Source organism: Scyliorhinus canicula, chromosome 1 (assembly GCF_902713615.1).
Source record: "Scyliorhinus canicula chromosome 1, sScyCan1.1, whole genome shotgun sequence".
NCBI lineage: Eukaryota > Metazoa > Chordata > Chondrichthyes > Carcharhiniformes > Scyliorhinidae > Scyliorhinus > Scyliorhinus canicula.
The window spans coordinates 207,053,640-207,175,535 of NC_052146.1; the positions used below are offsets into that span (position 1 = coordinate 207,053,640).

Sequence of the window (121,896 nt, forward strand, 5' to 3'; positions counted from 1 at the left end):
GAACCCTGTGGCGTAAACATTCAGCAGAATCATCATCTTGACAGCCACTGAGAGTGGGTGTCCTCCCCCACACCCCTGTGGTGCCTGGTGTGCCATGATCTGGCAGATATGTCACACTGTCTCCCTGCTCAGCCCGAATCTTTGGCAGCATGCCCGTTCCGGCAGGTCCTCAAATGATAGCTGCTGCCGGTACACACGAGGCCTGATGCGGCGCCTCCATCCCAACTCCTCCTTGGCCTGTTGGGCAACTGGCTCCTCATCCTCACCAGCTGCCTTCTGTTCTTCTGGGGCAGGCTCTGCCACTGCAGGGTCCTCCCCGAGTAGCTTCTGCTCATACAGCCTCAGTGCAACCTCTAGGGCTGCAGTGACCAGGATGAAGTCCACCATTCCTGGTTGGATTCTGCTAGCCTTTGCCTGCCGGAAGTGAAGGACAGACGTTAGCAACGTGTGTACCCCTGTGTCCCACCAGGATCACCGGGCTACATGGTGGCCCCGGTCTGCACTGCAGACCCTGCCCCCGCATGTCCCCCTCCCACCTTCCCCCCCCCCCCCCCCCCTCCGCCCTCCTTCCGCATCCCCACACTCAACGCCTGCCGTTCCCCCTGGCACTCTGCTCTCTACACCCCTGGCCCGGTCAGTGCTGCCAGGGGTACCATTGGCAGGCACGACCCATGCCAGCGGTACCCTCCATGGTCCTCATCCGGCACCATCCTGTAGGGGGTGCTGTGGGCATTGCCTTTGGGTGGGCCGTGTGTGCCCTGCTGGTGGTCTGTTAGTGGGGGGGGGGGGGGGGGGGGGGGTTGGTGGGCTGGGGCCTGCAGGTATGTGTCTGGTGATAGCTATGGAGCTCGAGTACTATTTTAAACCAAGGATTGCGTGGTGAAATCATTCTGATTTTCCCAATGGACTCGTCCAGCAAGAAGAGTAGTCAGGCCCACAAATGGCATAAACATTTAAACTATTTTTTTGCCTTTCTTTATGCATCAATAAGAAGTCTTACAACATCAGGTTAAAGTCCAACAGGTTTGTTTTGAGTCACTCGCTTTCGGAGCACAGCTCCTTCATCAGGCGAGTCTTTTACGCATCACATCTGTGCATCAAGGAAGTGGTGGGGGATGTCTCCAAGACCCTTAGGCCTCCCCTTTCCATTTATTGCAAGACTCCCCTGAATCCCTTCACAGCCATTTCCACTGGGCACAGTAGCTCAGGTATGGCCCGATACTGGCATCAGACGCATATGTACCATCCCTCATTTTGAGGAGCATCAAAATATTACATTAGAAAAAGCAAAATCAAATGTTTTTATTGTGGCTTTCATTTGTGTACATACTGGGTGGTACAATGCTTGTGCGCATGCAGCAATGGCATTGCTCTGTCTTTCCCAGGTTGAACACACTTAACATATTGTGGGGAAATATCGGGTGCAATGAAAGCCCTTGATTGGTAACTTGTCTATTAATTGATGAGAAGTCTAAGTCTATAGGAATTAAGCTGGCGTATTGGCTAAAGAAGACCAACATGCTACTGTGAACCATCACTGCTAATGCTTATGAACAATTGTGGGGATGGGAGTAAATCTTGGTTTTCTAATGGGCCGCAGATATTGAAATGTGACAGAGAATCACATTTTTAAACTTTTCTAACACTTTGGAGTCCTTTCTAGGGAGAAAGTAAGAGTTTCACAAGTATTTGAAAGTCCTTGTAACAAAAAACAATTCTATTGTATCTGCTTCCTGTTCATTCACTTTCCTCTGATTAATGTTATCTTTACAAATGCCTGAGTAAAGTCCTCCCTATTTGATTGCTGTGGCTTGTAGTTCCTCCAATTTCTTTTTGAGATTTTTCTTGAAAGGCATCAAGAAATCGTTAAAATCGACTTCGTAGGTGAATCGCTCTCGGTTTTCCACTCTCCTTTGAATGAGCTCTTCGGTTGTTGGTGGGTTACCCCATATCTTCAAAGAAATGGAAAACGCTCTTAAACCACGTGAAATTCAAAAGTGCACATTCACACCAATAACTGACCATTTTAATGCAGCACATGTTCACAATTGATGTGTGTCACCCTTCTTTTTGCGGCAAGGAAGAAACAAAACATTGCAAATTGCACAGCATTTACCTTTTACCCTGATGAAGATCACCAAATTCATTACCTGTGATATAGCTGACAATCCGCTGTAGCCTTTTGTGCAACAAACCACAGGGTGACTTTGGAGGGTTTATCTTTGGTTTTAAAATCTTCCTAATTCTCTGAATGCAGTTGTGTATGTTACATCCAGTTTCAGTTTCAAAACCACTTTGACTGACTTTGGTTTCTGGTGGAGGCCATGGACTGGGTGGTTCCACACAGGGCAGCTCTGGCTCGAGCTCTTTTTGTAGCTACCCTTCTGTTACAAGGACTTTCAAATACTCTGGTTTGAGCTCTTTTTACCTGAAAGTGGAGTAGTTTCAACAGGAAAGTGTAGCTGACAGAGTGGAGGAGAAGTTCCCCCCAAGAGTGGCATGTCTGCTGCTTACCAGACCCGGCAAAAAAAAAGGTTAAGAGCCTGGCCAGGAACTGGAGGAGACCTGTGGCGCAGTAACAATTGTGAAGATGGTGGAGAGGGCAGGCTCATCGCAAGTTGGAAAGCCCCAGATCAAACAGTTGATGGTGTTTATTAAAGAGGAGTTCCACCAGCAACAAAAGGAGATGCACGAGGACCGGTTGAAGGCCATTGAGGGAGCACTGGCACCCTTGAAAGGATTGATGGAGCGAGTGGAGAAATGTCTTGAGGCACAGGGGTCGCAGATAGGGGAGATGGAGAGGATGATATCTGACCACAGTGATCGGGTGGTGGCGTTGATGGCGGAGGTGGGGCTCCTGGTGGACCTTTGGAAGTCGCTAAGTGCAAAGGTAGAGGAGGAGGAGAACAGGTCCAGAGGGCAGAATTTGCATATTATTAGCCTGCTAGAGGGTGTGCAAGGTACAAGTGCCATGCGATACTTCTCAAGGATTCTGGCGAGGCTGGTGGCGGAGGGGGTGCTGGACAAGGCCCCAGTGGTGGGCAGGGCGTACAGGTTCCTAAGGCAAAAGCCGAGATCTGGGCAGCCAGTGGGAGCAATGATTGTGAGGCTCCACAAGTTTGTGGAGAAGGAGAAGATCCTGCGGTGGGCCAGGGAGAAGCGGAACTGCAAATGGGAGGGGAACCGAGTCTGAACTTACCAAGATATCAGTGTGGAGCTGGCGAAGAGGCGTGCTGGATTTAACAAGGCCAAAGCGGTACTATACCAAAGGCAGATTCGGTTTGGGGTACTGAACCCGGAGAAACGATGGGTAACGATGGTCGGGAGTATTATTTTGAAACACCAGAGGAGGCTAATGACTTCATAAGAGAGCATAAATTGGGGGAGAACTGAATGCCGATGGAGGAGCTGGAACTGCAGAGGTTGGAAGATGTGGGTATTATCGGGGGCCGGAGGGTGGGGGATTTTGTTATTGTTGTTGTTTGTTCGGGGGCTATAAGCTTGAATGGGGACACCTGCCCCCCACCCCCTTGCCGTCTGGGATGTATTTTTTTGTAGGGGGTGACTTGGGTTTTGGATGTGTCTTTGTTTATGTGGGGGCGGATAGGGTCCACAGGGAGCTGTTTGCACAGACCTAGGAGGGGAAGCATTGGGGAGGGAAAAAGGAGTAGGTAGGAGGGGCCATTGGGCTGGAGCTGCCATGCAAGCAGGTAATGCTGGTGAATGGAAGTGAGGTGGTGGGAGGTGGCCGTGGGGGATGGCTGGATGGGGGGGAAGGAGGGGCGTGAGAGGAGGTGGATAAAGGGGTGTTCTGGAAAATACAGAATGTGTCATTTGAAACATAGAGGTCTGCCAATATCTGATCGGGGAGAGTGCAGGGAAAGATCCCACAAGAGGTTGGTGGCAGCTGAAGGGCACAGAAACTGTGGGCAGCAATTTCAGTCTATCAGAATGGTTATTACAACCTGCAGCAGGAGAAAGGGAAAAGAAAAAAGTTTTAAAAAATCTCTTTGGGTTGTTGGAAAATTGTGATGGACTGCCCCTTTAAGACCCGAAGTCCGATCCTTATCGGAGGTCCCGATCTCGCGCCAGAGATCAGCCAGCGCGGGCTTCCAGAACAGCAGGAACAAAGAAACCAGCGCGGGCTTCAGACTCCTCCTCTTTCTCCCCACGAGGCAAGAAGCAGGAACAAAGGAACCAGGAGCAGAACACCAGCGGCACCAGAAGAAGGAAGAAGGACAGCAGGAGCAGCAGCAGGAGCGGAGCGGCCCAGGAGAGGGAAGGCCCAGGAGAGAAGCGGCCCAACGGCAGACCAGACCCAGAAGAAAGACGCAGAACGGCAGACCAGACCAGAAGGAAGACGGCCCAGCAGCAGGAGCAGCAGGAGAGGCCCAGGAGAAGAATGCGAGGGAGCAGCAGCCAATGAAGGCAGAAGACAGAGGAAAAGAGAAAACAGCACCAGGAGAGATGACCAGGAGACAGGAAAGAGAAAGAGAGAGAGAGAGAGTCTGAAGGCCTCAACAACCAACCAGACAACATCCAAAAGTAAATAATGTTTTAATTTAATGAAATAGAAAAGAGTATGTTAATAATAAAATAATTTAACCTGAAAAAGTGGTTATTAGCTTACTTCACTTCCTTAAAAACGCAGGACCCGGGACATCGATGCTATTAAGGGGTAAGTAAGTAAAATTCTTCAGTGAAGGTATGAGTTATACCGGGGGATAACTTGAAAGGAGAGTTTGACCCGAATAGCACTCACAGAGGCCTGTACTGGAGTCAGGGAGGGAGTTCCCTGTTCGCCGTTTTAGAATATTGGCCCTTTTGTTCTTAAATATAAGGGGAATTCTAAAACAGAGAGGTGAATTTAGAAAAACATGGCGCCCAGCGTGGAGGCCTAGAATATTAGAAGTTTCTAGGTAAAGCGAGGCTGGAATATTAGAAGTTTCTAGTCTATGTGTGAGTCAAACTTTACCTGCCGAGTTTAGTTTGGAAAGTCAGGTGTGATTGGCTTTTGTAAGGATATTCTGTGGATCGAGGGGACTGAAGCTCAGGTTGGGTGTGAAAATCAGTAGACTAGAAGATACTGACCCTGAAAAAAGTCTGCAAGACATTTTGGTGACAGCACTAAAATCTTGCATCCATTACTGGTAAAAGGGGCTAAAGAATAAATCATCCTCAGAGTAAGGCAGATTGTGCGGACATTTTCTGGAAAATAGGGACGCTTATATTCAGAAACCAATAATCAATCGACCCTTAACTAAAGCAGGAAGATAGTGCCTTGGTCAGCCTTGGATAGGGCCCAGAAAGGGTACTTATCCTTAATTTCAGAGTGCACCTGAAAGGGACAACCAGGAACAGAACTAAAAATCCGAAAATGGCAATTAGGGTAACTCTCATGCCCTGGGATACGGTCAAGAGAAATGTAGAAATGAAAAGGGAATGGAAGAAATTAAAAGAGCAAAAGAAATCCTGGACAAGAGATATGTATCCAGACGGAGATATCTCCCTCTTTGTTAGAGTGCCAAAAGCCCTGCAATATACAGATTCTGTCAGGGTCCTTAAAGCACTTTGTAAGTTTGCATTTGAAAAGCGAGCTGAATCACTAATCGTGTTTGGACACAGACAGAAGCATGCAGCTGCTCAAGTGGGCAAAGTGTGTTCCAAACTGATTAAAATCATTGACGGAGTAAACATGACAGAAATAATACAGATCCCTAGTAAACCCAAAAGTAACTCTGAAGTGGTAGGCAAATATATAAAACAACTGCAGAAAAATGAACCATTAGAAATGGAAAGTGACGAGGAATCAGGCCTAGAATCAGATAGCCGAGAGAATTCGGACCCCTGTGAAAATTTCCCAACGGGATACAATTTTCAATACCCAGAGCCAAGTCTGTTTCAGGAAGAAAATTGGCCTCAGCAATCTGCCACACATAAGAAAGAAGCGTTTATCGATCATTTCGTTGAACCACAAGAAAGTGAAGAGGAACAAGGCATAGTTGGGATTATGGCGCCTCCTGTGATGGGACAGGAAGAATTATCATCCTCATCCGAGAATGAGGAAATAGTCAAACCAAAGAGAGGAATAGGGAATAGAAAAAATTCTAAACCATTAGAAAAAGGGGATTATAGCGATCACTGGAAACACCAACAACCTTCCACTTATCAACCAGTAAATAAGGATGTACCGTATTATATTTATAATCCAGAAGCAGAAATGGTACACCATAGAGATCAGGAAGGATGGGAAAGAGAGGTTACAGCTAGGGGACTTAAAATAGGAGAAATATTAGGCGGAAGTCAACAAATTGATTCTACGAAATTACTAGAATTACCAAACGTTACCCCCAAAGCTAAAATTTGGCAAATGAGCAAAGGGTATGACAGTTTCGGAAGAGCCATGAGTAGGGTAAGGAACAGCACAGAAACACAAGGCCAGATAATAGCAGCACTAAGACCACAGGAAAGGATACAGAATCGTCCAAGACCCCAAAAAACTGCTCCTACTCCAATGGATAGGGCAAGTTATGCTCCACGAGATAGCCAGGTACCAAGTGCAAGGTTTGAAGAATATATAGAATCGGTGGAAGAGTTTGCACAACATAGTACCCCCTATTTTGAGGAAGAACCGGTACGACGACGGATACATTTCTCCGAATATAGGGACCCAGATAGAGGTGCCCCTTTGAGAACACCATGCCCCAGAAGTGAGAAAATAGTTCAGTCATTTACACCAGGTCCAGAGGAAGGACAGGGAGGCATGGTACCGTATAAAATAGTAGCAGCCGTAATGAAGACAGCAGGCCCAAAGAAACATGGGGAGAGTAGAGTTGAGTACTCACAGAGGTTAAAACAGTTAGCGAAGAAAATGGGGGCATCAGGAGAATCCACCAAATTGATTGATTTACATACAGTGGGAGAAATAGTTACAGGCGAAGTCTCAGATTTAATAAATGAGTTAGATTTGGGAAATGAGAGAGCTAATTTAATGAAAGAGATGACAGAGGCAGCATATGCAGGGGAACACCTCACACCATATATCGACCGAATATATGAGGTTAATAAGGAAGAGGGGGTCGATGTAGTCAGATTCCTGAGGGAATTAGGACCCAAGATTCCAGGAGGAAAAAGCCTCTCAACAATACTGTTAACGACCTCTAGAAGAGAAATAGGAAGAGAACTGGTTAAATTTGATTTGGCAGGCAAAGCATTTAAGGATAAACACACAAAAGGGGAACAAAAAAGAGCAGCTGCCCAAAATAATGTTTCAACACAAAATGCTCAGATTAGACCACCAAACCGACAGATACCTGACAAATCGGAACAAAATCCAGCACAACCAGCAATGCCACAACATGGGTATAATTTGCGGTCACAAGGGCCACCTCCACCACAAAATCTAGATTATTTACCAAGGGAACAATTCCTAGCCCTCAGCCAGGAGGAAAGAGACAGATTCATTGAGGATAGGAGAAGAAGAGCAGCTGGTCAGGGGAGGATTGAGCAAGGTAGATATCAACCACCAGAAGGGTATCCGGGACGCTCGCGAGGGGGATTCCGAGGAAGAGGCAGAGGAGGCCCCGGTATATATTGACAGGATTCGGCTTCTCCCCTTAAACAGGCTATACAAAATCTAACAACAGAAACAGACAAAGGAGAATTAGTAGTAGTATACAAGGGGGAAAGATTTATAGTGGACACAGGGGCTGAGATATCAATGATAAGGGAAGAAGCTGGAAATCCGACAGGAAAGAAATACATAGTAGAAGGAGCATTAGGGAATAAGGATATTAGACCAGAAGTTAGATTGGGAGAATTACTGGCAATATCAGGAACTGATAATCTGATGGCAGGGAAAGATTTAATAAAAATAGATACTGGAAAAATAATGATATTAAAACCAATTGATAACATGGAGGAAATAAGGAAACAGAAAGAGAAAAGTATTTTAAATGACGAAGCTTGGAAGAAGATGGAAGAAGTACTGATGGGAGCAAACCTAGCGATAGGTAAGAATGACACAGGTTTGATTAGCCAGCAATTTCAACACACAATTCACGGGGGACAACACAGACCTCAAAAACAGTATCCTTTGCCTAGAGGAGCTAAGAGCGAGCTGGAGATAATAATCAAGGAATTGGAGCAGCAGGGGATTATTCAAGGGGTCACATATGCCTCAACAAATAGTCCACTTCAGGTAGTAAGAAAACCAGATGGTACATTTAGAATGGTAACAAATTACAAAGCTTTAAATAAAGTCACAAAGAAGGACAAGAGATATTTAATAAATCCACAAGCTACCTTAGAGCAAGTCGCGGGAAAAACTTACTTAACCAGTATAGATTTGGCGAATGGATTCTGGAGTGTTCCATTAGACCCAGACAGCAGGGAGAAAACAGCATTCACCTTTGGAACTAAGCATTATGTATTTTGTAGACTTCCACAGGGATATGTTAATTCTCCAAATCACTTTCAGGCAATAATCAGGGAGCTGATTCAAGATGATTTGGCTTTAGTATATATCGATGATATATTAATTGGAGATGACGATCAGGACAAACATGTGGAAAGAGTGGCCAGGATCATTAAGACACTTAGTGAAGCAGGCTTTAAAATAGGGCTAAAGAAATGTCAAATTGGGAGAAGCGAAGTCAACTATTTGGGTTATTCAGTATCGAAGGAAGGTAGAGAGGCCAGTATTGAAATGAGGAAGAAGATAGCTGAAATTACTGCGCCGGTTTCGAAAAAAGGGGTTCAAAAAATAATGGGAATGTTGGGATATCTAAGGCCAGTAGTGAAGGACTTCAGTCTCTATGCTAAAGCCATTTATCAAACCTTGAAGGGGGATTTTATTTGGACCAGCGAGGCCCAGAGAGGGTTAGATCAGCTAAAGACAGCAATTGCGATATCGGGGTCATTAGTTGGGAGACAAGAAGAGGATGATTTAAGCATTAAATTAGACATATATAAAAATGGATATGGTATGGTACTTGCTAATCTTAGCAATCAGACACCTATCAAACATCTGACAGGAAACTGGTCGAGAGCTGAACAAAAGTTTTCAAACATCGAGAAATGTCTAGCAGCTATAACAAAGAGAATAGCAGAGATAGAAAACTTGTCGGGTGGTAAGAAAATTTATGTCACAACTGAGTTTTTGGAGTTAAAGGAGCTAACCAAGAGACAGATTTTCCAGCAAGGCGCGAATACAGCTCGATGGGAAAGATGGGAAACCATTCTTCTAAACCCTGACTTAATGTTTGTTCATAACATTCAAAAGGGACAGAAACTTGATGAGCCAGTTAGTAAAACGGAGTTGGTGAATGCTTGGGTATTATATACTGATGGTAGTAAAGTCAAGAAGGACGAAGAACAAGCCAGATGGGCATTCATTTTAAAAAATTCAGGAAACATAGTAGTGGAGGAACAGGGAATAATCATTGGATCAGCTCAGACAGCTGAGGTAGAGGGAGTATTGCAAGGGTTAAAGGAGTGTCACCAGCGAAAGCTGCAGGAAGTTACCGTTGTAACCGATAGCTTTTTCGTGCAGCAAGGATTGGAGAAAGATTTGGAGTTTTGGAAACTAAACGGTTGGACGAACGGTAGAAATAAACTACTGGAACAGAAAGAACAGTGGGAAGAGATAGATAAAATTTTAGCCGATATGGAGATCCAGACAATTCATCAAAAAGCACACACAAAAGGAATTGGGGAACTGTGTAAGGGGAATCAGGAAGTGGATGAATTAGCCAGACTTAGGACAATAATCTTGGGGACTCTTGGGAACTCAGCAGCCGACCATCAAATGATAATTAAGCAAGTACATGAAGCCACAGGACATGGGGGTCATGTTGTAGTCGCAAGGGAGTTGAAGAAGTTGGGAATTAAAATAGCCTATTGGAGACAACATTTAACTGCAGTAAGGAGAAAATGTGAGAGATGTATGGCCTGTGGAGGACAGAGAGGAAATAAAACATATGGGAGCATAAAAACTGAGAAACCAATGCAGGAATGGTCATTAGATTATGCAGGACCACTTTTTCCCAGAAGCAGCAAAGGTAATTTGTATTTTTTAGTCAAAGCTGATAGCTGCACGGGAGAAATTGACCTTAGAGCAACCAGCAAAGCAAATGGAGCCACAACCAAAAGGATATTGGCAGAAATGATGACCTCCAGAGGTAGACCAGAATCGATCCGAATGGACAACGCGCCACACTTTAGAAACAATACTGTTATTAACTTTTGTGCTGACAGAGGAATAACAATCAATTGGGCCGTGAAATATGCACCTGAGAGTAATGGAATGGCTGAGAGGTCTGTAAGAAAAGTAAAGGATTGGATCATAAAGAATCAGAATAATAAAGGCTGGGATAAAGACATTGAAAGAATAGTATTTGATCTTAATAGCAATCTTGGAACCTCTGTCCCCCAGGGACAAGGAGACCCAAGTGAATCTGGGAATTATCAAGTGGGAGACGAAGTTTGGGTGAAGTTACCAACTAAGACTGCGGGGAAAATCATTCGTGAGACTGTAAAATGTAAAGACAAGATTGTTCAGATTCTGGGTACACATACAATTGAATTAGAGAAGCATGGTGTCTGGAGCAAAAGAAATTGTGTCACGCTTGAAACACACGACCCAGTGAGCATCAGAGGAGTTTGAGATTCTTCGAATCTCACTCAGGGGTGCAATGACAGAAGGAGGCTTGACTACATCAAGGATATGGGAAATAAACCAGTTCAAAAAGAAATGATGGCAAAAGGAATCCGGAAGTCCTGGAGAGGGCACTTCTGGGATAATCCGAATTAAAGAATAGGGCCCTCTCCACCCTTGATCTGTTCATTTGCTTTTTCAGGTGGAAAAAATTAATAACAAACCAGTTCGCAAGAAGGAAGAGAACTACACTCCAATAACAAACCAGTTCGCAAGAAGGAAGAGAACTACACTCCAGAGAAGAATCTGTTCGACAGGATTGGGGGGAAACTAATGATATAATTGGCTACAAATTTGAGGGAATTAAATGACAGAACCCGGGTTAGAAACAAATTAGAATATCAAATTATAACTGGACAGTGAAACCCCCGGTCAGACATCTCTAACTGGACATTAGTTGATGGATGATCTGTGGTCTCCATGGGGTATGTACTACGCAGTGGAATCATTAAGGTCTCGGCAGCAGATAGCAGCGACTGACGAGGAACCCCAATATGATAAATGATAATAGGTTAAGAATTTTAGTAGCTTGATACTACGGCGGGAAAATTGTTACCAATGCAACAAAACAATATTGCATTGAAGAGCTATAATCGTTGATAAGAAAATTTTTTTTATTTTTATGTAAATTGATAGGGACTGTTGTATATATATGATAAGGGGGGTATGTGTGTCGTTAAATAACTTGATCCGCATTTCTAAACTGTGAATGTTCTAATAGAGGGTTAGTTTAGTATGTAATAATGATTGTTCCAAAAGCCAAGAAGCGATGTTTCGATATTGATATTAAATTGTAAACAGTTAAAGACAAAGACCCAACGGAATGTGGGTCATACAGACCCATATCTCTGCTAAATGCAGACGCCAAAATACTGGCCAAAATCCTAGCCAAGAGGCTAGAAGACTGTGTACCTGAGGTGGTCACAGAGGACCAGACGGGCTTTGTCAAAGGTAGACAGCTTACCGCGAACATCAGGCGCCTGCTGAACGTGATAATGACCCCCTCCGGGGAGAGAACACAAGAGGTGATCGTCTCCCTGGACGCAGAAAAGGCCTTCGACAGAGTCGAGTGGAAATACCTCATAGAGGTACTGGAGCGGTTCGGGCTTGGAACAGGGTTCACCGCTTGGGTAAAGCTCCTGTACAACGCTCCCATGGCGAGTGTACAGACCAACAATACCAACTCCCAATACTTCCAGCTGCACAGGGGCACCAGACAAGGATGCCCACTGTCCCCGCTGCTGTTCGCACTAGCAATTGAACCACTAGCAATCGCGCTCAGGGCAGCAAAAAATTGGAGGGGGATCCGAAGGGGAGGTAGAGAGCACAGAGTCTCACTCTATGCGGATGATCTGCTCCTCTATATCTCGGACCCACAAAGCAGCATGGACGGAATCATCGCGCTCCTGAAAGAGTTTGGAGCCTTCTCGGGCTACAAACTCAACATGAGCAAAAGTGAGATCTTCCCAGTACACCCGCAAGGGGGGGGGGGGCAGCACTAAAGGGGCTGCCGTTCAATCAAGCCTGACATAAATTCCGCTACCTGGGGATCCAAATAGCCCATGACTGGAAAGGGATCCACAAATGGAACCTCACCAGCCTGACGGAGGAAGTTAAAAAGGACCTGCAAAGATGGAACACACTCCCGCTCTCCCTCGCGGGGAGAGTTCAGATGATCAAAATGAACGTACTGCCCAGGTTCCTCTTCCTGTTTAGATCCATTCCGATCTACATCCCCAAGGCCTTTTTCAAAGCGCTGGACAAACTCATCATGGCGTTCGTATGGGGGGGTAAAAATGCTAGGATCCCAAAGAAGATCTTACAAAAAACAAAAACCAGGGGAGGGCTAGCCCTCCCGAATCTACAATTCTACCACTGGGCAGCAACAGCCGAGCGAGTAAGGGGATGGATCCAGGAGCCAGAGGCTGAGTGGGTGCGTGCGGAGGAGGCCTCCTGCATGGGAACCTCCCTCCGGGCCCTCGCCACGGCAGCACTCCCATCCCCACCCAAAAAAACACTCCAGCAGCCCAGTGGTGACAGCCACCCTCCAATCCTGGAACCAACTGCGGCAGCAACTTGGCCTGACCAAAATGTCGAACAGGGCTCCCATCTGCAACAACCATAGGTTCACACCAGCACTGACTGACGCCACCTTCAAAAGGTGGAGGCAGGACGGGGGGACACTGACAGTCAGGGACCTATACACGGACGACAGGATCGCAACACTGGACGAACTGACAGAGAAATTTCAGCTAGCTGGGGGGAACGAGCTACGGTACCTGCAGCTCAAAAACTTCCTACGAAAGGAGACAAGGACGTACCCACAACCGCCACGACAGACACTACTGGAAGACCTACTGGACGCAAGTATCCTAGAGAAAGGGAACTGTAGTGACATGTATGACCGACTGGTAGATAGGGACGACACCGTACTGGACGCAACAAGAAGGAAATGGGAGGACGACCTGGGGATGGAGATAGGGTGGGGACTCTGGAGCGAAGCACTGCATAGGGTCAACTCCACCTCCACGTGCGCAAGGCTCAGCCTGACGCAACTAAAAGTGGTACATAGAGCCCACTTAACAAGAACCCGTATGAGTAGGTTCTTCCCGGAGGTGGAAGACAGATGTGAACGGTGCCAAAGAGGCCCGGCCAACCACGCCCACATGTTCTGGTCTTGCCCCAGACTCGTGGAGTACTGGACAGCCTTCTTCGAGGTTATGTCCAAAGTGGTGGGAGTGAGGGTGGAGCCATGCCCGATAGTGGCGGTCTTCGGGGTTTCAGAACAGCCAGATCTATTCCTGGGGAGGAGGGCGGACGCCCTTGCCTTTGCCTCCCTGATCGCCCGCCGTAGAATCCTGTTTGGCTGGCGGTCAGCAGCACCGCCCAGAGCTGCGGACTGGCTGTCCGACCTCTCGGAATCTCTCCAAATGGAGAAAATCAAATTTGCCATCCGAGGGTCGGACGACGGCTTCCACAGAACGTGGGAGCCATTCATGCAACTGTTCCAGGACCTATTTGTGGCCAATGTACAAGAGGAAGAATAGTCGGGGGAAGGTAGCGGGAGGGGGGGGGGCTACAGGTTCGGTACGGGGGTTCGATGGCTAGCTAAGGCCCAAAACCAAACTAAATAAACATGTTGAGGGGGGGGGGGGGGGGGGGGGCGGGCGCAGTTACTACTACGAAGATGCCTACCTGTAAATATGTATGTTAATTTTTGCGTGTTTGTTTGTTTTTTTTTTTTGTTCTTTTTCTCTCCTAACAATTTGTAATTTGTTCAATATAAAATATGAAAACTGAATAAAAACATTTATAAAAAAAAAAAATTGTAAACAGTTGAAAACATGTAAAGTGTAACACACAGTCTATTGGTTAGGTAATGAATAAGGTGTTAAGATAAGATAAAAAATTTACTATGTATAGAACAATAGGGAGAATTTGTTTGGGAAGAAAAAAAAAAGAGACGGTTCAATGCGGTTTTGTAAATGCTGAAATGAAAAATATACACGTTGTCAGAAAGATGTTCTCTCATGTAAACCAGGGGTTGGCAGACTTACATGATTCACGACAATGTTAGACATTAATGGGGAAGTTAGGAATACAAGCAGGATCAATTGAACATTTTAAATTAATAAGACTAGGGGATCAGTGGGGGGTACAAGATATCACAATTACCACATTCCAATCAGAAATGGAAAACAAGTTGGACTGGAACGGAAAACAAGACTCGTATTGACACTGGTCTGTGATATGCATACAAATGACAATGGTCAGGGATGTAGGTTAGTACAATTGGATGGGGGGACAATAAACCAAATTATAGTAATGTTTCAAATGTCAAGACGGGGTGTTCTGGAAAATACAGAATGTGTCATTTGAAACATAGAGGTCTGCCAATATCTGATCGGGGAGAGTGCAGGGAAATATCCCACAAGAGGTTGGTGGCAGCTGAAGGGCACAGAAACTGTGGGCAGCAATTTCAGTCTATCAGAATGGTTATTACAACCTGCAGCAGGAGAAAGGGAAAAGAAAAAAGTTTTTAAAAATCTCTTTGTGTTGTTGGAAAATTGTGATGGACTGCCCCTTTAAGACCCGAAGTCCGATCCTTATCGGAGGTCCCGATCTCGCGCCAGAGATCAGCCAGCGCGGGCTTCCAGAACAGCAGGAACAAAGAAACCAGCGCGGGCTTCAGACTCCTCCTCTTTCTCCCCACGAGGCAAGAAGCAGGAACAAAGGAACCAGGAGCAGAACACCAGTGGCACCAGAAGAAGGAAGAAGGACAGCAGGAGCAGCAGCAGGAGCGGAGCGGCCCAGGAGAGGGAAGGCCCAGGAGAGAAGCGGCCCAACGGCAGACCAGACCCAGAAGAAAGACGCAGAACGGCAGACCAGACCAGAAGGAAGACGGCCCAGCAGCAGGAGCAGCAGGAGAGGCCCAGGAGAAGAATGCGAGGGAGCAGCAGCCAATGAAGGCAGAAGACAGAGGAAAAGAGAAAACAGCACCAGGAGAGATGACCAGGAGACAGGAAAGAGAAAGAGAGAGAGAGAGAGTCTGAAGGCCTCAACAACCAACCAGACAACATCCAAAAGTAAATAATGTTTTAATTTAATGAAATAGAAAAGAGTATGTTAATAATAAAATAATTTAACCTGAAAAAGTGGTTATTAGCTTACTTCACTTCCTTAAAAACGCAGGACCCGGGACATCGATGCTATTAAGGGGTAAGTAAGTAAAATTCTTCAGTGAAGGTATGAATTATACCGGGGGATAACTTGAAAGGAGAGTTTGACCCGAATAGCACTCACAGAGGCCTGTACTGGAGTCAGGGAGGGAGTTCCCTGTTCGCCGTTTTAGAAGATTGGCCCTTTTGTTCTTAAATATAAGGGGAATTCTAAAACAGAGAGGTGAATTTAGAAAAACAGGGGGAGGGGGGATGTGACATGACAGCATTGGAGACTGAGCGTGGTCATGGGCGGAGAAGGGGGCCATCTTGTATGGGTCCGGTTCAGGGCAAAATTCAAAGAGGTAGAATCAGAAGGGGATGATAGCGGAAGGTAGAGAAGAGTAGAAGCGTAAGCCTCCGGTACAATTTGTAACAAGGAATGCATGGGGACTGAACGGACCAGTGAAGATGTCGCGAGTCTTCGCGCAATTGAGAAGTTTGAAGGCGGGGGTGATCTTTTTGCAGGGGACGCACCTCTGGGTTAAGGATCAGGTCAGGTTGATAAAGGGATGGGCGCGTCAGGTATTCCACTCGGGGTTTGAATCAATCGCGGGGGGTGGCTATTTTGCTGAGCAAATGGACGGGGTTTGTAGGGGCCAAGGAAGTGCAGGGCCCGGGTGGGAGGTGATGTGTTACATACTCTGGGATAACACAGGCTGCAGCTTTGACCAAAAGATACTCCAGACCTTGAAGTAAGTTCAATGTGATTTATTGAACCATTAGCACAGTTCTCTATGAGTTCGACTCTCCTGCTAATCTTGCTCTAGCAACTCAGTCTAACTAACCAGTCTGCTCTAAGCCACGTGGTGGGTGTGATGCTTCTGATCTGCCCCTGTCCTTCTCTCTAAGTGTCGCCTGTGGAAAGAGAAAGAGCATGTGAGCCCTGTCCTTTTATATGGGTTGCCCCCTTGTGGTAGTGTCACTTCTGGATGTCTTGACTGCCCATTGGTCGTGTACTATTCTATGTTTTCATTAGCTGTATGTCTGCATGTCATGACATCTCCGGTGCTCCCTCTAGTGTTGACTTAGTTGTAGTGTATTTGCATTAACCCCTTGTGTATTTACAGTAGTGCATATCACCACATCCCCCCTTTTTCCATGTTACATATTTTCTGTACTTTGTTAAAGAAAATTGAACAAAATAAGTAGATAAGTGATGACATGTACAAGTCATGATGACAGTGATGATTATACAATACCAAATAAGACGTATGAGTCTAAAGTTCATGAATTTATACGGTCGAGGGGCTTTCTTGTTTTGTTATTGAAGTGTCGATGTTGATGTTGTCATTTCCTTGTGAACACCATCAGTGTCCCTGTGCTTAAGGAACCAAGAAGTCATCAGGAGGTGTTTAAGTGGTCAAATCATTTTGTTGTCAGATTTGGACTCTTTTTCTTTTTCGATGCTTGTGGTAGTCATTCTTGAAGTCATCTTTCCTGTCTGACCTGGACTGGTGTCTGTATTTGCGGTATTAATGCCGTATGTCAGCTGCCTTGAATGCTGGTCTGCTTGTTTGTAGTGTAGCAAATGTGAATTTGTAAGATGCGTTATCATGCCATAGTATGTCTGCACACTTGTCATGGTCTTGAGCTGTGCTGTGAGAGTGTCCTGCATTGGTAGAGTTGTACCATGTCATACCAGTTGTTGTTCCAGTGTTGTAGTTTTTGCCGTGCTTGTCGTTGACGTTGGTGCCTTTGGTACGCTTCTTGTTGTTGTCAGTGTTGTTGTTTTTGTAGGTTTTATTGTTGTGTTTGTTGCGCTCAATGACCACACCGAGTGGATAATGTGAGTCCTTCACAAAGTTTTTGTGTCAGTGTCCTTTGTGGCATCTGCTGTTTCATTGAGCGTGCCGTCTCTGATTCCTCGACGCTCCCCTTCTGGAATCATGTCCGGTTCACTGGAATCACCTTTGGCTTGTCGATGCTCCCCATCTGGAACCCTTTCTGGTTCACCTGAATCACCTTTGGTTTCTTGATGCTCCCCGTCTGGAATCATTTCAGGTTCTTGTGGAGAGGCTCGAGTAGATGAGGTTTGAATTAATGTGGTGTCACTGGAGTAACTAGTAGCCTCACTTTGGTTGTCAAGTGCCTCTGTACATACTAGCTGAGATCTGTCAGTTTCGCTGAGATGTCGCACATCTTGTATGGGAATTTTGAAGCCTTCGTCACTTGTCTCACACACAGTGGGTAGACCTTCAGTGTCTTCTTGTCGGTTAGTTGAGCTGGATAGACTGTCAGAGTCTTCTTCTGGTGGCTCATATAATTAGGGTAGACTGTTATAGTCTTTTTGTTGTTCACGTGAGCGTGGTAGACTATCATAGTCTTCTTGCTATGCACTTGAGCGCGGCGGACTTGCATCGTCTGCTGCCGGTTGCTCAGATAAGGTTGCTAGACCTTCATGGTCTTGTTCATGCAAGGACTGCGCTCTGGAGTGTTCCGTTGCTTCCATCGTGGAGTCTGTCAATGAGCTGGCTGTGGAGACATGTACCGCTCTCTCTGTGGTTCCCTGTGTGGAGTCATGCAGTGGTCTCGCTGTGGAGTCGATCTGTGCGCTCTCAACGGAGTTGTGCAGTGGTCTCGATGTGGAGTCTGTCTGTGTTCTCTGTGTGGAGACTTGCCTTGGTCTCGCTGTGGAGTCTGTCTTCGCTTCCTGTGCGGAGTGACTCTTCATGGTGCGTGGACCACTCTGTGTGGAGTCGGGGACTCTTCGTGGTGCGTGGACCACTGGTTTGGCGTCAGGCCGCTCTCTGTGGATTTGCACCACTCTCTGTCGCTTAGCATCAGGGCGCAGCAGAATCCTGTACTCAGGGGTCGGGATGTCGTCTATGCTGTGCTCAGGATCCTCAAATCCGAAGAACTTGTCCATGACTGTGCCGGATGCTTCAATGTACAACACATCTTGTTGTGGTTTGGATTTGGTACTGAGGTTGCCACGTCCAATGATGAAATCATCGTCTGAGTCGTAGTCTTCAAGGACTAAATCATTTCTTAAGGCGGTGCTAACTGCTTGTTGCAGGGTTCTGCGGAGGATATTTTCATCTACTGGTCGAAGTTCAGGCATTGTGCTGTCTTTCCAGGTGAAAGAATTGTGTTTCGTGGCTTAAAATATCTTGGGACATTTCACATTTAAGTGGGCGTGGTCCAGGGCCTCTCACGTCATGCCGCTTGTGACGTAGAGCGTAGGAATGGATTGCACATACGCAAGTCGCTTTTCCTGTACTGTGCTCTCTTTGCGCAACTGCGCATGCGCAAAACACTGTTTTGCCGGTTCGCGTCTTCTGGGGAACTGCGCATGTGCAGCTCCTTTTGCAAGATGGCTGCCAATCAAAACTGCCATTTGCTTCTGTTGCAGGCCTACCTATGCCTCGTGGTGAGTATAGGCTCCAGTTTTACGAATTTTTTTTGTGTTCACCTTGCAGTAGTTTTCAAACTTGTCCAGGACTGTCTGGAAGTCTCTCTTGTCCTACCCTTTGGAGTACTTAAAAGAGTTGAAGATTTCTGTTGCACTTTCACCCGCAATGGTGAGTAGACGATCTATCTTCTCAGCATCGGCCACGCCATCTAGGTCGGATGCTACAATATAAATCTCAAATCTCTGCTTGAATGCACGGCAGTCGGCACTGAGATTGCTGTGGTACCTGAGCTGCTGAGGAACCGGAATCTCAATAATTTTGCCTGGGTGCTGTTGATGGTAGTGACGGATCTTGCTGAATTGAACTATATAGATTCAACAGGCACTACTGGTACCATGATGTGTTATGTACTCTGGGATAACACAGGCTGGAACTCGATGCAGCTTTGACCAAAAGATACTCCAGGCCTTGAAGTAAGTTCAATGTGATTTATTGAACCATTAGCACAGTTCTCTATGAGTTCGACTCTCCTGCTAATCTTGCTCCAGTAACTCAGTCCAACTAACCAGTCTGCTCTAAGCCACGCGGTGGGTGTGATGCTTCTGACCTGCCCCTGTCCTTCTCTCTAAGTGTCGCCTGTGGAAAGAGAAAGAGCATGTGAGCCCTGTCCTTTTATATGGGTTGCCCCCTTGTGGTAGTGTCACCTCTGGGTGTCTTGACTGCCCATTGGTCGTGTACTATTCTATGTTTTCATTAGCTGTATGTCTGCATGTCATGACATCTCCGGTGCTCCCTCTAGTGTTGACTTAGTTGTAGTGTATTTACATTAACCCCTTGTGAATTTACAGTGATGCAAAGCACCACAGGAGATAGGTGATAGTGAGCGGGGTGCTGGGGGGGGGGGGGGGGGGGGGGGGGGGAGAACAGCGGTAGTGGTAGTGAATTATATGCGTCGAGTTGGGATGAACTTTGTGAAGGACTTGTCGGGATAGATTCTTGACCTAGACATGCTTCAGTTGATTATGGAGGTGACTTCAGCTGTGTGCTCCGCGGAACCCAGGGTGGATAGGTCGAGCTCGAAGTCAATGGGAAAGTTGAGGATCGTGAAGGAATTGGGAGTTCTATGGAATGGATGGGAATGGTGGACCTGTGGAGGTTAAGGAACCTGGGGGGGGGGGGGAGAACTCCTTTTCGCACATGTGCAAGATATACTCCAGAATTGATGTCTTTTTAGTAGTGAGTCGAGCGGCGCTGGTGGGGGTGGAGCACGCGGGAATCGTGATCACAGAGCCTTCTCCATCTCAGAGAGCCTTCACACCTTAGGCTTTGACTTATTTAGTCGGGGGTCCAAAACACAATTCAAATCCCCGCCCATAATCAGCTGGTGTGAATCCAAATTTGAGGATCAACTATAGCAGCCTGTTAATAAAATTGTGTTGTCCCAATTTGGGGCGTATACATTGACAAGTGCGCCCGCTATCAGCCCACTAACCATGACATACCTCCCATTCGGATCCATAAAAATCTTTCCTGCCGAGAAGGCTACCCTTCTGTTTATCAGGATCGCAGGCCCCCGACCCTGCTATCGAACCCCAAATAAAAATCTGCCTCACCCTAGTCTCTTATCCGCAAAATGGGTCTCCTGTAACAGCACCACATTCACTTTCACTGTCCTCTGGTGCGTAAACATCATAGATCTCTCAAACCCCGCACATTCCATGTAATCAGCTGAATGGGGGAGTCAGGCACTCCCGTCCCTTGAGACAGTCCAGCAACCCTCTGAGAAGGGCCGGAGCCAGGCTCACCCAAGAATGGACACCAGATCCCCAGCACAACCAGGTAATGAAGCGTTCCCAGTCACCGTCACCCTGTCCCCCCTCATCATCACCCACCAATACCATACCCAAACAAATAAACTATAGGCAAAACACCAAATAACCCCTCTCCCTTACCAAACCCTACCCGCTCCGATTTATATAGCTCCTGAGCTCAAACTGATTGAATCACCCCGCCCCCGCTTGTATAAACCACAGTTAACTCCATCTGTCCGCTTCCTAAAAACCCTCCCCTCTTCTCCAAACATATTTCCTTCTGCCCATATAAAATGCGATTTCCTATTTCAACCCCAATCTTAACTAACTAATTAACAATAACAGAAAACAACACCCATTCCACCAATCGCCATAATACAATCCGTCAAATAAAGCGACAGGCAGTACCATCCTCTTCAAATATTAATAAGAATGAACAGACAAATTGAAAAATCCAAACAATCCTCCCATCTTCTCCAAAGACATTACCTTCAGTCCGTATAAAATATCATTACTTCAACCCCAATCCATTTCTAAAGACGAACACCACAGTTTCCTCTGGAGTCTTGAAATAATGGTGTTCATTCTCGTAGTTTACCCAAAGACGTGCTGGTAAATCATGCCAAACCGAGCTTTCTTACGATACAATGTGCCTTAGCCTTGTTAAAAGCTGCACGCCTTCTGCAAGCTCGGAACCAACATCTTCATATATTCGCACCACATGGTCCTCCCCTCTGCTATTCTGATGCCCCTTTGCCCATATTAGCAAGCCGACCACCCTCAAATTCTGTCTTCTTTTTAAAAAAAAATTATTCAGGACATTTTCACATATATACATAAAATATGAGAAGAACAGCAAGACAACTCAATAAACAACCACAACCCACCTGCCCCGGACAGCCACACACCGCCACATATCGCCTTCCCATTTTAACCTCCTTAACACCCCAAACCCCCCTTACCCCCCACCACCCCTGCTGACTCCTAAATCCTTCTTGAAGATAGCGATAAGTGACTTCCACTGGTGCGTGAACCCCTCTGCTGACCCTCGCAGAGCCAACTTGACCTTTTCCAGCCTCAGGACTTCTGCCAGGTCGCTCACCCACATTCCCACTTTCGGCAGCTGAGTCCCGCCATCTGAGCAAAATCCATCTCCGGGCTATCAGCGAGGTAAAGGCCAAAACACCGGCCTCTCACACCCCCTAGACACCCCGAGTCTTCCAACACCCCAACTGTTGCTACCTCCGTACTCGGAACCAAACCCACATCCAACACCTCGGGAGCATGTCTGAGAACCCCTGCCAGAATCCCCCCAATTTTGGACATGTAAATGTGATTCCCGGGCCCCCCGCGCACCTATCTTCTACCCCCTGTAAAAAACCTACTCACCCTCGCCACCATCATGTGGACTCTGTGCACCACCTTAAACTGGATGAGGCTTAACCTCGCACATGACGAGGACACGTTCACCCCCGGCCCACGTCTCGGCCTGCACTTCCCCACCCAGCTCCTCCTCCCATTTACGCTTAATATCTCGCATCAAGGCCCCCTCCCACTCCATTAATTTGTTATAGATATCCAACCCCTCCCCTGTTTCATCCTTTGCCATCAATTTGTCCTACAGCCCCAGGGGCGGCAGCCCAAGAAAGGACAGCACCCCTTTCCTCACGAAGTCCCGAAACTGCAGCCTAAAGCCATTCCCCCTGGGCAACTCATACACTTCCTCCAAGTCTTCCAGCCCTGCACATTTGTCCTCTATAAACACTGCTTGCTGAAGTCTAGGTCTGACACCTAGACTCTTTCCCATGCCCAATTGATATCCCGAAAACCGGCCCAATTCCCCCAAAATCTCCATGAAGGGGGTGGTCTAGCAGTGAGACCTCTTAAAACTGAATAGCTAGGATGCCACTAGAGTAGTTTTACATAAGTTAGTTTAGTAAGGATTCAGATTCATTATAGAAAGTGTACTGGGTAATCATTATTAACCATTACACCTGTATTTTAGGACATAGTAGTGATCATCTGGCGACAAGCAGTGGCCACAATGCATGATGGGATTTAGGCTAGCTGACTTTCCTATGTTTTGAGATGCAGGAGATGTGTGATCAGCAAATTATTAGGAAACACAAGTTTTTATCAGTGGCCCCCGATATCCTCTGGAAGCGAAAAGGAAGCTCCTTTTGATATCCTGGCTCTCTGAAACAATCCATGGAGTAAAGAGGATGCCAGTTCTGCCATGCTGTCTCTCATGAACAATGCAGAATGCTAAAATGGGACAAAACAATTTAGGATTATTCGGATTGACGTCAAAACTTTGTAAACACAGCTATCAGGATGAGGCTCAATCATGGGCTGATGGAATTTTATTGGCTAAGGTGGGAGACAGTGGTGTGGTGTGGACGTGGGAGACAGTGGTATGGTGGTAATGTCACTGGACTAGTAATCCAGAGGCTCAGGCTGATGCTCTGTTAACATGGGTTCAAATCCCACGCTGGCAAGTGGTGGAATTTAAAAAGGGGCAGCACGGTAGCACAAGTGGATAGCACTGTGGCTTCACAGCACCAGGGTCCCAGGTTCGATTCCCTGCTGGGTCACTGTCTGTGCAGAGTCTGCACATTCTCCTCGTGTCTGTGTGGGTTTCCTCCGGGTGCTCCAGTTTCTTCCCACAGTCCAAAGACATGCAGGTTAGTGGATTGGCCATGATAAATTGCCCTTAGTGACCAAAAAGGTTAGACGGGTTTATTGGGTTACGTGGATTGGGTGGAAGCGAGGGCTTAAGTGGGTCGGTGCAGACTTGATGGGCTGAATGGCCTCCTTCTGCACAGCATGTTCTATGTTCTAAGGTTTAAACAAGACAGCTTCTGGGATTGGATCGAGTCCAACAGGGGTGGGCTATTGATTTTTGGAAATTGTATAATTGTTGTGTTTTTATCAGTGTTTAGTAGATAGATCTTGGCAAACATCCAGATCTCATCTCCATGTACACATAACCAAGCTTTGATTAATAAATAAGCCATTTTATCCAGATTGCTGGTGTGTACTCTGTATTGCCCTCTGTACCTGATAAATGACCTGGAGGAAGGTATAGGTGGTCTGATTAGCAAGTTTGCTTGGCGGAGTTGCAGATAGCGAGGAGGACTGTCAGAGAATACAACAAAATATAGATAGATTGGAGAGTTGGGCAGAGAAATGGCAGATGGAGTTCAATCCAGGCAAATGCGAGGTGATGCATTTTGGAAGATCAAATTCAAGAGCGAACTATATGGTCAATGGAAGGGTCTTGGGGAAAATTGATGTGCAGAGAGATCTGGGAGTTCAGGTCCATTGTACCCTGAAGGTGGCAACGCAGGTTGATAGAGTGGTCAAGAAGGCATACAGCATGCTTGCCTTCATCGGCCGGGGTATTGAGTACAAGAGTTGGCAGGTCATGTTACAGTTATATAGGACTTTGGTTCGGCCACATTTGGAATACTGCGTGCAGTTCTGGTCGCCACATTACCAGGAGGATGTGGATGCCTTGGAGAGGGTGCAGAGGAGGTTCACCAGGATGTTGCCTGGTGTGGAGGGTGCTAGCTATGAAGAAAGGTTGAGTAGATTAGGATTGTTTTCGTTGGAAAGACGGAGGTTGAGGGGGGACCTGATTGAGGTCTACAAAATTATGAGAGGCATGGACAGGGTGGATAGCAACAAGCTTTTCCCAAGAGTGGGGGTGTCAGTTACAAGGGGTCACAATTTCAAGGTGAGAGGGGGAAAGTTTAAGGGAGATGTGTGTGGAAAGTTTTTTACGCAGAGGGTGGTGGGTGCCTGGAACGCTTTACCAGCGGAGGTGGTAGAGGCAGGCACGATAGCATCATTTAAGAGGCATCTAGACAGGTATATGAATGGGCGGGAACAGAGGGAAGTAGACCTTGGAAAATAGGAGACAGATTTAGATAAAGGACCTGGATCGGCACAGGTTGGGAGGGCCGAAGGGCCTGTTCCTGTGCTGTAATTTTCTTTGTTCTTTGTTCTTTGTACTGATTTGAGCCACAGGGAAGAATCCCATGTGGAAGTTGACTCAATACACAGGTCTTGAAACCGCTCCTGCACTCCATAATACCTCCAATGCTATCCACCAGGTCCGAAATGTGCAATAACAGGTCATCTGCATACAATGAGACCCTATGCCTGGCACCCCTTGTTCATTCCCCCTCCAATCCTTTGACGCCTGAAGCATCATTGCCAAGGCAAAAAGCATCAGGGTAAGTGGGCACCCTGCCTCGTCCCCCGATATACTCCAAAGTAACCCAAAATCACTTGGTTTGTCCGCAAGCTCACAACCGGCGCCTTATATAGCAGCCGAACCCAGTCTGTAAATCCCTGCTCAAACTCGAACCACCCCAGCACCTCCAGTATAGACGGCCAATCCATCGATCAAACACTTTCTCCGCGTCCATCGACATCTCCACCTCCACCTCCTGCCCCTCTGAAGGCATCACAATTACTTTGAGTACCCATCGCACATTCGTCGACAATTGCCTTCCCTTCACAAACCCCGTCTGATACTCGCCTATTACCCCGACACACAGTCTGCAATCCGCAATGCCAACACCTTCACCACTAACCTGGCATCTACATTCAATAATGATATCGGGCGGTACAACCCACACTTCTCCGGATCCTTATCGTTCTTTGAAATCAGGGAGATGGAGGCCTGCGACAATGTAGGGGGAGGGGTTCTCCCCTCTCCCTCGCCAGCAGTGGCCCCAGGTCTGCCCCAAACCTTTGATAAGACTCTACTGGGATGCGTCCAGCCCCAGGGCCTTACTCACTTGCATCGTCCCCATACCATCCAATTGGGGCCCCCAGACCCTGAACCAGCCCCTCCTCCACTTTAGGAAACTCCAACCCCTCCAGGAACCGCAGCATCCCTTCTTCCCTGGTTGGGGGCTCTGACTTGTAGAGTCTCCTATAAAAAGCTTCAAACAACCCATTCACCCCCCTCCGGGTCCATCAACATCTTACCCTTATCATCCCTAACTCTGCCAATCATCCTCACCACTTCCTGCTTCCTCAACTGATGGGTCAACATTCTACTCACCTTTTTCCTGTACTGATACACAGTCCCTCTGGCCTTTCACAACTATCCCACTGCCTTCCCCATAGAGATTAGCCCATTCTTCATCTGGAGCCTCTGCCTCTCCTTCAACAATCCCTCCTCTGACGCCTCCGAATATCTCCTGTCCACCCTCAAAATCTCATTTACCATCGTTGCCCCCTCCTCCCACTCCGCCTTCTCCCTGTGCGCCCAAATTAATATTAACTACCACCTTGAGTACCTCTCGCATCGTGGCAGCTGTGACCTCCCCCATGTCCTTCAACTTCACGTAGCCGCGAATGGCAGATCTCACCCGCTCACACACCTACCGTGGGCAGCACGGTAGCATGGTGGTTAGCATAAATGCTTCACAGCTCCAGGGTCCCAGGTTCGATTCCCGGCTGGGTCACTGTCTGTGCGGAGTCTGCACGTCCTCCCCGTGTGTGCGTGGGTTTCCTCCAGGTGCTCCGGTTTCCTCCCACAGTCCAAAGATGTGCGGGTTAGGTGGATTGGCCATGCTAAATTGCCCGTAGTGTCCTAAAAAGTAAGGTTAGGGGGGGGGGTTGTTGGGTTACGGGTATAGGGTGGATACGTGGGTTTGAGTAGGGTGATCATGGCTCGGCACAACATCGAGGCCCGAAGGGCCTGTTCTGTGCTGTACTGTTCTATGTTCTATGTTCTACTCATCCACCAACAACCCCACTGCAGCACTTTGTCCATCACAACAAAGTCAATCTGGGAGTACATCAGGTGCCCATGGGAGTATGAAAACTCCTTCACACTCGAAATCCCAAACCTCGATGTCCCCCCCCCCCACCATGCGCTCCATGAACCCCCCCATAATCAACCAATACGAGTCTAAGTTTGCAATATACCCAAACAGCCACCTCATAAAATCCACGTCATCCCAATTTGGGGCATAAACTTTTACCAAAGTCACCGGCAACTTCCGACTAACCATCACATAACCGCCACCCCTGGAGCAGCCATAATGCTCCCCACTTCGAACACAACCCTCTTATAGACCAACACTGCCACCCCCCTCGTCTTCCTATCCAGCCCCGAATGAAACACCTGCCCCACCTATCCCTCAACCTTGCCTGATTCCCCCAACTTCAAATGTGTCTCCTGCAAAAATGCCACATATGCCTTCAGACTCCTCAGAAGCGCGAACACACCCGGCCGTTTAACCAATCTATTCAACCCCTTCATGTATCATGTGACCAGCCTGGCCGAGTGGCTCCCCATCCCCTTTCCCTGCTGGTCAGCCGTACCACTTTTCGAGCCAGCCCCCCCGTCTGCATCACAAGCCCCTCCAGGCCCACCCTCAGATGTCCACCACCATCGATCCCTTCCCAACTGCGCCACATGAACCACACCCTTGCAAACAATACTCCCCCAGCAATACTGTAGAGAGCACACAAAAATCTTCCAAAGTTCAAAGTTCAATGTCCTCACACTCGTCCCAGCCCATTGTCCCTCCGTCACTTCCCCTGGCGTGTCAAAATAAACCTCCTGTTTCTGGAAAGTCACCCAAACGTGTGGCGGGTATAATACTCCAAATTTCACCCACTTCTCAAAGAGGCCTTTATCCAGTTGAACCCGGCCCTCCTCCTCGCCAACTCTGCACCCAGGTCTTTGTAGACCCGCAGATCACTCTCTTCCCAGGTACACTTCTTCGGCCTGCATCGCCCATCGTAGGATCTTTTCTTTAACCAAAAAGCGATGCAGCCGCACCAAGCGATGCAGCCACACACCATCGCCCTCGGCCACTCCCCCATCTGCGACCTCCTGGTCAGTGCCCTATGCATTTGGCCCACCTCGAGAGGCTGATCAAAGGCCTCTCCCTCATCAGCTTCTCCAGTATTCCCGCCACATACACAGCAGCCTCCGCACCTTCAATGCCTTCAGGCATCCGAACGATCCTCACATTTTGCCAGGTCCTCCACCTTCTCCCTCAGCCTCTTCTGGCTTTCCAGCATCACTCCCAACTTTGCCGCCAACAAGGCCATCTTCTCCTCATGCTCCCCCATTGCCTCCTCCACTTTCTGAATCGCCCGGCACTGGGACTCCAGATTCTACTCAACTCGCTCAATCCCAGATCTCAGCGGCTCCACCATCTTGGCCAGGTCTTCCAGGGCCTCCTCCCTCTGCTACAGGAACTTGTTGTTCAAGAACTCCACCAGCTGCTCCGTCGGCCCCTTGCCCTCCGCCATCTTTCCTAGTGGCGCACCATAAAAACTCTCCTGCTCCAGCTGCTCTTTCTTTCTCGTGGCGCTCCTTATCTGTTGATCCATGCACCAGCCACACCAGAGGAGTATTACCTTCCCTGGGCACTCCTGCACCTTTTGCCCTTAAATCCTGCACCCTTTGGGTGGGAAAAGACCAAAAAAAATCCACCTTGAGCTGGAGCCACCAAATGTGCGACCACTCACTCCATGGCCGCCACCGGAAGTCTCCTCGAATTTTGTCTTCTTGACCAATTTTCAAAGTTGTCTATCCTAGCCCTCAAACCCTTATCTGTCGCCATTGTCACCATTTCCACTTCCAAACAAACGATATGGTCGCTCTGCCTCGGCAGAGGAACCTCTATCACCTGAAGCTCTGCTGCTGGCTTCACCACCTCGCCCACCTTAGTCAGGGCTCCCCTGGTCAAAGAAATCGCCACTTCAATCGCTTTCTCGTGATCTCCAGAAACTTTATGCCGTAGTTTCTGCAGCTCTACAACCAGACCGTTGACAGTTAAGGGAGTGGCCCCTGGCACTGAGATTGCCTCTGCAGTCGTTTTGTTCCCACCCCCTGAGGAACACGGTGCCTCTGCCTTTGATGCGGTTCTTTGCTTTTTTGGTTGCCTGGATCGGCACTTATTTCACATCGCCTTGCTGTTGGATACTGAAGACGTCAAGTTTAAAAACTATTGGGATCAATTTTCATGCCAGTCAGGTGCCTAGAGCTAAAGTTACAATCTACGACGGGAGCCCCTACACGTAGCTGTTCCTCTACATGCCGCAGCGGAGGTCAAAAGGTATCTTCTCTATAAAAGAAAAGATTGTCTAATGAGTTGACAAAGGTCTTCAGGATTATGTATGAGTTTAGCTTTCAAGAAGATGCTTCCACTTGTGGGGGAAGACTAGGGGCTTCAGATATGAGAGAACCACTAATAAATCCAAGAGGGAATTCATGAGAAACTTCTTTATCCAAAGTGTGATTAGAAAATGGAGCTGATTACTACAGGCTGAAGGGAGTATAAGGGGGAGAGAGACATGGATGACAAAACATCATAAATGGTGGAATATTTTACTCTTTTTCAAAGTAGTTTTTGGATCATTGGAAAAAGATTGGGAATGGTGCAAATGGAGCCGCCATGTTGACGATCTCACTACTGAGGGAATCGAAACCAAGTGGTGTCCAACGATTCCCTGAAGCAAAGCCAAGTATAAACAAGTTGGAATTTGTTAAAACTTTAACTTGAAGGTATTTATTGTGAAGAGAGAGTTGACGTTCCAACCTGCTGTCAAAAGGAGCACCTTTGCCCTTGTGTGGAATTGACAATAGAGCTTGTTCTGTCGGCAGTGCATCTAACGTGACGATTGTAAGAGTCCCTTTTGAATATTTTTTGTCAGAGGAATAGGATGGAGTTTGGATTAGGTTTAGCCAAAGCCAAATTAAAATTGACTTAAATCTTCCGGTGGGTTTTAGTGGAAAATTCAGCCACCACAAAACAGGATTTGTCTTATATTTTTATTATCCCAGTCACCTGTCCTTTTGCTGTAGAATTAATGCTGACCTAACTAAACTCTCAGGATTCTTGCCAGCTTTCAGACCTTGGAGCACCTCAGCAACTTGTTCAAGAAAAAAATGTTTTTGCAGAGGATCTGTACTTACGGTTTTTGGTACAAAAGTAATGTCAATTGTTTTGGCCACACCACTATTTAGCATTTCGCTTTTTCTTGCTATGCTGTCCTTGGGATAATCTCTCTTCGGTGACTTTAATGGACGAGACAGCATTGGAAGTGGCGCCTGTTGAAATAAAGTGTAAGAAAGTCTAAGGCGGGTATTTATTTTAAGTGGGATTTCATCTGTCAAAGATCAGGGTGCATGCTCCAGAATTCATTTAAACATTTATTTCACAGCAGCGAATTCACAGAATTAAGACATTTCTTACCAGGAGCAATGAGCTCAGGTGTTTCTGCACTTACGTGAAAAATCATTATGACTCGCTTACCCATTCATTGAGTTCCTGGTTGATCTACAATTTAACATAATCTATCCACTTTTTTGCTCCATATCCCTTTAAAATCTTTGTTTAAGAAAGATCCATCATTCTCTGATTTAAACGCTCGATTTAGCATGAAGTGCCTTTCCTGGAACTGCTATCATCCTCTCTGGGTAGAATTTTTTAAAAATTGCACTCCTGAAATTTCCAAATTAATCAATGTGTATAGGTTCCCTCCATCCATCCTATCTGCCCCCATTTAATCTCTTCAAAATTTTGGATCAAATCACCCCTTAACCTTTTAAATTTCAGGAATACAATTTTGGCTTGTTTAATCTCTCCTTGTAAGTTAACCATTGAAGTCGAGTTATTGATATGGTTAGCTCGGTTGGCTAGACCAGCCTGTAGATCAGATTAGTGCCAATATCATGGATGTTCAATAATAGAAACAGATAATGCTGGATAAACTCAGCAGGTCCGGCAGTACCTGTGGAGAGAGAAACAGAGTTAGTTTTGAGTCTGCGTGACCCTTCTACAGACCCTGTTCCAGTTGTGATAGATTCCTCAATATCCTTCCATAGTAAAAATCACAATACTTTGCAGTGAATTGGTAAGTAATCACCGAGGACCTGCCTTCAGGCAGAGAACTCAAGAATAAATAAATAGGCTACATTTTGAAAGTAAATTGGGCTATTTAAAAGTCCTCAAAAGCGAGATATAGGAGGAGTTGATTTACCATCTCTCCCGCAGAAGTCTGAGGCCTTGAAGAAGCTCCACCGGCTCCTTTTGCACTTTTTGCTCCTTTTTTAGGTTTTTCTTTTTTTGGAAGGCTATCCAGCTTTTCTTTGACGACTTGAATTATTCTCACATCCGCATAGGCGTTTGCAAGGTCCATAGCATTTTGCCCTAGTTTAATGGAAACAAAACAAAAAGGCCATGGTGTAGCGTCACATTGCAAACCGTATTGTGTACATAAGGAACAGAGTCATCAGCTGCTGTCAACCAAATCTCTGCTTTTGGTATCAACAATAGTTTATAAAGAAAAAGGTAAAAAAAATACTCTGAAAATAATCATTTCTCAAATAATTAGCAATATCTTTTGAGAAAAAGGTTATTGCTCTGCTTAAAAAGGATGTTCAAGGGTCAAGAAATTAACAACCCTTAAATATGTATTTCTAAAATAATTTTGATCCCAATAGCTAAGAGCATTTTATAAAGTACTTCAACATAATCTGCAGAGCATTAACAGTGATGTAACTTCATCCCCAATGAGCAAAAATGTCCTAGAGCTTGACACAACTTTATGAACTTCAAAGAGACATTGTAAAAATTGGATAACCATGCATATGTCTCTCATAAGAGCACGAAGCATTACAAAGGCAATGAAACATGTTTGAAGTGTCGTCACTGTTGTGACGTAAAAGCATGGCAGCTAACTAGTACACAATAAGACAAGTCAAACCGGAATGAGATGACAGGCGGGATTTTCTGCCCCCTTGCATGTTGTGTATTGTGCCAGCGGAAGCAGCCAGCCATGGGCTGGGGCCCGATCTTCCAGTCCTGCCACTGTCCATGGGGTTTCCCTGTTTATGGGACCAGACAATCCCGCCAACTCAAAGGGCTGGAAAATCCCACCCAATTGCTTTGCAGCTTTCATTGATGTTCAATGAGGGATAACTACTTGCCAGAGTAGTTTGGGAGAGCTTCCTGTTTTTCTTCAAATATCATCATGGTATTTTTTTTTCAATGAGAGTGCAGATGGTTTAATGATCAATTTAAATATCTAAGTACTTACCTCAGTTGTGAATGAAAAATCTGTTGCATAACACATTAATTGTATAACCAATTAGGGCGGCACAGTGGTTAGCACCGCTGCCTCACAGCGCCAGGGATCAATTCCGGCTGAGGATAACTGTGTGGAGTTTGCACGTTCTCCCCATGTCTGCGTGGGTTTCCTCCCTGTGGTGAATGTATTCACCTAATGCATGCACGATACTGTAACCTATGACCTATGACCTGGAAGTAGTGATACAAGGTGCTTCCAGGTACTGTACTGCACTGTAACCTCGGTGGGCTCCGTCTCTGGCTCCGCCCTCACCGGGGCCAAATATAGACCGGCCACCTGTGGGCGGCATTCATCTGTATTTAAGGTGAATTGAAGGTATATCAATTTATTAGTCATAGACAGCACTATGGAAGCAGCTCTAAAGCCAGAGAGGCCCGTGCATCCGAAGCCAAGGAGATATTCTAACATTGGCTTCGATGCTTCGAGGCCTACCTAGACTCCTCCACAACGCCTCCCACGGAGAGCCTCAAGCTGTGACTCCTCCACGCTCGGATGAGCCATCAAATCTCAGTAATGATCGAGAAAGCGGCCACGTACGAGGCGGTGGTCGCAACCCTCAAGGCACACTTCGTGAAGCCCGTAAATGAGGCGTTCGCCAGACACCTCCTCACTACTCGCCGTCAACGCGCCAGAGAATCGCTGGACGAGTATCTGGAAACCCTGACTATACTCGCGAGGAACTGCAGCTATCGAGATGTGATGGCGGAGGAACATATGAACTCACAGATCCGGGATACCTACGTGGCGGGGGTCCGCTCGAACTACATCAGGCAGCGCCTGCTGGAAAACGGGACGTCCCACCTGCGGGACACAGAAAAGCTAGCTACCTCGCTAGTGGTGGCCTACCAGAACCTCAGTGCGTTCCCCGCAGGAAAAGGGGCACTTCACCAGAGCCTGTCTGAGCCGACCTAAGGCTCAGAAATCGAAAACGCACCAGGCCCGACCCATGGACTCGCAGCCCCACAGACCCCACAATGCGGCTGAGTGCCTGCCCAGAACGCCCCCGTCAGATGCGTCATCAGCATCGACTCGTGGGGGCCACCATCTTGGTCGCCGGCCCCAACTCTGACCGACACGTGCGACTCATGGGGTCTGCCATCTTGGCTGCCGGCCCCGGCACGGACCAACACGTGCGACCGATGGGGGTGGCCATCTTGGCCACCATCTTCGCCCCAGCTCGACACGTGCGACTCATGGAGGCCGCCATCTTATGATTCCACCGACCACACAGGCTACCCGCAGCTGGGTGCAGTCACCCTCAACCATTCGCAGCCGAAACAGCTGAAGAACTCTATGATGGCCGTCCGGGTCAACGGGTACGAGACCCCCCTGTCTTTTCGACTCCGGTGGCAAGGAGAGCTTTGTCCACCCCAACACGGTAAGGCGCTGTTCCGTCACACCTACCCAGCCTCCCAAATAAACTCCCTTGCCTCCGGGTCCCATTCGGTTCAGATCCGGGGATACTGTTCACCAATCTCGCGATGCAGGGCGCAGAGTATGCTCGTTTTAAGCTCTACGTCCTCCCCCACCCCTGTGCCCCCCTACTGCATGGATTGGACTTTCAATGTTACCACCGAAGCCTGACTACAGTTCGGCGGACCCTTGCCCCCCCCTCTCACGGTGTGCAGCCTTGCAACCCTCAAGGTCTCCCCTCCTTCACTCTTTGCGAACCTCACTTCTGACTGTAAGCCCATCGCCACCAGGAGCAGGCGGTACAGTTTGCTAGACATGATGTTTATCAAGTCAGAGGTCCAGCGACTGTTGAGATCATCGAGGCCAGCAACAGCCGCTGAAGAGCGCAAGTGGTGGTCGTCCGGACCGGGGAATAGAATCGGATGGTTGTGGACTACAGCCAATTAACCGCTTCACGCAACTGGATGCATACCCCCTCCCCCGCATAGCGGAGATGGCAACCAGATTGTGTAGTACCGTGTGTTCTCAACGGTCGATCTGAAGTCGGCCTACCACCAGCTCCCAATCCGCCCGGAAGAGCAGCCACTACACTGCTTTTGAGGCAGCCGGCCGGCTCTTCCACTTCCTCAGAGTCCCATTCGGCGTCACTAACGGGATCTCGGTCTTTCAGAGAACGATGGACTGAATGGTGGACCAGTACGGTTTGCGGGCTACATACCCGTACTTGGACAATGTGACCATCTGCGGCCATGATCAGCAGGACCATGACACCAACCTTCAGAGGTTCCTTCTGGCCGCCCAATCCCTCAATCTCACATATAACAAAGAAAAGTGCGTCTTCCGTACTACCCGACTAGCCATCCTCGGCTACATCGTGGAGAATGGTCTCCTAGGGCCTGACCCCGACCGTATGCGCCCCCTCACAGAACTCCCCCCTCCCCACAGCCCGGAGGCCCTAAAACGATGCCTGGGGCTGTTCTCATACTACCAGTGGGTCCTCAACTATGCGGACAAAGCCCGCCCACTTATTCAAACCACCAGTTTACCCCTGACGGATGAGGCCCACTCGGCCTTCAGCCGCATCAAGGCTGATATCACTACGGCTGCAATGCACGCGGTGGACAAGTCCATCCCCTTTCAGGTAGAGAGCGATGCGTCAGACGTTGCACTGGCCGCCACACTCAACCAGGAGGGCAGGCCAGTAGCATTCTTCCCTAGGACCCTCCAAGCTTCTGAAATTCAACACCCTTCAGTCGAGAAGGAAGCACAAGCCATAGTGGAAGCCGTGGGGCACTGGAGGCACTACCTAGCTGGTAGGAGGTTCACCCTCGTCACCGACCAGCGGTCTGTCGCCTTCATGTTTCACAACACACAACGGAGCAAAATAAAAAATGACAAAATCTTGAGGTAGAGGATCAAACTCTCCACCTACAATTACGATATCAAGTATTGACCTGGGAAGCTCAACGAGCCCCCAGATGCCCTGTCCCGCGGCACATGCGCCAGCACGCAAGATGACCGACTTCAGGCCATCCACAATGACCTCTGTCACACGGGGTTCACCAGTCTTACCCACTTCATTAAGGCCCGCAATCTGCCCTTCTCCACTGAGGAGGTCAAGGCCATGACCAGGGACTGCCAAGTCTGCGTGGAGTGCAAACTGCACTTCTACCGGCCAGACAAGGCCAGCCTGGTAAAGGCCTCCCGGCCCTTTGAACGCCTAAGCATTGACTTCAAAGGGCCCCTCCCCTCCAACAACCGTAATGTATACTTCCTAACCTCATTGATGAGTACTCCCGCTTCCCCCTTCACTGTCCCCTGCCCCGACATGATCTCGGCCACTGTAATAAAGGCACTGCACAGCATCTTCACACTGTTCGGTTTCCCTGCGTACGTCCAAAGCGACCTGGGCACATCGTTCATGAGCGATGAGCTACGTCAGTACCTGCTCAGCAAAGACATCGCCTCGAGCAGGACTACGAGCTACAACCCGCAAGAAAACGGGCAGGTGGAGAGGGAGAACGCAACGGTATGGAAGGCCGTCCTTCTTGCCCTCCGGTCTAGAAGTCTCCCAATCCCCCGCTGGCAGGTGGTCTTCCCCGACGCCCTCCACTCCATTCGATCACTCCTCTGCACAGCCACTAAAGAGACCCCTCACGATCGTTTGTTTATCTTCCCCAGGAGGTCCATTTCCGGGGTCTTGCTTTCAACTTGGCTAACAACTCTGGGACCAGTCCTTCTCCAGAGGCACATGAGGTGCCGTAAGACTGACCCCCTGGTTGAGAGGGTCCAACTGCTCCACGCCAACCCCCAGTATGCCTACATCGCGCACCAGAATGGATGGCAAGATACAGTCTCCCTCCGGGACCTGGCGCCAGCTGGTTCCCCTGCCAACGTGCCCCCCTCCCTGCTGCCCGCCACCACCCCCAGCGCCCCGTACGCTCCCCTGGGTCTCCTGTATTGTCCCGAGCCAACACTGGTGTCACCTATCACCCCCCCCCCCCCCCCCCCCCCCTGCCTACCTCCACACCCCAACCGTCTCCGACACGCCGGACTGAGGCTCAAGCTCCGGACACAACTCCCCGGGAGTCACCACCTGCAACAACCATGCCCACCGCACCGCCAGAGCTAAGGAGGTTGAAGAGAACGATCCGGCCTCCAGATAGGCTGAATATGTATTGACCCCATGTTACCCCCACTGGACTTGATTTTTTTAACAGGGGGTTTAACAGTGGTGAATGTATTCACCTAATGCATGCATGATACTGTAACCTATGACCTATGACCTGGAAGTGGTGATACGAGCTGCTTCCAGATACTGTACTGTAACCCCGGTGGGCTCCGCCTCTGGCTCCGCCCTCACCGGGGCCATATATAGACCGGCCGCCTGTCGGTGGCATTCATCTGTACAACTGACTCTGGCTAGGCAAGTTCATGACTAATAAAGCCTAATGTTCACTCGCTCTCTCTGCTTCTCGGTGAACTGAAGATCGTATAACCAATTAGGGCGGCACAGTGGTTAGCACCGCTGCATCACAGCGCCAGGGACCCAGGATCAATTCCGGCTGAGGAGAACTGTGTGGAGTTTGCACGTTCTCCCCATGTCTGCGTGGGTTTCCTCCCACAGTCCAAAGCTGTTCAGGTTAGATGGCTTGCTAAGTTGCCGCCTAATGTTCAAAGGTTAGGTGGGGTTATGGGGATAGAGTGAGGGTAGGTAGTGAGCTCTTTTGGAGGGTCGGTGCAGAGGAGGGATTCTATGGAATATACAGTGGCTGTAGATGTGAGCAGCATCAAACCGCTGTGGTGAACAGAATTATTTTACTTTAATTTGATGCGCAATGGGCCATGTGCCCAAAATCATTTAATCTAAATCATTTATCTTGACCTTCAGTGATTTACTCACTTCGGCCACCAGAGACATCTCCGCTTCCAGTGAGGCAATCTGATCACCGTATCTCGAAAGGGCCACCTCCATGTCTTTAATCGTGGCTCCATGGGCTTTCACGGTTTTGTTGGTCTTCTTGGATGGGGGCCAAGGCCTCCTCCATCGATTTCCGGAGGTCCTCTGACACAACCCGCCAGTGATTATCAAATAATTTCGCCAAGGTACTCAAAACCACCTCGGGTGTTAGTGGAGTGACTGGAACCTCTGCCATTTAATCTGGCGATGAGTTCTAAGTGGCTTCCGATTATGTCTATTGTCTGCTTTCTTTCCCTGACTTTTCTAGGCATTTCACCGATTATAGGATCCTTATCCCATTAATTATGTGGGTTTTCAAAAGAAAATACCCCAGAAACTGAAAGAACTGGACAAAAAAGTGCAGTACGCTAGCAGGAGCCACCTCGTGTACATCTTCCCCCTACATATCGCCACCAGAAGTTCGAGTCACTCCATTTTAATCAGTTGTTCTTCACGAAAGGAGTGATGAAAATGAACTCTCAGAAGTGTAATTGTCAGTTTCCCTTCAGTATTAAAGAAGCCTGTTTTTTGCCTGCGTACAATAATCTCTAATATGGCTGTGGAGCCAGATTTCAGACCTGAGTGGCTTTCCACAGTGCGGAATTGTCCGATTACTTTTGGGACTGCTCAGCCTTTCTAGCTTTCCCTTTGTCCTTGGCCAGCTGTATTCTTTGCTGCTTGAAAGAAGCAATGGCCAATCTCGAGTGCATGCCACAGGTAGTTCTTTCACACACATTTCTCTCCCAGTCCATGTTCGACAGGCCACATTTCTGGAGGTTTCCCGTCAGGGACTCTTAATCTCGGTGGTGTCCAAATTAAAGCTGCTAATACATGACTGCCTTGAGCATTTTATCATTAGTCACATGGACTATATGTCCGCTTCAGCTGGGCGGCCCGGTAGCACAGTGGTTAAGAGTAATAATAATGATAATCTTTATTGTCACAAGTAGGCTTACATTAACACTGCAGTGAAGTTACGGTGAAAATCTCCTAGTCGCCACATTCCGGTGCCTGTTCGGGTACACAGAGGGAGAATTCAAAATGTCCAATTCACCTAACAAGCACGTCTTTCAGGAATTGTTGGAGGAAACAGGAGCACCCGGAGGAAACCCATGCAGACACAGGGAGAACATGCAGACCCCGCATAGACAGTGACCCAAGCCGAGAATCGAACCTGGGACCCTGGCGCTGTGAAGCAACAGTGCTAACCACTGTGCTACCACGCTGCCTGTGCAACAGTGACTACACAACACTTCAAAAGAACTGCATTGGCTGCAAAGAGGTTTGGGTCATCCGAAGGCTGCGAACGAAACGATATAAATGTAAATCACAGAATCATAGAATCCCTAAAATGCAGAAGGAGGACATTCGGCTCATTGAGTCTGCACCGACCCTGCGAAAGAGCACCCCACCTAGGTCCACGTCCGTCTCACCCTATTCCTGCAAACCCACCTAATCTTTTGGACGCTAAGGGGCAATTTCGCATGGCCGATGCACCTTACCTGCACATTTTGGACTGTGGGAGGAAACCAGAGCACCCGGAGGAAACCCACGTAGACATGATAAGAAAGTGCAGCCTCCGCACAGACACCCGAGGAATTGAACCCAGGTCGCTGGCACTGTGAGGCAGCAATGCCAACCACTGTGCCAACGTGCCGTCCTGTTTTTTAAAAAAATTTGCACCCTATATAGGCCCACTCACCTGCCCTATCCTCATAACCCCACCTAACTGTTGGACACAAACAGGCAATTTAGCATGACCAATCCACCTCACATGCACATCTTTGGACTGTGGGAGGAAACCAGGGCACCCGGAGGAAACCCATGCAGACACGGAAAGTGCTAACTTTCACAGAAAGTGACCCAAGGCCGGATTTGAACTCAGATCCTTTGTGCTCTGAGGCAACAGTGCTAACCACTGTGCCACCATGCTGACCGAGTGCGGAAGGAGGGCATTCGGCCCATCGAGTCTGCACCAATCCTCTGAAAGAGCACACCCTGCCAAGGTCCACTCCCCCTGCCCTAACCCTGTACCCCCACTAACCTGCCCATCTGTTGACACTAAGGGGCAAGTTAGCATGGCCAATGCACTTAAATGTACATTTTTGGACTGTGGGAGGAAACTCATGCAGACACAGGGAGAAAGTGCAAACTCCACACAGACAGTCATCCAAGGCCGGAATTGAACCCAGGTCCCTGGCGTTGTGAGGCAGCAGTTTAACCAGTGTGCCTTTTTTTAAAAATGAACATGTTTTCCTCAGAGCACTGACAGAGCTTGGGAACCATATCATTGTAGCTGAGCAGATGCCACAAGGCAGCATTGCTGTCCTATGTAAACAAAGCCTCTGCCTTTTTTGTAAACTATTAAGGATGTTTTGTTCTTCCATTCATTTCCCTCTTTGATTCTCTTATCATTCTGAAAGTATTAACCAGTAAATCAGGGTACCAAACCTTCACTTTCTGGTCTTGAACACAATGGAGCTAAAAGTGCAAAGGGCTACAAAGCAGCTTGCTGACTCACTTTAAACACCTCCACAATAGTCCTCAATACCGGGGCCCCGCAAGGCTGCGTACTTAGCCCCCTACTCTACTCCCTGTACACAGATGACTGCGTGGCAAAATTTGGTTCCAACTCCATCTACAAGTTTGCTGACGATACGACCATAGTGGGCCGGATCTCGAATAACGACGAATCAGAATACAGGAGGGAGATAGAGAACCTAATGGAATGCTGCAGCGACAACAATCTCTCCCTCAATGCCAGCAAAACTAAAGAGCTGGTTATTGATTTCAGGAAGCAAAGTACTGCACACACCCCTGTCAACATCAATGGGGCCGAGGTGGAGATGGTTAGCAGTTTCAAATTCCTAGGGGTACACATCTCCAAACATTTGGCCTGGTCCACCCACGTCGACGCTACCACCAAGGAAGCACACTTCCTCAGGAAACTAAGGAAATTAAGCATGTCCACATTAACCCTTACCAACTTTTACAGATGCACCATAGAAAGCATCCTATCGGGCTGCATCACAGCCTGGTATGGCAACTGCTCGGCCCAGGACCGCAAGAAACTTCAGAGAGTCGTGAATACCGCCCAGTCCATCACATGAACCTGCCTCCTATCCATTGACTCCATCTACACCTCCCGCTGCCTGGGGAAAGCGGGCAGCATATTCAAAGACCCCTCCCACTCGGCTTACTCACCCTTCCAACTTCTTCCATCGGGCAGGAGATACAGATGTCTGAGAACACGCACGAACAGACTCAAAAACAGCTTCTTCCCTGCTGCTACCTGTTGCTCGTTATGCTCTCCTTAATTTGCGCTGTTTTAATTACGTTTACTCAAGAGTCGTCAGGTATCTTTCTGATACCGCCACAAGGTTCAAAACCGAATACTGATCAAAGACTCGATACACCAGTTAGTAAGTTTAAAATCAATGCACATTTATTTACACACACAGTCAATTATTACTCATGCATAAACTCTACTCGCTAAACTACAACTACTACTAAAAGCCTAAACTTAGCTTCGGGCGCCCACTCAGTCAGAGGAACAATGGCCGTTGTCCGGTTCTGAGACTGCTGGATTCGAACTGGTACGGAATAGTAGCTAGGAGCGCCTATCTCGTAGCGTGTGTTGACCTTAGACTTACTTGTCTGGTGCTTGGTGGGTCTCTCGTCGCTGAGAGCCAAGGCCAAGATGAAGGTGCAGAAAAAGAGAGCGATCTGTCTTTGGGGACCCCTCTTTATACCCCAAAGGGGCTTCGCGCTTTTTTGGGCGGTTCCTGAATTTGGCCCCTGTTAATTGGACCATGTCCCAATCATTTGTATTGATTTCTCCAATAATGGGGCCGTTGCTTGATCACTGGGCGGGTCCTAGGTGACCGTTGGCCTGCCTTTGTTTTAGTCTCCACTGGCGCCGGGAAGTCTGCACTGGTACCGATTGCTTAAATGTTTCTCTTTTGTCCCTGGAGATAGCTCATTACTATGCTAATGGCATGTAGTATCGGTTTTGTCTGGGAGCTGCAAGTTTTAATCCACAGGCAAACCTTGCACCTGCTTGTTTCCTTAGCACTGTCCAATTTTCCCTGTACTCTTTGCAAGTGTCCATTTTGAAATCGGGACGTGGTCACCCCAGGTGGCTACATACCAGACTCTTAAATGACTCTCTTATGGACTGACTTCATTAACACTACACCCTTTATGCTTCATCCGATGCCGGTGCTTATGTGGTTACATTGTATACCTTATGTTACCCTATTATGTATTTTCTTTTGTTCCCTTTTCTTCCCATGTACTTAATGACCTGTTGAGCTGCTCGCAGAAAAATACTTTTCACTGTACCGCGGTGCACATGACAATAAACAAATCTAATCAGGTCACGCCGTGCTAGCATTACCTTTATTGTTCTCCATGTCAACACGAGCGCCATGTTCAATCAGATACGTTACACAGCCCAATCTGCAGCTTTCAATTGCTCTCATTAAAGGTGTGGCACCGTTTATGGAAGTTGCATTAATCAATGCACCATGATCCAGCAACAATTTGACAATGTCCTGCTGTCCTGCATGACAAGCATGGTGAAGGGGTGTCCACAGTAAATTATCGTATGCATTCACATTAGCCCTAGGAATATTAAACATTATAACATAACTGTATTGATTAAGAAGATTAGTTTCTAACGGAACTTTTCACTTTATTTGAATGTGCAATACTTAACGAGAGGCTAATATGCTCTCTTAGAAAAATAAAGTCCTGTCTCGGGCACATTTGGCAGGGTGTTTCACGATGGCTGCAACCCCGAGATAGGGTCGTTTTTTGGGTCTCGGAGAGTTTCACCCGGTTGAGGTCACACTGAACCCGGCAGCAGGACTGGCTCCTCACAGCTCAGCGCACCATTTTGAAAGGCTGCTCCGTTCTCTACAGGAACCCCCCTTCACCTCTCCAACCTTTCTGTGGCCTCCTCAAACCCCCCTCACCTTCCCTTTCATAGGCATGGCCGCCCGACCCCCGACCCTTGGTAGTGTCAACCTTGCACCCGGGCACCATGGCACTTCCAGCCTGGCAATCTGGCAGTGCCAACCTGGCATTGCCAGGGTGCCTGCGTGTCAGGGGAGTGCCCTCTCCCCGACAACCGGGGGGGGGGGGGGGGGGGGGGGGGGGGGAACGACCTCCACCAGCCTCCGAGACCCGCTGAGGTGCCATCATGCCTGGTCCACGCTTGTGGAAACTAGCACAATTCAGCACCCGGTTGAGGCCCCTCAAGCATGGTTGTTGACTTCCGGGAACTCGGTGAATACGGCGTCGGGATACATGGGTCTAATGGCTCATTTAAATATCATTATGTGAATCAAGCTCAATGAGGGCATGATCCAGGTTGCACCAGACGCAGCAAGTCGGATGACTCAAGATCGGGGCGAAGCGGGGTGCGCTTCGCGCCGCCCCCCCCCCCCCCCGGGTATTCTCCGACCCGGCGGGGGGTCGGATAATCCCGTCCGAGATCTTGATGGGCTCCCGGTATACTTTCCACTATTGGTGGATTTCCCATCAGGGGGGAAGCAAAGTTACTCATGCCCTTTGCCCAGTGTAACCTAGCTGGTGATCCCAGCAATGGAGAAATAAATTTCCCCCTATATCTTCTATTTGACCTAATTCACTCAATTAATTGTTTTGGAACTGGGCAAATACAGCTGCCTTGACTTCACATGTTGCCCATGAATGCCAGTCACCTGATTACTATGATTCTGGTGGTAAGAAATACAGGGTAGTGTATTTTCCGATTATTTATATCTTATATAAATTTATATAGGCTATATGCCTGCCTATATAGATATGTTGTATAATGTTATAAGTTGCAGTCTGCAAATGCAGCATCAGTTAACAGTCGATGAAATGTTGTGCAGCCAATTTTATTCACTTGAATCCCCAACATATCAGCCTAAAGTGTATTCATAGGAATACTGGAACAGGTGTCGGCCATTTAGCCCCTTCAGTCTGTTCAGCCACTCAAGGGGCTGGACTCGCTGGTACCCCAGTCACGTATTTCTCGGAAATGCACCGTTCATTGGCAGGGATTCTCTCTTCCCACCGCTTGTCAATGGGATTTTCCACTGAAGCCACCCCACGCTGTCAGGAAACCCGCGAGTGGCAGAAACAGGGAATCCCAATAGCCGGAGAATTCCAGCCAATCAGTTCATAGCGGTCCTAGCTCCACTTAACGCATTTTATCATAGATATCATAGAATGTACAGTGCAGACGGAGGCCATTCGACCCATCGAGTCTGCACCGGCTCTTGGAAAGAGCACCCTACCCGAGGTCAACACCTCCCCCTATCCCAACAACCCAGTAACCCCACCCAACACTAAGGACAATTTTGGACACTAAGGGCAATTTATCATGGCCAATCCACCTAACCTGCACATCCTTGGACTGTGGGAGGAAACCGGAGCACCCGGAGGAAACCCACGCACACACGGGGAGGATGTGCAGACTCCACACAGACAGTGACCCAAGCCGGAATCGAACCTGGGACCCTGGAGCTGTGAAGCCATTGCGCTATCCACAATGCTACCATGCTGCCCCATACCCTTTCATACCTTTGACTAACAAAAATCTATTGATCTCAGATTAAAAATTAATAATTGATCTGGCATTAGTTGTCAATTGTGGCAGAGAGTTCCAAACTCCAATGTCCCCTGTGAGAAGAACTGCTTCCTAAATTCACTCTGTGGTATTGTGCAAAGCAAATAATGGCATGATGGGAAAACTAGTCAAGTTTCTTGGTACAATAAAATTTAAACTGACTTTGCATAACCTAAGGCACAAATACAAGCAGCCAAGGTCAACTTGACCCGAAAACTTGCTGACTCTAAACTCGGATAAAAACTCAGTCGTCACACCCCAGAGCAGTCTAAATACACAAGATAAGCTAGAAATAGTTATTTTCGATACTTAAACAAATCTGCTCCGTTTCTTAAACATGCACCAAAAGACAAGATAATGATATGAGACCCCGAATCCTCTAAAGGTCAGCAAGTTTAATGATTATTACTTATGTTTTACTTTTGATCAAATTCCTGACCAAGCTGTATTCACGTTATCTTTATTTTATAATGTATAAATGTCTACCTATTTTTTGTAATGGGCAGACTTGGAAGGGAACCAGCAGTTTGTAATTGACTGCCTTCCGACTCCAAGTCTCAGCCATACTGCTAGCAGTTGTAGTTCGTAAATAAAGCTTAGTTTTGCTTACCTAACGAACCTTGTTGAATCTTTCTATCACAGTCCAGAAGCGGGGAAAATATTGATTACGACACTCTGGCTGCAATATTTTGACTTCTCCACACCCCCACCCCCCGCCAAACCTAGACTCCCCGACCAGTCAAAATAGTTTCCCCAAATTTGCCCCTCTGTTTTCCTTGAAACATAGCTGTCAAATCGCCCAAATTGGCAAATCACCCAAATTTGCAGAAAAATCAACACAGCATCTCTGAAAACAAAATGCAGCATCTATGAAAATAAATTCAAGATGAATGTAACAATCAGCCAGAAAAGAGTCAGACATACTTTGTTTCCACGAGGTATCTGGCAAGTGTAAAATTTCCATCTGAGCAGGCTGCCATGAGCGGCGTTGTGAAGAATTTGTCATGTATGTTGACCGATACCCCCTGAAAAAATGCTTTCTTTAAAGATTGCATATCTTCAGCTTTTGCTGCGTAGTTGATGTTTGTATACACTTTTTCCGGTTTTTCTAAGTACCATGCAGAGTCATCCTGCAGGGGATGCTCTGGTGGGTTGTCACGGCTAAATCTATTTCTATCTGTAAATGTCTTGAAGCTTTCGATCATAAACTCTGGTGGGCCTCCATCTTCACGTCGAACTATATATTTTTCCGGAAGAGTGCAGATTGGTATTGGTATATCTAATTTACCTTTCTTGCCACGTTTGGCCTTCTTCCCCTTTTTCTTCTTTGGCAGGTATGAAGACATAAGATAAACCTTCTCAAGGTATTTGGTACCTTTAAAGAACTCATTGATGTCAATAACTCCAGTACGAGCCTTATCATGGGCAGTAATCAGTGCAGGCATTTCTTCTTCCTGCATCGGTACGTTTTTTTCCATAAGAATTGCGGCAAAGTCCTCCTTTGTCACTGTCCCATCGCCCCTGTCCATTGTGGCGAATATATTCCGAAGAGCAAGCTCATGATATAGGGCCCAGTCATACAACCGGATAGCCCAGGGTGCGTTGGGATTTTTCACATTGGGTTTGCTATATTTGGCAAAGAGACGCTCGGCTTTGCGGAGTTCCTTCGACACAGCTTTGTGACCATTGGCTTTGGCTGCGGCTGCCGGAGTTTTTTGCTGCAGATTCTTTAGCTTGGGGTTGCTCCCTAAGAAAAAAATCCAAGGAGTCAAATGAGAAAGGAATTGCAAGCCGTGCATGGCAAGAAACTTCACACCTCTGTTTTTTGTCATTATTCCTCACCTTTCGAATCTACCTTCATACTGAATATCAGTAGGGTACATTGTTCTTCACAATCTATTAGCTGATTCAATCAGAAGTATTTTAGAAACTTGCTCTTAATAGCACATATTGAAAACTCGTGGACACCACAGATTTTTCTAACCATAACTATCTATATTGCTATCTAAGCCGCTTTATGGTTAACAAGCCTTTCAGATTGACCTAAAATAGTCCTGTTCATGAGCTCCATGAGTCAACATTCACCTTGCCTGACACGGTAAAGGTTCAAATGGGTCACTTACTGGTCTGAGATTACACTGAATATCTACGTCTAAAGGAAACGTTTGCAGGACTATGTGGAAGGAGCCGGCACAGGCCTGAAGCGTCAAAATTTAAAAACATTAGTTCAGGGGATGTAGGCATTGCCGGCTGGGCCAGCACTTATTGCCTATCGCTAAGTTCCCTTGCACTCGGGGGTTTGCATGGCCATTTCAGAGTTTTAAGAGTCAACCACATTGCTGTGAGTCTGGAGTCATATGGAGGACAGACCAGGTCAGGTAAGGACGGCAGATTTCCTTCCCTAAAGGACATTAGTGAACCAGATGGAATTTTACACAATCAACAATGGTTTCATGGTCGGACGGAGGGCGGGAGGCAGCGCGCAATGGAGGGCTCCCGTTCGGGAATGGCATTTTTGGAGCTTTAAGCTCGGTCCCAGGGTCCACGGAGGTGGCAAAAGCAGGGAGAAGGCATAGAGGAGGCACAGTGAAGGCACAGTAAAGGAAAATGTCGAGGGTGAGCAAAAGAACGGCCGTACAAAAACAGCTGAAGGTCCGTTGGGGAGTGGAAAGGTCACCGCGGGGTCACCAAGGAAAATGGAGGCTGGAGCACCAGGGGAGGCCGTATTGCTTACGGCTGAAGAAATGACTAAGGTGATGGCTGCGGAATTCGAAAGTCAGTTTACAAAATACATGGAGACAATGAGGAAGGAGATGAGGGAGGTTTTGAGTGTGCTGGTGGAGGAGGCGATTTCCCCGGTGACGACGGCGGTGGCGAGCGCAGTGGCGGGGGTGCGGGCGCAAGGGGAGGCACTGAAGGAAGTGGAGGAGACATTATTGCAGCATGGTGATCAACTTACCTCGATGGAGAAGGAGATACGGAAGGTGATGGAGATTAACAAGGATCTGTGAGGAAAAATGGAAGACCTGGAAAACAGATCCAGGTGACAGAATTTGAGGATTGTGGGGATGCCCGAAGGAGTTGAAGGGCCGAGGTCAACTGAGTATTTTGCCGCGATGCTGGCAAAACTATTGGGGGAGGGGGAGGATCCCTCCCGATATGATCTGGATCGGGCTCATTGGTAGTGTAGGCCTGTACCAAAGGCGAGTGAGCCGCCAAGGGTAGTAACTCTGTGCTTCCGTAGGTACAGTGTGAAGGAGAAGGTCCTGTGCTGGGTCAAGCAGAAGCGGGTGGTGCAGTGGGCTGGAGCTGGTATACGTGTATACCAGGACTTTACGGTGGAGCTGGCGAGAAGGCGGGCTGCTTTCAACCGGGTGAAGAGGGCACTGTACATTAGCAAGGTGCAGTGCGGCATTGTATATCCAGCAAAGCTGAGGGTGACTTACAAGCTCAAGGACTTTTATTTTGGAACGGCGGAAGTAGCGGAGGAGTTTGCAAAGGCAGAAGGACTGTGGCAGAACTGAGAAATTGAGAAATGGCCATGTGCCGATGTAACCTCATGACTGTATTTTCTTCTTTTTTGTTTCACTGCGTGCGCGTGTATGGGCTAAAGGAGCCAATGCTGTACATATTTGGACAAGGAAATGATGGGACTTTCACTCGAATTGAGGGCTCTTTGGGGTGTAGGTGGATATGCGGGGTTTGTGTGTTAAAAGAGGATTTCTGGGCTTTCCTAGGGCCGGGCAAGGGGGAAAGGGACCCGGGCGGGGACCTCCACGCTGGCCAGTTTAAGCCGGGCAGTGAACGGGAGTGAGGTGGGGGGAGGGGCTGCGGCCATCGGAGCCTGGCAGAACAGGGTCCGAGGGGTCTCGCCGGGGTAGAAAGTTGTGGGGAAGAAACCGTGGTTGGGGGGAGGAGTTTTACAAGAGGCAGTGGACGGGAGGAGTTGGTGAGGGGGAGGAGGGGTGTTTACAACTCTTGGGTATCATGTACGGTACTCTTTCAGAGGTTGGATGGCGTTGAGTGTGGGGGGGTTGTTGGGGGGGGGGGAGCGGACTCATGGGCGGTCCTGGACTCCTTTTTCTTTTTCTCCTTTGATTTTTATTTCCACCGTGGGAGGGTTTGTTTTATTGGATGCATATATTGACAGGTGGGCTGTTGTTTGGGGTGGTGGGAGGATGGGATCGTTGTTATTGTTAAGGGGATTGATTTTGTATTTGTTACCGTTTACTGTCTGTGGTCTCTGGATTACTAATCCAGTGATAATACCACTACGCCAGCGCCTCCCTTCGCTTCCTTTTCTGAAGCTACATTCTTACCTGACAGCAACTTTGAAGTTACATAATTAAGATTTAAAAGCCTAGTATCAATGTTGTCACAGGGACATGTGGAGAGCAGCCAGAAGAGGCCAAATTAAGGAATATGTTTAAGGGCTTGGGCGGATGGCTTGGGATCCGGGAAGAGCAAGACCGCTCCTTTGTGCGCCAGAAAGGTTCCTGAGCTTCCCAGCTCTCACTACACTGGGACCCCTCTGAGCCAGCCCTCTGTCCATACTGTGTGCCGGGGCTATTTCATAAACATAGACATAGAACATACAGTGCAGAAGGAGGCCATTCGGCCCATCGAGTCTGCACCGACCCACTTGAGCCCTCACTTCCACCCTATCCCCCGAACCCAATAACCCTCCTCATCTTTCTTGACACTAAGGGCAATTTAGCGTGGCCAATCCACCTAACCTGCATGTCTTTCCTTGGGTCTCGAGTGGTAGCATCCCAATTGCATCCCAATTCCGGTTCCTGCATCTGGCTGTCTTGAAATTGTCAGGATCTGGGGTGCTCGGCCAGAAAGGGAAGTGGAATAGTAATTTCCGAAAGGGAAACTTGATAAATACAGGAAAGGGGGAAAGAGCGGGGAAATGTGTGGTTAATTAGATAGCTCGTTCAAAGCAGGTACAATAGGGCTGTATCATTTCTATGATGACTCATTCCACCATTTCTTTGTGGAGTTTTCTGATATTAAAATGAGGTTGGACAGACTTCGTGATCTTGCAGGCTTCCATGTTTGCTGCACTTTCCTTACATATTATAAGGGCCTTTTGCCTGAAGCAGACAGGTGCTTGATGAGGAGCCAGGCTCCATTCATCAGTTACAACGCCACAGCACGGGGTGGTGGGGGGGGGGGGGGGGGGGGATGCAGACTTCTGGGTCTTCTGCGAGCCACTGGGCCCACTCCCAGTGCAACAAAAAGTTAAAACCACCCCCCCCATGAGAGCAGAAGATTCCGCGTGAAGCACTGCCTTGGCTCAAGATCTTCCTAAGCATACCTCTTTGTGCCAAAAACTTGGCAGCATCAACAAAGCCTCCCAGTGCTGCCAGATGCAACGCTGTGTTTCCATCCATATTAATAACATTAATGTCACTATCATGAGCAACTAAGGCTCGAATAACCTGAAAGAAAGACACACGTGTCAGCAAACAGCAATCTCATTTTCGTTCCGACCCTTCGCTTTTCATTATTTTGAATTCTTTTCATCATTAATGCATTTTTGTGATGGCAGTATGGAGTCTTATTACAAATACACGTTCAAGCAGGGCTTTCCATCTGGACCATCTTGTTGAGGTATTGTCCTGGGGCTTTCACACCTGTGCAAATCATTTGACCCGGGAAAGGGTAACATCAATCAAGGTGGGCAACAAGGTTGGCATTTCTCATCCATTCCTGGGTTACTCTGCTTGCAATTCTTTAATGTAACTTAAGTGACTTGCTAGTACAGTTCAGAAGGCATTTAAGAGTCAAAGACATGCATGAGGTGCCAAAGGTCTACATTTTCTGCGGGTCTCGGAGCACAGCAGAGATTAGCAGCAACTCAAAGATTTCCATACCAAATACATCCCAAAAAATGTCTAACTTTACTTTTCATTCTTTTTGTGATGATCTTAACCATCTATCCTTTTGATGCACCTCACTGGCCAGTGGAAGTATTCTGTTACTATCGAGTTTATCATAGATATTTGTAAGTTTGAAAAACCCTCTCAGTTCTATTGAAAGGATCTCTAACATGCCAAGCCTCTTTTCATAATGTTAACCCTCAATCGGGCAGCACGGTAGCATAGTGGTTAGCACAGTTCCTTCACAGTTCCTGGGTCCCAGGTTTGATTCCTGGCTTAGGTCACTGTCTGTGCGGAGTCTGCATGTTCTACCCGTGTCTGCGTGGGTTTCCTCCGGGTGCTCTGGTTTCCTCCCACAGTCCAAAGAAGTGCAGGTTAGGTGGATTGGCCATGCTAAATTGCCCTTAGTGTTAAAAAAGGTTGGGTGGGGTTACGAGGAGGGTCGGGGTGTGGGCTTGGGTAGGGTGCTCTTTCCAAGGGCCGGTGCAGACTCGATGGGCCAAATGGCCTCCTTCTGTACTGCAAATTATGTGAAATCTTGTTTACATCCCAGTGAATCTACACTGCAGCTGCTTCCATTTCTTAAATACGACCTGCAATGTGGCAACCAAAACTGTGCACATCACATTGCTCTATGAAGCAGAAGAAAATCACAGAATCCCAACAGTGCAGAAGGAGGCCATTCAGCCCATCAAGTCTGCACTGACCTTCTGAAAGAGCACCGTACCCATGATCACTCCCCCACTCTATCCCCACAACCCAGTAACCGCACCAAACATTTTTGGACACTAAGGGCAATTTTGCATGGCCAATCCACCTAACCTGCACAATTTTGGACCGTGGGGGGAAAGCAGAGCACCCGTAATTGAACTTGGGTCCCTGGTGCTGTCAGGCAGCAGTACTAACCACTGCGCCATTGTGCCGCCCAGTTAAGGGACATTTAAAAAGGGAAGCAGATAGAAAGAAGTATCTATGAGCATGGGGAGCTAGTAGGAGTGTATAGTTAGACTCGATGGTTCAAGGGAAGAAAGTCATTAACAGAAACCAAAGGGCTGGGCTGCTGCGCTACAGCATTCTGGCAATGCAGCAGCATGTAGTGCAAATTACATTCAACCTCCTGGGAAGTTCAATGGTGCTACCAAAAGTAAGATAGCATTTATTACAAAGCATAGAAGAAAGCATGGCGTTGTAAAGAAACCTAATTGGGCTGGATTCTGCAGTCAGCCACCCAGTGGTATTTGTGGCTGACCTCAAAGGGAAGTTACCCACAAAGATCTAGTGATCTCTGTGACATGGATTTTCTCTCTCCCCATGGCAGTACAGGTCTGGTGCCAAGTCAAACGGGTCTCCACGCATCCAGCAGTAGTAACCACATCATGCAGAGTAAGCAATCAATCATATCGAAGTATTCTAACAGACAGAAAACCAAAAGCAGTTTATCCCATTCACTTCCGGTTTTAAATGTTACACACAATGAGATGAATGATTAGGACACGCACATGGGATTAAAGCAGAAACTGAAATACTATCCACTTTAAAAAAAAAGTTTTAAATATGTGGAATTTCTTATAATGGAAAAATCTGACATTTAGCAATAGTAAAGTTATCTTATAGAGCGAGTGAGGCTGATAATGAGTAATTCTGAACTTTATATGCTGTTCAAAACACAGCTACACCTCATTTTCCAAGACATAATTTTGCAACTGAGACTGTGCAATGATTTCTTATTCATTGCCTCAACAGCGCACCCACTGGAAATATGTAGAATAACAGATGCAACTTCTGGATTTCCGCATGTGTGAACTTCATGGGCGGGATTCTCCTCTCGCGGGACTAAGTCCCCACGCCGGTGGGATAACCGGCATGAACCACTCCGGCATCAACAGCCCCCGAAAGTGCCCCGGAGGGGTTGTTGCCACGCCAACTGGCGCCGAAGGGACTGTACGATCTCGCGCATGCATGGAACCGCCGGCGTGGTTCAGCGCATGCGTAGACTGGCCAGCATATTCTGGCGCATTCGCAGGGGATTGTCTTCTCCGCGCCAGCTATGGCGGAGCCCTACTGGGGCTGGCCGCGGAAGGAAGGAGTGCCCCTACGGCACAGGCCCGCCCGCAGATCGGTGGGCCCCGATCGCGGGTCAGGCCACCGTGAGGGCCCCCCCCGGGTCGCATCGTCCCGCGCCCCCGAGGACCGCTTAAACCGACTTACCTGCCAGGTCCTGCCATGTGGGACCATGTCTAATCCACGCCAGCGGGACTGGCCAGAAACGGACGGCCGCCCGGCCCAATGGGGCCCGGAGAATTGCCGGGGGGACCGCTGCCAACGGCCCCCGACCGCCATCAGCCCCGTCCGAAAATTGGCGCCGGGTCGGAGAATCCCGCTCCAGAAGTTGCTGTCAGCTTCAGAGTGGAGTAATGTTGGTGAACACTTTTACCAGGAATACTCCCACAAAATTCAGACATGCATTTTCACAATTTGATGTAGGTGATAGACAGGAGCGCGGTTAATTCAATTGACTAAAGTGACATCAGTTGGTATTTGCACCATCTCGATTTTTGTACCTCAAAATGTCCTCCTTGTGCAGCAAAATGTGCGGCGTTGTACCGCTCGTTTTGTAGAACATTAATCTCACACCCTTTCTCCAGTATAGCACAGACAACCTCGATCGCCCCTTCTCTTGACGCTTCCATTAAAGCAGTGTGACCTGTTATCTATAAAAGCAATTAAAGCGTGAAAAGTTTCATTGAGCCTAATCAACAAGTGTTTAACTTTGCTACTTGTAGCCAGTAATGGGGTTAAATTATTACACATCGGAATGAACTGAACTGATGATCACAAACGTAGGAATAGGGCTTGGGGACCGACTTAAAATGTTTGATCAACTTCCTAATGAATCATAAGCAATTATATTACATCTTGGAATACCAACCAACCAGAAATGGATTCAGAGAAAAGCAGAACATTCATTTAAGTACCCCATGTAAAATGTAGCCTGTATGGACGTATAATGGACTGGACCTTGTCACTGGGGGCAGGACTGCTTCCGGGTGCAGAGGTTACCCCAGGGGAAACAGTCACTTTTTGGGATTCACTTTGTGATTCAGTGTCCATTTAGTTGGCAAGGAATCAGGATCCTTGTCCAATTACAATTACGGCTGGTGGGATGGTTCTCCAAGATGTAAGACCAATCAGTGGCCTTCCAGCTTGAGAGGAGCAACAGCCTGCAGTGGACGATGGGTAACTGAGAAGGTGCTTCAACATATAGGCGCCTTCTCAGCAACCTTTAAAAAAATGTCCATGAAAAATGGTTCCTGCAGCTAGGCAACCAATGTGGGGGATAAGTGGATGGCCTTTGAGCTGCTCTCACATCCAGACAGGCAGGGAGTACCGAGGGGTGCTGGGCTCCTTGGCCTGCTGCTGGGTACTTGTCTCCAGGAAGGTACATTTCCTCTCAATGGTTCAGGAAACTGGAGGTTCCTTAATTGCTATTAGCAAGGCTCTCAATGAGTTTAATTGATTACCTGCCATTTTGGGGAAGGTGGCCATGCCAGGTCCTAGACCCATGAGCCAAAAATGGCCAGTACCCTGTACTGATATTTCCGTGCCCCATCTGCCTTCATTCCTGCCCCTGGTGCAATCCACATAGTCAGCCCAGTGTGTTTGAAGACCACTCTTTGAGGGACTGTCAGCAGCCGGCAGTCATAGCTCTGGTGGACAACTGTCTGATTCTGTCAGGAAATGGAATCAATGGTTGAGAGCTCCAGGTTATGCATTTTTCTTTGGTTGCTGGGAGTGGGCAGGAATGGGTATGTGTGTGGGGGTGGGGGGGGTGGGGGGGGGGGGGGGGGGGGAGCGTGCATCTCACTGGCCTTTCACTAGAAATATGGTGAGAGGCCATTGTGGAAGTTCAGGACCCTTATGTCTACTCACTACTGCATTGTCCTGACGAATCATGTCCTTCTTTAAAAAACTGGCTCCACTCCCTGTCTCTCATATTCCAATCCAATCCAATTCCTACTCTCAAGGCGGCCCTTAACATCTTCCAACTCAGGACCTGGCCCCCATTTCTACTGTGCACCAGTTCCCATTGTAAGAGTGGGATAAGATTATTCTATGGTTCTCAGAGTTTTTTTTAGCTGGGAACCCAATCTTCCAGCTCTCATGATATCGCCAAATTGGTATCTTTGATGATCATCTGAGAAGTGTAAGTTTGAACGAAGAAGATACTTCAGCTCTTTTGATCTGAGCTTTCCGGAAAACCAACACTAATATATTTCTGTTGAATCAATCATCAAGTTGATTTCAAGATGGGCCCATTGTCGTGGCCGCAACAGGCTGAGAATGCTGGATTCTCGATCCTTCACAGGAGCGAAGGGAATTCGGAGACTGTGATTGGTAATGGTACTTTGTGGAAATGAAAAAAATGAAAGTCGCTTATTGTCACGAGTAGGCTTCAATGAAGTTACTGTGAAAAGCCCCTAGTCGCCACATTCCGGCGCCTGTCCGGGGAGGCTGGTACAGGAATCGAACCGTGCTGCTGGCCTGCTTGGTCTGCTTTAAACACCAACGATTTAGCCGAGTGAGTTAAACCAGCCCCTGAGCAGTTGGTCAGTTGAAAATCAACATGATGGCCATGATTTAATAGCCGTGTTGCGCTTGAGTGAGAGTGAGAGCGCAATGCGGCCGTTAGATTGTGGGAGAGGCCAAAGCCGAGAACCGTATCGGTCACCGATCTGATTGCGATCCATCCGGCCCGCTCTCATTGGCGAAATCGGGAACCCGCCGAGATGAGTAATTAATAATCACCACTTAAAGCCAATCGCCATACAATTAATCCCCTATCTGGGACTTCCGGTTGCGGCTATGCGGAGCTAAGCTGCACGTTCGGCAGCTCCCGCTTTAAGAGGACCTGTGGGCTCTTTTAAGGGCCCCAAATGGCGCTGATTCGACGATTCCCAGTGGACAAAGGGGTCTGGAGCAAACCCCCCGGGATTTATGGTTCGGACTCGAAGTGGGGCGAGGAGAAAAACGGCAGCAGCTCCCCTGGAAAAGTGGGGGAAGGTGGACAGAATGGCGGGCGGTGGAGCCCCTGAGGAGTGGAGGCAGTGGGCGGAGGAGCAGCAGGCGGCCCTTCTGCGCTATTTCACGGAGCTGAAAGGGGAGTTGTTGGAATCCCTGAAGGTGACGACGAGTAAGCTGCTGGAGACCCAGACAACCGAGGGTGCAGCGATACTTGAGTTGCTGCAGCAGGCCTCTGAGCGTGAGGGGGAGGTTTCGGCCCTCATGGGGAAGGTGGAGATACACGAGGCACTTCATAAAAAGTGGCAAGATCGGTTTGAGGAGATGGAGCTTCGGTCACGGAGGAAGAACCTGCGGATCCTGGGCCTCGAGGAGGGGCTGGAGGGGTCGGACCTGCCGGCCTATGTGGCCGTGATGTTGAACTCGTTGGTGGGGGCAGGATCCTTCCATCTGCCCCTGGAGCTGGAGGGGGCCCATAGAGTGCTGGCCAGGCGGCCTAAGGCGAATGAACCCCCGCGGGCGGTGCTGGTGCGGTTCCATCGGTTCAGCGACCGGGAGTGTGTTCTCCGATGGGCCAAGAAGGTGAGGAGCAGTAAGTGGGAGAATTTGGTAGTGCGTATCTACCAGGACTGGAGTGCGGAGGTGGCCAAGTGGAGAGCCGGGTTTAACCGGACGAAGGCGCTGCTCCATGGCAAGCAGGTGAAGTTCGGCATGTTGCCGCCTTCGCGTCTGTGGGTCACCTACAAGGACCGGCATCACTACTTTGAGTCCCCGGAGGAAGCGTGGGCCTTTGTGCAGGCTGAAAAGCTGGACACGAACTAGAGATTGGGGACTGTGGGAGTTTTTCTATTCTATTCATGTATCATTGTTTATGCTGTAGCGGGTTATTCTGTTTGTTTTTGTTTTTTCTCTCGCTTTCGGACGATGTGGGTTATGGTTTTGTGTTCTAAGGGGGGTACTGGGGTTTGTGGTTGATCTGTGTCTTTGCTTGTACGGAGTTGGTGGTTGGGTTGGGACTGCGGTTTGGGAGCTACGTTGGTGGGGTGCGGCAGTGTGAAAGCGCGGGCTTTTCTCTGGTTTCCCGCGCTGCGGGACGGGGGGTGGAGCTGGTGGCGAGGGGCGTGGCTATTAGACCGGGTTTCCCGTGCTGAAGCGGTGCCCAGGAGCTGATGCAGGGGAGGAGGTGGGACCTCATATCGGGAGGGGTCGGAGTTAGAGCGGGAGCTGCTGGGGTCAGCAGAAGTCAGCTGTCTCACGGGAGTACAGTGGAGGGAGAGTCGCGGCTAGGAGGGGTCCTAGCCTGGGGGGAGGGGGGGGAGGGGGATACCGGGTTGCTGCTGGATTGGCCAGGGAGGAGTTCGGAGGGGTTGGGGTGAGGTTCTATCGCCGTGGGAAACGGGCCGAATGGGTGATGGCCACGGGCGAGCAGTCGATGGGTTATGGCTAGTCGACGGGGGAGGGGGCGGGGCGCCCCCTGATCCGGCTGATTACGTGGAACATGAGGGGGTTGAATGGGCCGGTTAAGCGGGCCCGGGTGTTTTCGCATCTGAAGGGGCTGAAGGCAGACGTGGCCATGCTCCAGGAGACCCACCTGAAGGTGGCGGACCAGGTCCGTCTGAGGAAGGGGTGGGTGGGGCAGGTTTTCCACTCAGGGCTCGACTCGAAGAACCGGGGGGTGGCGATCCTGGTGGGGAAGAGGGTGGCGTTTGAGACGTCTGAGGTTGTGGCTGATATTGGCGGCAGATATGTGATGGTGAGCGGTAAGCTGCAGGGGGAGAGGGTGGTGTTGGTTAATGTGTACGCCCCAAATTGGGATGATGCTGGTTTCATGAGGCGTATGTTGGGCCGCATTCCTGGCCTGGAGGTGGGGGGCTTGATCATGGGGGGGGACTTCAATACTGGATCCCCTACTGGATCGTTCTAGTTCAAGGACAGGCAGGAGGCCAACGGCGGCCAAGGTATTGAGGAGGTTTATGGACCAGATGGGAGGAGTGGATCCCTGGAGGTTCGGGAGGCCGAGGGCTCGGGAGTACTCCTTTTTCTCCCATGTGCACAGGGTTTATTCCCGCATTGATTTCTTTGTTCTGACCAGGGGACTGGTCCCGAGGGTGGAGTAGGCCGAATATTCGGCTATCGCGATTTCGGACCATGCTCCGCATTGGGTGGATCTGGAGATGGAGGAGGCGCGGGACCAGCGCCCGCTCTGGCGTCTGGACGTGGGGTTGTTGGTTGATGAGGAGGTGTGTAGGAGGGTTCGGGGATGTATCGAGAGGTACCTCGAGGTCAATGATACTGGGGAGGTCCAGGTGGGGATGGTGTGGGAGGCTCTGAAGGCAGTGATTAGTGGGGAGCTGATCTCCATCCGAGCCCATAGGGAGAGGGGGGAAGAGGAGGGAGAGGGAGAGACTGGTGGGGGAGCTGTTGAGTGTGGATAGGAGGTACGCGGAGGCCCCGGAGGAGGGATTGCTGGGGGAGCGGCGTAGCTTGCAAGCCAAGTTTGATTTATTGACCACCAGAAAGGCGGAGACACAGTGGAGGAAGGCGCAGGGAGCGGTCTATGAGTATGGAGAGAAGGCGAGCAGGATGCTGGCGCACCAGCTGCGTAAGCGGGACGCGGCTAGAGAGATTGGTGGAGTGGAGGATAGAGATGGGAATGTGGTGCGGCAGGCGGCAGAGGTCAATGAGGTCTTTAGGGACTTCTATAGGGAACTGTACCGGTCGGAGCCGCCGGCGGTGGGAGGGGGAATGGAGAGTTTTTTGGACAGACTCCGATTTCCAAGGGTGCAGGAGGAGCAGGTGGAGGGACTGGGGGCGCCGATCGAGTTGGAGGAGCTGGTCAGTGGGATTGGCCACATGCAGTCGGTGAAGGCACCGGGACCGGATGGGTTCCCGGTTGAATTTTATAAGAAATATGTGGACCTGCTGGGCCCCCTGTTGGTCAGGGCCTTTAACGAGGCATGGGAGGGGGGTGTTCTGCTCACGACGATGTCTCGGGCACTAATCTCCCTGATCCTGAAGCGTGATAAGGACCCCTTGCAGTGCGGTTCATACAGGCCAATTTCACTGCTGAATGTAGACGCCAAGTTGCTGGCGAAGATCTTGGCCACTAGAATAGAGGACTGTGTGCCGGGGGTGATACATGAAGATCAGACGGGTTTTGTGAAGGGGAGGCAGCTGAACACTAACTTGCGAAGGCTGCTAAATGTGATAATGATGCCGGCAGCAGAAGGAGAGCCGAAGATTGTGGTGGCATTGGATGCGGAGAAGGCCTTTGACAGGGTTGAGTGGGGGTACTTGTGGGAGGTGTTGGAGAAGTTCGGGTTTGGGGTGGGGTTTATTAAATGGGTGAGGTTGCTGTACGAGGCCCCGATGGCGAGTGTAGCGACAAATGGGAGGAGGTCCGAGTACTTCAGGCTCCACCGATGGACGAGGCAGGGGTGCCCCCTGTCCCCATTGCTTTTTGCTCTGGCAATAGTGCCTCTCGCTATGGCTCTCAGGGAGTCGAGGGGGTGGAGGGGTTTGGTGCGAGGTGGGGAGGAGCACCGAGTGTCGCTGTATGCGGATGACTTGCTGTTGTATGTAGCAGACCCGGTGGGGGGAATGCCGGAGGTGATGGAGATTCTTGCTGAGTTCGGGAGTTTCTCGGGATATAAATTGAACCTGGGCAAGAGTGAACTGTTTGTCGTACACCCAGGAGATCAGGAGGAGGGGATTGGTAGGCTCCCGCTAAAGAGGGCAGTGAGAAGTGTTAGGTACCTGGGGGTTCAGGTGGCTAGGAGCTGGGGGACTCTGCACAAGCTCAATTTTACTAGGTTGGTGGAGCAGATGGAGGAGGAATTTAAAAGGTGGGACATGCTGCCGTTGTCGTTGGCGGGTAGAGTACAATCCGTTAAAATGACGGTGCTCCCGAGGTTTTTGTTTTTGTTTCAGTGCCTCCCCATTTTCGTTCCGAGGGCCTTTCTTAGGAGGGTGAACAGCAGCATTCTGGGATTTGTTTGGGCGCACGGGACTCCGAGGGTAAGGAGGGTCTTTTTGTAGCAGGGCAGGGATAGAGGGGGGCTGGCACTGCCCAACCTCTCTGTGTACTATTGGGCGGCTAATGTATCGATGGTACGCAAGTGGGTAATGGAGGGGGAGGGGGCACCATGGAAAAGGATGGAGATGGCATCCTGCGGAGGCACGAGCCTGAAGGCACTGGTAACGGCTCCGTTGCCGCTCCCTCCAACGAGGTACACCACGAGTCCGGTGGTGGCGGCCACCCTCAAAATTTGGGGGCAGTGGAGGCGACACAGGGGGGAAGTGGGGGGCTCGGTGGAGGCCCCGCTGCGGGGAACCACCAGTTTGTCCCAGGGAACATGGATGCCGGGTTCCTGGGGTGGCACAGGGCGGGCATTAGGAAGTTGGGAGACCTGTTTATTGACGGGAGGTTCGCGAGCCTTGGTGAACTGGAGGTGAAGTTTGAGCTCCCCCCGGGGAATATGTTCAGGTACCTTCAGGTCAAGGCGTTTGCTAGGCGACAGGTGGAGGGGTTCCCTTTGTTGCCCCCGCGGGGGGTAAGGGATAGGGTGCTTTCGGGGGTGTGGGTCGGGGATGGGAAGGTGTTTGACATCTATCAGGTAATGCAGGAGGTGGGGGAGGCGTCGGTAGAGGAGCTGAAGGCTAAGTGGGAGGTGGATCTGGGGGAGCAGATTGAGGAGGGGACATGGGCGGGTGCCCTGGAGAGGATGAACTCCTCCTCTTCATGTGCGAGGCTTAGTCTCATCCAGTTCAAGGTGCTGCACCGGGCCCACATATCTGGATCTAGGATGAGTAGGTTCTTTGGGGCGAGGACAGGTGCATCAGGTGCTCGGGGAGTCCAGCAAACCATGCCCATATGTTCTGGGCATGCCCGGCACTGGAGGAGTTCTGGAAGGGGGTGGCGGGGACGGTGTCGAGGATGGTGGGATCCAGGGTCAAGCCAGGGTGGGGACTCGCGATATTTGGGTTCGGGGTGGAGCCGGGAGTGCAGGAGGCGAAAGAGGACGATGTCTTGGCCTTTATGTCCCCAGTAGCCCGGCGGAGGATCTTGCTGCAGTGGAAAGATGCGAGACCTCCGAGTGTGGAGACCTGGATTAATGACATGGCGGGATTCATTGGGCGTGATTCTCCACCCCCCACGACGGGTCGGAGAATAGCGGGAGGGCCTTCCCGACATTTTTCACGAACTCCTGCTATTCTCCCCCCCCCCCCCACGGCCGCCCCACAACACGAATCGCTGCTCGTCGTTTTTTACGGTGAGCAGCGATTCTCCCCAGGCCGATGGGCCGATTTCCCAGGCCTTTACGGCCGTTTTCACGAACTCCAACCCACCTGCTCTCACCGTTCGTTAAAATGGCCGCAAAGTGCCGTTCTGGAGAACCATGCCACCGATTGGCACGGCCGTGGTCCAAGGGTGGCATGGGCCCGCGATCGGTGGGCACCGATCGTGGGCAGCGGGTCCGAACCCCGTGCACTCTTTGTTCCTCCGCCGCCTCGCTGGATCAGTCCGCGGGGCGGCTGAGGGGCATAACGGCCCGTGCATGCGCGGGTTTCACGCATATGCTGATGATGCCATCCGCGCATGCGTGGATTGGAGCCGTCCAATCCGCGCATGCGCGGCTGATGTCATCGCGCGCGTCAGCCGGCATTACCCTTGGCGCGCGGGCTTAGCGAAGTTCACGAAGCCTGCGATGCTGAGGTTCACGGGGCCCCACTGCTAGCCCCAACCGGGGAGCAGAATCGGGTCCCGGGAGGGGACGCGGAGGCTGCCGTCAAACACGGCCAGTTTCACAGCAGCCTTCACGACTCTCCGCATTTGCGGAGAATCGCGCCCATTAAGTTGGAAAGGGTCAAGTTTGCCCTGAGGGGGTCGGTACAAGGGTTCTTTAGGAGGTGACAGCCTTTCCTCGACTTTCTGGCTCAACGATAAGGTACTAGGTCAGCAGCAGCAGCAACCCAGGGGGTAAGGGCGGGAGGGTTTAGGGGGATAGTGTTTAAGTTAATTTGCTTATTGTTAATTTATTCTGTTGTTTATTGGGGTTGAAGGGGGGGGGGTTTGTTATATGCGTTGTTACGAGCGCTGGGGTGGTGTATATTATTATTATTGTTTTTGTTATTATTGTATTGTTTTGTTGATATATATTTTTCAAAAAATTTCAATAAAAATTATTTTAAAAAACCAAACAATTAATCCCCTATCTAACGGCCTCCTGTGATCTAACCGCCTCTCCAGCAAGTGGTCACGTGGATGCCGATTAGTCCTCCTTTTAAAAACGTGTAGCTGGCAGAATCACGGCTGTGGGGACCCGGTGGGGAGCCTCCAGGCAGGAAGCCTCGATCAGGGTGGGTTGCCTACGGTGGGGCGATTGCCCCTGGGATAGGGAGGAAGGTGTCTCAGCACCTGCAGGTCGCCATGCCACCGCCTGGATCATGTGTACCCATTACGGGGACAACCCCAGCCCCTGCCTTTCTATCCCACTGACCAGCCATACCTCCCACTGACCGTGGAGGCCTCTGGCCATGTGGCTGAAGACTATTGCTTATAGGAAATTGTCAATCGTAATTCAGTGCGAAATTCACACATCCCAAGTGGATTCCTGTGGGTAGGTGTGCCATGTAGCATGTGGGGGTTACTGCCCAGCACCCCAATCAGACCATGCTGCTAGGTCACTGTGCCTGAACACTGCAGGAAGCAACACCACGGACGCAGCAGCCAACATCCGAACACCCAGGAGCTGAGCCCCAGCACCGGGGCATCTGTGCGACCAGAGGGTGGGTGTATGTACCAGGAAGGGGACCAGCACCCGGTCTAGGTAATGTTACATGCGGGTGTCTAGGTATAGGGTGTGGGGTCCGGTGACCAGGGTCCCCCGCTGCGGCCAGGGTTGCATGGACAGAGCGTGTTGAATGGCAGGGGATGTGGGGGTAGCAATGGGGGAATAGAGGGTTCCAGGGTGGAAGACACCGCTGGTTGTCCGTCTCACATCCTCTCCAATTCCTTACAGATATTCCACGAGATGGATGATATCTTGGACCTCATGGTGCTGTTGGTAGGCCAGATGCCATAGGAGGCTGCGGCAGCATCATCGACAGAGGCTCGAGGCAGCGGCCCTTGTGCAAGGCCCCACCTCACACCCTGAGGATCCGACCACCCATCAGGCTAGGGAGGGACCCAGAGGGCAAGTCCGGTGACGGCCCAAGTTGTACAGGCATCGCAGGTCTTTGGAACAGATGATGGACAGTGTGTGCCGCAGGAAACCCTGCCTCCAGAAGGAGACAGTATGGCACCTGTGCATGCCCTAGCAGATTTGACACCACGTGGAAGAAGATACCTGCTCCGGTTGGTCGTCAAGATCACCGCAGCCCTGAACCTTTACACCTCAGGATCATTCCAGGGCTCGAGTGGGGACCTGTGTGGAATCACGCTAGCTACAGTTCACAAGTGCATCCATGAGATCACAGATGCCCTGTTTGCCCAGGCAGCGAACATTGTAAACTTTGACATGGACCAGGCCCAACAAGATGCCTGGGTAGCAGGATTCTCCGATATCGCCGGGATGCCCCTGGTCCAGGGGGTAATAGATGTTGCCTTGTTGCCTTGCACACACCAGGCGTTAGGTAGTGCCCTCCATCAACAGGAAGGGGTCCCACTTCCTGATCGTCCAGCTTGTGTGCGACCATCACCTGAAGATCATGTATGTGTGTACACACTTCCCAGCGAGTGTGCACGACAGCTACATCCTGGGACAGTTGGACATCTCTGGTCTCTTTGAGGTCCACCGTCGAATGCTGGTTGACTTTTGGGGGATAAGGGTCTTAGGATCTGGCTAATGATGCGAATGCGGAGGCCAGTGACGGATGTGGCGACCCGATACAATGAAACCCATGCAGCTATCTGGGTTCTCATTGAATGCTGCATCGTACTTCTCAACACGCGGTTCCAATGCCTCGACTGCTCTCCTGGTGCCCCGCAGTATACCTCCCAGAGGGTCGCCCGCTTTGTGGTGGTCTGCTGTGTCCTCCACAACCTGGCACAGCAGTGGAGTGACGTGCTAGAGGTGGAGGGGAAGGAACATGTGGCCACCTCCAAGGAAGACAAGTAGGCGCCGGACCAGGAGGTGCTGGAGGACAAGCCCGGGGAGGACCCGCAGGACCAACCAGAGGATGAAGGACAGACAGCAGCAGCGAGAGTCCGGCAAGCCTGGATAGCCAGCGAGGCCCTCATACACGCCCACTTCACATAGGATGTGACCTTGTCAGTCATTGCACCCCCTTCCCCATCTCCTTTCTCTCTCCCCTCCCTCTCCCCCCCCCACAAATCTTCTCTGCCACTCACACACCCAAACCACCATTTCCCCCACACCCAGGCTCTGTGAAACATCACTCGAGGGTGCTGCCACTGTCAGTGGGTCACTGTCGAAGGCAGGGGTTGATGATATACCACTGAGAGCAAAGTGCTGGTGCTCCTCAATCTATGCCATATTCTGACCCCTGCCTGTATGCTGACTGTTCGCTCACACCCATCACCTGCACATGGTGTGCCTGGGTGGAGGTGGCATCCAGAATCTCCATGCATGCACGGGGGGGGGGGCAGGGTAGGGGGTGGTGGTCAGCCCACATTGCAATACAAAGTGCCAGAAGCGTCATATTTCTAGGGTGCAAAAGTTTTTAATGCTGTACATATGTGTCCCCAAATGACCCCAGTCCCCAATGGTGCCGTCTTATCTTCCGCATCCCTCCCAACTCCTCCCCCACCCCTTCTCCAGCTCCCCCACCTCTCCCCCTTACCCCCCCGACCTCTCTTCCTCCACAGTGCCCTCTCAGTGATCCTCGATCTGCTTAGCCTTCCTTGTTCTAACATTGTATCTAGGTCTGTCCCCAGGATGCACATCAGAGGTGGAGGCAGCCTGATGCCTACTGCACCCTGTGGCCTTCGATGCCAGTGGCAGGCATCCGCTGGGGGCCCTGGGGCCGGAGGGCCCTGGCGCACTTGCCGGCAGCACATGCCCTGCCATGCCATCCTGTTCCAGGTGCTGACTCCGAGATGCGCCGTTGTCAGAGGGGTCACCATGGGATGGAGGGACAGCTGGATCGAGCCCCGGTTCCCTCTGTCATCTGGCTCTGGCAGCCCTGGTGGCTCCCCAATGTCTGCAGCCTGATGTTGACGCCCTTGGTGACTGGGACATAGTCTGGAGTGTCGCCCATAGCCTCTGGACTCCTCCAATCGACTATGTACCTCCTGGGGTGTCGCTGACATCCCCATCTGGATATCACGGGCACACCCTATTGACTCCATCAGCTCCGGGTAAACCTGGTTCAGAGGCTCAGCATCTGACTGGGACCCAGCTGGGTCCTGGGATCCAGCAGACTTCCGACTGCTGTCTCCTGGGATCCAGCAGACTTCCGACTGCTGTCTCTCCTGAGTGTTCCTGCCTCCACTTGATGTGCATCAGCAACTGTGTGGTGCTCATCAGAATGTGTCCCAGAAGCCTGACCACGATTGTCGGCCACCGAATTTTGTGGGCGGTATTCTCCGCTCCCGATAAAAATCGAGATGGCCGTCGTGAAATTGGCCGAGCTTCACGATGGCCTCGGGATGGACCCAGGGGGCTAGGAGCGGGCCCCCGTCGTTTCTGGCCGCGACCTCGGCGCGCCGGAAATGACGCGGAAACGGCGCTTTTCTGATGTCATCCGCGCATGCGCGGGTTGCCGGTTCCAACCCGCGCATGCACGGTGCCGTTTTTCTCCACCGCCGCCCGGCAAGACGTGGCGGCTTGATCTTGCCGGGCGGCGGAGGGGAAAGAGTGCGTCCGTTTTGGACGCTGGCCCGACGATCGGTGGGCACCGATCGCGGGCCTGTCCCCTCCCGAGCACAGTCGCGGTACTCCCGTCCAAATCGGGCCCCTAGATGCCCCAAACGGGCACCTGGCGCCCGTTTCATGAATGCAGCGACCAGGTGTGGTTGCTGCCGTGGTGAAACGGGCGTGAAGGGCCGGCCGCGCGGCCCATCGGGCTCGGAGAATCGCCGTTCGCCGTGGAAAACGGCAAGGGCCGATTTTTCCGAGCCGGGTGTGGGGGGGGGGGGGGGGGGGGGAGAATCGCGGGGGGGCGCCAGGGGTGCATAAGAAATGTTGGGAGGCCCTCCCAGGATTCTCCCAGGCCACGTGGGGAGCGGAGAATTCCGCCCCGTGTGTCTCTGCGCTGGTAGAGGGTGGGGATGACAGGTGTACCGCTAATACCGTGGTCTCAACATAGCTCTCCTCCGAGGTGTTCTCATGGGAGACGAGGAGGTGGGGGAGGATCACCTTGGATGGGCTGGCACCGTTGGATGGAGATCTTGCGGGAGAATGGACATGTGGTCAATGGGAGGAATGGGTCAGTTTGTATGACATTAACAACTCACGTGTGACAGGTCATCTGGGTGGGGGCTGGTGGATCCTCACCTCGGCGGGGTACACTAACCTCTATGTCGGTGACCGATCTGTCCTCAGCCACCTCACTGACCTCAGGGCCTGTTCCTCATACGGAGTGAGGACTCTGATGTCCGGCCCCAAGGCGCCCGTCTGGGCCCTCTCACGTCTGTTGTGGGCCAACCTCTCCTGCGGGGACACAGAGGGGCCGCTGTTAGCCGCATGCTTCGTTCATCGCGGGGGTGGGGATGGGGGGTGGGCAGCATGAAGGGGATGAGGGGGTGGGCAGGGTGGTGTGAGCTACATTGTTGAATTGCCAACATTGCCAACTCACCTGTGCGGCCTGGTGGAGATTGTTGATCTTCTTACCACACGAAGTGCCGGTCCTCCTGGTGATGTTCCCCAAGTGGACGGTCGCTGCCATTTCCTCCCAGGCGGCACTGGCTGTCCTATGGCTGACCCTCTGAGCCCCTTACGGGAACACGGCATCCCGACTGGTCTCAGCAGCGTCCAAAAATCTGGCCAGGTCGGCATTCCTGAATGGTGGGGCTGGTCTCCTCAGTGGCATGGCTGCTAACAGTGTGGGGTTTGCCCTACAGCTCCTCCTTGTTGGCGGGAAGCTGGCGGACGTGGTCCCGGAGGATCAGCCAATGGGACCATCATTTGTTGTGTGAAGCCCGTGGGGTCTCGTTACGTGAACCAATTAACATTTGATACCGGTGAATGCCTCGCTGGGTCTAGCTTCGGGAAGCTCGCGGCCGTTCCCGCTCGCTACCACACTTTAAAACGTTTCCTTTAAATCGCGTCTGATAACTTATTTTCTCCTTTTCTTAGAAAAATTCATCAACCGCGAGGTTTAAAAGTTATAATTCACATTCGTTCACAGGTGTCACTGCCACAGCCCAGGATTTATTACCCATTCCTATACAAACTGGGCAGCAATGGATTAGCATTCTCCTTGCACTACCCATCGGTACCCTCTCTGCATCAGAGAAGCCAGTGAGCCTCCCAGACAACAAGTCTGCACTTGAAGAATTCCAGTATCACTCAATCAACACCCATGATACTGTGAAATCATGTGCCTCCCATACCACTTTGCATTTGCAACTTGAAGCTGAGGGTCTAACTGCAGCCAAGAGACTCCTAGTCAGCAGCTCGCTCAAAAACACGCCATCAATATGATCTGCATTCAGGAAATACTTTGCCCATCGGATGAAGCTGGGAGTTACAAGCTAGATGTTTTTTGAAACACATATCACACACCCTAAACTCGACCATGCCACATTTGTCCAAGCAATCATTGCCAACACAGTCCATCTATTCTCTACTGAACACCCCAAAATCATAAAGGTTGCCAACTTAAGGACAGCAAATGTCTACAAGCCCTGTTGTGCTAGCTGGGACCAACAACTCCTCCCAATCCTCCCATAATCAGCTGCTATAGACACCACACACACTGGGGTTACCAAGAGATAAATGCTGGAAGGTGAAAAACATACAAACTGGTCCTCACGACTCGACCCTGCTCTCATCCATGATCCCAAATGCCTGGAACTTTCCACTCTGCTAGCTGGACACATGACTGCTCTCCTGGTGGTGCTGGGTTCACTCAGTACACAGTAATCTACCTCCTGCACCATGCCAAGGCCTGCTCAATTTTCTGCACAGCCTGCACAGAACATCTCACATTTATATTGGATTCAACTACCAATGGTCAGCAGCTCAAAGAACAAGCAAGCGGTGGAACAGACAAAAAGCCAACTGGGAGGAATACAGCCAGATATTAGAACAAAGTGTTATATTGATACCATTCCGAAATATTCTCATAGAGCTGGCATGTAGTCACTTCTGCAGAGCCATCTACAAAACAGCCACCAGGACCATTCCAAGGGGATACCTCCTTGTGTACATGCCTCTCCCAGAAGATGGGTCTGCCTCCCTAATCCAACAGGGTGAGTCCTCCGGTGACCCAGGTGTGGCAGACCATCTGATCCAGTCTCAAAACTGTGCTTATCGGGCCAGAAGGGAGGAGAGCTAACCTGGACTTCACCCCTTTCATTAACAACACAATTCCAGATCTCGATATAAACTCTTCACCTCCCTGGGGTTGGACAAATCATCTACAAACCACCAAACTGGGCATTGGTGCAGGCTACGACAACATCCTCCCACAGGTCCGAAAACCCCTTGGCCCGCCAGCCTATTCCTGGTTGGTCCAATTCTTTATGAGGGTCATATGTCCAATTCTTTATGAAGGTCATCGGGACTGGTTTAGCACAGGGCTAAAGAGCTGGCTTTTAAAGCAGACCAAGGCAGACTGACCTATTGAACTGCTACTCCAGGACAGATGGTACAGGGCACATGTAGATGACAAGAAGACTAATTCTGGGAGGAAATAGATGAATCGGCCAACAGAGAGACCTGTCAAAGCCTAACCCTGTTCAACCGATACAGCAACCAGTCTGCTCCCAGAAGTTTATCTATGCTAATGACATCTGCTGTGGTGTACATGATCAGACTTTCCTGAAAGGCACATGAAACGTCAATATTGCAAAGTTGGCCAACTACTGCAAGACATGGTGGGATTTTCCAGCCCTGATAGGCATTGCTATGGGTGGGAGGGGAAAATTTGGAAAACCATTGACTTTTGATGGCTATTTAAATTTTTCCATCCCGCCCACAAAGATACCCACCAGTGTTGGAGCTGGAAAATACCACCCAGTGTGTCTAAACCAGAGCACCGGTAAAATCCTACCTTCACAATGCCAGCGCTAAGAGGGAAATGAACATTGCCCTGGATGACCAGAGGCTGAAGCATGATCCCAGGCATCACCATTGCCAGAACCCTGATATACAGACTGCATCTCATCAAGACTGCAGCAGTGTTAGAACGGGCAGCAACCTCTTCAGTAAACTGGCCAGTAACTCATGGGGCCAAGACCCGAAGGACCCCTGCTCTTGCCATCATGCACTCAACTGCAGAATACTACGCCCCAGTAAGGTACTAATCTGCCCACACAATATCTATCAATGTGCAACTCAGGTCCTCTTTGACCAGACTTACTTCCTCTTGCTCCTAGTCCTGAGCAACATTGCCCCTCCCCACCTCACCCCTTCCCCTCATATCAGGTGAATGATTATAACAGGCAAGCTACTGGAGAATGTCAACTCTAATCCAAGCCTGTCCTTATTCAAGAACTCTATCAAGGGGATCTCTGTGCCTCTACCAGCCTGATTGACTGGTTTCGGCTCCCTGTCAACAGATAATGCAGATAATGCTGCAGAAGAGATCACAACACAGGAGGAAGTAGGGAGCCTGTATCTGGGGTAGAGATCACGAGGAGGGGAGGGGCACATGTATGAGTACTGAATGGTTTGGAAGGTCGGGGTATCAGAAACAGGTCGAGAGGGATGTGCAGGGGAGGAGGGAGCAGAGGGAGCCATGACATCAATATGGTCAGTGGTAGCTGTGGAGTTTTAGTGGGTGAGGGTGGGAAAGGGCATCAATAATTGCAAATGTGGGAGTTTATGGGAAATAAGGCAGACTAGCTTGGACTCTTAAAAGTCACTTTTTACTGGTGACTGTGTAGTCCTGACAGCAAGTCCTGACAAAACTAGCTTGTCCCTCTTTTTCCTGTCCTCCTGAGTCCCAGATGATGGGAGTTCGCCAGAGAAAAGGACCAAGAAGGACCCTTGTATCTTTCAGGTGGAGGTACAGTTGATATTTGTGGACCAAGAGGAATACCTATTGCTATCTAACTATTTAAAAACACTTACTTTACAATTTCAGCTCAGTATTCTATTTGTTCACCTGTTTCATATTTCAGGAAAAAGTGTTTCCAAGAGCCAGAGAGGACTTGAGGAAATGACACAATGTGCCATGATCTGGAATGTACTGTCAGAAGGGCTGGAGATGCAGATTCGAATGTAACATCCAAAAGAGAATTGGACAGATACTTGAAGGGAATTTTTTCACAACTTATGAAGGATGAGGGGCATGGGATTAATTGGAAAGCTTTACCAAAAACAGGCATGGGCAAAATAGGCTCTATGGCCTCCTCCAGTACCCTATCGTTATGTGATTCTATGATTCTATATAGTTAGTCTAAGTGACATAGCTCGGCTGGTTGCTCACCCTGTCCATTCGGGACATCCTTACCTCAAACCTGGAATTTGGATCAGCTCCTTTCTCTAGTATCTGTAGACACATTTCGGTGCAGGCTGCGGCCTGTTCACAGGCCAGCAAGAAGACTGGCATTCCATTATTTGAGCAGATGTTAACATCAGCTCCATGTGCGAGTGCAATCTCCAAGCAATGAAGGTGGCGAACAGTGGGAGCAATGCAGTAATAGAGAATACCTGCATAAAATTAGTTTAGAAAAATACTTAAGAGACAAAAAATTCAGAGGCAGAAACAATTCCATTTCTGATATAATTCTGCAGGATGCCTAGAAATCTGCTTGCTTTAATTATGGCTTCATAGCAATGGGTGTGAGCCTACGAGGGTGATGTACTATAACACATAGAATGTCTACTTTTACAAATGGCTTCAATTCTACACCCCGTGGTGTGTAGGCATACTTAGCATAAAACTACAAATAGTAAATGATTTACTAACATGGGCCTACTCACTCATGATAAGACCTGTTTTATTTTCTTCATTCATGGGATGTGGGCATCGCTGGCTAGGCCAGTATTTATTGCACATCCCTAATTGCCCTTGGAAAGATGCTGCTGGTGAGCTGCCTTAAGCCCATAAGAAATAGAAACAGGAGTAGGCTGTTCAGCCCCTTGAGCCTGTTCCGCCATTCAATAGGATTCTGGATGATCCCATATTCCTCATGTCCATTTTCCTGCCCTTTCTCCTAACCCTTCATTCCCTTACAGATCAAGAATCTATCTATCTCAGCCTTAAATATACACAAAGACTCTGCCCCCACAGCTCTCTGTAGCAAGGAGTTCCAAAGACTCACAATCTCTGAAAGGAGAAATTCCTCTGATCTCAGTCTTAAATTGGCTCCCCTTTATTCTGAGACTATGCCCTCTGGTCTGAGACTCTCCCATGAGGAGAAACATCATCTCAGTATTTACCCTGTCAATCCCCTTAAGAATCCTGTCATTCTTCTAAATTCCAGTGAGTCCCAACCTGTTTAACTTTTACTCACAAGACAATCCTTCCATAACGGGGATCATCCTGGTGAACCTTCTCAGAACAGTCTCCAGTGAAATAATGGGCTCGGTCTACCGGCCATGTTGTGCCCGAACGGGAGTGCAATATGGCTGGTAGATGCCGGGTGAGGCCTCCCACAGGCTTCCTGACATTCAGGGCACCTCGTGAGATCCACCCAGATCTCGTGAGGAGTTGCAATCAGGATCCCACCCACAATTGGCAGGACCAAGCCTTGCATGCCTCAGTAGGTTTTAAACCCACTTAGGCATGCTGACCCGGGATCTTTTGGGTGCCTGGCATCCACCTGCCTCCCCAGGGAGTCCCCGGGAGGGTGCCATTTAGTGCTGGTCCACACAAACGTGACCCTCACATTTGAATGCAGGCATCTTGGCCCTGCCAGGCTGGCACCTTGGCACTGCCACCTAACGCTGTCAAGGTGCATGGATGGCACATCAAAGCCAGCAGGAGCACTGTTAGGGTGCCAGGTTGGCAGTGCCAGGGTTCCAAGGTGGCACTGCCAAAGGCCAGGGCCTGAGGTGAGCCATACCCTCAGAGTAGGGTGGAAGGGGGTATCAAGGGTGGGAGGTGCAGGGCAGGTATGAATTGCCATCCGGAAGGTTGGCGGGGGATGAAGGGTGGGGATCCTGGAAGGAGGTCCCGAAAGGGGTCGTGGAAAGGTGTGAAAAGGTGAGCATCAGTGGCTCTAAAGCGGGGTGTCATCTCTTGGGGGAGTGTGGGGTAATGCCCATGTGTGTGTGGGGGGGGGGGGGGGGGGGGAGGGACACTGCCCATGGGTGGGAGATGTGGGGGTCCCACAAGCCCACTTCGAGATGGGGGCACCCTTTCAAAACAATGGCCCAATCACTGAGGAGCCGGATTGGCCATTGAGTTCAGCTCCCCAGTGATGAAGAGTGGAAGAGTGGGCTTGACAGGAGTGAAACTCCCAGCAAAACATGCCACAAATTATACTTAGGGCGCGATATACCGGCTGTTCATGCTGGCTGGAAATTCCGGTCCCATGCCGGCACACAGGTTTCCTGGGGGAAATCCCCTTGACACGGTGGGACCGGCAGATCCCGCTGGTGGGCCGCCTCTCCCACCTGAAAACATGTGGCGGGGCTAATGGGAAAATCCCACCGGACCAAAACTGCTCACAGTACTCCAGATGTGGTCTCACCAGTACCGTGTAAAGTTGCAGCAAGACTTCCCTATTCTTATACTCCATATAGTCCATGTTTTGTAGGAACACTCACAGTGCTGCAAGAAAGGGAGTTTCAGGATTTTGATTCAGTGACAGTGAAGAACAGCAATATATTTCCAAATTAGGATGGTTTGTGGCTTGGAGGGGAACTCTTGGAGGGTGTTCCCATGTATCTGCTGCCCTTGACCTTTTGGGTGGTAGCAGTCACGGGTTTGGAATGTGCTGTCCAAGGAGCCTTGGCAAGTTGCTACAGTGCATCTTGTAAATGGTATACACTGTTGCTACTGTGCGTTGGTGGAGGGAGGGAAAGTTGAAGGTGGTGGATGGAGTCAAGCAGAGTGCTTTGCCCTGGATGGTGCTAAGCTCCTTGAGTGTTGTTGGAGTACTCCATCACACTCCTGATTTGTAACTTGTAGATGGTGGACAGACTTTGGGGAGTCAGGAGGTGAGTTACTCTCTGAAGAATTTCCAGTCTGTGACCTTGTCTTGTAGCCACAGTATTTATATGGCTAGGCTAGTTCAGTTTCTGGTCAATAATAAACAAACTATCAACAATCTGGGGGATTCAGAGATGGTAGTGCCATTGAATGTCAAGGGGAGATAGTTAAGATTCCCTCTAGCATGGCATTTGTGTGGCATGAAAGTTACTTGCCACTTATCTGCCCAAGCCTGAATATTGTCCAGGTCTTGCTGCATATGAACACAGAAAGTGCCCCTCATGGATGCCCAGTTTTGGGTTGCTAGATCTGTTCGAAATTTATCTCATTTAACCCAGTGGTAGTGCCACACAACAGGAGGGTATCCTCAATCTGAAGATGGGACTTTATCTCCACAAGGACTGTGTGGTGGTTACTCCTACCAATACTGTCACAGACACATTCATCTGTGACAGAGAGATTGGTGAGGGCGAAGTCAAGTAGGTTTTTCCCCTTTGTTGGTTCCCTCACCACCTACCACAGACCTAGGCTAGCAGCTATGTCATCTAGAACTCAGCTAGTTCTGTGCTACTGAGCCACTCCTAGTCATGGACATTGAAGTCCCCACCCAGGGTACATTTTGTGCCCTCAGGGCTTCCTCTAAGTGGTGTTCACCATGGAGGAGTACTTATACATCAGCTGAGGGGGGACAGTAGGTGGTAATCAGCAGGTTTCCTTGTCATGTTTGACCAGAGGACTCAAAGGATAACTCCCTCCTAACTGTGTACCACTGTGCCGCCAGCTCTGGTGGGTCAGGACATACCATGGGATAGTGGCGGTGGTGGTGCCTGGGACATGATCTGTAACATTTGTGTCAGGCAGCTGCTTGACTAGTCTATAGACTGTCCTGCCAGTTTTGGGACTGCCCTAGATGTTAGTAAGGGGGACTTTGCAGGATTGACAGGGCTGGCATTGCCATTGTCCTTTCCAGTGCCCTGGGTCAATGCTCGGTGGTCGTCCAGTTTCATTATTCCTTTTTTTAATTCATCGTGGTTTGATATAACTGAATGGTTTGCTAGGTCATTTCAGAGGACGGTGAAGAATCGACCATGTTGCCATTAATCTGGAGTGAAATATAGGTCAGACCAGGTAAGGAGAAGGAAATCAGAAAGGTTTTTACAATGATCACCACTCGACTATTAATTGAATTTAAATTCCACCAGCTGCCGTGGTGGGATTTGAATTGGTGTCCCCAGAGCATTAGCCTGGGCCTCTGGATTACTTACCCAGTGATATTACTATTCTGCTACCACCAGTTAAGCAGTTAAGCACCCCTCTGTGGTTCAAACCCCACAATCAGAACTTGGTACCGTCTCCAAGTTCGCAGACAATTCTCTCAAGACCTAATGTTGGTCATTAATGAAAAGAGTCAAGAGATCTGTGTCAAAAATCCGGTTGTGGCCTCTGCTCCACTTTCTTGTCTGACCGCGTAACCTTCGACTCCCTGGCCTAACAAATATCTAGCGAGCTCTCCCTTGGCTAAATTTCATCATCCAGCCTCCACATTTCTTTGGGGAAGAGAATTCCACACTCTAATGACCCTTGAGAAAAATAAATTATCCTCATCTGTCTCAAAAGGGGGAAAAAAAGAGAGAGAAAAAGGTCTGTTCATAGATTCTACTGATTTATGACAAAATTGATGATATTGCTTTAAATTCGATTAACATTCAAAATGACTGCTACCAAGGTACATTATATCTTCAGAAATTTCTATTTACATACCAGCTCTTTAGATGATTATCACCACTGCAAGCTAGGGCATGTTTACTCATTGTTGCAGTGAAAAACTCAGGAGGTAAGTCCTGGATGTGGTAGCCACAACATGATTAAAATATTATATTGCTTTTTGAATTGGAGTCTTGTTATGTTACTGCCAGATTATTACCCTAGTGGCAGTCACTACAAATACAACTGTTTTAATTATAGTTTTCACATTAGGTGCAAATTCCCCTTGCTGTGTTTATATTACAGGATTGTTGTAATAATTGTTTCTGCATAAATGCCTCTGATGTTTTGGAAACTGTTCTGTTTATGCCGTTGGACAAACAGGAAACCGGTCTAGTCTGCCACAGAACTGGGCCTAGATGCCCCCAGAATCTGAAGCTCTCCCTCGTGTGGCTCTAGCCATTAACCTGTCAGATCCTCCTATTTCTCCCGCCATTTTCAAATTCTCATCATTTTTTTCAAATCCCTCCATGATCTTGCCCCTCCCTATCTCTGTAACCTACTCCAGCTCCACAACCCTCCGGGATCTTGGCACGTCTCTAATTCTGGCCTGTTGCACATTGCTCCAACATTGGCAACCATACCATAAGACCATAAGACTTGAAGACATTGGAGCAGAATTAGGTCATTCGGCCCATCAAAAGGCTACTAAAAAAAAATCAGAAGAGCTAAGATGAACTATGAAAGAGAACTAGCAGAAAATATAAACACTGAAACCAAAAGCTTCTAGAAGTATATAAAGAGGAAAAGAATAGCTAAAGTAAATGTTGGCCCTTTAGAGGACGATACTGGCAAGGTAATAATAGGGAACACAGAGATGGCGGAGTCACTGAACCAATATTTTGCCTCATCGTCACGGTAAAAGATAATTTAAAAATTCCAAAAACTACAGTTAGTTAATGGTTAACTTGGTGCAATACCCATCATTAGGGAGACGGTATTGAATAAACTGATGGGATTAAGGACAGATAAGTCTCCGGGACCTGATGGTCTGCACCCTAGGGTATTAAGGGAGGTAGCAGCGGAGATAGTGGGTGCATTCGTTATGATATTTCAGAAATCCCTGGATTCTGGAAGGATTCTGGATTCCCGGTAGATTGGAAACATGCTAATATGATGCCCCTATTCAAAAAGGGAGAGAGGCAAAATGTAGGAAACTATAGACCGGTGAGTTTGACCTCTGTGGTGGGGGAGTTGCTGGAATGGGTCGTTAAGGAGGAGATGATTGAACATTTGGAAAGACAAAGTGAAATCCACAATTGTCAGCATGATTTTATGAGGGGTAGGTCATGCTCGACAAACTTGCATGAGTTGAAAGGCAGCACGGTGGCACAGTGGTTAACACTGTTGTCTCCCCCCGGGGAACATGTTTCGGTACATGCAGGTTAGGGCGTTTGCCAGACGGCAGGTGGAGGGGTTCCCCTTCTTGCCCCCATGTGGAGTACGGGACAGGGTGCTCTCGGGGGTGTGGGTTGGAGGAGGGAGGATTTCGGACTTATACCGGGTAATGCAGGAGGTAGACGAGGCCTCGGTGGAGGAACTGAAGGGTAAATGGGAAGAGGAGCTGGGTGAGGAGATTAAGGTGGGGACGTGGGCGGATGCCCTAGAAAGGGTGAATTCCTCCTCTTCCATTGCGAGGCTTAGCCTCATACAGTTCAAGGTGCTGCATAGGGCCCACATGACTGGGACGAGGATGAGTAGGTTTTTCGGGGGCGAAGATAGGTGTGCTAGGTGCTCGGGGAGCCCAGCGAACCACGCCCATATGTTTTCTGCCCAGCGCTGAGGGAGTTTTGGAATGGGGTAGCAAGGACGGTGTCGAGGGTGGTGGGATCCAGGGTCAAGCCAGGCTGAGGACTCGCAATTTTTGGGGTTGCAGTGGAGCCGGGAGTGCAGGAGGCGAAAGAGGCCGCTGTCCTGGCCTTTGCGTCCCTAGTAGCCCGGCGGAGGATTCTTCTTCAGTGGAAGGATGCGAGGCCCCCAAGCGTGGAGGCCTGGATCGATGATATGGCGGGGTTCATCAAATTGGAGAAGGTGAAATTTGCCCTGAGGGGATCAGTACAAGGGTTCTTTAGGCGGTGGCAGCCTTTCCTGGACTTCCTGGCAGAACGGTAGGGAAATAGGCCGGCAGCAGCAGCAACCCGGGGGGGGGGGGGGTTTGGTTCGGTGGGAGGGAGAACTGTGTACATGGGTTTGTGGGATGTGGCGGGTGTTATCTCTTTCCCTTTTGTTGTTTGCTTTTTTTCCTTTTTTTCTTTGTTTGCAGTTGCTTTTGTAGTTGGGTAGGTGTTGTTCTTGGGTTTTTACCATGGTTGTTTTGTTAATATTGTTTTGTTGTTTATATTTTGTGAAAATCTTAATAAAAATTTTAAAAAAAAAAAACACTGTTGTCTCACAGTGCCAGGGACCCCAGTGCCAGAATTTCCTGGGGTTTAATTCTGGCTTTGGGTGACTGTGTGGAGCTTACATTTTCTCCCCATGTCTAAGTGGTTTCCTCTGGATGCTCTGGTTTCCTCCAACAGTCCAAAGATATGCAGGTAAGTTGGATGGACATCCTAAATTGTCCCTTCGCATCCAAAACGTTCGGTGGGGTTAATTGGTTATGGGGGTAGGGTGGAGTTCTTTTGGAGGGTCAGGGTAGACTTGGTGGGCCAAATGGCCTCCTTCTCCTCTGTAGGGATTTTATGATTCTTTAAGGACGTAACTCGCAAAGCGAATAATGGGGAACCTGTGGATGTGGTGTATCTGGACTTCCAGTTTGATAAGGTGCTGCATCAAAGACTGATCCAGAAGGTGAGGTCCCAGGGGATTTGGGTAGTGTACTAGATTGGATTGGATTGAATCAACAACTTCAGATGATTAGCTCTACCCCACCTCGAGCCCTTTGTTTTCATCCCATTTCATTTTAACTGTATTTTATAATTTCTTTCTTGTCTCTCTTTATACATATTTAACCCCTCCCCCCCCCATCTTAGCTCCCTTTCCTTACCTTTTCTCCCCTTTGCTCCCCCTCCCCCCACATCTATATCTGTTGCAGTTTACCCTCTGATGTTAGCTTCTCTGCTCTTTGGCCTTTCACAACTTTTGTTCTCTCAGGGGACTGCCATGAGCACTCTTTCCATTGCTCTTTTGTGGCTATTAGCACCCTGTTACCTTTGTTTACGTGGCTATGGCTCATCTTTCATTCTCTCACCCCACAGTATAAATATTTCCCACTTTCTCGGTCTTTTAGCTTTGTCAAAGGGTCTTCTGGACTCAAAATGTTAGGTCTTTTCTTTCCCTACAGATGCTGCCAGACCTGCTGAGATTTTCCATTATTTTCTCTTTGGTTTCAGATTTCAGCATTCGCAGTAATTTTCTTTTATTTAGATTGGATTGAGGATTGGCAGACAGAAAGCAGAGGGTTGGGATAAATGGGTCTTTCACTGGCTGGTGAACTATAACTAGATCCGCAGGTGTCTACTTGGACCTCAACTGTTTAAAATTTATATAAATGAACTATAAGCAGGGACAGAGTGTATCATAGCAATATTTGCGGATGATACTAAAATAGTTGGGAAAGCAGACAGTGAAGAGAAGATAAAGATTTTGCAAACGGATATAGATAGGTTAGGAGATTCAGCCAAAATTTGGTAAATGGAGTTTAATGTAGATAAATGTGAGGTTATCCATTTTGGCCAAAAAAATATCTAAATGGAAAGCAGATTCAAAATGCGTCTGGGCAGAGGGATCTGGGTGTCTGTGTTCATGAATTGCAGAAAGTCGGTATGCAGGTACAGCATGTAATTAAAAAGGCAAATGGAATGTTAGCTTGTATTGCAAAAGGACTGGAGTATAAAAGTAAAGACGTGTTATTGCAATTGTATAGGGTGGTGGTGAGACCACATCTAGAGGATTGTGTCCAGTTTTGGTCTCCTTATTTGAGGAAGGATATGGTGACATTGGAGGCAGTTCAGAGGAGATTCACCAGATTGATTCCGGGGATGAAAGGGTTAACGTATGAGAGAGATTAAACAGTTTGGCCTTATACTCGTTGGGAGTTTAGAAGGATGAGAGGGATCTGATCGAGGTGCATAAAATACTAAATGGGATTGATAAAGTAAACGTAGACCTAATGTTGCCCCTTGTGGGGCAATCTAGAACAAGAGGCCACAGATATAGATTGAGAGGTGGTAGATGTAGAACTGAGATGAGGAGGCACTACTTCTTGCAGAGAGTGGTGAATTTGTGGAACTTGCTACCCCAGATGAGGTGGAGTCCGAATCACTAAATGGTTTCAAGAATGAGATAGATACCTTTTTGATTTAAAAAATGGGTTAAAGGGATATGGGCAACAGGTAGGGAGATGGAAATGAGACAAGGAAGAGATCAGCCATGATCTGACCGAATGACAGAGCAGGCCTGAATTGCCTACTTCTGCTCCTAATTCCTATCGTCCTATGTCTGTTCTGCTATTTAATCATGGCTGATATGTTTCTCATCCCCATTCTCCTGCCTTCTCCCCATAACCCCTGATCCCCTTCAGTTGCCCTTAGTCCCAAACTCGGGAACTCCCACACTGGCCCTCCCTGCCTCCCTAGCTTCTCTCTCCTCCTCCTCCTCTAAGGTGCTTCATAAAACCTACCCAATTATCCTAAAATCTCCTTATGCAGCTCAGTGTCAGATTTAATAGCTTTTCTACTAAATACATTAAGACTTCTTTGTGGATGAATGATGCTTCACACAAAAAGGAATTCAATGGTATTCTGGTAACAGATTATAAGTTAAAGGGTCAGAGAAGCAGTAGAACCGGTTACCAACAATAACATACACGTATCATTTTTAACATTGTGAAATGTCCCAAAATGCTTCACAGCTGCAATATCAAACAACGTTTGATGCACATATAAGGAGATATTTGGTCAGATAGGTTTTAGAGGAGGGCAGAGAGGTGGAAAGGTGCAAATTGGTTTGGGGAGGAAATTCTAGAGCTTGGCGGCCATCAAAGGGGAGCAATCAAAATCAGGGCTTGCTAAAATGGCCAGAATTAGAGGGGAACACGAGGTCATGGAGGGTGCTGGGCCTGGAGGAGATCCACTGCAGATTCCAAAGATCCATAGAATCCTTACAGTGCAGAAGGAGGCCATTCAGCCCTGAACCGACCCACCGAAAGAGCACATTGCCTAGGCACAATTACCCTATCCCTGTAACCTCACCTAACCTCACCACATCTTTGGAAGCTAATTTGTATTTTAACGACATACAGCAGCCAAATCAAACAGAACAAGATCGCACAAAAAATTCCTGGTACGATCTGGGTTCATGTCGATTGGTTTAACCAGGTCGGTCAAGGCAGCCTTGAGGAGGAGTTTATAGAATGTATCCGCGATGGTTTCCTAGAACATATGTAATGGAACATACGAGGGAACAAGCGGTCCCTGACCTGGTCCTGTGTAATGAGACAGGATTGATGAATAATCTCATAGTTAGGGATCCTCTTGGAAGGAGCGATCACAATATGGTGAAATTTAAAATACAGATGGAGGGTGAGAAGGTAAAATCAAACCCTAGTGTTTTGTGCTTAAACAAAGGAGATTACAATGGGATGAGGGAAGAATTAGCTAAGGTAGACTGGGAGCCAAGACTTTATGGTGAAACAGTTGAGGAACAGTGAAGAACCTTCCAAGCGATTTTTCACAGTGCTCAGCAAAGGTTTAAACAAACAAAAAGAAAGGACGGTAGAAAGAGGGAAAATCGACCGTGGATATCTGAGGAAATAAGGGAGAGTATCAAATTGAAGGAAAAAGCATATGAATTGGCAAAGATTAGTGAGAGACTAGAGGACTGGGAAATCTTTAGGGGGCAAGAGAAAGCTACTAAAAAAGCTATAAAGAAGAGTAAAATAGACTATGAGAGTAAACGTGCTCAGAATATAAAAACAGATAGTAAAGGTTTCTACAAATATATAAAACAAAAAAGAGTGGCTAAGGTAAATATTGGTCCTTTAGAGGATGAGAAGGGAAATTTAATAATGGGTGATGAGGAAATGGCTGAGGAACTGAACAGGTTTTTTGGGTCGGTCTTCACAGTGGAAGACACAAATAACATGCCAGTGACTGATAGAAATGAGGCTACGACAGGTGAGGACCTTGAGATGATTGTTATCACTAAAAGTAGGCAAGTCTCCTGGCCCTGATGGAATGCATCCCAGAGTGCTAAAAGAGATGGCTAGGGAATTTGCAAATGCACTAGTGATAAACTACCAAAATTCACTAGACTCTGGGGTGGTCCTGGCGGATTGGAAATTAGCAAACGTGACACCATTGTTTAAAAATGGAGGTAGGCAGAAAGTGGGTAATTATAGGCCAGTGAGCTTAACGTCAGTAGTAGGGAAGATGCTGGAATCTATCATCAAGGAAGAAATAGCGAGGCATCTGGATGAAAATTGTCCCATTGGGCAGACGGACCATGGGTTCATAAAGGGCAAGTCGTGCCTAACTAATTTAGTGGAACATTTTGAGGACATTACTAGTGCAGTAGATAACGAGGAGCCAATGGATGTGGTATATCTGGATTTCCAGAAAGCCTTTGCCACACAAAAGGTTGCTGCATAAGATAAATATGCATGGCATTAAGGGTAAAGTAGTAGCATGGATAGAGGATTGGTTAATTAATAGAAAGCAAAGAGTGGGGATTAATGGGTGTTTCTCTGGTTGGCAATCAGTAGCTAGTGGTGTCCCTCAGGGATCAGTGTTGGGTCCACAATTGTTCACAATTTACATAGATGATTTGGAGTTGGGGACCAAGTGCAATGTGTCCAAGTTTGTAGGAGACACAAAGATGAGTGGTAAAGCAAAAAGTGCAGAGGATACCGGAAGTCTACAGAGGGATTTGGATAGGTTAAGTGAATGGGCTAGGATCTGGCAGATGGAATACAATGTTGACAAATGTGAGGATATCCATTTTGGTAGGAATAACAGCAAAATGGATTATTATTTAAATGGCTAAATATTAAAACATGTTGCTGTGCAGAGAGACCTGGGTGTGCTAGTGCATGAGTCACAAAAAGTTGGTTTACAGGTGCAACAGGTGATTAAGAAGACAAATTGAATTTTGTCCTTTATTGCTAGAGCGATGGAGTTTAAGACCATCCATCAATGCATTGAAACATACGCTCCTTGTTGGTATGAACTTGATCACGTCACCAGCAAGGGGCAGGGAAAATCTCAAATTGAGACCTCGCTGGTGTAAATCCTGTTTTTGCCTGCTTGCAGAATTTAGTAGCCATTATGGGATTTGTGCCCGCTAAATCACAGCCAGTGTTTGTGAATTGTGCACTTGAGCTGTTTCGCCCAATTCACTGAGGTGTGCACCAGGAACACAAAGGTGTGATGTGCCAGTGTATATGGAATAGGTCCCATAATGCAAACAAAATACTACCAACAGATGTTGCTTGTTAAAAAACCTCAAATAAGGAGGTTATGTTGCAATTGTATAAGGTGTTAGTGAGGCCACACCTGGAGTATTGTGTTCAGTTTTGGTCTCCTTACCTGAGAAAGGACGTACTGGCACTGGAGGGTGTGCAGAGGAGATTCACTATGTTAATCCCAGAGCTGAAGGGGTTGCATTACGAGGAGAGGTTGAGTAGACTGGGACTGTACTGATTGGAATTTAGAAGGATGACGGGGGGAATCTTATAGAAACATATAAAATGATGAAGGGAATAGATAGGATAGATGTGGGCAGGTTGTTTCCACTGGTGGGTGAAAGCAGAACTAGGGGGCAGAGCCTCAAATTAAGGAAGTAGATTTAGGACTGAGTTTAGGAGGAACTTCTTCACCCAAAGGGTTGTGAATCTATGGAATTCCTTGCTCAGTGAAGCAGTTGAGGCTACTTCATTAAATGTTTTTAAGAAAAAGATAGATAGTTTTTTGAAGAATAAAGGGATTAAGGGTTATGGTGTTCAGGCCAGAAAGTAGGGCTGAGTCCACAAAAGATCAGCCATGATCTCATTGAATGGTGGAGCAGGCTTGAGGGGCCAGATGGCTTACTCATGCTCCTAGTTCTTATGTTCTTATGTTCTGAAGCAGGTGCTGTACATGTCCAGTGGCAAGGCCGCAGGAAATTGGTCCGCCATTTGTGTATTCCCGGCCAGCTATGGGCATCAGTCATGGCCGCCAGAGGTAGTTCAGTCAGCGATTTCAGGGCGAGCAGCAGTTGTCGGGCTGTAGGGGTGGGGGTGGTGTGGGGGTGAGGCAACTGAAAGGAGTTGGGGTGGTGGGGATGGGATATGATGTGGAGGGGAAGGCAGGTGTGGACTGGCGACAACTAGCAGTTTGTGAAGTGGATCCACGGAATGAGCCCTCTGAGCTCTACAGCAAGATCGAAATACTTTCCCTTTCCAGTGTCACAGTCACTTTAACAACTACTGGTTTGTTCCTCTGCTCTTAAAACTGACCATGGCATGCTCAGCCACTAGTACATTTGTCAAATAATCCTGAACTTCACGTTGGTCCCCAGGTTTCAATGAAATTTACCGAAGGCTTGTTTCAGGCAAGTGGTCATGTTGTCTTTAGGATACCTTTCCCTATGTGATGCGTGGCACACTTCAAACACAGATTGAACATAAATTCCCAAACCAGCTCTCCGAACAGGCACCGGAATGTGGCGACTGGGGCTTTTCACAGTAACTTCATATGAAGCCTACTTGTGACAATAAGCGATTTTCATTTCATCTGGACACAGCGCTCCATTTTGGACACTTAAATGCCCATTACACACCTGGAAAACAGGCATTTCAAGGTTTCTTTTTCTCAGTCAATTACTGCCATGCGGGTTGTTTTGTACCTTTGACAATGCAGCACTCTCACTAATCCCAATTTATAGTATGGGCTTGGCTGCACGATCTTCCCACTTGGAGGAGTGTTATCATTGTGACAAACTCGCAGTTGGCAGCAGCAATTGTAAGCAATTGTGCTACAGGAACAGAATTGTATAAAGTGAGCTTTAAATGTGGAAATGCAGCCACTAGTACGAGTAGAAGGGTGATGCCACAATTTAAACCTGAGGAATATTGGGGCTGGGTGGGAGGGGGGGGGGGAATGAAAGAATTAATCAGGTGAGATAATTATTGCATTCAGCAGGGGACTTACTGACATTAATTTAAGTATAAAGGATTCAAATGGACGGAATTTAAGATATCAACGCAGTTAGTAAGTGGAAACTTCCCAATAATGCACAGTGTTGGTTCAGGTGAGAAAATCGCAGTCTTCACATTTGGTTTTCTCACTGTACTGAACAACATTGTTTGCATTTTAAAAGGGAAACGAAAATCAGACAATCAGTCGAGGAGCGGGACTCAAAAACGGCGACAGGGCCAGGAATCGCGAATTTGCGGCATTATTTTGAAAGGATGCCCCAATCTCCGATTTAAATAAATGGCTCCCCCTCCCTCCCACCACCCCAGGTAAGTGGGACACGCCCCTCGCCCCCACACCATCCTCATCTTCTCTCCTACCACACAAGCATCGGGTGACCTGACACTCCCACCTGCCAGGCAACGGGACCCCCCCCTCAAGGCATTGGGGCACTCTCAGCCCCTCACACATCACCCCCCCTCCCCACAGGCGACGAGGCACTTGCCCCCCCCTCCCCCTCCCCACAAGCAATAGGGCCCTCCCACATCCAGCCACCCACCACATGAGCATTGGGCTCTCTCCGCCCCCTCCCAACACATAAGAGGAACCCCCCCCATCTCCCAATGGAGCTCCCCAGAAGGCCCAGCCATATTCCCCACCACCCTTGGGCTAAACATACCTGTGTGCCCCTGGCGTTGACATCACGACTGGTTTTCATTTTTGAAAACCAGCAGTGGTTCATGCCAGCGTGATATCACGGAGACTGAGGGAAGATATGACATGGGCGGACGTTAGGGTGACAAGCCTGGTAAGCATATGTTAATGCATTGAAACATACGCCCCTTCTCGGCATGAACCTGATCACGTCACCAGCAAGGGGCGGGGAAAATCTCAAATTGAGATCTCGCTGGCGCAAATCCTGTTTTTGCCCGCTTGCAGAATTTAGTAGCCATTATGGGATTTGTGCCCGCTAAATCATGGCCAGTGTTTGTGAATTGTGCACTTGAGCTGTTTCGCCCAATTCACTGAGGTCTGCACCAGGAACACAAAGGTGTGATGTGCCAGTGTATATGAAATAGGTCCCATAATGCAAACAAAATACTACCAACAGATGTTGCTAGTTAAAAAACCTTAGTTAATTTTGATAATACTATATCTGGCTTTGGTGTGGAATTCAGTTGCTATCTTTGAAGAATTAATTAAAAGACAGGTTATTTTTGTTTCTTATTAGCCTACTCACCAAGCTGCCGACTAAAAAACGTAGCCCTAGATGGGAGGTTGCGGCAGCACCCAGGTACATAATGTGGCTCCTTCGACACCACTTTCCAAACCTGTGACCTCCATCACCTGTCAGGGTGAGGGCAGCATACACATGGGAAGACCACTACCTGCACGTTCCCCCTCCAAATCATCCACCATCCAGACTTGGAAATATGCTGCTGTTCCTTCACTATTGTTGGGTCCGAATCCTGAAACACCCTATTCAAGAAGGCAGCTCACCATCACCCTGAAGGCAGGGCAATCAGACACTCGCAAAAAATGCCGGCCTAGCCAGTGACATCCACATCCCAAGAATAAATAAAGAAACCTTCTTGTTAAGGGCTATTTTTAAAAAGGTTGCCTAATAAGTGTTTATTTTTGATAATATGGATGCAATTTTCCCAAAATTGCATAGAGTGTTGAAAAGGGCGAGAAATGCTGTGTGAAACTTACCACCTTCACAGACGCCTTTTCTCACCTGATTTAACAGCACTCAATGTGCAATTTCAAAATGCTGGCATGGATCACCCAGCCAGCTGGAGGGGTGGGGCCTGAACACTCCTGCAACATTGGAGTCCGAATTTGGTGCCCTTTTTAAAGGATGCCCTGATGTCTAAGTTAAATTTAAGGCACCCCCTCCCCGCCATGGACATGGGGACCCCCACTGCCAGGGTGCCAAGGAATAATGCCACCCATGTCCCACAACCCTTGGAACCGACAGGCACCTCTGCACTCCCAGTGTGGTCATCACAACTGTTTTTCACTTTTGAAAACTAGTAGTGATCTGCGGCGGCGTGACATCATGCCAGTGGGGGCATGGGGGCATGTGCTGTTGGGCTCTATGGCATCAAGCCCTTTAATAATATGCTAAATATGATTCCAGTGGCAACCATGAGCTGAACAGTCTCACTAAAGGTGGCTCTCCCTTGGGAACTCCTTACCATGCCCTTTTAACCCATCAAACGGAGACAAAAACACATGAAATTCCCCCCCCCCCCCCCCTCCCCCCTCAATGAATAACCAACCGACTGGAATGCTGTTGAGCCAGCCACAGAGCTGGAAAGATAGTAAAAGCTGAGAAAGGGAGACCCCCAACCTCAGAATGAGGGGACACGTAAGGCAAAGCAGAGTAGAGCATGGCGGACCGAGCAGGGTTGCCAACACAAACGCCAGCCCACCCGTCGATGGAGCTTCTCTCAAAGGAGCTCCAGAGATTCTATAAAAGAGGATCTTGTGTTGGCCATAAGGTCGGCAATAGAAAATGCGCTGACGTCCACAAAGTACGCGATAGACAGAACGGAGCGGAGGCTGGAGACTCAGGAAGTGATGGTGCGGGACCTGGAGAAAGCAGCCACTGACCAAGGCGAGTGGATCGCATCGCTTCAAAGCCAAGGTGGAAAGGTTGGTAACAACCCAGAAAGTGCTCAAGAGGAAAGTCGACGATCAGGAGAGCAGGTCCCATCAACAGAACCTGAGAATTTGCGGGTTACCAGAGGTTGCAGAGGGCAAGAACCCAATGGAATACATCGCAAGGATGCTTGGGAAACTGGTCGAGGAGGAAGGCTTCACCAAACCCCCAGAGGTAGACTGGGCCCACAGGTCTCCAGCAAAAGTCCAAGCCAGGAGATCTACCAAGGCGAAACTGCAGAAGTTTCAAGATAACGAACGGACGTTTAATTGGGTGAGGAAGGACACACAGACCACATCTGCCAAGGCACTGGAACCGACCTGGTCAAGCGCCAGGCGGAGTTTGAAGGGGCCAAAGCGGCTTTAATTAAAAGAAAGATGCGATTTGGCATGTTGTACCCAGTGAGATTATGGATCACGTTCAACAGCAAAGAACGTGAGTGGGATTGTCTGTCCCGTCAGACCCGTTTTCTGGTGGGGCGCGCCCCCGCTGGCAGCGGGATTCTCCGTCCTGGCAGCCAGCCAATGGGGTTTCCTATTGTGGCCACCCTAATCTGCAGGCATGAGTGGGCTGCCGGTGAATCGGAGGATCAGCTGGCAGAGAATCCTGCCACAGTGCTTTAACATGCTGGAGGAGGCGGTGTCATAGCTGCATTGTCACTGGACTAGTAAACCAGAGACCCAGAGTAATACTCTGGGGAACCAAGTTCAAATCCCGCCACTGCAGATGGTGAGATTTGAATTCAATAAAAATCTGGAATTAAAAATCTCATGATGGCCATGAAACCATTGTTGATTATTGTAAAAAGCCATCAGGTTCACTAACATCCTTTAGAGAAGGAAATCTGCCATCCTTACCTGGTCTGGCCTACATGTGAATCCAGACCCACAGCAACGTGGTTGACTCTTAACTGCCCCCTCAAGCACAATTAGGGATGGGTTAGAAATGCTGGCACAGCCTGCGATGCCCATGCCCATGAACGAAAAAAAAGGGAAGCAAACAGGTTCATCCAAAAGAATGGACTCAGAAGGGAACAATAAGGGACAATAGTATTTTTAACATAGAACATAGAACATAGAACGATACAGCGCAGTACAGGCCCTTCGGCCCTCGATGTTGCACCGACATGGAAAAAAAAACTAAAGGCCATCTAACCTACACTATGCCCTTATCATCCATATGCTTATCCAATAAACTTTTAAATGCCCTCAATGTTGGCGAGTTCACTACTGTTGCAGGTAGGGCATTCCACGGCCTCACCACTCTTTGCGTAAAAAACCCACCTCTGACCTCTGTCCTATATCTATTACCCCTCAATTTAAGGCTATGTCCCCTCGTGCTAGCCACCTCCATCCGCGGGAGAAGGCTCTCGCTGTCCACCCTATCTAACCCTCTGATCATTTTGTATGCCTCTATTAAGTCACCTCTTAACCTTCTTCTCTCTAACGAAAACAACCTCAAGTCCATCAGCCTTTCCTCATAAGATTTTCCCTCCATACCAGGCAACATCCTGGTAAATCTCCTCTGCACCCGTTCCAAGGCTTCCACGTCCTTCCTATAATGAGGCGACCAGAACTGTACGCAATACTCCAAATGCGGCCGTACTAGAGTTTTGTACAACTGCAACATGACCTCATGGCTCCGGAACTCAATCCCTCTACCAATAAAGGCCAACACACCATAGGCCTTCTTCACAACCCTATCAACCTGGGTGGCAACTTTCAGGGATCTATGTACATGGACACCGAGATCCCTCTGCTCATCCACACTACCAAGAATTTTACCATTAGCCAAATATTCCGCATTCCTGTTATTCTTTCCAAAGTGAATCACCTCACACTTCTCCACATTAAACTCCATTTGCCACCTCTCAGCCCAGCTCTGCAGCTTATCTATGTCACTCTGTAACCTGCAACATCCTTCCACACTGTCTACAACTCCACCGACTTTAGTGTCGTCTGCAAATTTACTCACCCATCCTTCTGCGCCCTCCTCTAGGTCATTTATAAAAATGACAAACAGCAACGGCCCCAGAACAGATCCTTGTGGTACGCCACTCGTAACTGAACTCCATTCTGAACATTTCCCATCAACTACCACTCTCTGTCTTCTTTCAACTAGCCAATTTCTGATCCACATCTCTAAATCACCCTCAATCCCCAGCCTCCGTATTTTCTGCAATAGCCGACCGTGGGGCACCTTATCAAACGCTTTACTGAAATCCATATACACCACATCAACTGCTCTACCCTCGTCTACCTGTTCAGTCACCTTCTCAAAGAACTCGATAAGGTTTGTGAGGCATGACCTACCCTTCACAAAACCATGCTGACTATCCCTAATCATATTATTCCTATCTAGATGATTATAAATCGTATCTTTTATAATCCTCTCCAAGACCTTACCCACCACAGACGTTAGGCTCACCGGCCTATAGTTACCGGGGTTATCTCTACTCCCCTTCTTGAACAAAGGGACCACATTTGCTATCCTCCAGTCCTCTGGCACTATTCCTGTAGCCAATGATGACCTAAAAATCAAAGCCAAAGGCTCAGCAATCTCTTCCCTGGCTTCCCAGAGAATCCTAGGATAAATCCCATCCGGCCCCGGGGACTTATCTATTTTCACCTTGTCCAGAATTGCCAACACTTCTTCCCTACGCACCTCAATGCCATCTATTCTAATAGCCTGGGTCTCAGCATTCTCCTCCACAATATTATCTTTTTCTTGAGTGAATACTGACGAAAAGTATTCATTTAGTATCTCGCTTATCTCCTCAGCCTCCACACACAACTTCCCACCACTGTCCTTGACTGGCCCTACTCTTACCCTAGTCATTCTTTTATTCCTGACATACCTATAGAAAGCTTTTGGGTTTTCCTTGATCCTACCTGCCAAAGACTTCTCATGTCCCCTCCTTGCTCGTCTCAGCTCTCTCTTTAGATCCTTCCTCGCTTCCTTGTAACTATCAGACGCCCCAACTGAAACTTCATGCCTCATCTTCACATAGGCCTCCTTCTTCCTCTTAACAAGAGATTCCACTTCTTTGGTAAACCACGGTTCCCTCGCTCGACCCCTTCCTCCCTGCCTGACTGGTACGTACTTATCAAGAACATGCAATAGCTGTTCCTTGAACAAGCTCCACATATCCAGTGTGCCCAACCCTTGCAGCCTACTTCTTCAACCAACACATCCTAAGTCATGTCTAATGGCATCATAATTGCCCTTCCCCCAGCTATAACTCTTGCCCTGCGGGGTATACTTATCCCTTTCCATCACTAACGTAAAGGTCACCGAATTGTGGTCACTGTTTCCAAAGTGCTCACCTACCTCCAGATCTAACACCTGGCCTGGTTCATTACCCAAAACCAAATCCAATGTGGCCTCGCCTCTTGTTGGCCTGTCAACATATTGTGTCAGGAAACCCTCCTGCACACATTGTACAAAGAATGACCCATCTAATGTACTCGAACTATATCTTTTCCAGTCAATATTTGGAAAGTTAAAGTCTCCCATAACAACTACCCTGTTACTTTCGCTCTTTTCCAGAATCATCTTCGCCATCCTTTCCTCTACATCCCTAGAACTATTAGGTGGCCTATAGAAAACTCCCAACAGGGTGACCTCTCCTTTCCTGTTTCTAACCTCAGCCCATACTACCTCAGAAGAAGAGTCCCCATCTAGCATCCTTTCCGCCACCGTAATACTGTCCTTGACTAGCAGCGCCACACCTCCCCCTCTTTTGCCCCCTTCTCTGAGCTTACTAAAACACCTAAACCCCGGAACCTGCAACAACCATTCCTGTCCCTGCTCTATCCATGTCTCTGAAATGGCCACAACATCGAAGTCCCAGGTACCAACCCATGCTGCCAGTTCCCCTACCTTATTTCGTATACTCCTGGCATTGAAGTAGACACACTTCAAACCACCTACCTGAACACTGGCACCCTCTTGCGAAGTCAAATCTGTGCTCCTGACCTCTATACTCTCAATCTCCCGTACCCCAAAACTACAATCCAGGTTCCCATGCCCCTGCTGAATTAGTTTAAACCCCCCCAAAGAGCACTAACAAATCTCCCCCCCAGGATATTGGTGCCCCTCAGGTTCAGATGTAGACCATCCTGTCTATAGAGGTCCCACCTTCCCCAGAAAGAGCCCCAGTTATCCAGAAATCTGAATCCCTCCCGCCTGCACCATCCCTGTAGCCACGTGTTTAATTGCTCTCTCTCCCTATTCCTCATCTCACTATCACGTGGCACGGGCAACAACCCAGAGATAACAACTCTGTTTGTTCTCGCTCTGAGCTTCCATCCTAGCTCCCTAAAGGCCTGCCTGACATCCTTGTCCCCTTTCCTACCTATGTCGTTAGTGCCAATGTGGACTACGACTTGGGGCTGCTCCCCCTCCCCCTTAAGGACCCGGAAAACACGATCCGAGACATCACTTACCCTTGCACCTGGGAGGCAACATACCAAACGTGAGTCTCTCTCGCTCCCACAAAATCTCCTATCTGTGCCCCTGACTATTGAGTCCCCAATTACTAGTGTTCTACTCCTTTCCCCCCTTCCCTTCTGAGCAACAGGGACAGACTCCGTGCCAGAGGCCCGTACCCCATGGCTTACCCCTGGTAAGTCGTCCCCCCCACAAGTATCCAAAACGGTATACTTGTTACTCAGGGGAACGACCGCAGGGGGTCCCTGCACTGACTGCTTCTTCCCAGTCCCTCTTACAGTTACCATCTATCTCCAGTCTTTGGTGTAACTACTTCCCTGAAGCTCCTATCTATGACCCCCTCTGCCTCCCGAATGATCCGAAGTTCATCCAGCTCAAGCTCCAGGTCCCTAACACGGTTTTTGAGGAGCTGGAGTTGGGTGCACTTCCCACAGATGAAATCAGCAGGGACACTAACCTTGACTTTCTTTTTGTTCCCTTGAGGGAGGTAGAGGGTAAAGGAAATCAGAAACGAGAAGGGAGGGGCGGGGGGGGAGAAACCAAATGGGCTGAGTACAAAAAGAGCTATTCCCAGGGGGAAGCCACCAGACCGGTGAGCAGGCTGGTGTGCGGGAATAAAAAGAGGAAGGGGGCCATGGGCGCATCTTCCGCACGGGAGGGAGCATCTGGCAGAAGAGGAGGGCAAAACAGCAATCCCGGTGAACAGGTGATGAGGGGCAACGGGGGGAGGGGTGCAAATAAGGGGGGGGGGCAGAGAGATAATAGGTGTATTGGGAAAGGAAAAAGGGGACAGCAAGGGCAGAGGGGCTCAGGTGGGGGGTCGGGGATTAAATGGGGGGGGTGGTGGAGGAGGGTAGAACGCTAGGTACAACAGGTCGCACAGTCAAGACCATGGAGTACCGTTGATCCACTTCCAATATGGAGTAGATCAGCTGTTGCCTAGCTGCCTTTTCCTGTCTGTCCTTGAGGGCTCTGTATGCTATTATTTCTCTTTTCACTGCCTTCAGTGCCTCCCAGAATGTGAAGGGTGAGACCTCCCCAATTTGTATTCATATGGCATCTTTAATGTAATAAAACATTCCAAGGCACTTCACAGGTGCTATAAAAACAAAGTTTGAAACCGTGCCACATAAAGGCAATATTAGGGCAGATGGATCAAAAGCTTGGTCGAAGAGGTAATTTTTAAGCAACATCTTAAATCAAGGAAGGGAGATAGAGAGATGAAGAGATTTGCGGCATTAATTCCAGAGTTTAGAGCCTAAGCTCTGAGACACAGCTGCCGGAGGAGAAGGGGTTAAAATGGGAATGCTCAAGAAGCTAAAATTTAGAGCAGTGCGGTGATGACAGAGAGTTTTGTGGCTGAAGCAAATTACAGAGAAAGAGAAGGACAGGACTTAGTGGGAAGTAGAACATGGTAACACAGGTTTGGATGACCTCAACTTTACAATGGGTAGAAAGTGGAAGGCCAACCAGAGAGTGAGTTGGAATAGTCAAGTCTTGAGGTAATAAAGGTGTGAATGAGAGTTTTGGCAGCAGATGTTCAAGTGAATTTTCTCCATTAACTGTTTGCTGGCTTTGACTTTGTATCACTCTCTTTCTATGGCTACTGTGTCCATCTAATCATATTTCTATCCATATTTGTGTGCTACATTTTGTTCATATGCCTATTTATTTGCACCTTAGCTATGGATACACATAATGGTTAGTTTCTATGCTAACATGGTCACTAACTATGCAAATATTTTGTGCCCATCTCTAAGCCTATATGAATTGTTGTGACTATACCCATCTGTTTCAGTGTTTACTCTTTGATTGGTAATACAGAAAATATTTGTTAAGTTCCTTCCACTGTTTGTGTCTTTGCATGAGCACGTGTGGGTTTGTCTAAAATGTGTAACTGAGCAAGGGACCCAAGGTACAAAATTAGAGGGCAGAGCCATCACTGAGAACGAGTGATGGTAGATTGATGATAGATATGAGTTGTTCTTTCCTGAACCGTACAAAAGAAATAGGTTGCTGATGTATGTGGGTTGAAAGCACCATTAACAGAGCTTTATTAAATAGGTCTTCACTGTACAAAGGCTGGTACTAGGCTAAGAGCCCGCAGAGTAGCCGATGATGCCAGGTGACTTCTTAAAGAGCATTACACATGGCGGACTTCCGGTGGCGGCAATGGGGTGAGTGGCCACAGATAAGGCAGCCTGGCTCGAAGGCGTTAGTTTGGGCACTTTATACCCGTTAATGGGGTAGCTCCAGCAGGAAAGTGGTGCAGAAGGTGTAGAGGGAGAGGTTCTCCCCAAGATTGGTATGCCTACTGACTATCGGATCCGGCAAAAAACAGTCAATAGTCTGGCTAAGGAATTGGAGGGGACCTGTGGTACAGCAACAATTGAGAAAATTGGCGGAGGGCGAAGGGTGGATTAGTTGATGGTCTTCATCAAAGATGAGTTTTGCCAGCAAAGGAAGGAGATGCACGGTGACTGGTCGAAGGCCATCGAGGGAGCAGTGGCACCTCTGCGAGACACAAGGGGCTAATATACAAGAGGTGGAAACAACGATATCTGACCAGAGCGACCGGACTGTGTCCCTGGAGGTGGCGGTGGAGGCCAGCTAAGAGGTCCCGAGTCTATGCGTATTGCAGAGTTTGAAGGCTGAGGTGATCTTTTTACAGGAGACGTGGCAGCCATGGCTACCACTTCTGAGTGAAGGAGCAGGTTAGGCTGAGGAAGGGATGGGTGGGACAGATATTGCTCGCGGGGTTTGATTCGAAGTCGCAAAGGGTGGCCATTTTGTTGAACAAGAGAATGGGGTTTGTGGGGGCCAAGGAAGTATGGGTCCCAGGGGAAGGTTGTGAGCGGGGTGCTGGAGGGAATGCCGGTGGTGATAGTCAATGTGTATGCACCAAATTGGGGTGATGTGGGGTTTGTGAGAGGTCTGCTGGGAGAGATCCCGGATCTGGTTACGCACCAGTTGATTATGGGTGGAGATTTTAACTGCGCGATGGAACTGAGGGTGGACAGGTCGAGCCCCAAGTCAATGGGGAGGTTGAAGATGGCGAAGGAGTTGGGAGGGTTTATGGAGCATTTGTGAACGGTTGACTCAGGGAGGTTTAAGAACCTGGGGGGGAGGCAGTACTCCTTCTTCTCACACGTGGACAAGGTGTACCTGAGAATCAATTTCTTTGTGGTGAGCCCGGCGGTGCTGTTGGGGGTGGTGGGGTTGGAGTATGTGGGAATTGTGATATCCGATCATGCGTCGCATTGGCTGGAGGCGAGGTTCAGCGAGGGGCAGGTGTGGGATGGAGGCTGGGTTTGGTGTGTTGGTAGCTAAGGGGTTCTGGGAAAAGGTGATGTCGGTGATCGGGGAGTACGTGGAAATCAATTAGAATGGGGAGGTGGCGGTGGCCATATACTGCCGGTGGTCCGAGGGGACCATCTCGTTCAAGGTGCACAGGGCCAGAAAGCAGAGGGAGGAGTATGGGTGGCTGTTGGATGAGATAGGTGAGGTGGACAGAAGATATGCTGCGACCCCCACTAAAGAGTTGCTGGAGGAGAGGAAGAGGTTACAGGGGCAGTTAGATAGGTTGACGATGGGGAAGGTAGTGGGGCAGTTAAGGCGGGCAAGGGGGATCAATACGAATATGGGGAGAAGGTGAGTCACATGCTGGCTCATCAGCAGCATTCTGACATGAAGACCATGCCTCTGAAGGTACTTCAGTGTGGCCTCTAAGTGTCATAAGTGCTCTTGTTCATTGGAGCTGGTTATCAATATATTATCTAGGTCACACTGTACCTCCTGTAAACCATTAAGAATCTGATTGATTGACTGTGGAAATAAAGCTGGTGCTGACATAATTCCACAATTCCCTTGTAGAAGAATAGGCCTTCGTGAATGAGGATGGTGAGTAGGTGTTCAACTGCCACATTCATTTGCAGGATAGCCTGCGATAGGTCAATCTTGCTCAATGCTTTCCCTCCTGCTAGGCCTACGAAGAAATCCTTAATCAATGATAACAAGTATTGATCTGTGCTTAGAACCGGATTAATTGTGGTCTTAAATTCTCTGCAGATATGAATTTTACATTCCTGCTTCATGACAGGTACCATAGGAGTTGCCCAGTCATTCGCAGTGATGGGTTCGAAGACGCCTCCTTCTAGAATCATAGAATGTACAGTGCTGAAGGAGGCCATTTGGCACATCTAGCCTGCACCGGCTCATAGAATTTACAGTGCTAAAGGAGGCCATTCAGCCCATCGAGTTTGCACCGGCCCTTGGAAAGAGAACCCTACGCCGACGCCTCCACCCTATCCCATAACCCAGTAACCCCACTTAACCTTTTTGGACATAAAGTACAATTTAGCATGGCCGATCCATCTAACCTGCGCATCTTTGGACTCTGGGAGGAAACCGGGGCACCCAGAGGAAACCCACGCAGACACGGGGAGAACGTGCAGACTCCGCACAGACAGTGAACCAAGCCGGGATTCTAACCTGGGACTCTGGAGCTGTGAAGCAACTGTGCTAACGACTATGCTACCATGCTGACCCCTGTTTCCAAATGTCTCAGTAGTTCAGATTTGTCTTTTGGACATATGGCATAGGGCAGTGCTCTAGCCTTGAGACATTTCGGCTGGCTATTTTCCTTCATCTTCAGCGACACTTGCACTCCTTTCATGGACACCAGTGTGTCTTCAAAAACATTGCTGCATTTTTGCGCAATGGGCTGTAAGTTCGAATTTGAATCAACTATGCTGTTCACAACCCCCCAATTCAGTTTAATCATTTCGAGCTAAAAGCAGCCATAGAGAGCTGGAAAACCTGCTCACACCCCATGGAGTGATAGTTCTGTGGTTTGACCACTTAGCTCAACCTTGTCTGTGATGTCACCATTCAGTGGCAGTATTTCCTCAATATAGGTCCTCAAGGTCAAATCTGCTATCTTCAAAGTTTCCATTTATAGATGGTCTCAGGAATTAAGGAGTCGGCAGCCCCATATCGGCCTCTATTTTGATAGGTTGTCTATTCAGTTTTGGGACGACCCAAAACAGTGTGAACCAATCTGGACTGAGAGGACTTTCAGCTTCAGTCTTCATTAGAATTAAGTTCTATAGCTTCACTGGGCTTGTTGTTCTTGTCTTCCACATTTTGAATTTTCTTAGTTTCAAGCAGTTTTATTTCTTCCTTTAAAAGAGTTTTGTGTCTCTCTTTAGCGTTCCTCTCTGGAGAAGCTATTTTATTCCAGCAAGCTCTTTCTGTGTGGCCAGTTCTGCCACAGTTTTCACACTGGCTGTCCTTGCTTAAGTAATCAGCCTGCGAATGGCCCATTTTGAACAGTGATGACACGTCGGCTTCTGGGTAGACTTCTTCTGGGCCACAGCCCGTTAATGGACCCTCGTGCTTGCTCTGAGCTGAAAAGACTACTTAGCCGTGATCTCCATTAAAACAGCAATATCCAATGCAGTCTTCAGACTTAGATTTCATCCCGTTAATAATCTTCTCTGAATGGCCTCATTTTTCAAACCACACACCAAACAATCTCTAATTGTGATCTAATGAGTCGCCAAATTTGCAAAACTCCGCAAGTTCCTTGAGGGTTGCGATGAACTGTGCAATATTTTTCCCTTCTAACTTATTCCTTTGATGAAACTGAAACTCTCCAGAATAATTAATGGCTTTGGTGCTTAATAGTCTTCTAATATTTTAACCAATCCTAGATACGTCTTATTGTATGTCCCTGGTTTCTGAGGCTGAACTAAGTTTCTTAACAAGTTGAAAGTTCAGCTACCAATTGTACTTAGGAAGCAGGAAGCTTAATATCTTCCAAAATATTATTGTCTAATATATAATAAAGGAATCTTTTTGAGTATGACTTCCAGTTCCCAGAGTCTTCATCAAAAGAGCCTATTGTGCTGGAATTTCCCACCATTTTCATGGTTTTGGAGTGCTCGTCCAACTTCCCTTAAATGAATGGTCAAGTTAAATAAAGTTGAATTACCACTTTCAACAGCTTTAACTCGCATCAAAAGCTGTAAAACCTTTTGTGTTCGGCCTCACTCTACCTCCGTGTCTTACTGTACGGCACATGACGAATTCTGCAGCCAGAGCTCTTCAGATTGCCGGTTTTAAATTGACATAGGGCCTTACTTTGAGTTTTTGCCACAAATTCCTTGACAGTTCCGATGCCAGGTGTGATTTCTGACCTTCTGTTAATCCCCTTGATCGATTCTGTTGAAGGCAGCTCCACTCTTCTACATCAATATTGAAGTTCTGACCGTCAAAGTTTAGCTTTTTCTCTTCCTTCCAAAAAGATTATTTTTCTAATCTGTTACTCATCGCCAATTATCTTTTTGTAAACCTTTGCATCTTTAGACTAACAATGCAAAAGAAATAGATTACAGGTGCACGTGGGTCGAAATCAACATTAACAGACATTTATTAAATATGTCTTCATTATACAAGGGTTGGTATTCGACTAAGAGCAAAAGCCCTCTGAAGTAGCAAATGATGTTGCATATATCACGTGACTCGGTTCTTAAAGAGACTTTGCACGAGGGCAGCATGGTAGCATAGTGGGTAGCGCTGCTGCCTATGGCGCTGAGGACCTGGGTTCGATCCGGCTCTGGGTCACTGTCTGTGTGGAGTTGCACATTCTCCCCATGTCTGCGTGGGTTTCACCCCCCACAACCCAAAGATGTGCAGGTTAGGTGGATTGGCCACGCTAAATTGCCACTTAATTGGAAAATATAATTGGGTACTCTAAATTTATTTTAAAAATTAGACTGTGCACACAACTACAACGACCCACATATATAACAGGAGATGCAGCCAATGTAGTGAAGTATGAAGTAGCACATTTTGGGATAAACAGTGAAAGGAGATATACTCCAATAAGATTTTTAACAGTTGGAGGAACAGAGAAAACTCAAAATCCTGATTAGGATGAGAGTTAGTTAGGAATATCCAATTACGTGGGAAACTGGATTTTATACAGAATGACAAGTTCATGGACAACTAAGACCATAAGATCATAGGGCAATAAGAAATAGGAACGGGAGTAGGCCATTTGGCCCCTCGAGTCTGCTCCTCCATTCCATAGGATTGTGGCTGATGCAGATGCAATTTATTGCAGAGAAGGATTTTGAAGTCTATACTCAACTGTATGATTATTAACACAGTGAAGGAACAGAGTGTACAAAGACAAATCTTCAAAAGATGGGAGTACAGGTAACAATAATGATTAACAAAAGACATTGATGTTTTTATACATTGGCCAGAATTACCCCCCCCCCCCCCAACCGTGTGGCTTGTTTTCCAGTGTTGGAGGCAGCTCACCAATGCTGTGCCGTCAGGGAACCCGCCACATGGGAGTCACCTCCGGTGGGACTGAGAATCCCACAGGTGGGGGAGGGCCAGAAAATCCCACCCATTGTGCAGAAAAAGAAATAATATTGAACTAGTTCTATGTACTGAACTCACAATTCAGAATTGAACGTAGTTTAGTAGATTCCCTTAACGTTGCCAGTTGTCGCTCAATTGGTACCATTCCAGTCTCTCACTCAAAAGGTTGTGGGAATCAAATCACACTTCAGAGGCTTAATCTCAAAAGTTTTGATATGGAGAGGTGGTGGTGTAGTGGTACTGTATTGTCACTGGACTAGTAATCCAGAAAGCCATACTTTGGGGACCAGGGTTCAAATCCCACCACAGCTGATGGCAAAATTTGAATTGCTGTCTGATAACATCCCATTCAGGAAGGAAATCTGCTATCCTTGTCTGGCCTACATGTGGCTCCAGACCAACAGCAATGTGGTTGATGCTGAAATGGCTCAGCAAGGGCAATTAAGGGTGGACAATAATTGCTGGCCTAGTCACTAAAGCCCACATCCCATGAAATATTTTTTTGTTAAGTTCCAGTACAGTGGAGTCCTGCACTGTCAGTGGTGCTGCTTCTGCATGAGGTGTTGAATTAAAGGCACCCCCTGTCATTGTATTGATTGTCGCCTCCACATGGGGGACTAGAAAAACCTGGCTAATAAATAAAACCTTTTTATTATCATTATTGTTACCTGTAAAAACCAAAAACAATTATCCTTGGTGTCCAATTGGATACCTATTCCTCAAATCAATATCACCATCAACATCAAAATAGATTATTTGGCCATTATCATATTGCTATCTGTGGGATCTTGCTGTGCACACGATGGCACCTTGTTTGCTACATCAGGACAATGGCTACACTTAAAGAAACATTTCATTACCTATAAAGCACCATGGGCATTCTGAGGTTGTGACAGGCAATATATAAATGCAAATCTCTGTTTTACAGGAAAGATATTAAGGCCCTGGATAGACCACTGCAAAGATTCACTAAATTGGTAACAAGGAATGGTCAAATAGGATCTTAGCAAAGGTTTCTACAATTCTAATAATTCGAGTAGCACAATAAATTTCACTATAGCTTCTGACAAGCCAACTGCTGCAGTGACACTTCTGGACCCAAGAATATCAATCACAAACAGAAGTTAAGTGGCCAGTCTGACTTCACCACACAAATATTCATTCTTTTCTCAGGGAACAGGTTCTGCTACTTTTACATCAGGTTCGGTAATTTTACATCAGTGAATGACCGGAGGGGTGTTAACTATCCAAGGGGAGACTGGCAGTTAGTTGTCACACTCTACCTTTGCCAGACTTGTCCACCAGTTTCATGTCTGCGTTCGCCTCTGCCAGCACCTCCAGGGTCCTGTCGTGCCCCACTTCTGCCGCGATCATCGCGGCCGTGCGACCCTCTTTATCCACCACGTTGGGCTCAGCCCCCAGCGACAGCAGCAGCTTGCAGATTTCCACATCGTCAGCGACCGAGGCCAAATGCAAGGCGTATTCCCCCTGGCAGGGCTCGCTCAGGTTCACCAAGTGCGGCACTCCCACCGTGAGCAACTTCTCTATCTCGGCTTTGTTCCGCTGCCTCACATACTGAATGAGTTTGTAAACTTGCAGAATCTGAAGGCGCCCTTGTGCTATATCTGACATCTCACCATTGCAGGCTCAGCTCCCCTCCTCTTCACACTGGCGGCATTCTAAATTCATTAAAACAACAATGAAATATTCAGTTATCAGAATCAACCTGTACCCTTCCCCTCTCCCTCTGCACCAACCCCTCCTCCTTCATCCCCTCACTTTCCCTTCTTTACCCCTCTCTTCCTCGCACCCTTCCCTCCCCCATCCATCTCTCCCTCACACCCTCTCTCATCCCATCCCTCCTTCACCCCTCTCCCTCCCTCACCCCGCCGCTCTTTCTGTCGTCCCTCTTCCTCCCTCCCCCTTCCTCACCCCCTCCCCTCACCCCTTTCCCTCCATCCCTCACCCCTCTCTCTCCCCTGACCCTCCCTCCCTCAGCCCTCTCTCTCCTTCACCCCTCTCCCTCGCCCATTTGGGTCGCCTGGCTTGACTTGATTAACTGTCTACTGTCACAAATATCTCTGCCCCTCAGCGCGGGAGGGCTCCTATACCATAATATAAAAGCAAAATACTGCAGATGTAGGGAATCTGAAATAAAAACAGAAAGTGCGGGGAAACAGCAGGTCTGGCAGCATCTGTGGAGAGAGAAAGAGTTAATGGTTTAGTACAATGTGGCTCATTTCTACACGTGTTGATAACCACTTAATGGAAGCGGCGCAGTTTCAGCCCATACCGTTAAAATGCAGATCCAGCAATTTTACCGCAGCCCCCAGCCCCGTTCCCGAAAAAAAACTTTTTTAAACGGCTGAGAATGAGAGAGTCCGAGTGGGAGGTGTTAATTCCCGCACTTACATCCCGCAGCAACCAGACAAAATGTGTGGAGATCCTAATTAAAGCGGGGGGGGGGGGGGGGGGGGAGCTCAGGAAATATAATCAGGTAAAACAGGGCAAAAAGAATGAATGTCCAACGGAATCTCCGCCCCCGCAGCTTCTCCTCTGAGCTGCACACACCAGGAGGGAAACACAAAAGGAGCGAGAAGAGTTTTGGAACCAAAGCACATCTGCTCCCATGGCAACAGAATGCAGCGACATTAAAAGTAACAAGGAAATGGAAAGGCTTCCTCGCCACGTGGGAGCAGCAGAGGAAATAGAATGGAGTCTAACAACTAAGACATATGTTGCTGCAGGTTTTTTAAAATTGTGTTTCATTATAAACAGGTTTTAGCCTGCGACATGACAGCATGGTGCGGCACCATAGTTAGCACTGTTGCCTCACAGCTCCAGGACCCGGGTTCCATTCAGGTGACTGTGTGGAGTTTGCACTTTCTCCCTGTTTCTGCCTGGTGGGTGATCTGGTTTATCCCGCAGTCCAAAGAAGTACAGGTTAGGTGGATTAGCCATGCTAAATTGCCTCTTAGTGTCCAAAAGGTTAGGTGGGGTTACGGGATAGGTACAGATGTGGGTTTAAGTAGGGTGCTCTTTCCAAGGGCTGGAGCAGACTCAATGGGCTGAATTACCTCCTTCTGCACTGTAGGTATTCTATTCTATGACAACAATGCAGCTGGGCTGCCAGTTAACTCGTCAGGTCTTATGGAGTGCCCTGTTCCAACAATCTCCCTTTTGGGGAAGGAGGACGGTGACGGTGGGGAAGGAACACAAGTTAACTTTCCAGGTTGATGGTGACCTTCATCAGAACTGTAGGACGTTCAGAGAAGGGCGGCACAGTAGTTAGCGCGGCTAGCAGGTAGCACCGAGTTACTGCGTGCCTCACAGCGCCAGGAACCCAGGTTCAATTCTGGTCTTGGGTGACTGTGGAATTTGCACATTCTCCCCGTGTGTGAATCGGTTACCTCCGAGTGCCCGGTTTCCTCCCACAGTCCAAAGATGTGCAGGATAGGTGGATTGACCATGCTAAATTGCCTCTTAATGTCCAAAAATGTGTAGGTTAGATGGGGTTACAGGGATAGGACGGGGGGAGTGGACCTGGATGGGGTGCTGTTTCAGAGGGTCATCGCAGACGCGATGGGGCAAATGGCCTCCTTCTAATGAAGGAAAAATATATGTACAGTTTTGGATACGAGTACAGAGCCAGAAAGTGGACACTTCGGATTCGGAAGTTACAATTACTAATTAGGGGTCACAGTCTCAGGGTCTGGGGAGGGGGCATTTAGGACTGAGATGAGGAGAAGCTTGTCAACTCCTAGAGTGGTGAACCTATGGAATTCTTTGCTACAGAAGGCTGTGGAGGCCAAATCTATGAAAATATTTAAGAAGGAAATAGATAGATTCCACACTAAAGTCATCAAGAGGCATGGGGAGAGCGCGGGAGTATTATGGCATTGAGTTAGAGGATCATACTGAATGGTGGAGCAGGCCCAGAGGGCTAAATGATGTACTCCTGCTCCATTTTCTCTGTTCTTGTATGAGTCTGATACAGTGGGCAGAGGCAGGTTTGAAGGTAGGAGGGCAGTGAGAGCATTATTAAGTTGCACGTAGCATCAGCTCCTTGCTGCATTCCGGTCTCAGTGGATTTCAGCAGAGGGTAGATAGTTTACACAAAATTTGGAGCATTTGTGTGTTAACCGTGACTCAGTTAGCAACACTGAGGATCTGAGTTTGAGTCCAGGACTTGAACACCAAAATCAAGGCTGATACCCCAGTACACGTCTGAGCATGCGCTGCACAATCAGAGCGGTGCTATGTTTCAAGGCCCCATCTCCCTCCTTGGATGAATGTAGGAGATCCCAAGGCACTATTTTGAAGAGGAGCAGGAGGGTTACCACAAGGAAGCAGATTATCTGGCCATTATCACATTGCTGTTTGTGGGAGTGTGCCTTGTTTCTGAATAACAATAGTGAGCACATTTATTGTCTCGTGCTGGGCGACAGCCAGTGGCCATGAGAAGGCTGTATAAATGAATGTTTTTCTTTATCTTTAGGTTGATTAGAGTGGATTTTATGTTCTGGCATCCTGCTGCATCAGGACCCCAGCAGGTGAGGGGAGGCAACTTATTGTTAATGTGTGGGCCTTGGAAGCAGCTCTGCAGCAGCAAATGGTGAATTTCAGTGTAGCTAAAATATCAATTCTGAGCAAAGATGATTCAGCAGTTGCCATAAGATTATGTAGTGTGAGATTGTTATTTTAAACCCTCGAGACATATGTGAAAGAAAGTTAATCATGCCTGAGTGTGTGGCTAGTGTGACAACCGAGTTAAAGGATCAGTTTCTTAAGTCTTCCTGTTCCTTTTCTAAGAGCTGATGGCTATTAGTTACAACTTTCTTTCTACAATGAAATACTCTTTGAAAATTTTAGAGCCTTATTTACGAGTTACAATGTAAAATTCCTCGAAAAAGAACAATAATAGTTAAGTAGAATCCTAGATTCCCTACAGTGCCCATTCAGCTCATCGAGTCTGCACTGACCCTCTGAAAGAGCATCCTACCTTGGCCCATGCCCCACCCTACCCCGTGACCCAGTAACCCCACCAAATCTTTTTGGACACTAAGGGGGAATTTAGCATGGCCTATGCACCTAACCTGCACATCTTTGGACTGTGGGAGGAAACCCACAGTTAGGGGCTGGTTTAGCACAGTGGCCTAAATAGCTGGCTTTTAAAGCAGAACAAGGCAGGCCAGCAGCGCGCGTTCAATCCCCGTACCAGCCTCCCGAACAGGCGCCGGAATGTGGCGACTAGGGGCTTTTCACAGTAACTTCATTTGAAGCCTACTTGTGACAGTAAGCGATTTTCATTTTTTTTTTAGAGGGCAGCACGGTAGCATTGTGGATAGCACAATCGCTTCACAGCTCCAGGGTCCCAGGTTCGATTCTGGCTTGGGTCACTGTCTGTGTGGAGTCTGCACATCCTACCCGTGTGTGCGTGGGTTTCCTCCGGGTGCTCCGGTTTCCTCCCACATTCCAAAGATGTGCAGGTTAGGTGAATTGGCCATGATAAATTCCCCTTAGTGTCCAAAATTGCCCTTAGTGTTGGGTGGGGTTGCTGGGTTATGGGGATAGGGTGGAGGTGTTATCCTTGGGTAGGGTGCTGTTTCCGCGGGCCAGTGCAGACTCGATGGGCCGAATGGCCTCCTTCTGCCCTGTAAATTCTATGTAAAAAAAAAACCGGAGCACCCGGAGGAAACCCACGCAGATAACGGAAGAACCTACAAACTCCACACAGTCACCCAAGGCCGGAATTGAACCCGGGTCCCTGGTGCTGTGAGGCAGCAGTGCTAACCACTGTGCAACCGTGCAACCCTCTTTTGATTGCTTTTTTATTAACCTGTTAATTACATCTAACTCTCTTTAATTGAATTCCAGTTAACCGCACGACAAAGAAGATCTCATACAGTGTATAACAATAAGGGCCAGCCGGGGAATCAAACCTGGCGCGAGTGGTCATTGCAGAGAGCCAGTACAGACATGATGAGCTGAATGGCCTCTTCTGTGCTCAAACCATTCTATGAGTCTAACACCGAGTTGTACTTAAAGCTCTTTGTTTTTTCAAATTCAAACCAATTCAGGTCTTTTTAATAAAAATGAATGTAAAAGATAACCAATAACCAAAAGCAGATACTAACTAGTAACTGCCTAAGGATTGGATTACAGACTGTGAGAAGGACAGTATATGGTTTTGTTAAGTTTCACACTTACAGCACTTTTTTTCACATAATATCCTACAGCATGTGGAGAAACTAAATAGGCATTTTACACAAGGGTGACAAGGATGCCTGGGCACAGGAAGTGATAAATGTCACAGTGGTGCAGTGGCAGGTGATCTTTTAAGTTTAGACAGTCCAGGGGATGTTGTACTCTGTATCAGCATCTGATATTTCTGACCTCGGTGTCCCCAGTGGATGCCAAGTTAGTGGAACAGGTGCTGCACATCATACGTGCCAATGAATACGTGTTGAGCAGCATGTTGGCATTGCTTCAGTAAAAAAAATGAAATGGTTCAATGCTACAAGCTGATTGAGTCAAAGAGGTCTACAGCACAGAAATGGTGCTTCAGCCCATCGCATCTGCGCCAATCAAAAACAACCACCTAACCATTCTAATCCCATTTTCCAGCATTTGGCCCAGAGCCTTGTATGCCTTGGCATCGCAAGTGCACATTGAAATACTTCTTAAATATAATGAGGGTCACTGCCTTCACCATCTTTTCAGCAGTGAGGTCCAGACTCCACCTACCCACTGGTTGGAAAAGGTTTTCCTGGCTTCCGGTGATGGGGATTTGCTGAGTAGTCACACATCAGATGGCTCTCCTCCTGCGTACCTGGAAATAAACTCTTTTACCCAAACAGCACGCTAAAACAGGGGAAAAAAGTATCCCATCACCTTAACTAATAATAATGCAGGAGAGGGTGCTGAACAACAGCAACTCCAGGGGCCGTAAGGAGACGAGAAACAGGAAAAGCCAGGAGAAACAAGTGGCCGAGTCGGCAGACCCACCAGGTGACGAAGTGCCGGCCACACCAGAGCAAGAAGGTCCGCAAACCTCACATGGGGGTTCCCGCTCACCAGAGGGTGGATGGAGGATGTTCCTTTCCAGAGAACTCAGAGAACACAGGGAAGAGACAAATGCTGATATCCAAGCTGCTGTCAGGATATCAGCAGCGGTCGTGGAGGCCCTGGCAACCACGCAGGTGGCCCAGGACAAGGCAAAGAGGTGACTGGAGGCCCAGGGGAACACCATCAAAAAATTAGAAAAAGCCTAAACAAACCAGAGCAATCGGATCACTGCCCTGCAGACGGAAATAGTGAGGTTTATCATGGCACAGGGGAGTTTGAAAGGGAAGATAGAGGGATCAGGAGAACCAGTCACCGCAACAAAACTTAAGAATAGTGGGCCTGCCGGAAGTTATCAAAGGCAGAGACCCCGCAGACGATGTGGCCCAGATGCTAGGAAATCTGGTGGAAAGGGACAGCTTTCCAAAACTGCCAGAAATAGACAGAGCCACCGGTCGCTTTGCCCAAGACCCAAGGCTGGAGGGCAGCCGAGGACGATAATCGCCAAAATGCACCAGTACCAAGACCAGGAAAGAATCCTGCGCTGGGCAAGGCTGATAAATACCTGCAACTGGGATTTACCAGGACATTGGTGCTGACCTGGCCAAATGCCAGGCAGAATTCAACAGGGCAAAGGCAGCCTTGTACAAAAGCCAAGTCAAATTTAATATTAATAATAATCTTTATTGTCACAAATAGGTTTACATTAACACTGCAATGAAGTTACTGTGAAAATCCCCTTGTCGCCACACTGCGGCACCTGTTTGGGTACACAGGGGGAGAATTCAGAATGTCCAAATCACCTAACAAGTCTTTTGTGTCTTGTGGGTGGAAACTAGAGCACCGATGGAAACCCACGCAGACACAGTAAGAGTGTGCAGACTCCGCACAGACCGTGACCAAAACCGGAAATCAAACCTGGGACCCTGGCGCTGTGAAACAACTGTGTTAACCACTGTGCTACCTGGCCAAACTCTGGGTCATATTCCAGGGCAGGGAGCATTTCTTCACAACCCCTGTGGATGTGGTCAGATTTGTCCCGGAGAACGGGTTGGAAAAACAGCAGCAGAGACAGGGGTGAGCAGATCACCCAAAGGGACTTTAACCAACCTGAGAGAAACCTTGTGCGGGACTACCCTGCCTTGCTTTGAGGACGGGAACTAAAACGTAGGAAGTAAGGAGGGCAGCAGAGCACAAGAGAAGGGAGGAGAATGGCAGGAAGGGAAAAGAGATATCGGGCGAAGGATAGATACATAACTGACCTGAGGAGGGGGGCCACCACAATAGCAGGAAAGCTGGCACCAGGAGGGACGAGTGAGAGGAGGGCTGTGCACATCTCCCACAGGGGGGAGAACACCTCGCAATAGGGGGGGGGGGGGACGCAACACCAACAGGTTAACAGTCAGGGGAGGAAACAGGGGGAAGGGAGCACGGGGAAATAGTAATAGGAGGGCGGGGAGGGTATGGGGAGGAGGAGTGAGAAAGAATCATAAGGGAAACGAAGGGACAAGTGTAGTGAGGGCATTAGGCTGGCTACAACAGGCCACACGTGGTGGCTTGGAATACAAAGGCATCGCAAGCAGCCACTTTGGAGGGTCCATGAGCAAAGGGAATCGCGGAGTGCAGGGGCACACCCATATGGCGTACACACAGTTGGCGGCCATGTCGGGTGCCCCCTGGACAAAGTTGGCCACAGGTACCACCCAAAACTGCAGACTGGCTGTCTGACCTGTCAGAATTTCTCCAGAGAATGCAGTCAGCTGACTTAGTGGTCAGTCTAACAATGGGTGATCTCGCTAAGGCTCAAGTGACCTATCTAGGACACATTGTGGGTCAAGGATGGATACTTCCCAAGACACAAGCTACACATTGTCCAGTTTCCCGTTCCCACCACAAAACGGCAAATCATGAGGTTCTTGGGGATGTGTGGGTTCTACCGCAAGTTTTCGGGGGCCGGAGAATGGAGGAACCAGCACTGGCCCCGATTCCATGCGTGGAACTGGATTCACCGCCCCGGCGTCGGACACGATTTTGGCATCGGGGTGTGAAGAATCCAGCTCAGGGTGTGTAACATAATGTAATAAACTACACTGTCACACAGGGTGTGTAATATAGTGTAATTAACCACATTGTCACACAGAGTGTTTTATATAGTGTAATTAACCATATTGTCACACAGGGTGTGTTATATAGTGTAATGAGGGCAGCACGGTGGCGCAGTGGTTAGTGCTGCTGCCTCAAAGTGCCGAGGTCTCAGGTTTGATGCCAGCTCTGGGTCACTGTCCCTGTGGAGTTTGCACATTCGCCCCGTGTTTGCGTTGGTTTCGCCCCCACAATCCAAAAGCTATGCAGTGTAGGTGAATTGACCACATTAAATTATCCCTTAATTGGAAAAAATTAATTGGATAATCTAAATTTATTTTAAAATATATTATATAGTGTAATAAACCACATTGTCACACAGGGTATGTTACATAGTGTAATTAACCACATTGTCACACAGAGTATGTTATATAGTGTAATAAACTATATTGTCACACATGGTATGTTTTTAATGTTATTAACCACATTGTCACACAGGGTGTGTTATATAGTAATTAACCACATTGTCACACAGGGTATATTATATAGTGTAATTAACCACATTGTCACACAGGGTATATTATATAGTGTAATTAACCACATTGTCACACAGGGTGTGTTATATAGTGTAATTAACTACATTGTCACACAGGGTGTGTTATATAGTGTAATTAATCCCATTGTCACACAGGGTATGTTATATAGTGTAATTAACCACATTGTCACACAGGGTATATTATATAGTGTAATTAACCACATTGTCACACAGGGTACGTTATATGGTGTAATTAACCACATTGTCACACAGGCTGTGTTATATAGTGTAATTAACCACATTGCCATACAGGGTATATTATATAGTGTAATTAACCACATTGTCACACAGGGTATATTATATGGTGCAATTAACCACGTTGTCACACAGGGTGTGTTATATAGTGTAATAAACCACATTGTCACACAGGGTGTGTTATATAGTGTAATTAACCCCATTGTCACACAGGGTGTGTAATATAGTGTAATTAACCACATTGTCACACAGGGTGTGTTATGTAGTGTAATTAACCACATTGTCACACGGTGTGTTATATAGTGTAATTAACCACATTGTCACATAGGGTGTGTAATATAGTGTAATTAACCACATTGTCACACAGGGTATGTTATATAGTGTAATTAACCACATTGTCACACAGAGTATGTTATATAGTGTAATTAACTACATTGTCACACAGGGTGTGTTATATAGTGTAATTAACCGCATTGTCACACAGGGTGTGTTATATAGTGTAATTAACTACATTGTCATACAGGGCATGTTATATGCTGTAATTAACCACATTGTCACACATGGTATGTTATATAATGTAATTAACTATATTGTCACACTGGGTATGTTATACAGTTTAATTAACCACATTGTCACACACGGTATGTTATACATAAGAACATAAGAACTAGGAGCAGGAGTAGGGCATCTGGCCCCTGAAGTTTGCTCCGCCATTCAATGAGATCATGGCTGATCTTTTGTGGACTCAGCTCCACTTTCCGGCCCGAACACCATAACCCCTAATCCCATTATTCTTCAAAAAACTGTCCATCTTTATCTTAAAAACATTTAATGAAGGAGCCTCAACTGCTTCACTGGGCAAGGAATTCTATAGATTCACAACCCTTTGGATGAAGACGTTCCTCCTAAACTCAGTCCTAAATCTACTTTCCCTTATTTTGAGGCCATGCCCCCTAGTTCTGCTTTCACCCGCCAGTGGAAACAACCTGCCCACATCTATCCTTTCTATTCCCTTCATAATTTTATATGTTTCTATAAGATCCCCCCTCATCCTTCTAAATGCCAATGAGTACAGTCCCAGTCTATTCAACCTCTCCTCATAACCCAGCCCCTTCAGCTCTGGGGTTAACCTAGTGAATCTCCTCTGCACACCCTTCAGCGCCAGTACATCCTTTCTCAGGTAAGGAGACCAAAACTGAACACAATACTCCAGGTTTGGCCTCACTAACATCTTACACAATTGCAGCATAACCTCCCTAGTCTTAAACTCCATCCCTCTAGCAACGAAGAACAAAATTCCATTCGCCTTCTTACTCCGCTGTTGAACCTGTAAACCAACTTTTTATGACTCATGCACTAGCACACCCAGGTCTCTCTGCACAGCAGCGTGTTTTAATATTTAGCCATTTAAACAATAATCAATTTTGCTGTTATTCCGACCAAAATGGATAACCTCACATTTGTCTACATTGTATTCCATCTGCCAGACCCTAGCCCATTCACTTAACCTATCCAAATCCCTCTGCAGACTTCCAGTATCCTCTGCACTTTTTGCTTTACCACTCATCTTAGTGTCGTCTGCAAACTTGGACACATTGCCCTTGGTCCCCAACTCCAAATCATCTATGTAAATTGTGAACAATTGTGGGCCCAACACGGATCCCTGAGGGACACCACTAGCTACTGATTGCCAACCAGAGAAACACCCATTAATCCCCACTCTTTGCTTTCTATTAATTAACCAATCCTCTATCCATGCTACTACTTTACCCTTAATGCCATGCATCTTTATCTTATGCAGCAACCTTTTGTGTGGCACCTTGTCAAAGGCTTTCTGGAAATCCAGATATACCACATCCATCGGCTCCCCGTTATCTACCGCACTGGTAATGTCCTCAACAAATTCCACTAAATTAGTTAGGCACGACCTGCCCTTTATGAACCATGCTGTGTTTGCCCAATGGGACAATTTCCATCCAGATGACTTGCTATTTCTTCCTTGATGATAGATTCCAGCATCTTCCCGACTACCGAAGTTAAGCTCACTGGCCTATAATTACCCGCTTTCTGCCTACCTCCTTTTTTAAACAGTGGTGTCACGTTTGCTAATTTCCAATCCACCGGGACCACCCCAGAGTCTAGTGAATTGTGGTAAATTATCACTAGTGCATTTGCAATCCTCCTAGCCATCTCTTTTAGCACTCTGGGATGCATTCCATCAGGGCCAGGAGTTGTCTACCTTTAGCCCCATTAGCTTGCCCATCACTACCTCCTGAGTGATAACCCCCCCGGGCTGCTGCTGCTGCTGGCCTTTTCCTACCATTCTGCCAGGAAATCTAGGAATGGTTGCCACCTCCTGAAGAATCCCTGCACTGATCCCCTTAGGGCAAATTTCACCCTCTCCAATTTAATAAACCCCACCATATCGCTGACCCAGGCCTCTACGCTTGGGGGCCTCGCATCCTATCACTGAAGAAGAATCCTCCGCCGGGCTACTAGGGACGCAAAGGCCAGAATGCCGGCCTCTTTCGCCTCCTGCACTCCCGGCTCCTCTGCAACCCCAAATATTGCGAGTCCTCAACCCGGTTTGACCCTGGATCCTACCACCCTCAACACCGTCCTTGCTACGCCCTTCCAAAATTCCCCCAGCGCTGGGCATGCCCAGAACATATGGGTATGGTTTGCTGAGCTCCCTGAGCACCTAATACACCTGTCCTCGCTCCCAAAAAACCGGCTCATCCTTGTCCCGGTCATGTAAGCCCTGTGCAGCACTTTAAACTGTATGAGGCTAAGCCTCGCACAAGAAGAGGAGGAGTTCACCCTTCCTAGGGCGTCCGCCCACGTCCCTTCCTCAATCTCCTCACCCAGCTCTCCTCCCATTTACCCTTCAGCTCCTCCACCGAGGCCTCGTCTACCTCCTGCATCACTTGGTACATTGCCGAGATCCTCCCCTCTCTGACCCACACCCCCGAGAGCACCCTGTCCTGAACCCCACGCAGCGACAGCAGAGGGAACTCCGCCACCTGCCGCCTGACAAACGCCCTCACCTGCAGGTACCTAAAGGTGTTCCCCGAGGGGAGCCCGAACTTCCCTTCCAGCTCACCCAGGTTCGCAAACTTTCCGTCTACAAACAGATCCCTCAACCTCCTAACACCTGCCCTGTGCCAACTCAGGAACCCACCATCAATTCTCCCCGGGACAAACCGGTGGTTCCCCTGTATCGGGGACCCCATCGAGGCCCCCACCTCCCCCCTGTGCAGTCTCCATTACCCCCAGATTTTGAGGGTAGCTGCCACCACCGGGCTCGTGGTATACCTCGTTGGAGGGAGCGGCAACGGCGCCGATACTAGCGCCTCCAGGCTCGTGCCCACACAGGACGCCATCTCCATCCTCTTCCATGCTGCTCCTTCCCCATCCATTACCCACTTACGCACCATTGCTGCATTGGCAGCCCAATAATACCCACAGAGGTTGGGCAGCGCCAGCCCTCCCTATCCCTGCCCCTGCTCCAAGAACACCCTTCTCACCCTTGGGGTCCCGTGCACCCACACAAACCCCGTAATGCTCCTGTTAACCCGCCTGAAAAAGGCCTTCGGGATAAGGATGGGGAGGCACTGGAACAGAAATCTCGGGAGCACCGTCATCTTGACTGATTGCACCCTACCCGCCAGAGACAGCGGCAACATGTCCCATCTCTTGAACTCCTCCTCCATTTTCTCCACCAGCCTTGTGAGGTTAAGCTTATGCAAGGCCCCCCAGCTCCTGGCCACCTGGACCCCCAAGTACCTGAAGCTCCTCTCTGCCCTTTTTAGTGGGAGCCTACCAATCCCCCCCTCCTGGTCCCCCGGGTGTATAACGAACAGCTCGCTCTTCCCCAAGTTGAGCTTGTACCCCGGAAAATCCCCAAATTCCCTGAGAATCCTCATCACCTCCGGCATTCCCCCACCGGGTCCGCCACGTATAACAATAAGTCATCCGCATAGAGCGACACTCAGTGTTCCTCCCCACCCCACACCAGCCCCCTCCAGTTCCTCGACTCCCTCAGCGCCATGGCCAGGGGTTCAATTGCTAGCGCAAAAAGCAGGGGGGACAAGGGACACCCCTGCCTCGTCCCTCGGTATACCCGAAAATACTCCGACCTCCTCCTATTCGTGGCCACACTCGCCATCGGGGCCTCATATAATAGCCTCTTCCACCTGACTAACCCCTCCCCAAACCCGAACCTTTCCAGCACCTCCCACAAGTACCCCCACTCAACCCTATCGAAGGCCTTCTCCGCGTCCAACGCCACCACTATCTCCGCCTCCACTTCTACCGCCGGCACCATTATAACATTCAAGAGCCTCCGTATGTTAGTGTTCAGCTGCCTCCCCTTCACGAACCCCGTTTGATCCTCGTGGATAACCTACAGCACACAGTCCTCTATCCTCATGGCTAAAATCTTCGCCAACAGCTTGGCGTCCACATTTAAGAGTGAGATCGGTCAGTATGACCCACACTGCAGGGGATCCTTGTCCCGCTTAAGGATCAAGGAAATCAGCGCCCGAGACATCGTTGGAGGCAGAGCCCCCCCTTCCCTTGCCTCGTTGAAGGTCCTATCCAACAGGAGGCCCAACAGGTCTGCATACATCTTATAAAATTCGACCGGGAACCCATCCGGCCCCGGCGCCTTCCCCGACTGCATGCTCCCTGTCTCTTTGCCCAGCTCAACCGGCGCCCCCAGTCCCTCCACCTGTCCCTCCTCCACCCTCGGGAATCTCAGCTGGTCCAAAAAGTGCCCCATCCCCCCCTCTTCTGCTGGGGTTCGGACCGATACAGTTCCTCATAAAAGTCCCTGAAGACCCCATTAATGTCTACCCCCCTTCGCACCACATTTCCTCCCCTATCCTTAACTCCACCAATCTCCCTGGCCGCATCCCGCTTACGGAGCTGGTGTGCCAGCATCCTGCTCGCCTTCTCCCTATATTCATACACCGCTCCTTGTGCCTTCCTCCACTGAACTTCAGCCTTTCTGGTGGTCAACAAGTCGAACTCAGCCTGGAGACTATGCCGCTCCCTCAGCAGTCCCTCCTCCGGAGCCTCCGCGTATCTCCTGTCCACCCTCACCATCTCCCCCACCAGTCTCTCCCTCTCTCTCTGCTCTTTCCTCTCCCTGTGGGCTCGAATGGAGATCAACTCCCCTCTAACCACCGCCTTCAGCGCCTCCCAGACCGTCCCCACTCGGACCTCCCCGTTGTTATTGGCCTTCAGGTATCTCTCGATACATCCTCGAACCCACCCGCCCACCTCCTCGTCCGCCAGCAGCCCCACCTCCAAGCGCCAAAGCGGGCGCTGGTCTCCCTCCTCCCCCAGCTCGAGGTCCACCCAGTGCGGGGCTTGGTCAGAAATGGCTATCGCCGAATACTCAGCATCCTTCACCCTCGCAATCAGCGCCCTACTCATAATGAAAAAATCAATCCTGGAATAGGCCTTATGCACATGGGAGAAGTATGAAAATTCCCTGGCCCTCGGCCTCGCAAATCTCCATAGGTCCACCCCTCCCATCTGGTCCATAAACCCCCTCAGCACCTTAGCCGCCGCAGGCCAACTACCCGTCCTGGATCTGGATCGATCCAGTGGCGGATCCAGCACCGTGTTGAAATCCCCCCCATTATCAGGCCTGCCACCTCCAAATCTGGAATCCGGCCCAACATGCGCCGCATGAAACCCGCATCGTCCTAATTCGGGGCGTATACATTGACCAGCATCACCCGCTCCCCCTGCAGCTTGCCGCTTACCATCACATACCTCCCACCGCTGTCTGCCACCACATTCGACGCCTCAAACGACACCCTCTTCCCCACCAGGATCGCCACCCCCCCGATTTTTTGCATCCAGCCCCGAATGAAACACCTGGCCTACCCATCCCTTCCTCAGTCTAACCTGATCCGCCACCTTCAGGTGCGTCTCCTGAAGCATGGCCACATCCGCCTTCAGCCCCTTCAGGTGCGCAAAGCCCGTTTGACCGGCCCATTCAGTCCCCTCAAATTCCAGGTTATCAGCCGGATCAGGGGGCTACCTGCCCCCCTCCCCCGTCAACTAGCCATAACCCTTCCTCAGTCCGCCACATGCCTGCGCCCCCCGCTCAGCCCGTTCCCCATGGCGACAGACCCCCATCCCGACCCCCTCTACATGCTCTAGCTCCTTCTCGGCCATTCCAGCAGCAACCCGGTACCCCCCCTATTCACCACCCCCCTAAGCCCCCCCCCCCCCTTAGCTGCGTAGCCCCTTCCACTGTACTTCCGACTCCTGCTGACCCCAGCAGCTCCCGCCACCCCAATGACCCTCCCCAGTTCAACACAACCACCGCGCCCTCCCCCCACCCAGTGCCGGTCCCGCCCACTGCTCCTCCAGCGCGGGAGAGAAGCCCGCTCTTCCATCCCGTGCCCCGCCCCCCGACCCAACACGTGGGAAAAGACGGGCACATGACCCAACAGGACTGCGAACCACTCCCAAACTCTCAACCAGTGAAAAAAAAAGACGTGCCAAAACGCCCAAGTAAACAGATAACAGTCCCAAAAAGCGAAAAAGCAGAACAGCAAAAAGACATCATCAAATTGAACCGATAAAAGCGAAAGGATACCAAGGAGGCCAAAGCCTCCCGGCTGTGCACACCGTTCCCCAGCCCCCAGTCCAGCGCCGGCCCTAGGGTTGCTGGCGCCCCGGGCAAGCTGAACTTCGGCGCCCTTGGGGGGGGGGGGGGGGGGGGGGGCCGAGAGGGGGGCGGGGCCGAGAGGGGGGCGGGGCCGAGGCCGAGGGGGGCCGCGGGGCCGAGGGGGGGGCGGGGGAGAGGGCGGGGGGCCGAGAGGGGGGGCGGGGCTGAGGGGGGGGCGGACCCGAGGGGGGGGCGGACCCGAGGGGGGGGGCGGACCCGAGGGGGGGGGGCGGACCCGCGGGGGGGCGAACCCGAGGGGGGGGCGGGCCCGAGGGGGGGGCGGACCCGAGGGGGGGGGGGGGGCGGACCCGAGGGGCGGGGTGGGCAGACCTGAGGGGGGGGGTGGGGCGGGGCGGGCGGACCTGAGGGGGGGGGCGGGGGGACCCGAGGGGGGGGGCGGGGAGCGGACCGAGCGGGGGTGGCGGACCGAGGGGACGGAGCGGGGGGGGGGGCGGACCGAGGGGACGGACCGGGGGGGGGGGGCCGCCCTGGGGGAGTGCGGCCACACTGGGGGAGTGCGGCCACCGCGCATGCGCTGGTTGGCGCCGGCCCAACTGCGCATGCGCGGGACCCGAGTCTGGCGCCCCCTAGCACATGGCGCCCCGGGCAACAGCCCGAGTTGCCGGTGCCTTGAGCCGGCCCTGCCCCAGTCCTCAGTTCAAGTCCAGCTCTGCCTGGACGAAAGCCCAGGCCTCCTCCGGAGAGTCAAAGTAGAGCTGGCGGTCCTTATAAGTGACCCAGAGGCGTGTCGGCTGTAACATGCCAGACTTGACCCCCTTCTTGTGGAGCACTGCCTTCGTCCGATTAAAACCAGCCCTTCTCTTTGCCACCTCCGCACTCTAGTCCTGGTAGATCCTGATCTCCGCATTCTCCCACTTACTACTCCTCTCCTACTTCGCCCATCTCAGCACACACACACGGTCGGCGGAGACCATCTCGGACCAGCACCGCCCGAGGCGGCTCGTTTGGCTTGGGTTTCCTCAGCAGCACCCGATGGGAACCTTCCAGCTCCAAGGTTCTCTGGAATGACCCCGTGCCCATTAAGGAGTTCAGCATCATAAACACGTAGGCCCCCAAATCTGTACCTTCCAGCCCCTCTGGGAGGCCTAGAATCCGCAGGTTCTTCCGACGGGCACTGTTCTCCATCTCCTCCAGCCTCACTGATCACTTCTTGTGGAGCGCCTCGTGCGACTCCACCTGCACTGCCAGGCCCAAGAGTTTGTCCTCGCTCTCCGAGGTCTTTTGCCGAAGCTCTCGGATCTTCACCCCCTGAGCCGTCTGGGTCGCCATGAGCTTGTCCAGGGAGGCCTTAAGCAGTTCCAGGATCTCTGCCTTCAGCTCCCTGAAAGAGCGCTGAAGCAGTTCCTGCTGCTCCCGCGCCCACTGCTGCCACGCTGCTGATTCCCCGCCTGCCGCCATCTTGCCTTTCCTGCCTCACATCTTTCTCTGCTCCAAAGCCAATGTTTTGACCGCTCCGCTCCTGGTCCAGGCCATCCACCGGCGGAGAATCTTAGAGAAAGTGTTCCCACACGGGGAAAAGCCCAACCAGTACCGCTATGAGCCCTTAAAAGAGCCCAAAAGACCAAAAATAGCGGGAGCTACCGAACGTGCGGCTTAGCTCCACATCACCGCAACCGGAAGTCTCCATAGCCTCATTTCTATCAGTCACTGGCATGTTATTTGTGTCTTCCACTGTGAAGACCGACCCAAAAAACCTGTTCAGTTCCTCAGCCATTTCCTCATCTCCCATTATTAAATCTCCCTTCTCATCCTCTAAAGGACCAATATTTACCTTAGCCACTCTTTTTTGTTTTATATATTTGGAGAAACTTTTACTATCTGTTTTTATATTCTGAGCAAGTTTACTCTCATAATCTATCTTACTCTTCTTTATAGCTTTTTAAGTAGCTTTCTGTTGCCCCCTAAAGATTTCCCAGTCCTCTAGTCTCCCACTAATCTCTATATAATGTAATTAACCATATTGTCACACAGGGTGTGTAATATAGCGTAATTAACCATATTGTCACACAGGGTATGTTATATAGTGTAATAAACTACATTGTCACACAGGGTATGTTATATAGTGTAATAAACTACATTGTCACACAGGGTGTGTTATATAGTGTAATTAACCATATTGTCACACAGGGTGTGTAATATAGCGTAATTAACCATATTGTCACACGGAGTGTGTTATATAGTGTAATAAACTACATTGTCACACAGGGTATGTTTTCAGTGTAATGAACCACATTGTCACACGGAGTGTGTTATATAGTGTAATTAACTATATTGTCACACAGGGTATATTGTATTGTGTAATTAACCACATTGTCACACAGGGTATGGTATATATATGTATATATTTTTTAGAAAATATTTTATTGAAACATTTATAATTTTCACAATTTAACATTTCTTAAACAACTGAGCGGGCCGACAAGCGCAACAATATTAAAATAACATATACTACTACCCTCCCACCCTATCTCCTGATTACCCATATATTAAGTTCCCTGTCCTTGTCTTACACTACCATGCCTCCCATTCCCCCCCCCCCCCCCCCCCCTTCTTCGCCTTACTGCTGACGTTCAATTTTCCTTAAAGAAGTCAATTTTCCTTAAAGAAGTCGATGAACGGCTGTCACCTCTGGGCGAACCCCTGGGTTGAACCTCTCAAGGCGAACTTGACAGACGGAGAAACCCTGCCATGTCGCTAACCCAAACGCCTGACATTGGAGGCTCCGATTCCCTCCATCCCAGCAAAATCCGTCTCCGGGCCACCAGGGAGGAGAAGGCCAGCACATCAGCCTCCCTCCCACCCTGGGCCCCCGGATGTTTCGATACTCCAAATATTGCCATTTCCAGACTCGGAGTCACCCTCCCTTCCAGGACCTCTGACATGACGTCCGCAAATCCCTGCCAGTATCCCCTCAACTTCGGACACCCCAGAACATATGCACACGATTCACCGGGTTTCCCCCACAGCATCCGCACCTATCCTCCACTTCCTCAAAAAACCTACTCATCCGGGCCACAGTCATATGAGCCATATGAACCACCTTGAACTGGATCAGGCTGGGCCTGGCACACGACAAAGATGAATGAATTCTCCTCAAGGCCTATTCCCATACTCAGACTTCCAGCTCCCCTCCCAACTCTTCCTCCCACATCCTCTTCACCTTCTCGATTGGGACTCCTTCCCACTCCATTAATTCCTTGTATATCTCGGATACCCTCCCCTCCCCAACTCCCATTTTTGACATCACCTTATCCTGCAGTCCCCTCAGGAGGAGGCGAGGAAAGCTTGGAACCTGCCTCCGAACAAAGTCCCGTCCCTGCAGATACCGAAATCCAGTCCCACCTGGCAACTCCAGCTCCTCCTCCAATATCTCCAGGCTCGGTAAACCCTCCTGAATGAAGAGATCCCCAAATCTCGCAATCCCTGCTCGCTGCCACCTCCTAAAGCCCCCGTCCATTCCCCCCTGAGCAGAACGGTGATTATCAAAATTGGTGACCATACCGACGCCCCCTCCAATCCCATGTGCTGTCTCCATTGCCCCCACACCCTCAGGGCTGGCACCACCACTGAGCTTGTGGAGTACTGAACCGGCGAGAACGGCAGGGACGTCTTTAGTAAAGCCTCCAAGCTCCTGCCCTTACAAGATGCCACCTCTACTCGTGCCCAAATCGACCCCAGCCCCACTACTCACTTCCTGACCATCGATATGTTGGCCACCCAATAATAATGAATAAAACTCGGGAGGGCCAAGCCCCACTCCCCGCGGCCCTGTTCTAGGAGTGCCTTCTTCTCTCCTGGTTTTACCAGCCCACACAAAACCCGAGATCGGGACAAAAATCGGGATAAATTGAAAAAGGAACGGTCGTCTCGGAAGGACTGTCATCTTCACCGTCTGAACCCTCCCCGCCAGTGTCAGCGGGAGCATGTCCCACCTGCGGAAATCCCTTTTCATCTGATCGCTCGTTCTACCCAAATTTAACTTGTGAAGCTGTCCCCAATCCTTAACCACCTGAATCCCAGATACCTAAAGCTCCTCCCTACCACTTTAAAAGGTAACTCTCTCAATCTCCTTTCCTGGCCCCATGCCTGAACCACGAGCATCTCACTCTTTCCCATAACTTGAAAACCGCCCAAATTCTTCCAGTGCCTCCAAAATTCCAGCCATCCCCGCAACGGGTCTGTGATATAAAGGAGTAAATTGCTCTCTTCCTCTTCACAGCTGGTGACCACGCTGTGCATATTTACAACTCGCTCACCTTCGATGAGGGGGAGGACAAATCGAAATTCAAGACCATAATTCTGAAGTTCGACAGCCACTGCGCGGTCGAGGTCAACGAGAGATTCATGTTTCAGTAGTGAATTCAGGGTAAGGACGAGCCTTTCCAGTCCATCATTACCCACCTCCGCGTCCTTGCGCAGTCCTGCAACTACGGGTCCACCTCTGACTCCATGCTCCGTGACCAGATTGTTTTTGGTGTTCAATCTGAGCCCCTGCGCCAGCAGCTACTAAAAGTGAAGCAGCTCACTCTCTCCACGGCCATTGAGACCTGTGTGCTTCATGAACACGCCTCCACGTGCTACTCCTGCATCCAGGCTGCTGAAACGGCGCGGCAAGCCCCTTACGAGGCAGAACGGGTCCAAATGATTAAATCTTTTCAGGCTCTGGATCTATACAATGGCGGCTATTTTGCGCGCTTTTCGCGGAGTCCCGCGCTTACACGCAGCGAACGTGCTGACGTCACTGACCGCTTCGCGCGCTGCGCTGGATTGCCTCGCGTGGGGCGCGACGAACGTCCCGATGCTCCGGCGTGCGGCAACTGCAGCTCCGCCCACTTAAAGCGGCAATGTCCCGCAAAGTCCCGACGCTGCCTGCAGTGTGGCAAACGAGGCCACTACGCTGCAATGTGCAAACCTTCCATGCCTGCTGTTTTTCGAAGGTCCACCCAGCCCCACAGAGACGTCAGGGCTATCCAGCCTGCCATCAATGAACCTACTCTAGACCTTGATTCCGACTGTGCCTGCAATGACCCACAGGTCCCGTTCCAAATTGGCATCGTTACTACGAACAGGATATCCCCCAAGCGTGGCACTGAACCCGTCCACGTCCACAGCGTCAGCCAGGATGATGAGTGGTGTGCCACCCTTACGGTCAACCGGTCCCCTGTCATGTTCTGCCTAGACACTGGCTCTTCTGCCAATCTCATCGCGTCGTCTAATTTTCGCAAGCTCTGCGTACAGCCTGCTGTCCTGCTATCTGCCTGTAAATTGCTGGACTACAATGGCAATGCCATCGCCGCCAGCGGCTCCTGCCGCCTTGAGGTGACACATCGTGCTCACACAGTCATTCTCTCGTTCGAGATTGTTGCTGCCTCAAAAGCTTCCTTGCTTGGTGCGCAGGCATGCAAGCTGCTCCACTTAGTGCAGAGAGTACACGCTCTCTCTTCAAGCAATGTGTCTGCATCCTCTGACACAGACTTTAGGGTGCAACTCGACTCCATCTGCAGCAATACCATGATGTTTTGGAAGGCATGGGCACACTCCCGTACACGTACAAAATCTTACTCAAGCCCAACACCACGCCTGTCGTTCATGCACCTCGCAGAGTCCCAGCGCCCCTCAAGGACCGCCTCAAGCAACAGCTCCTGGACCTCCAGGACCAAGGAGTAATTTCTAGGGTCACGGAACCCACAGACTGGGTAAGCTCCATGGTCTGCGTCAAGAAGCCGTCCGGCGAGCTGCGGATCTGTATTGATCCTAAAGATCTAAATCAGAATATCATGTGGGAGCACTACCCGATTCCGAAACGTGAGGAGCGCACGTCCGAGATGGCCCACGCCAAACTATTCTCAAAACTGGATTCATTGAAGGGTTTCTGGCAGATCCAACTAGATGAGTCAAGCAGGAAGCTGTGTACGTTCAACACACCCTTTGGCAGGTTCTGCTACAACCGGATGCCATTCGGCATCATCTCTGCGTCCGAAGTTTTCCACCGGATCATGGAGCAGATGATGGACGGGATCGATGGCGTCCGGGTTTATGTCGACGACATTATTATCTTGTCAACCACCCCGCAGGAACACATTGCCCGCCTTCAGCGTGTTTTCAGGTGCATCCACGAACACGGCCTCCGCCTCAATAGGGCCAAATGCTCCTTCGGCCAGTCGAGTATCAAGTTTCTGGGGGATCACATCTCCCACCAGGAGGTGCGTCCGGACGAGGACAAGATTGCAGAAATCATGTCCATGAAGACGCCCGAGGACAAGAAAGCGGTCTTCCGGTTCCTGGGTATGGTGAATTTCCTCGGGAAGTTCATCCCGAATCTCGCCTCACACACCACTGCCCTCAGAGACCTGATTCGCAAAACCACAGATTTCCGATGGCTCCCTACTCACGAGCGTGAATGGCAGAAGCTGAAGGCCAAGCTTTCCACGGCCCCAGTGTTGGCCTTTGTCGACCCGACCAAAGAGACCAAAATCTCTACTGATGCCAGTCAGTCGGGGATTGGTGACGTGCTCCTGCAACGAGACGAAGCCTCGTCATGACCCCCCGTTACGTATGCGTCGCGGTCGATGACTCCCACAGAGCAGCGCTATGCGCAAATTGAGAGAGTGTCTCGGCCTTCTCACTGGAGTTGTGAAGTTCCACGACTACGTCTATGGACTTCCGCAGTTCACGGTTGAAACCGACCACCGCCCCCTTGTAAATATTATCAAAAAGAACTTGAATGACATGACGCCTCGCCTCCAGCGTATCCTACTCAAGCTGCGCCGGGACGACTTTCAACTGATCTATACCCCTGGCAAGGACCTTGCCATTGCCGATGCCCTCTCAAGGTCGATCACGACTCCGTGTGATCATGACGGCTTCATTTGCCAAATAGATGCTCACATTCAGTTTGCAGCCTCCCATTTGCCAGCTACGGATGCACGACTGATGCAAATTCGCCGCGAGACAGCGGCTGATCCATTTCTGCAGCGGGTGATGCGCCTAATGTCAGACGGGTGGCTCAAGGGCTAATGCCCGCAATTTTACAACGTCCGCGATGATCTGGCGGTTGTCGACGGGGTGCTCCTGAAATTGGATCGCATCGTCATTCCACAAAGCATGCGCCAGCTAGTGTTGGAGCAACTCCATGAAGGCCATTTAGGAATCGAGAAGTGCCGCCGCAGGGCCAGAGAAGCCGTCTAGCGGCCGGGCATCAATGATGACATCGCCAATGTGGTGATCAACTGCTCTACCTGCCAGCGTTTTCAGCCCGTCCAATCACGGGAGACCCTGATGCCCCATGAGCTCATCACATCGCTTGGACCAGAGTGGGCATCGACTTGTTCCATGCATTGGGCAGAGACTACGTCATCATCATCGACCACTACTCCAGTTACCCGGAGGTCATCAGGCTGCACGACCTCACATCCTCGGCTGTGATCAGGGCGTGTAAGGAGACATTTGCCCGACATGGCATTCCGCTGACGGTCATGTCAGACAATGGCACCTGTTTTGCGAGCCAGGAATGGGCCGGCTTTGCCCGACACTACAACTTCGAGCACGTTACGTCCAGTCCCCTATACCCCCAATCCAATGGGAAGGCGGAAAAGGGGGTCCACATCGTTAAGCGGCTCCTCAGCAAGGCCGCCGACGCCGGCTCAGATTTCCATCGTGCTCTGCTGGCCTATCGCTCTGCCCCGCTCTCCACCGGCCTGTCGCCTGCTCAGCTGCTAATGAACCTGTAGCCACCTGGGTTGGCCACTTCCTCAGATAAAATGGAAGAACGCAAAGATTGCAGAGTAAAATGGATATTGGCAAAGAAACCAGCAGTCTGCAGAATCCCCTGTATTCTAGCTGCCACAGAAACCTGACAGAATTGTAACTAACAAGCTGCGCATATTAATGAAGCGATTTACGGTGATTCCCAGGCACAATGGACACAACAGTTAAACATTCTATGGAAGGCCAGACATTCCGGCGCCAGTAGAGTCTAAGACAAAGGACACCAATAAGGTGTGAGGAACCGCCCGGGGATCGAGGAACAGCCTGTTATTGGGGAAATTCAAATCACTCGATTGGGAAGAGACCCAATCGATTGCAGGTTCATAGACGGTCCGCCCTGAAGGATGCAAAGCCCCTGGGACCTATAGAAGTCAGGTCCCAGGATTGATTCGTTCTCTTAACCAGCTCTCTTAGCCAGCCTCTCCTTGACCAGCCTCCCAGCGTTCTTCTTGACCAGCCGGCCTTCCCAGCAGAACACCTTTGCAGCTCTCGAAGAACCTTGAGAAGGAGAGGCCTGGTCAGCAGCCGCCATCAAGTAAGTGTCACACAACGCATGCTACGAGAGTAGACACTTCTGACCCCTTTAGTCCACACCGACTGGAAGCCTGCGGATCCAGGACAAAGCAAGAGGCCATTGTGCCCTGATCCGGCAGTTCCCTTATTCCAGGTAAGTATTGGCCTGT

The 121,896-nt window shown here is 49.2% G+C and overlaps 1 protein-coding gene across 3 annotated transcripts; it reads right to left on the bottom strand.

Moving 5' to 3' along the window:
* Window positions 1–1,287: 1,287 nt before the first annotated feature.
* Window positions 1,288–99,362, bottom strand: ankef1a (ankyrin repeat and EF-hand domain containing 1a). Of its 3 annotated transcripts, none has more exons than XM_038806642.1 (10): window positions 99,207–99,362; window positions 98,078–98,473; window positions 68,751–68,950; window positions 51,707–51,856; window positions 48,581–48,704; window positions 44,182–45,004; window positions 41,014–41,240; window positions 30,632–30,801; window positions 29,565–29,699; window positions 1,288–1,952 (listed from the first exon to the last, which is right to left on the bottom strand). In XM_038806642.1, the coding sequence occupies exons 2-10, from the start codon at window positions 98,424–98,426 to the stop codon at window positions 1,794–1,796; spliced, it is 2,337 nt and encodes a 778-aa protein (XP_038662570.1). In that variant the 5' UTR covers window positions 98,427–98,473; window positions 99,207–99,362; the 3' UTR covers window positions 1,288–1,793. The 3 variants fall into 3 exon arrangements, with proteins under 3 accessions (XP_038662570.1, XP_038662561.1, XP_038662579.1); XM_038806633.1 differs by having other exon boundaries at window positions 99,088–99,362; XM_038806651.1 differs by lacking the exons at window positions 68,751–68,950; window positions 99,207–99,362 and having other exon boundaries at window positions 98,078–98,174.
* Window positions 99,363–121,896: the final 22,534 nt, after the last annotated feature.

Excerpts from the sequence above, each read along its gene's own strand:
- ankef1a (XM_038806642.1), bottom strand. The coding sequence starts at position 98,426 with ATGTCAGATATAGCACAAGGGCGCCTTCAGATTCTGCAAGTTTACAAA. Across the intron at positions 51,857-68,750 it reads ATCCAAATTCCAGGTTTGAG|ATAACAGGTCACACTGCTTT; the intron begins GTAAGGATGTCC and ends TTGCTTTTATAG. Across the intron at positions 29,700-30,631 it reads AGACTTCTGCGGGAGAGATG|GCGCCACTTCCAATGCTGTC; the intron begins GTAAATCAACTC and ends TTATTTCAACAG.